The sequence below is a fragment of the Nothobranchius furzeri genome, chromosome 16, assembly GCF_043380555.1.
Source record: "Nothobranchius furzeri strain GRZ-AD chromosome 16, NfurGRZ-RIMD1, whole genome shotgun sequence".
Classification (NCBI taxonomy): domain Eukaryota; kingdom Metazoa; phylum Chordata; class Actinopteri; order Cyprinodontiformes; family Nothobranchiidae; genus Nothobranchius; species Nothobranchius furzeri.
Window position 1 is genome coordinate 35,147,895 of NC_091756.1, and position 144,179 is coordinate 35,292,073.

Consider the following 144,179-nt stretch of genomic DNA (forward strand, 5'->3'; position numbering starts at 1 on the left):
GAACAGTCGCCTTCAGGGGCTGTGGAGCTCCAGGTCTTGGGTGTCCAGCTCCACTTCGACCGGACATCTTCCCAGTCCCTGACCTGTAAGCACTTGGCTCCAATAAACCTCCTGACGCGGACACTTTTCTGCCCTGCTTGGTTGGTGGAGATGTGGGGGCGCTGGTGGTAGCTGGCTAAACACCAGCTGCAACTCTTCCTCCTGTGGTGATGAGAACTACCCGAAACCGTTACAAATGTGACTTTTTCATCGACATTTCCGACCAATTCGACAAAGTTTACTCGGAGCCGCGGCCCTTGGCTCTTTATTTCGGCTGCTAACGTCTCCGGTGAGGATACTTTCTTTAAATCTGGCTTTAGAGCGAGTTAGCAGCCTAGCAAACCAAAGTTTCTTTGTGAAGATGTTGAGATATTTCACACCCTTGACGAACGAGGAAGCAGCTCCAGTTTCAAAAAGTCACTCTAACGCCAACTCCTACGTCCTCCGAGCGGAATTAGAGGAGTTTTTCATTTTGGTTTATCGGGCTGGAGGTTGTTTTGGTGGCCCTGCAAGTTGCGAGGTGGACGTGCATCTCTCCTCTCTGTGTTGTGGCTTTAATGGCAAACTCCAAACACTTCCACCAGCACGTTGGAGAGGATTTTATTATGTTAAGAGGTGGACGCAGCTCTCACTTCTGATTGGTCACTGCTGCCCAGTTCTTTGATCCTATTGGTCAGCTTGCTATCTGTCAAACCTCAATGAAAAAGCTTGCTGGCTCCGCCCACATTTCGTATTTAATTTTAGACGTTTTTTTCGTGTGGATATATCTTTCATGTTGTTGAATATATAATCAATACTCCTTTACCGAAATATATCAGCTTTTTCCTGAAATTCACACACGCTGCACCAGTGTTTCTGCTCAGCCTGGAAGTGTTTAAAGAGCTATACCAATATTTGGGCTTTAAAACAGGTAAGCAATGGTAAAAGATCCCAAAATGATATACACTATATGGTATCATAATACTAAAGTTGATGTATTAGAGGACTGCAGTGCAGAGGGTATCTCAGTTCATAAAAGTAAACAACCTCATTTAGCCTTTAATTTGAAAACCATCTCATTTTTTTCCATTACTTTTTCTGTGCTGGTTTTAGAAGTCTCTATTTTGTCTTTATATTTTAGTGTTTTCTAGAGCTGACAAAGGATTTCATATCTGTCTATATAGTTAACAGGAATTTGTAACAACGTTTTTTTTTATTAATTAGAACAGTATTTAAAGTGATGTGGCGATAGGGTGCAAAACATACCCAAATCCTTGTAAGTAAGACCTTACCAATGAATGATCATTAAAGTAAAAAATAACAATTTTGGGAACACATTTTTCAAATGAGCTGCACAGAGGCATAGTGGTTAGCATTGTTGCCTTGCAGCATGTGTGCAAGGTCATGGGTTCTAATCCCAGCCTTGGGTCTTTCTGCATGGAGTCTGCATGTTCTCCCTGTGCATGCGTGGGTTCTCTCTAAGTAATCCAGCTTCCTCCCACTGTCCAAAAACATGACTGTCATGTTGATTGGTTTCTCGAAAAGTGTCCTTAGGTGTGATTGTGTGTGGTTTGTCCTGTGTGTAGCTGTGTTGCCCTGCGTTGGAGTACCCCACCTGCAGAGACTATTGGAGATAGACACCAGCCCCCCGCGAACCTGTGTGGAAAAACGCACATAGAAAATGGATGGATGGATACTTCATCAGATCATTCAACCTCTAGCAAAATGACAAGTACATTAGACTCCCTTTCGTCACTGGCAACAAGCGAAAAGGTAAATGTGTAAAAGAGCAACATTCACGAAAGGTTTAAAGTTACAATGTGTATTTTCCCTGGCAATAGGGGGCAGTAGATATCCAAATCATTGCAAGCAAGCAGTATTTTTGTGTTTGAGTAAGACCTTACTAACGGATGCCCATTAGGGTCAAAAATCTCTTGGAGCACAACCTACAGCAAAATGACAAACACATCAGACTCCCTTTCATCACTGGCAACGTGTGAAGAGGTAAATATGTAAAACAACAACATTTATGAATGGCAACATTTTTGTAACAAATCAGTAAATCAATTTTGTCCTCATGAGCTCAGGTAGAAGGAAACATGGCGTCTAATATGGCGTTGCCCAGAAACTTAGACCCACTCCCATGTACTTTAGATCTGATTTTTTATGGTTATACGTTCTGAATCTGTCAATATTTTTTAACAACTGGGAATCATTTACTTCATTTTCAACTATTTTTCGATGGATTTTTTCAGAGATTAACAGTTAAAAACTACACATTGTCACTTTAGGTTTGGTAACAGCTTGCTACAAATCAGTAAATGCATTTTGTCCTCATGGGCTCCCGTAGATGGAAACATCCAATATGGCATCGCCCACAGACTTAGACCCGCTCCGTGTATTTTAGACCCAATTTTTATGGTTATATATTACAAAGCCACCAATATTTTTCAAAAACTGGACATCATTTAATTCATTTTCAACAACATTTTGATGGATTAGAAAATAAACAGTAAAAACTACACAATATCTCTTTAATAAAATAAATTAGAAATGCTTAAAACTTATATGGTGCCTCATAAAGCACTTGATCATTTATTTGTTCCATCACTGTACGTGGTGAGGAAAATAATCAATTCATACATTTATACTTCATCCATGGATGGATAGATTTAGCATCTGTGCTTTAATTGTTCCTATAACATTTGAAACCTGCACAATCAGTCTAACAGACACTTGTCAAGTTCGTGTTTCTTTTTTATCCTCTTCTCCTTCTTAAAGGACCTCATACCAATTATGTGTTTTGACAACAAAATCCACACAAACGTAATAGTTTTAAAGACGTTCCTATCAGATCAGTTACATACTTTAGGACCGAATAATCGGACCTGTTCCCGGTGAGGGTTGGACTCCACCAGGGCTGCCCTTTGTCACCGGTTCTGTTCATTACCTTTATGGACAGAATTTCTAGGCACAGCCGTGGTGTGGAGTGTGTCGAGTTTGGTGGCAGGAGAATCTCGTCTCTGCTTTTTGCGGATGATGTGGTCCTCCTAGCTGGATCCAGCTCTGACATTCAATTCTTGCTGGGTAGGTTCGCGGCCGAGTGTGAAGCGGCTGGGATGAGGATCAGCACCTCCAAATCTGAGACCATGGTTCTCGACCGGAAAAGGGTGGCTTGCCAACTCCGGGTTGGGGGAGAGGTCCTACCTCAAGTGGAGGAGTTTAAGTATCTTGTTCACGAGTGAGGGTAGGAGGGATCGGGAGATCGACAGGCGGATTGGTTCAGCATCTGCAGTGATGCGGACGCTGAGCCGATCTGTTGTGGTGAAGAGGGAGCTGAACCAGAAAGCCAGGCTCTCGATTTACCGGTCGATCTACGTCCCAATCCTCACCTATGGTCATGAGCTTTGGGTAATGACCGAAAGAACGAGATCGCGGATACAAGCGGCCGAAATGAGTTTCCTCCGTAGGGTGGCCAGGCTCAGCCTTAGAGATAGGGTGAGGAGCTCGGACATTCGGGAGGGACTCAGAGTAGAACCGCTGCTCCTCCGGATAGAAAGGAGCCAGTTGAGGTGGTTTGGGCATCTGGTCAGGACGCCTCCTGGACGCCTCCCCGGGGAGGTGTTTCGGGCATGTCCTGCTGGCAGGAGGCCCCCGGGTCGACCCAGGACACGTTGGAGAGGTTACATCTCCAATCTGGTCCGGGAACGTCTTGGGGTCCTGCCGGAGGAGCTGGTGGAGAAGGCCGGGGAGAGGACGGTCTGGAGCTCCCTAGTTGGGATGCTGCCCCCGCAACCCGGAGCCGGATAAGTGGAGGAAGACGACGACGAGAGGACAGAATAACGATTTAATGTTTGTGGCACAGCACTCAGCTACAGCAAATAAAAGAAAACAGCAGCCATAACGTGTAATAATAAAAATCGCATTTATTCACATCAGCTAGTCTAAGCCTAACTTTGCCTAGTTTAGTCTTGTTTGTTTAGGTATAAACTGGTTTTATTAGCACTTTACGAATGGACTATCACAGTAAAAGCACGATTAAATGCGTGGAAGATGTTGTCCCATCCAGAACAGTTAAATCCTTCCCAAATCATAAACCCTGGATTAATGGAGGTGTGCGAACGGCGCTGGCGGCGCGGAGCACCGCCTTTGCCTCCGCAAACACATCAGACTACAAACACGCACATTACCATCTCCGGAAGACGATCAAAGCAGCCAAACGTGAGTACAGAGACAGGGTGGAGCAACAGTTTGACAACCCCCGGAGTATGTGGCAGGGACTAAACACAATCACAGACTTTAGAGGGAAAACCAGAACACCGCAGACCACGGCTTCTCTGTGTGAGGATCTAAATGCATTCTATGCCAGATTCGACACAGCGAACACCATGAGACCGGACAGTGAACGCACCGCGGATGACGTCAGTGCGCACACTGTGTCTGAAGAGGATGTGCGGAGGTGCTTCAGGAGGGTGAACGCACGCAAAGCTACTGGTCCGGACGGGATTCCCGGCCGCGTCCTCAGGTCATGCGCGGGTCAGCTGGCTGGAGTGTTTACACACATCTTCAAACTTTCCCTCTCTCTGTCTGTAGTCCCAGCCTGCTTCAAAATGGCCACCATTGTCCCTGTACCCAAATCCTCCACCATCTCCTCATTGAATGACTGGCGACCTGTAGCCCTGACCCCCATCGTGAGCAAATGCTTCGAGAAGTTGGTCAGGGACTTCATCTGCTCTGCACTGCCCGATTCACTGGACCCTCTACAGTTTGCATACCGCCACAACAGGTCCACTGATGATGCCATAGCCCTGGCACTCCATGCTGCCCTGTCACACCTGGAGAAGAGAGACACGTATGTGAGAATGCTGTTTGTAGATTACAGCTCAGCATTCAACACCATCGTTCCATCGAAGCTGGACAGGAAACTGCAGGATCTAGGACTGAGCAGCTCCCTCTGCAGCTGGATCCTTAACTTTCTGTCTGACAGACGCCAGGTGGTCAGACTGGGCAGCACCACCTCATCCCCCGTCACACTGAACACTGGTGCTCCACAGGGGTGTGCGCTGAGCCCTCTCCTGTACTCACTCTACACCCACGACTGCACGGCCACGAGAAACTCCAACATCATTGTGAAGTTTGCGGACGACACTATAGTGGTAGGTCTCATCACTAACGACGATGAGACGGCCTACAGGGAGGAGATCAGCGCCCTGACCCACTGGTGTCAGGACAACCGTCTCACCCTCAACGTCACAAAGACAAAGGAGTTGATAATGGACTTCCGGAGGTGCAGAGGAATACACACCCCCCATCACCATCAACGGCGACGCTGTGGAGAGGGTAAGCAGCTTCCGTTTCCTTGGAGTTCATCTGACTGAGGATCTTACGTGGTCAGTGCACACCAACAATACAGTGAAGAAGGCACAGCAGCGCCTCTTCTTTCTCAGGAGACTGAAAAGATTTGGCATGAGCCGCCGCATCCTCAGGACCTTCTATCGCTGTGCCATTGAGAGCATCCTCATTGGATGCATCTCCACCTGGTATGGCAACAGCACCGCTTACAACCGCAAAGCTCTCCAGAGAGTAGTGCGGTGTGCAGAAAGGATAATTGGAGGTGAGCTTCCCTCCCTCCAAGACATCTACAGGAAGCAGTGCCTGAGGAAAGCGGGGAGGATCATCAAGGACTCAAGTCACCCCAGCCATAAACTGTTCAGACTACTTCCATCAGGAAGGAGGTTCTGCAGCATCCGGTCCAGAACCAGCAGACTGAGAGACAGCTTTTTCCATCAGGCCATCAGACTGCTGAACACTTCGCAGACACCTCACCCTCACTACTGAAACTCCAACATTACACACTCCTTACTGTACACTAATGCCACTGTTTTGCACATATCAACCTCTGTATATTTTATATCTCTTATTTTATTGTTTACTTTATTCATTTGTAAAATATGTATATACGCATTATACACACACTCACATGCACACACGTAGAAAAAAAATACTTAGCACACACATTTAGGAATGTATATACCTTACATACTATATATATTATTACTTAGATTAGCCATTTTTATATTTTGCTTGTTTTTACGTTATTGTATTTTGCACAGCTGTTGCTGTGAAGCTCGCACACAAGAATTTCACTCGCATGTACTGTACCAGTGTACCTGCACATGTGACGTGACAATAAAAGTGATTTGATTTTATTTGGATGTTTTTAATATTCCTATGAAAACAAGTAGCAGTAAAACAAGCTATTTGTTTTATATTTAAGTGAAATTCTAATTTCCTCATGTCTTGTTCTGCACTGAACTTGTGACGAGTCTAGTCTGATGCCCAGAATCGGTTCTTTGGGTTGGATGTGTTTAGACTCTAAATGGTTTGACGCTCAAACACACGACTACAAGCCGTGTGTTGAGGTTCTCAGAAGGTCCAGCTTTATTGGCTGTTCACAAACGTAAAGAGAGGTGAGCGTTGCCCTGTGGTGTGTGAGTAGCAATCTGAAACTGCCCTTTCAGTTTACCAACCATGATTATTAGGTGCACTGTTAAGTGCAAGAGAAATCTGCAAAGACAACTTGAACATGTTTTACAGTCCTCAAGGACAGCTATTGTAGGCGATAACACCTTAGTACACAAGTTACCACATATAAAACACTATCATGACTGCTCATGTCTGTCTTCATTCACTTGTTCATTTTCTTGCATTATTACTTCCAGCTGTGTGTGTGTGTGTACTGTCTGGGTGGACTGTGATGTGGCTTTGGGTGGTGTGTGTGTGTTTGTGAGACAGCGTGCTTTGTGGGAGATAAATGTCTTGACTCTATGTGAAAGGGAGTGCCAGTGGTGGGACAGGAGAAGAGGGCAAAGATAACATGACAGCACTTTTGCAAGCTGATCCCAGACCAGCACAAAGGCTCAGAGAGTCCCCTCATCAAAACCGCACAGATCCAAAACCTGCCCTCCGTACACGGGTTCATACGCTCATGCTAAGATAACACACACTTGTAGAACTACGTCTAGCAGACCAGAAAGAGAATGAGTGTTTTATCGCAGAAGGACGAAGCACTTTAACCGCATGTTTGTCTGTCTGCTGCTACTACTCCACAATCAATGTCACTTTCACAAGAAAAAGGCACCGTAAGACAAAGTCTGATAACTAAATACAAACTGGCATCCATTTGTTTACAACCAGGGAGTTAATTGGACAGTATGTCAATCTGGAATGTATCTCCTACATAATGCGTTTCTAACATTTACCAAAGAAGCTTCAGCTGCTGTTTGCTTAGCTCTGTGTATTTGTCAGTCGTAATGAATAAATGAGCCCAGCCTTTGACCTCACGTGAGCTATTTCGAACCCATCTGAGGAGAAATGTCATGCGTCACAAAGCTTAGTCACAAAGGGAAGACACGAAAGCAAAGGGTGACCGAGGTTCAGGGGGGAAAGGGTGAGTCTAAATGTTGGTGCAGCAGTAGACTCGATTGCCAAGATTTGTATCTGTGAGATTTTATACCATATCTACCAGAAAACACCAAATAACTGTTCTAGAGATGTAGCAGTCTTAACGTCTTCGCTTTTCTGGTTTTTGTGAAGGCGTTTTAGTAAAATGTGTCTGTAAATGCATTCCTCAGCCCTTTGAGGAATAAATTTCACCTGTCGCCTTTCATGGCAGAGTTTAAATATGTTAAGTATGTTGCACAAAGAGTGATGCTCAGAGGACGAGGTGGTGGTGGGGTCTGTAAGCTATCACAATTAGCTTCATATCTGTAATAGTGACGTGTCAAAGCCGTCATTATGTTAGCTAAATCTGATTAGCTGTGGCAGCCATATTGAATGCTTTTGCCTCCAAAGGTGAAACGGTTGGAGATGCTCATCCAGCTTGTTGGGAGGTTCATTTGAGATACAGCACAACTTACACCAATATTGTTTGCAAATACAGACAAGCAAATCAATGGAAGTCAGCTCCAGATGAAGAAATGTGGAGATAAGGATATTTGCAGACTAAAACAGGTTCACCAGTCTTTTCTCTTATTGTTGGTGGGAGAAAAATAAAAACTTGTTAAAGTTCTGTTGTGCATCTAAGATGCAACAAGAGGGGGACTCCCACCCACCCACCCATCCATCAATTTCTTCATTATACATACATATATATTTTTTTCATTGTATATATATATATATATATATACTTTTTTTCATTATATATATATATGACACGTGTCTTAGCATCAGAAGAAAAGTCAGAAATTAAATAATGTCAACATGAAAAATAGTTGAATTACTTTTTTTAACCAATTAATCCATCAAACTCCAAAATGCTCTCAGTTAAAACTTTGACCTGATGGTGGCACCAGACATCAAATATTGAGAATTTTTCCATGGTTACTAATTAATTTTTTTAAGTTATGACGCTATCCCAATAACTGACTGACTCGACTCTGCCTTTCGTGCAGTCTCGACTGAAACACACAACTTCCATGCACATTACCAGAATCCAAAGTTTCAAAAAATGCAGTTTTATTGCAAGGGTCTCCAGCTCTGCATAACTGTGCATTAGATTTACACGTTGTTGCAAGTATGTCACGGAATTAGTTTAGACAAAAAATAAAGACCAACAGGGAATGAAATGAGAACACACACAAGAAGATGCACATAAAGTCACAACTTCTCTATAATCAAACTATTTTACCAAGAGAGGTTTGAAGAAAAGAATGAAAACATTCACCCTGCATAGTCACAATGCACTTTTGCCTTTGAATGGAATAAATATTATGTCTGTGTGCATGAATACGATGCAGAGACTCTGCAGACCTTGGCAGAGTCCTTGAAGTCACATCCTAAAATCTGCATTTATTCTAACGAGTGACTGCATAAGGGTTTAACTAGCAATTATTCTAATATTTTAACAATGTTTTTGTTAATATTCAAATACTTTTCTTTATGGACCCATTTGTTCACTTTAAACAAACCTTGTTTCACATAATTCGCTACTATTTGAATTTTTTTGTTTCTGTTCACTAAAACCTTATTTTAGCTAAATAATCCTGCCAGTAGGGGGCGACAGATAACATAAGATACACTGAGGCTGAGAGGACAGAGACACTGGACAGGGACAAGAGGCATAAAGACATCTGTGGAGGACTTTGAAAGTCATGAATGAGGCAGCGCAGCAGTGTCGAGGCTGGACAGGCTAAAAGACAGAAGGGATGATCTTTCACACAGGTGTAGGTTGGTGCCTGGCTCAAAGGAATCGGGAAGAGAGGAGTTATTTTGTTTTGCAATTGTCTCTGTAGGCAGTGTTTCTTTGGCGCCCCCTAGCAGGGAGAGAGAGCAGGACTGTTCTCTGTGCTGATGTGGACCAGGCACTCGCTGGATTTGAGACTAGCCAGAGATTTGCAGCTTGGGAGAGACACCAAGGACCCACACAGTCCCACCAAGGAGGGGGTGTAGTCCTTTTCTAAGGAGGACAGGAAGAAATATTTGGATCCCCTTTTTGTTTTTAAAATGAACTGTGATGTGTCTGAACAGTTACCTGTACACCAGGCTCCTCCGTTCTGTTTTCCCCTGATCCTCTGGGAGTCTGAATCATCCACTGACAGCACCTCTGTGCTCGGGAAACTCCTCCTGCAGGTCAACAAAAGGACAAGTAAGGAAACCTATCCACAGTCATTTTTAAAAAGCTCTATCATCCGTTTCTTTTTCCATAATTAAAACCCCATCTGAAACCATTCTTGAAAGATTTCTAAATTAAATTTAACAGGTTTATTCATGTTTTACATCCTGTTTTAATTGCAAAACAATCCCCAGGAGTTTCACACAGAATCCACATAAAACTATATTCTAGCGATTAGAATCAGCCAATATTTAGCATGACTGGCCTAACCATTGATGAGCCAATCTAAAACTTGTTTTTGGTTTGTAAAAGCACTATTGCAATCCAGCAATTTAAAAAAATCCATTTTTACTTCTGGTTTATTAATGGGATGGAGGTTGAAGGTTAGGGTTATTTATGTGCTTATCTCCAGCAGGCTGGACTATTGCAATGGTCTTTTGTCTGGTCTTCCCAAAAAAGCTGTGAAGCTACTGCAGCTTATTCAGAATGCTGCGGCTAGCCTTAATTCAATTAAATTCAATTCAATAATACTTTATTAATCCCAGAGGGAAATTAGAGTTTCAGTACACACAATTCTGAGATCAGACATACATACATACATGACAAGAATTGTTGACTGTGGTCATGGGCAATCTGAGTCGCGCTACCGTAATAGATCAAGATCAAGAGGGTTTATATGAGGATAGAGTTGGGGGGAGGGAAAAAAAGGTACTTCAAAGTTACCCTCACCAGAGAGGGTAGCTTTGCTATGCAAAAAAACACCTCAGACAGATATGCACACACTTCAGACATTACACAACATAAGTGTCCACTAGGTGGGGAAGTAGGGTTGGGACTCTCCTCACTTCAGTGCATGCAGCCGCATGGGGCAGCGCTCATCACCTCCGTTTGGACAGGGGAGGGAGATAATGGGTTAGAGAGCACAGCGACTCCTAGATACGGTTCCACGGCCTTCACCGGTCACAGTCCCGCCCAGGCTGGGAGAGGGAGAAAGAGTTGCCTAGTGACAGCAGCATTCCACATTTCTTCTGATGGGGGAATTTTTACTTCAGCCTCACAGGCTCATAATTTATTCTCTGCCTTAGAGTTCTGTTGGTCTACAACCCCTCTAGATCCAATAATGGTGTAATTAATCTATCCCAATCCGTGCTGATCCGTCCACAACTCTGTCCTTGATGGAATCCACCTTTTGTGCCAGAGCCTGAATCTCAGCCAAAGTTCCAAGCTTACAACTCATCTCGACAATTATATGAGTTTGTGCGTTCACAGCGCGATGCATTCCATCCCTGAGCTCCGGGATTGAGCCAATATTCCTTGAAAGCTCGTTAATTTTCTGGTAAGCCAGGTAACCGCTCAGGCCAAACAGCAGTGTAGCATGAAGAAGGCTCTCTGATGTGTGGTAAAGGTCACATTTGCCCAGCTGGGTCAAACAGTACTTTTTGAATCCACAGATTAACCCAAGGAGCCACGATGTCTGCTCAAGATCATAACATCATATCTGCTGTTCCGTCCCAGAGAAGGACACTTCAAGTCACTTGATAATAATTAGATAATAATTAATAAATTCATTGATTTTATTACTGTTTAATATAGTCATCATAACATGATCACTTGGTTAATATAAAGGTATTTTAATTACATGAAATGGATTATTATGCTTTGGGTATAATAATAATAATTATTATAATGATTAAAGATGTGTTTAGCAACAAGGTCAAGTTCATCTATTCAGCTAACACAGAGTTCAGATAAACAATAACTGCATCACACGTTTTTGACGCATGAGCAAGCTTTCTTACGGAGAGAGTGGGAGTGGTCTGAGAGCTTTTGGTAAAACTGTAACCATCACAGATTCACGTTCAGTTTCGGAAACCAACATCAGCCTGAGGAGACGGGACGGCCACCCAGACCCTCTGCCAAGCTGTTCTGTCACGCCGACAAGAATAGCCAAACAATAAACGGAACCGTAAACCAGCTAACGAAAGACTCTACCAGAGTCGATTTCTGAAGTTAAGTTAAAGACGAGAACGTTCATCTGCCAAACGCTTGACCACCGTGTACCCGGCTACCACTCTGGACCAGACGATCGGACACTCGCGTCTTCCCTGCCAGCCCTGAGTGTCATCTTGGATGAACCCATCCTCCCGATCTCCGGATCCACAAGAGGGTCAGCTGTTTGGGTGAGGTAGAACACGAGGCTGCGTTTGATGCTGTTTCTCTCAAAATAACTCAGTTATCCGCAAACCATCATTTCCACCCAGAACGCTTTCATTCTCTCTGAAAGAAACCTTCTGAGAACTTCATTCAAGCATCCAAAACTCATCATCATCATCAAAACCGGTTCCGGTTGAGTGAACGCTGGCGCGTCTCGCTGCCGCTGCTCGCTGGCAAACAAACTTTTTGTATTTTTTTTCTTCTTTTTCACCCTAGTCACATCCCTGTGTCGGTGAAAACTCATTTTCACCTACCTGCTCAGCTTGCGTTCTGGTTGCACATCACCACCTCCCTGCTCCACTCCATAATGTGGTCCAGCAGGATTTCTGTGTGCCTCGCACTGGCCTGGATCATCCTGTTGCTCATTCTTCTGTCCGTGGATGGCCTTCTCCAGTACTCGGCGGCGGAGCTCTTCAACCTCCGCTTTCACTACTCCGGATCTCCACCACCAGCTCTGTGCCTCTTCCCCGACATCACCTTCCAGCCTCGCCGTCGGTATATCCATCGGGGGTCCCGGCGGAACCTCCATCTCGACGGCTCCAAAGGAATACCCTCCTTCTGGTCCACGACTAGCCGGCGGCTACCCAGGAATACCTGCCGAGCTGCCGACTCCAGCGTGTTAGCCCGGCTGGCTAGTCGGGCTAATGCTCCTGTCGCCAGGGACTTCCGCACTGCTAATTTTGGTCTTCTCAACATTCGCTCCCTCTCTGGTAAAGGACATCTCCTCCAAGATACCATCAGTGACCATAAGCTAGACTTTCTTTGTCTGAACGAAACATGGCAACAACCCAGCGATTTCTCACAACTCAATGACTGTACTCCTCCCGGATTTGTTTACCTCTCCAAACCCCGTGGGTCGGGCCGCGGCGGTGGTCTCGCGATACTCTATCGCGAGACTTGGAAGGTCCTTCCCGTAAGCCTTCCTCCTCTCACCACTCTGGAATGCCTCGCCTGTCAACTCTCCGGCCCGACCCCCACAATAATTGTCACTGTTTATCGTCCCCCCAAGTTCAGCCCTGAGTTTTTAAATGAACTCTCTGCTCTTTTATCCCATCTGTCCTCCCTTTCCCCAAATGTAATTTTACTTGGTGATTTTAATATTCATATGGACAATATGGCCCTCCCCCTCAGCAAAGACTTCTCCTCATCTTTGGACAGCCTCAGTTTTCATCAATATGCCAATTTTCCCACTCACATTAAAGGTCACACCCTGGATTTAATCTGCTGCTCCGGCCTGACCCCCTCCAACTGTACAGCTGACCCGCTCCCTTTCACGGACCACTTCCTCATCTCCTTTTCTGTTCCCCTCCGTCTCTCCATCATCAAGTCACCACGTATCATTTCTTTTCGTAATATTAAGGACATTGATCTAGCCTCCCTGTCCTCCAGTTTTGCCACCTTGACCCCTAATTTGTCCTCTACTCCCGATGATCTTGTCATTCAGTACAATAACGGTCTGGTTTCTATCCTTAATTCATTTGCTCCCATCAAATCCCGCTCTGTACATTTTACTCGGTCTGCTCCATGGTTCACCCCTGCCCTTCGCTCCTTGAAAGCTACCAACCGGAGGCTTGAAAGACTCTACAAGAAAACAGGTCTCACCATCCATAAAGACTTATATTCTGCTCAGATTTCTCTCTACAAGGACTCCATCTCCCATGCCAAATCTCAGTATTACTCCGGTCTCATCTCGTCCAACTCCAGCAACACTAAAACATTATTTTCCATCATGAACAGCATTTTTCAGCCTCCCGACTCCCTACCCATCCATCTTTACTCTTCAGAAACCTGTAACTCTCTCCTTCAGTTTTTAATGAGAAGGTCAATAGAATCCATCTCTCTTTACCTCATTCCTCCCCTCCCTCTCCTGATTTATTTGAACCCACCATTCCGTTCTCCTCCTTTGAACTTCCCCATCCCTCAGAAATATTAGATTACATCACCAAATCCAAACCTTCCACCTGTCAACTGGACCCTATTCCAACTGTTTTAGTTAAATCGTGCCATTCTTCTCTGCTCCCTTTTATAACAGCCATTAGTCATTCCTCACTATCCTCTGGTACGGTCCCATCCCTATTCAAATCCGCTTCAGTCAGCCCTATTCTAAAAAAACCTGGTTTAGATCCCAATGATTTCAATAACCTCCGTCCCATTTCCCATCTTCCCTTCATTTCCAAAGTCCTTGAGAAAACTGTTGCATCTCAGCTCCATTCCCATCTCACCCGCAATAACCTTTATGAACAGTTTCAGTCTGGCTTCCGTCCCCACCACAGCACAGAAACAGCTCTCATCAAGATCACTAACGACCTACTCATTGCTGCTGATTCTGGTTTAATCTCTATTCTTATTCTCCTCGATCTGAGTGCGGCCTTTGACACCATTTCTCATCCCATCCTCCTCAATAGACTCTCTTCCTTAGGCATCACTCACACCCCCCTCATCTGGTTTCAATCTTACCTTACTGGCCGCACTCAGTTCATCCAGTTAAAATCCTTTACCTCAGAACCCTCCCCAGTCAAGTCAGGTGTGCCCCAGGGCTCTGTCCTGGGGCCCCTCCTCTTCATAGTATATCTCCTCCCTATCGGCAAAATCTTCCGCAAATTCAATATCCAGTTTCACTGCTTTGCAGATGACACCCAGCTCTACATTTCCAGTAAGCCCAACTCAACTCTCCCACCATCCTCCCTTACACTCTGCCTCTCTGAAATCAAATCATGGTTCACCTCTAATTTCCTCAAACTCAACGGCAATAAAACTGAACTTCTTCTTGTTGGCACTAACTCCACCCTCTCAACATCTGACAGCTTTTCTTTAAATATTGACAGCGCCACAGTCTCCCCCTCACCTCATGTCAAGAGTCTGGGTGTCATTCTCGACAGCTCACTTTCTTTTCAAGCTCACATTAATAACTTAATTCGGTCAGCATACTTTCATCTACGTTCCATAAACCGTCTTCGTCCCTCACTGACCCCTCACACTGCCGCCATTCTCGTCCACAGCCTCGTCACCTCCCGTATCGACTATTGCAATTCACTTCTTTATGGTCTTCCCAACAAACTCCTTCATAAACTGCAACTGGTCCAGAATTCGGCAGCCCGTATTATCACCAGAACCCCTTCCTTTCACCACATCACGCCGGTTCTCCAGCAGCTTCACTGGCTCCCAGTTAAATTCAGGTCCATCTTCAAAATTCTCCTCCATACCTTCAAAGCAATCCACAACCTCTCTCCTCCATATATCTCAGACCTTATAAGTATTCACACCCCGTCCCGTTCACTCAGATCTTCTTCTTCCATCCATCTTGCGGTTCCTTCTGCCCGCCGTCTCGCTACCATGGGGAGCAGAGCTTTCAGCCACTCTGCTCCTCGACTCTGGAACTCACTTCCCCCAGACATCAGGAACGTCGACAGTTTTACCCTTTTCAAAACAAAACTCAAAACACACATGTTTAAATCTGCCTACAACCTCTGATTTTATTGAAATGTTTCTCTCTGTTTTATCTTCTTTGGGTTTTATTATTGTTTTATTGTATTTTATTACGTGTTTTGTGTAAAGTGACCTTGGGTGTCCTGAAAGGCGCTTTGAAATAAAATGTATTATTATTATTATTATTATTTATCATTCTCATTTTAGCTCCATTCAGTCACAGGTTTTGCTTTTAAACAAGTAATATCAAAACTGTTAAAGATTGTCATTAAAATTGCCATCCATGAGTTGTCATTTTATAATTGTTGTTTCAAATCTTTCGTTTAAAAATTGTTAGTAATAAAATTTCTTCATTTTTAAACTTGCCTCATTATTGAAATGAAACACAGAAACGGGTGATGGAGGGGTCATGGGAGTTTGCCCAACCAATCCACATGTGTTTTGTGGATTTGGAGAAGGCTTATGACCGGGTCCCCAGGGGCACCCTGTGGGGGACGCTCAAGGAGTATGGGGTGGGTAGCTTTCTGTTAAGGGCCATTCAGTCCCTTTACCAGAGGAGCGTGAGTTTGGTCCGCATAGCCGGAAGGAAGTCGGACCTGTTCCCGGTGAGGGTTGGACTTTGCCAGGGCTGCCCTTTGTCACCGGTTCTGTTCATTACCTTTATGGACAGAATTTCTACGTGCAGCCATGGTGTGGAGTGTGTCGAGTTTGGTGGCAGGAGAATCTCGTCTCTGCTTTTTGCGGATGATGTGGTCCTCCTAGCTTCATCCAGCTCTGACCTTCAGCTCTTGCTGGGTAGGTTCGCGGCTGGGATGAGGATCATTTTCGTGAAGTGCATTTGTAGTCCTGGACTTATTTTCACACAACACCTAAAATATCCTGAGGGACCTGAGGGTGTGTTCCAACTATAGGGGGATCACACTCCTCAGCCTCCCTGGAAAGGTCTACTCCAAGGTACTGGAGAGGAGGGTCCGATCGATAGTTGAATCTCAGATTGAGGAGGAGCAATGTGGTTTTCATCCTGGCCGTGGAACTGTGGACCAGCTCTATACCCTTGCAAGGGTGATGGAGGGGTCATGGGAGTTTGCCCAACCAATGCACATGTGTTTTGTAGATTTGGAGAAGGCTTATGACCGAGTCCCCAGGGGCACCCTGTGGGGGACGCTCAAGGAGTAAGGGGTGGGTGGCTTTCTGTTAAGGGCCATTCAGTCCCTTTACCAGAGGAGCGTGAGTTTGGTCCGCATAGCCGGTAGTAAGTCAGACCTGTTCCCGGTGAGGGTTGGACTTCGCCAAGGCTGCCCTTTGTCACCGGCTCTGTTCATTACCTTTATGGACAGAATTTCTAGGCGCAGCCATGGTGTGGAGTGTGTCGAGTTTGGTGGCAGGAGAATCTCGTCTCTGCTTTTTGCGGATGATGTGGTCCTCCTAGTTTCATCCAGCTCTGAACTTCAACTCTTGCTGGGTAGGTTCGTGGCTGAATGTGAAGCGGCTGGGATGAGGATCAGCACCTCCAAATCTGAGACCATGGTTCTCGACCGGAAAAGGGTGGCTTGCCAACTCCGGGTCGGGGGAGAAGTCCTACCTCAAGTGTAGGAGTTTAAGTATCTCAACGCTGAGCACAGCAACCCACCACCCCAGACCCCAACCAGACGGCCAGATCTCCCTCCTAGCCTCCAGCCCCAGGAAGCCAAGCAACAACAGAGGTGTGCTAAGACCCCTAGTCTCCCTCCGCCTGCTCCAATATAGTGTTGTGTGTTGATGAGGTGTATTCCATGGCTGTGGTGAGCGGGCAGTGCGGGCATTGTCTGTCCTATGCCAGCTGATGCCACCACACCACCCCACTTGCACCCACAGCCCCCGGTGTCTAAGTGCAGTTTAAAATTGGAAGTGGGCACCAGCACTCAGAAGGAGGTTGAGAAATCCCCCTGCCAAGTGCCGTTGAATGTGCTCACTCCCAAGGCCCTAAGTGTGTGTTTGCGTGCAATGTCGTCGGTGGAAGTGTATGAGGTGCAAATAAAATTGGGGGGCAGGTTGCCACAGGAATGCGTAAATCGGGTCCATACCCGCACTCCCTGACTTGTCCACCCCCCAAGGTCCTATGTGCATGTTTGTGTGATGATGTGAGGGAGCAGGAGGAGAAAAATATGCGGGGATGGGGAGGAATGGCTGGTTGGGCTTAGCCCTCCAGGGAGCCAGCTCCCCCACTGGCCCCAATAGGCACCTCTGTTGTCAAAATGCCACCCAGGGCATGGAGACCCCAGCCCATTCTGCCAGGGCCTAAAGCAGCAGCATTGCAGAGCCTCACGGAGTCCGAGGGCACCAACCCAGCCACACCCCAACAGAATATCTATGTCCATCCCTGCATTTGCACAACTTCCAGAATATATAAGACAGAGGACATCCAGTTAATGTTGGGTCCTCCCCCTCCTGGAGATCCCCCTCCCCTGTGATGGAACAGCAGAGGAGCCAAGGTCTACCCGAGGCCCCTGAACCCGGGCCAGGCACTGCTGCATGTTCCTGCCTTCTTCCCGGCAGCATACATGTCAGGACCTGACCCCCACACCCGAGCCCCCAGGCCCCCACCTAGACCCGCCCAGGGGCAATGCAGCTGCCAGGCAGTGACCCATGGCCGCCGCCAAGACCTCCAAGGGGCCCCACTCACAACCGCCAGTAGTCCACCCCCCAAGGCAACCCAAGCACCTCCAGAGGGGGGCAACGGCCCCCCAGTCCCAGACACCCCCAGTGAACCCACCTCCAGGGAACATCCGGATACTCCAAACTCAGACCCTCCACCCCCCCACCCACATCATCCCGCAGGACAATATCAATGGTCCCCCATCATCGCTATGTGATGGAACCAATCAAAGGAGCCCAGAGAGACTGGTTTGAAGTGGAAGCAGAGGCTAAATCAAGTGTAATATGATCTAACAAAAGATTTACAATTAATTCAGTACAAAATTCTACACAGAGTACACTATACAGGTCATCGGATGTTCAAGATGGGGTTTGTGTCATCTGACACATGTGCACACTGCACAAACAACATTCCTGACAATTACATTCACGCACTGTGGTCCTGTCCACCTGTCCAGGAATTTTGGGGTAGAGTATGTGAAGACCTGTCAAAGTCTCTGAAATGTCATATCCCAACCACCCCCTCTCTTTGTTTACTGGGAAACCTGGACGATGTCCCGATTGAAACATCTTTGGTTCACGTAGTTCTGACTGCCATATGCATCGCTAAGAAAACTCTCCTCTTGAATTGGAAAAATAGAGAAACTCTCTGCATTAACCCGTATAGAAATCTTTATTAGTGCTAATTCAAACCTGCGGAGCAGCTTCATGTTGTCTTGGCTGCTGTACGGCTCGAGCGTCGGCCACTGATTGATGAGGGGAATGGAGAGGTTCTTGGCCAGGTGGTTGGAATCACATGGAATCAAACTTGTCCTAAAGCAGATGTGGGTGAATTAGGAAGACATGCAACTGTAACAAAAAAAGACGACTATTCTAATTGCAGTAACGCTGTCACATCATCTGGATGAGGTCAATAAAGGAGAAACTTTGTGAAACACTCACATTTGCTCCTGAAGCTCCAGGACAACAGCCTCCAGATCCTTCTTTTCCTGCTGGCTCTGACTCTGTGCCTCTTCCAGCTGGGCTTTCAGCTTTTTGTTCTCCATCTCCATATTCTTCAGCTGGGACTCACGCAGGCGCACAAGCTCCTCCAGGTAACCCTGGCAACGCATATCCACATTACTTTTACTCCTGGACTTGTTATTTTCATACACATTCCCATCCTGAGTTAGGGACCACAGAAACACGTCTGAAGACCTTCTGAGCATTGACGATCTTGAACCTCTGCTCCATCTTGCGACACTTTGTGTTCCAGCTCTCCTCGTCAGTGACCAGGGGGATGTAAGGGTGTTCAGGGATGCTGTCGTCGCTGGTACTGCTGTCAATGCTCCGTCGATCGTCCTCATCATCGCTCAAGTAATCATAGCTGGAAAAACACACGGCCAATTTCAGAAAAAGCCTCGCTCACAATTCTAATTCTACTGACAGCATCACGTACCTTTGAGTAAACTTCAGGTATGGAGTGTAGTCGATCACTGCTGAAGACTTCCCGTCCAGAGCCTCCCCTTTCAGGCAGAAACTGTGAAATCAATAAAATAAAATAAAATAAACCAAACCATAACATCTAAAATAAACACCACTGTCTCTAAGTGAAGGCGCTCCACCTGAAGTCTATGGCTCCCAGACCAATCAGCATCCCCGTTAACACCGTGGCATCTTCTCTTAACATGATGGCTCCTTCTGCGAAGAACCTCCTGAAGCACAAACAACAGGATGGTTAGGATGGTCGAGCGATACTGTTGCCGTGACAGGTGTGATGGGATGTTTCCCACCTAGTCGTCCTGATGTCCCTCAGAGCAGTGGCGACATACTCAGACAGCCTCTTCTCCATCAGGGCTACTCTCATCCAGGCTCGTCCCTGAAGAGATGCAAATGTCAACACTAAAGATAATGACTTCTTAGCAAATACACAGATCACATTATAAATAACACGGTTTTATGAATTTTTGAGTTCAGTTTGAGGAGACTGCTTATGTAAAAAAAAAAAAGGTCAATGCTTTTGTCAATCGTCTCAGAAAATGAAACTCGTATTTTATTTAGATTCCTTACACATAGTGAAATATTTCTAGCCTTTATTTCTTGTATTTTTGATGATTTTGGCTTTGGATAATAAAACCCCAAAAGGGGAAATCACACAAGGTCATTGCTGAGGAAGCTGCTTGTTCAGAGTGTTGCATCCAAGCATGTTCTGGTGTGGTAGGAGACACTGCAGTAGCAACAGAGAGAACAGGAGCTTTGAAATGATTGTTGGAACTAAATCCATCTAAGGGAGGTTCAGCAGGAGTGGACTGATGCCGGAGTCTGAGCGTCAGGAGCCTCTACACACAGATGAATCCTGTCAAACTACTCCTGAAGCAGAGAACATTAGAAACGCCTCCCACGGGCTAAGGAGAACAAGAACTGGACTGATCAAAGGATCAGTGTCTTAACAGATTAAAGTAAAGTCTGCAGGTCAATTGGAAATTAATTAAGTTCCCAGAGTCTGGAGGAAGAGAGGAGAGGTTCAGAATCCACGATGCTGGAAGTCCAAGAGGAGTTTCTACAATCAGAGGCGATTTGGCTCTGATGTCTGTTATGTTTTCTGAAGTCCTCACTGTACTTTGTGGAGATGGTGATTTCATTTATCTGCAGGACCTGTCCACGCTGCCAAAGGTACCAGAAGCTGCTTCAGTGACCTTGGTGGTACTGGGCTGGAATAATAAACTGTCTGACCTGACCCTCGCAAAGAGAATCTATGGTTTATGATCAAGAGAGGATGGGAGACATCAGACCGACCAATGCAGGCTTCCATCACAGAGCTACAGGCTGATAGGCTAACCCAGGCTGATGGTCTCCATGCCAGTCATGTCGTAATTCATGCAAAAGAAGGTCAAACCAAGTATTGATCGTAGAAATGAACATACTTTTATGAATCTTGACATTTGTGTTTAAAATACTTTTTTAATGGTCTTAAGTATATTCTATTATTTTGAGACAGGAAATAAAGGCTTTCATTTTATAAATAATGAATCTATATAATATATGAGGTTTTACATTCTGAAATGAGTTGTGTTAGATGTACCTGTACCCCTCAGAATGTTCATACTATCATCAGATCCTGTTGTCTTTGGGCTCCAATGTGCTCCAGCTTGGTTTACGGGATTTGCTTCATTTATCATCAACCTTTGAGTTGATTTCTGCTCGTTTTGTGCCTTTTATGACATCATGCATGTAACAGCATCACTTTTGGTTAATTTATAAGACTGAATCACCAGCACATCCTTAATGCATTTATCATTTTTACAGTCTGCATGACTCACCTTTGCCTGTGATGTGCTGATGTTCTCCATACTCTCAATGCTGCTGATGCAGTTGTTAGGGACTTTAGCACAGGCCAGGCGGATGTAGTCCCAAAAACTCTTCTGTCCATCAAACCAGCTACCAGACCCTAAAAAATAAAAAATAAAAATAGGGGGGGGGGGGGGGAGGAGCACTTCAAATATTCCAGTTTACAGAGGGGGATTTCTCACTCCATTTATTTGCAATTTTTCATCGGTTTATGAATTTTTCAAATGTTATGACTTTATTTTTTTTGACAACCTATTTCTGTTTTGAGATCATTATGATTTAATGACTTTGTTTTATTTTGTTTTGATCTATGTGAAGCACTTTGTGATTCTATGTCTGTGATGAGTGCTATATAAATAAAATACAAGTTGTACTGAGTAAGAATGACATCCTGTGGTCAGATTTGGGTACTGCAGTAAATGAGTCAGTTTTCAGCAACTGGTACCATTTATGGATCAGCGCCAGAAGATTCTAAATGATTGTTGATAATTGAGTAGATTGATATATTTTTCCAGAGTCCACGCTTTGTGTCCATCTCACTGTTAACATTGTTAACTCAATGTTAGCCTCTAGGCTTCTTTACCCAATATTAGAGTAAAACAAAAACGGATGCTGTGGCTTTTTAGGGGTACAAGAAATAACTTCTAGGTTACTCCTGTTACTAACTAACATTCTGTCCGCAACACTGCTGCTCTTTGCTGGCCAGTGTTGCAGGCTGAAATGTGATTGGCTGTGGAACCAGGAAGTATGGAGGCGGGACATTTGAACTACGGAGTTTGACGCATTCTGGAAGCGTAGCGCGTAAAAAAAAAACTCAACGAATGCAGTGTGTCCTTATGCTTCAGGGATACGTCCAAAACGTAACATTTTACAGCCGCAGAAATGGAACCCATCCACGACGATGGCTATGTTTCGCAGTCGTTCTGCAGCTGTTTTGCTTCTGGTGGAAAGTAGGAGTAAACATCCAAGAAGTGAACAAATGCTGTCCCCCTGCATGTAGCTCACACACAGTGTACACAGTCCCAACAACTCAAGTCACTGTAAAATGATTAGACATTGTTCCTTTAAATCATCACTATTGAAGCAAATGTTTTAGTCTAAGGTGCTGTTTTTAAATTAGACAGCCGTTTGTGGCAAATAACTTAAAGTTGTAATAATGTTTCTAAACACTTTTCAAACCTTGGGTACAGTGAAATTCAAGCATGCTAATGATTTTCTTTGCAAACCCTGCACTCTGTGACTTTCTTTACTTGGCACGTGGTGATTTCTCAAAGATCTCTTACCTTTAAAACGGTGACTGAGGATGTGTTCAAGGATTGCTGCAAAGTTGATGAACTCTTCAGCTGTGTCATCAATGGGCTCAGCTGTGTATTTCTCCAAAAGGGTTTTAACTGAAAACCTGCAGAGGAATCAAAGAAAATGTGGGAGTAAATTAAAAAGCAGGAAAAAGATGGATTTTTTTTTCCTTTTTTATGCTTGCTCCCAGTCCTCCCAGTGTGAATGCTTATGGGAGCCATGTTTTCCATTTCCTGCTGACTCATATCTATTCTCCCAGCCTGATGATGTTTGTGAAACCTTCAGGAAGCTCCAACAACTCTGACTATTAAAAAGCTCGTATGACTCATGATGTGATATATTCTCAGCAGAACTTACGGGTTTCTCTTTAATCATGACCTGAGATGATCACTGGCTGTAAAACACACTCAATGATTTCATTTGTTTTTAGAAACAACCCCACCGTTTTTATGTTCGTTAAATAGTTCAGCAGGTCTGTTTGTGACCAGAACACCTGACTAAGTGGGTTTTATAGGCCATTAGCATCCAGCCGATTTTAATAAATTCTTAGTTTTTAAAAGACTCCTCAGTTTTCTTCAGCACAGACTCTGCTGGTCTAAATGTTGCATGCACATGTCCAGGACGAATTAAACAGTGGAGTGATTTTAGTCTTTGTTGTCCCAGAACAACGATGTCTGATTCACTGTCTGACTCAAAATAGGGATGTCACATGACCCACATCCACCTGTCGGCAGCTTGGGAGAGACATGTTGATAACAACGGTATTTGGGCAGCTTTATAAGTAAAAATAGCTTTTTTGAATGCAACTTTAGATTAATAAACCCTCCATGTTTTACCGTTTTGCTAGGGAAACAACAAAACTAGTTCATAAGGGCTAAGAGGATATGTTATCACTGAATGTTTGCTACAGTAAAAATAACTGATAGCTAACTTCTAGCACCTATTTACTCTGGTTTATCCTATTGGGTCACTCTAAATCAGGGGTGTCAAACTCAAATTCACACGGGGCCGAAATGAAAATCTGGGACGAAGTCGCGGGCCAAACTTCATATTTTTTGAAAAAGTGACGGCAAATTTGCACATTTTCTTTATCAACATATATGTAATTTTGAACCTTTTAATTTGGAAACAAACTTACATTTGCATTAACACTGAATGTGGAATACCAAATTACACACGAGCAAGTCGATTTTAAATAAAACACATCAGTGGTATTCATTACTTGTGGTATATTCAGCATTTTAAAATCTATTCAGGATTTATGTTTTCTTGTTGTTTATTCATTTTTCTTATTTTTTATTCTCCTTTTTTTCTCCTGTAACGTGTCATCACTGCTGTGACATCTAGCTCCCCCCCCCCCCTGAGGAACAATAAAGGGATTTTCTATTCTATTCATCTATCTGCAGCCTTTCCAGTTCCTGTTTACTGTAGGTTAAATCTTTGCTCACTGGCCAACAACAAAATAAAAATATAATTTTATCTTAAATGAAAATGCAATATCTCACATGTTAACTTTCATGTTTTGGAGCAGAAAAAGAGCATAAAACCTAAATATTTAAAGCTCAGTTTGCTCCACTGGTTTACTGTGATGCTCACCTGTTCCAGCCAGATACCTGCATCATGGGGTTGATCTGAGCTGAGGAGACTCCTGTTGTTTTGTTCATCTTCATCATAATAATGACAACATGACAACAGGTGCTCACATAGGTTTGTGCTGATGAACATGTCTGAGCAGCTTGACCACATTGTTGTGTGTCGAGGAGGAAAAATAAAAACTACAGCAGGCACAGAGTCATGCTGGTTTGAGCGTGTCGCTGCTCGCTGGAGTTATATCAGCTCTGTCTGGAAGTTAGTTGGAAAACTTTCTCTTTCAGTCGTGAACACATAACTGAGCGGTTAAAATATCCGTTTCTGGGCTTCAACGTCAGAAAATAGCTGAGTAAACTCGGCGCTGAGTGAGAGGAACGTCCTACTTTGGCAAAACGTCCTACCCGTAGGATAATTTTACCGTGTTTTACATGACACAAACCCTAACCCTAACCATAACTCTACCCCTAACCAAAAAAAAAATCAAGTATCAACGTCAATAAAAAGTACTAATACTTACTACTTATCTATTTTCCTGCAAATATGACAGCGGAGTAGCATTCCCCTTTTGTGTTGTGCGCACATGCTCAGTAACAATGGGTAGGACGGTTTACGGGGTAGGAGAAATTCCCAGAACACCGGCACCAGACGCTGTAAAAAAACACGGGGGGTGGGGGGGGGGGGGGGGGGGGGTTCGGCTCTGCAGCAAAGCATCATGGGAGCTGTATTCTTTGCGGTAAAATCGGCCAGTGGGTCAGTTTTAACATATTTTTTGATGTTTATCTCGCGGGCCACACAAAAATGCTCCACCTTGTCTCTGACACATGTGCTCTAAAGCATTTTTATGATGGTAAATTAGGTCAATCTCAGAGTGAGCTGGTAGCAAATCTTGCTGTTTGGTGCAGTTATATGCATTTTTCCCAGTGTTGTTAACGTGGAGGTTTCTTTACACAGTCTACTATAACTTTAAAACAGTTATTGGGAAAATATAAAATTATGACTGTAAGAGTTATTTAGTTCTACAGCTCTGATCTGCTGATACAGGTTAACATCCACTTATAAAATGATGATTTAGTGTGTAACAAAAAACATCCACACGGATAATTTGCTATTGCCAGCCTGAATTAGCCCTTTGTGATGGTGCATTCACAGACCAGGAAGAAAGGGGCTTTTATTTTGCTTGGCAATGGTGCATTGAACAGTTATTGATTTTCAGATTGGCTCAAAGATTAAGAAGTTTATTTATATTGTACTTTTCAGATGCAAAGTGCTTCACTGACAAAAAACATACAACAAACAACAGAATCACAGTAAAACATTAAATGAAACTGCATTACAATAAACTGTCAATTATCAATAAAAGTGGTATAGGTGACTAGTAGAGGGGTAGGATAATGGAAAAGACAGCCAAAACTAGAGCTAGGAAACTAAAGGTGAGTTTTAACAAGTTTAAGGAGGGTGTAGGAGGCAAAAAGAAATCATGTAAACTAGGCATGTAAAAAATACTGATATGGAAATATATCGTGTTCATTTTTCCAGTGATATTATAATCAGTATTGGGAAAGTTTGTTTAAAAAATGAACTAGTTAAAAGTTCAGTTCATACATTTTAAAATGAACTAGTTTGTTTCTTAGTTCATAATTTAACAAATTTTGAACTAAGTTCACTGTTCCAAAAACGAACTAGTTCATAGTTATTTTTCCTCATATTTATATATATTTATATATCCAACAGTTGGCACCCGTTCAGACCACACTCATACCCAGCTGCAGTTTTTACCCTACAGTATATTCTCAATAACATGAGGAAAACATTATTTGAGCAGTTTTTAATGGGAAATTATTAAACAATCTTAAGAAGCAGGCTGAGGTAGCAAACTCAAAGTGCAATATTAAAAGTGCAAAACATTAAAAAATGTATAATCTTTCAGTTAAGCCCCTTTTTTATTTTTCTGAATGAACTTTGACTCCTGCACACAGCAAAGATGTAGAAGAGTAGACGCCGCACCAACCGCTACTGCCTATGTTTGGCCCAAGCCCCCACAATGCGGCTCTAAAATTTGTCTCAACCCGGAAGTACCAAAAATTGCAGTTCCACCCTCATCTGCTGGGGGCTGGTATCAGAAGCGAGTAAATCCTCATTGACTCCCATGTTAAAAATACCAATTTCACAGCAGAAATAAACTTGTTTACAGCCTGGTACCAAAACATGTTTTTGGTTTAAATGATCTAGTTTACACTCATGACAACTCTGAGGGGGATGAATTTTTTTCTCACTCTTCTGTTTAAGTGTATTAAAAGCCTAAAATTCTGTATAATTAATGAGCCTCAGACCCACGTGACCACAGAGCTAGCTCCGTGGAAAGGCCTCAGTACAGCCTCGGTCTGGCTTGGAAACTGCTCCGGCATTTTGAGTCTCTGTGTTTGTGTATTCTTTTTTGGATATTTTTTGTGCAATTGTTGGACAAAATGACTTGCTCTGGCATTAGTTGCACTAACAGAGCGTCCAAGGAGTCTCCACTTCATTTTTTTCGGTAAGTAAAATTATATTTATGTATTTTAGGTCACTGCCGAGCTGAGCTTAGATTTTAACATGTACTGTTTTACCATGAAATTTAAATGTAATAGGGTAAAACCCAGTGCATTTCACATATTGCTGCACTTTAAAAAATGGGTTGAAATATAACATGTTGGTGGAGCTGGGTTCAGACTATCGGCTTGTGGAGCTCTCGGGAGACCGATGTTTTCCACCCGTTTCTCCCCTCCCCGCAGCTCGGTGCATCTCTGTCTGATCGCGGCTTCTGTTTGCTGACGGCTGGTTCTCCCCGCAGCTCGGCGCATCTCTGTCTGATCGCGGCTTCTGTGTGCTGCAAGGGCTGACAGCTGGGTCTCCCCGCAGCTCGGCGCATCTCTGTCTGATTGCGGCTTCTGTGTGCTGCGCGGGCTGATGGCTGGGTCTCCTCGCAGCTCGGTGCATCTCTGTCTGATCGCGGCTTCTGTGTGCTGCAAGGGCTGATGGCTTGTGGAGCTCTGGGATGGAAACCTTTCCACCCGGTTCTCCCCAGCTGCAGCTCTGCGCATCTCAGATCGCAGCGGCACTTGTCTGCTGTGCGGCTGCCGGCTTGTGGAGGTCTCCAAGACCTCTGTGTTCCACCCGGTTTTACCCAGCGGTCAGCCCGGCGTATCTCTGACTCAGAAGCTCTGGTGTTGTGCACAGTTAACTCCGGCTGTAGCTATGTTGCTACCTCCATTAGCTTAGCTCCCACCTCTGCATTAGCTTTGGGTTAGCTTCAGGTTAGCTTGTAGCTAGTTCAACCGGGTGTCGTCAGTTGATCCCAGCCTTACAGCCCCACCCTCAGTTCCACCTCTCTTCCCTTTTATGGAATTGTCTGGGCTTGACGGAACCTGTGACACGGTCAAAATGGCGGTGGTGGCCACCTTCCATTTTAGCACAAAAACTTGTTATTGGAGCCTATGGAAACCCATTGTCCATATATGTATGTCGATGGTTTGGCCGCATTTGCGGGTTCTACTTTTTACAAACTCTATAGTTAACAGGATGTTTTAGCTAGGCTTTAGCTCTGGAAAAGCTCCGTGGATATATGGAGCTAGAACGGCGAAAGAATGCATTCATAAACCCGTTTACGCACGCCAGGACGAACACACTCACTTTCACGCTTGTCAGGCAAAATACAAAAGAGTTCGGTTCACGAAAAAAAAAAAATTCATGAACGATTGTTCAATGAATGCGTTTGGGCATATGACTGATTATATGGATATTGAAAAGCTGTGTATCAAATTTTTGGAAGAATTTACATTCAAATATTTGTGTTTTTTCTTTATTTTGGTGCAATTAAAACACTGACCCCTAGTTGGCAGCAGTGTGCAGTGGGCTTTGTTTCCACCACTGAAATGTAAATCCCTCTATTATGGTTTAGATACCTCATGTTAAACATGTTACATATCAGTTTGAACTGTTCATTGAATTTTCCCATAAAAAATTCTGTCTAAAAAATTGCTAATATCTTCTGACTGAATGTATCACAATATATTGTGATACGTTGTATTGTATCACCATAATTTCACCATTACACATCCTTAATATAAACCTAGCAGCAAAACGTGGAAAGTGACCAAACAGAGGCAGTAAAATCTGGTATATTGATGACTCAGTAGGTGAAAACATTGACAAAACAAACATTTAAACGAAATTAACAACATAATTTCAATAAAACCTTAAATATTCACTAATTCACTTTGTGAGTTTATAGGCCTAACCATAACAAATGTTACTATAGTTAATCTCTATGATATAATAGGTTTATAAGTGGCGGTAACATATTTCGAAAGTGACCCTGGTGTGACAAGCTGTTAGCTTGTCAATCTGGGCAGACCTTATCGTTATTTCTCCAAGCTGAGTCCATTCAAATAGCTCTCTACAACGTAATTCATGTTAATTGTTCATAATCTTTCACACCCCACAGTCATGAATTATAACTAACATTTAAGCACTAGTTGTAAGCTAAGAGCTAAAAAAAATCATAAATGGCTGCAGAAGTTATTTGTTTTGTTTAATTGGCTTTCGGATCGATGATGATCTGGGTCATCATCAGTGCCTGACTCAGCAGTTTTGTGGGGTTTGATGCTTGGCGTGTTTTAACTGAACTAGTCTGTAGCAGTCTCACCCAGTCCAATCAGGACTCAGAATTCAGGCCTCACATGTCATCCTCAGACAGTCTCCACGGGTACCAGTTAGTCCTTGCTCCGGGAAGGTGGTCGCCATAGCAACCACGCCATCAGCGCTCAGAAAACAAACAGCGCTGACAAATATGACATCTCACTCAGTTATGTTATACTAAACAGGAACACTTGCTTTTTTAACGGACGAAAACGGATTAGATGGACCAGGAGTTGCATTTAAAGACATGTGGAAATTATAAATGTCTCCTTGTATGACCACCTTAAGGTTTAAGCAGCATTTCTGAGAACTCCACTCACATAAAGGCTTCAGAAACATCATCACCGACCTGCAGACGGAGATCAGGTTCTTCCTCTCCACCGCTACGTTCCGAGCAGACACTTTTCTCGATGCTTCTCCCGTGGCCATCCCTGCCTGCACATACCCGGGCTCCATCCGGGAGGAGACAGCCCTGTAATAAAATGACCCCTCCCTGTCCCTCTCCCTCCACTTTCACTCGTGGAAGAAGCAGAGGATGCTGCGCGTCCACGTCAGAGCCGCAAACATTACTGCGCCAAGAAAAAAGCTATTATAGTGAAGAAAGAATCAGAAACATAAAAAACAATGTGGATCTGTTGTGTGTTATTTGTTTTTATCCCACATTCAGAGGAATAAAACGCATCTCTCTGCTTTCGCGATGTCGACTGCCGATGACGTCAGAGTAGTTGATTGGCTGAACATAAACCTTACGGAATTACGGAATCACGTTACGTTGTTATCACGTTTTTTATTATTTTATTTTTTTATTATCTTTAAATGCTTATTACAATTTCTCGTGAGACAACAACACAGAATGGAAACATACAAGGCATCTTTAGTAACAATAAAAGAAAAACAAATAAGAAACTTAAAAAAGAGGCACTTATATCACAAAGTAAAAAACATTGTTACAAGATTAAACATTTTTCTGCAGCATGACAAATGGCTTTTGCAGTTGCATTTGAATTTCTTATATGAGTCAAAGTGGATAAGAACATATGGAATTCATTTGTGAAACAGTTCATGTTTGGCAGTTGTTTTTTTTCCCATTTGCTTTTGTGGATGTGGTATTTACCCATAATAATAATAATGTTAATTAACAATGAATTATTCCCATTTAATTTAGAATTGTAAATAAGAATATCTTCATTTGTAAAACGATCAAGTTCTCTTATTTTATTTCTTAACCAACAATGGACTTCTTCCCCAAACCTCTTACTTATATGACAGCTGAAAAATAAGTGTTCTATTTCTTCAGGGCTTCCCTGACAGAATTCACAAGGGTCAACTTCAAAATCAAATCTCTTCCTCAGTGTCTCTGCTGATGGATAGTAGTTGTTAAGAATTTTAAATTGCATTTCTTTTACTTTGGGCATTATAGGCCATTTTATAAATTTTTATTGTTTTTCTTCAATTATTGGATTTCCTAGTATTTTTATTTTAATCTTCCTATCATAATCATGATAGATACATTTTTTAAAGGCTCCATTTAAAAATTTCTTTTCACATTTTCTTTCTGTGATGTTCAATTCTCCTATTAATAAATTAGGAAGTTTTATTTGAACATTAGAGAAGAGAATTGTGTTTTTTATCATTTGTATCAAAGTCACTGGTAGAGCCTTACATACTTTCTCATATTCCTGAAGAGAACATTGAATGTTATTAAATTTGTATTTAAAATTCTGTAGCTGTAGTATTTCACCATCTTTATCCATAATATCGTGTACAAAGATAATTCCTTGATCAAACTACTGTTGGTTAAACAAAGACTTTCTGTTTGAAACAATTACTCGATTATTCCACAAGGTGGCACAATGAGGAGTAAAATTATGGGTAAATACCATCTTCCAATAATGCAATACTTGTTTGTGAAATTCAGATAATTTAAAAGGCAATTTAGTGATTTCAAAGTCACATTTCAAAAGAAAGTTTAGCCCCCCAAACTTCTTGAAGACATTTTTTGGAATATGAAACCAAATTGTATTTGTCTTTATTAGAAATTCTTTCAGCCACTTTGTTTTAAATGTTCCCAGCATTGCTTCAAAATCCACAGCTTTCATACCTCCATTTTTATGTTCTTTGACTAACTGGGATCTTTTTATATAATGGGTTTTATTTCTCCATATAAATTTGTATATAACCGTGTTAATATTTTTCACTGTTTTTAAAGCTATATAAAGGGATTGACATGGATAGATCAATTGGGAAATACCCTCAGACTTGGACAATAAATTTTGCCCAAAAATGGAAAGATCTCTGCTAAGCCATTGGTTCAGAGTTTTTTTGTATTTGATCAGTTTTTTTCTTTCATATTGATTTCTTCTCTTTGTTTTTCGTCTGCAACTATCTTAACTCCTAGATATTTTATTTCTTTTTTAACAGGAATTGACATTATCTCATTATCTGTGCATTCATACAGATACAGTAACTCACATTTTTTTGTGTTCAGATGAAGACCTGATGCTTTGGAAAAAATTGAAATAATTTGTAATGCTTTGCTAACCATATATTTGTCCTTTAAAAAAACTGTGTCATCTGCAAACTGACTTAAACGAAATTCATAATCAAAAAAATTTATACCCAGAAAATTTGGATGATCAGTCATGAAATAATCTATTGAACACTTGATCTGTGATACCACCCCGCGCCGGCAGGGGCCACTGTTTTTAGGACAAAGCTATCGAAAGCATCCTGCTAACAACAACATAATATCCTGGACAGTTTGCGTTCAATTTAAGCCCCACATAAAGGTGAGTGTTAATAAATGAAGTTAAAAACGCAATATCAATTTGTTCGAGTAAGGCAGATGTACTGTATTATTAAACTTTAATAAGCGGTAATAGCTCGACCTTTATGTTGGTCTTGGATTAGCCGCTAGTGAAACGAGGCTAAACGTCCACCTAGCTCAATGGGGCTAGCAACCGTGTTACCATTAGATTATGTGGATTATCAACAGGATTTATGTATTCGTAATGCTTTCATCCACTCACGTGTTTGAGTAGGTTTTCTCTTCCATCAGATCATTGGTCTTCATGTGAATTCAAAATAATTAAAAAATCAATGGACGAGTTTCGACTCTAATGTTAGCAGGTTAACTACCTGCTACCTACAAGTCAACCTGTTTCAGTTTCTAGCATCTCAAAATTAAAATACAACTACTAGTGAAACTTGATAATAAGACGTCAGAACTAAAGATAAACGTACTTTTTGTAAATGCTTGTCAAAGACGAAAAGCTTTTTTCATGAGCCTTTAGTGAACAGACGTTTTTATTGACGTACCCAATAAAATTTGCTTGAATTTTTAGTAGGGTTGCACTTATACGTGTTCTAAGAGTTTGTATTAGAAAATTTTCAAGCAGTGTTGAGCAAAGCTGCTCAGAAACCTCCTGGCTGAGCAGCTGTCATAGATGGTGAATTCAAATGTAACTATTAGAGTGTAGAGATTTGCATGAGTAACAACATTATTGGCAATAAAACTGAGCAGAAATGACCTTTAATACTCTTCACAAAAAGATCAGTGTTAATCTCCTGTAGGAAGATGAACTCATCTTGGCACTATTTTAAAATCGTTAATTGAGAGAAAAAGAAACAAATTTTTATTTTATATTAAAGACTTATGAGACCATACTGTACTAGATTGAAACAATGAAAATACATTTAAATTTTGGGCTTTCTATCAGTATAGGGACATGAAAATTCTTCTATGTGCTAGAGTTGGAACATATCCTTCTATACTTTTTGCATCATTTGGTGCAGGTTTGCTGACCACCATAATTAACAAATCCATTTACTTTTAAATGTACTATGAACATTTTCAAACTTATAAAAAGTTTCTTTTAGTTGAATAATCAACCAGTATTTTCAGCCACAAAAGAACCCCAAGGTACTTTTGTAATATCTAGGTACTAATGTAATGCTACATGTCTCATGTCTTGTTCATCTCTCTTTCTCTCTCTCTCTCTCTCTCTCTCTCTCTCTCTCTCTCTCTCTCTCTCTCTCTCTCTCTCTCTATATATATATATATATATATATATATATATATATATATATATATATGAGAGAGAGAGAGAGAGAGAGAGAGAGAGAGAGAGAGAGAGAGAGAGAGAGAATAACCTTTGTTTGTCAAACATTTTTTGGCAAGTTAGTAACCCATAGGGAGCCTTAGGGCCATGGTATACTTGCTGTTTGATGACGTAAATGCGTGTTTAAAATGGCTGTAACATGTTACTTGCATTGATTTGAAGCTTTGTTTGTGCGCGTCCCCCGAAATTGACTCGCCGCATCTGAACGTTGCAATATATGAGTATTCAGTAGGTTGAGTCAACAACACGAGCAAGACACACTCACATAGTGACTCCGTCTCTGGTTTTGAGGTATTTCATTAGAGACCATCTTTGATACAGCGTCTGTCAGTATGTCAAAATTAAGCAGTTACTGATCTCTTCTACTGACAGTGTTGGGAAAGTTTGTTTAAAAAACGAACTATTTCAAAGTTCAATTCATACATTTTAAAACGAACTATTTTGTTTCTTAGTTAATAATTTTAAAAATTTTGAACTAAGTTCACTGTTCCAAAAACGAATTAGTTCATAGTTCTTTTTTCTCACATATATATATATATATATATATATATATATATATATATATATATATATATATATATATATATATATATATATATATATATATATATACACAGTGTGGCAAAAAAGTAGTCAGCCACCGATTGTGCAAGTTCTCCCACTTAAAATGATGACAGAGGTCAGTAATTTACATCATAGGTACACTTCAACTGTGAGAGACAGAATGTGAAAAAAAATCCATGCATTCACATGGCAGGATTTTTAAAGAATTTATTTGTAAATCAGGGTGGAAAGTAAGTATTTGGTCAACAAAAATTCAACTCAATACTTTGTAACATAACCTTTGTTGACAATAACAACGGTCAAACGATTACTATAGGTCTTTACCAGGTTTGCACACACAGTAGCTGGTATTTTGGCCCATTCGTCCATGCAGACCTTCTCGAGAGCAGTGATGTTTTGGGGCTGTCGCCGAGCAACACGGACTTTCAACTCCCTCCACAGATTTTCTATGGGGTTGAGGTCTGGAGACTGGCTAGGCCACTCCAGGACTTTCAAATGCTTCTTACGGAGCCACTCTTTTGTTGCCCAGGCGGTGTGTTTGGGATCATTGTCGTGTTGGAAGACCCAGCCACGTTTCATCTTCAAAGCTCTCACTGATGGAAGGAGGTTTTGGCTCAGAATCTCACGATACATGGCCCCATTCATTCTGTCCTTAACATGGATCAGTCGTCCTGTCCCCTTAGCAGAAAAACAGCCCCGAAGCATGATGGTCCCACCCCCATGCTTCACAGTAGGTATGGTGTTCTTGGGATGCAACTCAGTATTCTTCTTCCTCCAAACACGACGAGTTGAGTTTATACCAAAAAGTTCTACTTTGGTTTCATCTGACCACATGACATTCTCCCAATCCTCTGCTGTATCATCCATGTGCTCTCTGGCAAACTTCAGATGGGCCTGGACATGCACTGGCTTCAGCAGCGGAACACGTCTGGCACCGCAGGATTAGATTCCCTGCCGTTGTAGTGTGTTACTGATGGTGACCTTTGTTACTGTGGTCCCAGCTCTCTGCAGGTCATTCACCAGGTCCCCCCGTGTGGTTCTGGGATTCTTGCTCACCGTTCTCATGATCATTTTGACCCCATGGGATGAGATCTTGCGTGGAGCCCCAGATCGAGGGAGATTATCAGTGGTCTTGTATGGCTTCCATTTTCTGATAATTGCTCCCACAGTTGATTTTTTCACACCAAGCTGCTTGCCTTTTGTAGATTCACTCTTCCCAGTCTGGTGCAGGTCTACAATTCTTTTCCTGTGTCCTTTGAAAGCTCTTTGGTCTTGGCCATAGTGGAGTTTGGAGTCTGACTGTTTGAGGCTGTGGACAGGTGTCTTTTATACAGATAATGAGTTCAAACAGGTGCCATTAATACAGGTAGCGAGTGGAGGACAGAAAAGCTTCTTAAAGAAGACATTACAGGTCTGTGAGAGCCAGAGATTTTCCTTGTTTGAAGTGACCAAATACTTATTTTCCACCCTGATTTACAAATAAATTCTTTAAAAATCCTGCCATGTGAATTCATGGATTTTTTTCACATTCTGTCTCTCACAGTTGAAGTGTACCTATGATGTAAATTACTGACCTCTGTCATCATTTTAAGTGGGAGAACTTGCACAATCGGTGGCTGACTAAATACTTTTTTGCCCCACTGTATATATATATATATATATCTTATGAAATAATTTTCCAATAGTTGGCACCCGTTCAGACCACACTCATACCCAGCTGCAGTTTTACTACAGTATATTCTTATTAACATGAGGAAAACATTATTTGAAAAGTTTTTTTAAATGGGAAATTATTAAACAATATTAGGAAGCAGGCTGAGGTAGCAAACTCAAAGTGCAATATTACAAGTGCAAAACATTAAAAAAAGTGTAATCTCTCAGTTAAGCCCCTTTTCTATTTTTCTGAATGAACTTTGACTCCTGCACACAGCATAGACGTAGAAGAGTAGACAGCGCACCAACCGCTACTGCCTATGTTTGGCAGCATTTGCGTGTTCTTCTTTTTATAAACTATGGTTAAGTGGATGTTTTAGCTAGGCTTTAGCTTTGGAAAAGCTCCATGGAGATCTAGAGCTAGAACGGCAAAAGAACGGGTTCATAAACCCGTTCACGCATGCCAGGATGAACGCACTCACTTTTATGTTCGTCAGGCAAAATACGAACGAGTTCAGTTCAGTTCACGTTCACGAAAAAAACTAACAAATTCACGAACGATCGTTCATTCAACATGTTCGGGCACAACATTGTCTATTGATACCATGTTTCTCTTTTCTATTGACACCATGTTTGTTTTGGTTGTACCCCCAAATTCAATTCTTCGTCCTCTCTGAGTAGTCTAGTGCATCCCCTAGTGCGACACCCCAGTACTACGTGCAGTGCAGTGCTATGCAGCAGCATGTATGTGAACAACGACGCTGCCTGCACCAACGCGAGGTCAGACAGTAACAGGGGTTTTCCTGCGTTCAAATTTGCTTGGCGGCCGCCTCCAGCTAATTTTGTGCCGTCCCAGCCTGATTTCAATCTGCCCCCAGCTATATGGATGTTATTTTAACTGCAGTTGCAGCTTTGCACCACTACAGGGGCGCTGTATCAGCAGCGCTAAAACCGCTGCAGAAAAAGAAGATTAAAAATTGCTTTTCTCGCTAGTTGGTATATATCTATGGTTAGTTGGTTCTATTGACGTGCTGATTTCCCCCCATGCTCTTCCATATCAGAGCAGGGCTGTACAGTGCGATGAGAAAAAACTGTCTGTGCTTGTCTGTCTATTTTTAAACGTAGCACTGGTGCAACATCTTTGAATTGCTATTTTCCCCAGAACTTTATTGAACAAAAGTAAGTTACGTGTAAGAACAATGCTTTTTACTGTCATACAGTGTGGTAATCTGGATGCAGTGGAGGAAAATAAAGGAACCAGCAAAGGCATAAAGGCAGAACCGGCCCAAAGTTTGGGATCAAAAGTGCAGCTACACGCAGATTGGCTAACGCTAAAGCTAACGGGTATCAGTCTCACGATCAATTGGCGCACAGAAAAATATACGATGATCATAAAACTAAGAAAGACTAAACTCGACAAGAAGATGAAATGTCCCCACCACCCTGTTTATTCTGCTTCCTGTAGCGCTACGGATCAGAACCGCTGCAGATATGAGTCACATTACTGCTACACCTCTGCTCCACACACAGGAGCAGGAAGTACGGCAAGCCGTTGTAGTATATAATTCACAAACGCTTCTATCTTTGAACATAATTTAAACAGAATTATTGCCAACCCGTACATAATAGCCATGCCACCATTACATTGTTAGCAGCAGAATTTAAATGCAAATGCATGTTAATGAAAGGCATTATATTTTACTGGATATCTGTATGTGTTATTTTGACTAAGATGAGTGTTATTAATACAAACCTAAAATGTTACTGAAATGTAGGTCAAATAATTAAAAATATTTTAACTATAAATATCAGATGGGAAAAAGGGAACTAAACACCAATCTAATGCATATTATTGAGCCTTTTATAATAAGAGTCTGTTATTTCAGCCTGATAATTTTGTTGATTTATTTCATATTTTTAGCAGCAAACCAGTTTTGTTTAACTTGAAACGTTGTCAAATGGAATATTCAATTAATCAACAGAATTTTAGATTAGAACACTTAACGAAAAAATATTGTGCCTTTAAAAAAGTGAGGTAGTTGAATGCACAGAGTATGCATGTGCTGGCGCATGGTCAGGATGGTACCACCTCCTGCCTCAATATGAGCCAGGAAAAACCCTGAGTAGGTATTAGGGATGCACCGATCAGGTTTTTTGCTGCCGATCACCGATACCGATATCAAAGAATGCTGATCACAGATACCGATCACTTGGATTGGCCAGAAATTTTCTACAACATTATAATGAGTGCTACAAACTACATAATCTGGGAATAAAGGAAATGTAACCTAATCTAAAATGGTCTGTATTAAGGTTGTCACGGTGTGAAAATTTAACCTCACGGTTATTGTGACCAAAATAACCACTGTTTTCGGTATTATCACAGTATTTTTTTTAAACGTGATACATTTTCACACAATTAAATAAACCCTGCATGTCAGGAAATATTGTCCTCAGTTTGTGTCTAAATTTTGCCTAAAATGTGTTATTTTGTAATTATGTTGTTTATTTGTTTACATTTTTTCCCTTTAGTCTTTAAAATACCTATATTTGCCCATAACGTCTTACGTTATGTCTGCTTGATGTCATCATTTTAAAAATATTAGTTCAGATGATACTCAGTACTCAAGTAGCCTTCTAATCAGATACTTTTTTTTACCCTTACTTGAGTAATAAACCGTATATCAGGAAAATATTGTCCTCGGTTTGCGTCCTTCCAGTGAGCTTTGCAGATGTGGGGAAAATGTCATCAGGCAGTAATCATTGTTAATTTCATAATTATTCTCAGAGAGAGACCAACTCTTATCTGCCCCTGGGAGCCCCGTAATTCATAGCGTCATTTCAGCATGGGGGTGTCCGCGACACGGTTTATATGCAGGTAGCGGCGCTGCGGCTGCTTTATAGCGACTCGTTGCATTCTCCCTCAACCCAAATCCTCGGATCACGCATTTTAGCTAAAACGCTAACGTTAACTTGCCTTGCGTTGACTGTAGAGTTGTGGGTGATGGTCACGCAGATGTGTCATGAGATTTGAAGCGTTGCTACCTTTCACAGACACTTTTCCTGCATGTGCTGCAAACAGGATAGCCGTCTTCTATAAACTCCTTCGGCATTCTTCAAATATCTAAAAGATGCCCGTACTTCCGACTTTGTCTTTTTTGAGGGATAAAAAATGTCCTCCTGAGCGCTGCCGTCTCCTCCTTTGGCCATTATTTCAGCTTTAGCTTCAAGAAAGTTTTGGTTGTAAACAACAAAGCGCGCATAGGCCGCCGGCAACTTCAACAGATGATACGGTGGCTGGTAAGGGTCACCGCGCCTACACCGCAGCCACGGTAAACCCACCAAGATAATATAGTTTTTTTAAAAAACAAGACGGTTATTATTATTGTCAACTTTTTTTTTACCGGGGTTTACCGCTACACTTACCGTGACAACCCTACCTGATCGGTCTGCTTTGATCTATTTTGAAAACTTCGATCAAAACCAATAGGGGCGCTATCGGCCGATTACGATCAAATGCCGATCCATCGGTGCATCCCTAGTAAGTATATCACGGCCCTAAATCTCTTCCCTTTCTTGTCAGCTAAAGGGTCCCTGGAAGGACGAAAAAATGAATTCATGTCAACGGGGCTGAAAGAGTTATTTTTCTAATCTACTACCTTACACCCTGGATCGCACATATGTTGTACTGCAATTTTAATGAAAAGTAATGATGGGTGTTTCAACCAAAACTGTTGCATACTTTGAGATTTATCAGCTTGTACAAGTTCATAATTAGCATGACTACGAATCGGGTACATCACATATGTGGCAGCATCACTACAGAATCTCCTCTCCCCTAGCATAGCTGCTACTTACCACATGGCCAGATTTATGGTGGTTCTTTCCTCCTGAAGGAAGGATTCAAAGCTTGCTGAACTTACCTATGCTTTTCTCCGTGTCTGGTTCAATGTCGTAAATTTGGTGATGCACATTTCTAGTCCTACACATATTTTCACACAAAACCTAAAATATTGTTTGCCCCCCATTCGATAATAAGCACTTTCTTAGCACACAGCCCACAGCTTGTTGGCCATTTCAAATGGATTTCGAAGCTTTGCGCTAAACACTGTTAGCTTTACGATGTAACTTTTTGATCATCTGCACAAAAATGTGTTGGATGATCCAAAATAGTAATATCTAAATCCATATGTTTATTTATTTATTTATTTATTTATTTTTGTTTAAATCGTAGGGATACAGGTCTGCATAGTGGCGGCAGATGGTCATTTTGCCCCCAACGTGCGTATGTGGGCAATTACTCAAATGTAAACTGTAACATTCAATGGCTCTATAGCATATGTCAATATTTACTTGAGTCCCTGTAAACTATTCTCGTAAAACTTAAAATACCTTCAGTTTCTTATTTTTGTCATTGTAGAGTATTTCCACTTAAAGGTCAACACAACAAGTAAAATTGTTGATAACAGCATGAACAAGGTGACTGAACATATTAAATATACGTTTGGGTCCTCCATCCATTTAACCCCCCTATGCCTGGTGAGGTGCACAGGCTTTTTGTTGAGAAGTACAGAGCGAAGGTGAAGCCTTGGTGCTAATGCTGTTTTTGCGCTGTCAAACCCTCTTCACTGTAATTGTGGAAAGTCGGTGTGATGAGCGAGGCAGGCTGATCGCTGTAGCTAAATCAATAGTTCACACCTTACTGAGATTGAGTTTTTAGGAAAGGAGGAGCACCATGACCAAGGGCAGAATATGAAATCACTTCCACAGAGACCGAACATGCGCTTTTCAATCGATCCTCAGCCCCTATACCAATTATAGTTTTAAGGTTTGTCTGTGGCTTACTGCAGTCCTCGAAGACCAGAGCTTTGGAAACAGACGTAGTGTTCACTGGCACTTTGACAAGGGTTGCAATTTTTTCATCTCTCTTGGAAATTGCAGTTTGAAATGCCTCCATACTTCCAGTCTTTAATTTAGAGTAGAGATTGATTTCTTCTTTTTTTTTAAATGGGTGTGAAATGTCAAGAAAAGTAAAACCTTGCAACAGCAACTTTTTATTTCATGTCTTTGTAGAGATGTGTTTGTTTCATTGATCTGTATATTTTCTTGGTTTGTCGATAAACAGGTTGTACTGATGAATATAATTACATTGACAAATTTTTACTATTTTCTCAACACTCTCCATACTTGACTACCAGAGTTCAATAAGATCTGAATAATCTGATGAGGGATGTTCTGATCACATTTTTCTTTGCTCAATATCCGAGTCTGAGTCATCTGATTTTGAGTATCTGCCGATACAAAAGTTTTCCTTTACATCTTTTTTAAATTATTATTTATGTATGTATGTATGTTTGTATGTATGTATGTATGTATGTATATATGTAATTTCCTTAGTTTATCTGCCAAAAAACATCACATGTTTAGGAAGTACATTAAAAAAACGTGTTAATATCATGAATATATTTAAAAGTAGTGGAGTTGTTCACATTTGAAAATGTTTATGCCTTCATTATGCGGCTCTATTGAGTGATGTGCATTCCCGTGATGGGGAGGCCTGTGGCGTCACCTTTGCTGGTGATCTAGGGTTATGTTATGAAATAGGTGGGCTTTACACAGGACGAGGCAGAATTTAATCAAATCCAAGCATCTAGAACAGGGCTCTTCAATTCCAGGCCTTGAGGGCTGTGGCAATGTTTTGATAAGTTTCTGCAATGTCACCAGATTTATTTTCATCCAGTGTTGCATTTATGTTTCAACAAGATCTTGCATTTATGATGGTAGGCTCTGACCGCTGCACAAAGCCTTCTCCAGCTCATTCCAAAGATTCTCAATGGGGTTAAGGTCTGGACTCTGTGGTGGCCAATCTATGTGTGAAAATGATGTCTCATGCTCCCAGAACCACTTTTTCACAATCTGAGCCTGATGAATCCTGGCATTGTTACCTTGGAATATGCCCGTGCCATCAGGGATGATGGAATAACCTGGTCATTCAGTATATTCAGGTAGTCAGCTGACCTCATTCTTGGGTAGGGATGGGTACCTTTCACATTTGAATCGATTTGGTACCAATTCCCGTTACCTAGTAGGGATGCACCGATGGATCGGCATTTGATCGTAATCGGCCGATAGCGCCCCTATCGGTTTTGATCGGAATTTTCAAAATAGATCAAAGCAGACCGATCAGCCGTAGGGTTGTCATGGTAACCAGTGTAGCGGTGGTAACCAGTGTAGCGGTAAACCCCGGTAAAAAAAAAAGTTGACAATAATAACCGTCTTGTTTTTTAAAAAACTATATTATCTTGGTGGGTTTACCGTGGCTGCGGTGTAGGCGCGGTGACCCTTACCAGCCACCGTATCATCGGCTGAAGTTGCCGGCGGCACATGCACGCTTTATTGTTTACAACCAAAACTTTCTTGAAGCTAAAGCTGAAATAATGGTCAAAGGAGGAGACGGCAGCGCTCAGGAGGACATTTTTTATCCCTCAAAGAAGACAAAGTCGGAAGTACGGGCATATTTTAGATATTTGAAGAATGCCGAGGGAGTTTATAGAAGACGGCCACCCTGTTTGCAGCACGTGCAGAAAAAGTGTCTGTGAAAGGCAGCAACGCTTCAAATCTCATGACACATCTGCGTGACCATCACCCACAACTCTACAGTCAACGCAAGGCAAGCTAACGTTAGCGTTTTAGCTAAAATGCGTGATCCGAGGATTTGGGTTGAGGGAGAATGCAACGAGTCGCTATAAAGCAGCCGCAGCGCCGCTACCTGCTTATAAACCGTGTCGCGGACACCCCCATGCTGAAATGACGCTATGCATTACGGGGCTCCCAGCGGTAGATAAGAGTTGGTCTCTCTCTGAGAATAATTATGAATTTAACAATGATTACTGCCTGATGACATTTTCCCCACATCTGCAAAGCTCACTGGAAGGACACAAACCGAGGACAATATTTTCCTGATATACGGTTTATTACTCAAGTAAGGGTAAAAAAAAGTATCTGATTAGAAGGCTACTTGAGTACTGAGTATCATCTGATCTAATATTTTTAAATGATGACATCAAACAGACATAAAATAAGAAGTTATGGGCAAATATTGGTATTTTAAAGACTAAAGGGAAAAAATGTAAACAAATAAACAACATAATTACAAAATAACACATTTTAGGCAAAATTTAGACACAAACTGAGGACAATATTTCCTGACATACAGGGTTTATTTAACTGTGTGAAAATGTAGCACGTTTAAAAAAAATACCGTGATAATACCGAAAACCATGGTAATTTTGGTCACAATAACCGTGAGGTTAAATTTTCACACCGTGACAACCCTAATACAGACCATTTTAGATTAGGTTACATTTCCTTTATTCCCAGATTATGTAGTTTGTAGCACTCATTATAATGTTGTAGAAAATTTCTGGTCCAATCCACGTGATCGGTATCAGTGATCAGCATTCTTTGATATCGGTATCGGTGATCGGCAGCAAACAACCTGATCGGTGCATCCCTAGTGCCTAGTAGGGCCGCACGATATTAGGAAAACCTGCGATATTCGATAACAGTGCTTAATATTGCGATATCAATTTACGCACGATAAATGAACAAATACTAAAGTATGCAGTGTTGATGTCGTCTGGCGTGTGACGTCTGCTCTGGGTTCAAAGCAAACAAAAATGAATGCATGAATTCCATTACAACATAACATTTTTATTGCAAAAATATGCAGCTGCACCTGCTACTGTATTAGCAGCAAAACAACAAACTGCATGCATGCAGTTTCTCAGTGACTTTAAAACATCACCTCCACCATAAAACTTTTTCTGATGCTCCAAATACTAAGGGTTTTTTGAATAAATAAAAAAAAATCAGAAAATAGGTTTAAATGTTAAATAATAGTTAACATCACTTAAATGCAGCAGCAAATTATCTCATTGCTACTGAGCATTTTCTCCACTTATGTGGTTATGATATAAGGCTGTTGCTGTAATTGAGAAGTGAACTGTACTGGGCCAAACTAGGTGAACATTAAGATTTTCTGAGGGAAAGAGAAAAACAATTGTCTACCTTTCAGAAGAGCAACTGGCAAAAAAAAACCTACATGGAAAATATATGAAAACGTTTGTTTTTATCCCCAAATTGAACAAGTTTACCTAGATCTTAAAAAGCAGCTCAGTTGATGAAACTGTAACTATGATTCTGATAACAAGCTAACAAATTGAACTAGCTCCTCTTAAAATAACCGGCTAGCAGAGCTTCTGACTGACAGTTTATGTGCAGCAGCAAATTTACTATCCTGATTAACAAGGTTATAAAAGCTCATGAATGAAAAATCACTTTGATGTGTGGGGGAACTTTTCCAGGCCCTCTTTAGCAGGTGGGGACTTGGAGGAGAGTGCTGTAGCCTTTTAGCTGGAAGCTAACCGGAGCCTGGGGCTAACGGTGGGTTGGTTCACCGGCACGTGTCGGAGTCAGCCCGGTTATTATCAACTGCTTAACGACACCGAGCTGACTCACGTTCACGTTTGAAAGCAGCGCTGATTCCAGAAACTTCAGCACAAAGTGCGTTCGTTAATCTGAGCCAGTATGACAAACAAGGGAAGCGAGCGGCAGCGGAAAGCGGGGGCAGAGCGGAAAGGAGATAGTGGAATTTTGGGTTAAGGGTCTACATAGGGGGCGGGCGTATTACGTGAACGGACCCATCTGATTGGCCGCATATCAGAAGGGCTACATTTGATTGGTCAAATAATGCTTCCGCATAAAAAACAGAGCTGGTTTACAAAAAGTTGATGTATGACACGGATGGAAATGTTTAAACCAAACATTTATCGCCGTTTTTGACGTGCTTTGCGATGGGCCTATTGCACGTCCTGTTATCGCAATGACGATAATTTTTCGATATATTGTGCAGCCCTAGTACCTAGGAATTGATACTTAACAGTAACAATTTTCGAAACTTTTGAGTTTTTAATAATTAATTAATTCTCTTTATTCAGAAAACATTACATCTCAATAGTGCCAGCAGTAACATTTTATCATATATTGTGCCTATTGTTGCTCTGAAATGTGTAAAATAGCATGATATAGGTCCTTAAAGATTACAGAGAACTTGAATCAACTAATAATGTATTTTTTCTGCTATCTTCACAACAAAAGCTTGTTTAGATTATTTAGTAGGGGTGTAACAATATCCAAATGTCATGATACGATATTGTCGCGATATGAACCTCACGATACGATATCTATTGCAATATTGTGGGGAGGCTCACGGTATTGTGACCATGCTCACAATAATAAGACTCACAGTAAAAAATACTGTGGTCATTGGTACAATTGTCATTAACTTTATTATCATTATGACATTTTGAACAGCCTGAAAAGCCATAAAGTGCAAAACTCAAGTAACAGCTCAATATATACTTATAAAAGAAATCGCAACACAGGTACGGAATTAACAGCCAAAATAAAGGCCTTATTAAACAGCCCATTCAATAAATAAAAAGACCCAGGCACTAAAAATACCAGGCTGTGTGGGCTGTACGCATTCCCATTGGTGAACTGGCCAATGACGCGGAAGCAAAGGATCATGGTCTATGTAGTTTACTTTGCTACGCTCATGTGGAGTAAAGTGAAAAGTGTTATTTTTTACCTCAAGACATACTGTACAATATTATGACAAGACCACAACTGTATTGCGGGCATTTTACAATGGCGATATCGCGATATTGCCAATATTGTTACTGCCCTATTATTTAATCTTTTTCATTTTGAGGTGAAAAATCCATCTTCACAAATCAGTGTTCCATTTATGAAAACAACTTCATAGAGCTCTGTTGTGGTATTTAGTGTATAAGGATGATCTGTCAAAGTTTATGTTTTTCACATTACATCATCGAATTGGGTGGCAAGGAACAGCATATTTTGCCTATAATTCAATTGTTTTGCACATTTGGAAGAGAATTTAGCAAAGCAGATTGATCATTCTTGCTGTGTGGTTGATTGTTCGACCTGTGGGAGTCTCGATTAAAAGTTTTACTGGAATTTCCACCATAAAGGGCCGCGATATGCAAAAATTATTGCGGGTGCCCGGGACTTGCCGAAGAAGGCCAAGATTCCTGCAGCATAGTTTGTGAGGCTCATTTTGTTCATGGCAAGTCCTTGTATTTTTTAATAAGAGAAGATGTTTGTAGAAGAAGAAACTATTTTTTATCTAGCACCTGTCAAGATAAAACTTTAGGTTACTATCGTAACCCCGGTTCTCTGAGTAACATGAGTGAGATGTCTCACTATGGGATACGCCCCTCCGCGGATTCCTCAGAAGCACTTATCTCAATACGCCAATCCTGATTGGCCAGTGACCGTGACGTACGCGTCCCCCTGCTACTATAAGTAGCAACCGTCCCCACGCACGCACTATTCAAGATAAACACCTCTTCTCGCTTCGCCCAGCATGAAGGGTTGTCTGGTGAGACATCTCACTCATGTTACTCAGAGAACCGGGGTTACGATAGTAACCTAAAGTTCTCTTTCTTAACATTCGTTTCGATGTCTCACTATGGGATATGGAGACTCCCGTATTGCCAGACAGCTTATCCAGCGATCACCAACCTACAGGGATACGTCTTGGCCCGCCAAAGACCCCACACTCAGAATCGTGTGAGTCATTGCAGGGACCGAAACATCAAGCTTATAGAAGCGTGCAAATGCAAGTGGAGAAGCCCAACTTGCTGCAGCACAAATCTCCTGGATTGACAGCCCCCGAAAAAGGGCCCAAGAAGCAGACAGGCCCCTAGTAGAATGGGCCCTGAGCCCAACAGGTGCCTGAATGCCCTGACAGGAGTAAGCCATAGAAATAGCCTCCACAATCCAGTGGGAAAGCCGCTGCTTTGTGACGGGTTTCCCCTTACGAGGCCCACCCCATGACACAAAAAGCTGGTCCCCCCTGCGAAGGTTCTCCGTCCGATTCGCATACTCCTTGAGCGCGCGAATTGGACACAGCTTGTGCCACCGCTCCTCCTCAGGAGAGGAGAAGGGTGGCGGGTAGAAAGCTGTGAGGATAATAGGAGAAAAGGAGCCCACCACCTTAGGCACAAAGGCAGGGTTGGGCATCAAGGACACCTTCATGTCACCTGGTGCAAACTGGGTGCAGGATGGGTGCACAGAGAGAGCCTGTAAGTCACTAACTCGCTTTGCAGATACCAAAGCCAGGAGTAGCACCACCTTAAGAGACAGGATCTTAAGGTCCAGGCCGTCCATAGGTTCAAATGGAGGCCCGGAGAGGGCCGACAGCACCAAGGACAGATCCCATGAGGGCACCAGGGGTCGGGACACAGGGAGAAGCCTGCACGCGCCCCTCATGAAGCTACACACCAGGGGGTGTTGACCTGCCAATTTCCTCCCAAAACCCAAGTGTCGGGCGGAAATGGCTGCTAGGTACACTTTAATGGTGGAGAAAGCCTTCTTCCCATCCAACAAGTCTTGCAGGAAAGACAGAATGACGTTCACCGGGCATTGGAAGGGTGAGACCTCCCTGCCCTGACACCAGGCTTCAAACACCCTCCATTTACAGTCATATAGGGACCTAGTGGAGGGGGCCCTAGCATTCTGAATGGTTCGAATGACTGCCTGGGGCAGCTCTGCTGACACTAGCCCACACCCCTCAGGGGCCAGGCCCACAGGGCCAGCCGTTCTGGATGAGGGTGGAAGATCGCGCCTCCCGCTTGGGACACCAGGTCCCTGCGAAGCGGCAGTTTCCAAGGTTGGCCCTCCAGGAGCTGGAAAATGTCCGCCACCCAATGCATGGCTGGCCAGTATGGGGCCACCAGAATGAGAGTGTGGCGCTGGGTTCGTACCCTCAGCAAGGTGGGTGGTATCAGGGCCACTGGGGGAAAAGCGTAAAGCAGTCCGGGTGGCCAGTCGTGCGCCAGCGCGTCCACGCCGAGTGGAGCGTCTCGGTCGCGCAGGGAGAAGAACAGAGGACACTGAGCATTCTCCTTGGAGGCAAAAAGATCCACTACGGCTCTGCCGAACCGGATCCAAATCTGTTCCAACACTGCTGGATGCAGGCTCCAATCCCGTACAGGGGTGTCCCTCTGGACAACAGATCCGCCCCCCGATTCAGAACACCCGGGACGTGGGTGGCTCTGATTGAGAGGAGATGCCTGCTGCACCATAGGATCAGTCTGCGTGCCAGCGTGTGTAACCGCACGGAGCGCAGCCCCCCCTGGCGGTTTATATAAGCCACAGTCGTGGTGTTGTCTGTTCTCACTAGGACATGATGGCCAGAGAGAAAAGGCAGGAAGCGCTTCAGGGCCAGAAAGACCGCGAGGAGTTCCAGATAATTTATGTGTGTCCCCCAGAGCTCTCTGCTCCACACACCCCTGACAGAGCGACCCTCCAGGAGCCCCCCCCCCCCCCCCCCCCCAACCTGACAGGCTCGCATCTGTCGTGACCACTTTCCTCACGAGAACCAACCCCAAAGGCACCCCCTGTGCCAAGAGGGAGGGGTGACGCCAACAGCGGAGCGCCGCGACGCACGCTGCAGAGACAGTCACCCTGCACGCTCTGTGGCGCACTGGAGAGAGACCCAGAGAAGCCACCCAGCGTTGAAAATCTCTCATGTGTAGACGGCCGAGTGGTACCACTGAAATAGCCGACGCCATGAGACCCAAAAGCCTGAGGCATATCGCAAACCGCACCGAACTGTGTAGGCGGAAGCGCGCCAGGCAGAGCGAGAGCGCGTTCACGCGCGGTGTCGAGAGACGGGCCGTGAACGCCCCTGAGTCCAGATTCAGACCTAGAAAGGTTATTTTCTGGGAGAGGAGTAAAGCGCTTTTCTGCCAGTTTATTCTGAAACCCAGACCACACAAGTGATGGATCACAACCAGCGTGTTTGACGCTGCCTCCTCTCTGGACCGTGCCAGCAGGAGCCAGTCGTCTAAATACGTGGCCAGCCGAATGCCCCTCCCTCTCAGAGGGGCGATCGCTGCCTCCGTACACCTGACAAACACCCTCGGGCTCAGCGAGAGGCCGAATGGGAGCACGGTGTATTCATAACACACTCCCTGAAAGGCAAACCTCAGAAATTTCCTGTGTGGAGGGTACACGGGAATATGAAAGTATGCGTCCCTCAGGTCGATTGAGGTGAACCAGTCGTTCTGGTGAATCAGACGCAAAAAGGATGAGAGCGTGAGCATTTTGAATCTGTACTTTCTGAGGCATCGGTTCAGGGCCCTCAGATCCAGGATCGGGCGAATCCCGGTCCCTCCCCGTTTCGGGACCAGGAAGTACCTGGAGTAGAAACCGCTCTGAGACCGATCGGGAGGCACAATGCATATCGCTCCCTTCTCCAGCAGGAGGAGATTTCTCCCTGAAGGATGTGAGCTGACGTCCCCTGGGCGTGGGAGAACACTACGCCGGAGAATCGAGGAGGAACAGAAGCGAATTGGAGCCTGTAACCTCTCGAAATAGTTCTCAGCACCCAATGTGAAGCAGAAACCGCTGTCCATTCCTCCATGTGAGTGGAGAGCGGTGACACAGCCGTGACACACGGAGCAGCAGCTCCCTCCAGAGGTTGTGGGGCAGCGGTGCTCGTGGCAACCACTGCGCATGCGCGGGGGCTTTGTGCTTTGACAGCCCAGGCGTACGGGGACGACCCGTGGCTGGCGGATAAGTCCGCCAGGGGCCGCCCACGCCTGGAAATGCTCATGGGCAACATTTTTATTGATTTTTGCTGCGCCCTTGACATTTTGTCTGGATGCGGCAGCGAACTTTTTAATGCTCCTTGAGCGTGACATGTTTGTGAAAAACAATGTGAGTGCTTGTGACGTGTGTTTTGAGCCGGCACAGCCGGCTGCACGTCCTGGCCCCACCCTGAACCGCTCGGGGACTCTGCCGGAGGGGTTCCGTGAGGGGGGGGGAAGGCACCATGGCAACATCGAACAGGAGGAGCTGGCGAACGGGGAACTGCCAGCTGCAGCGTCGGGAGGGAAAGAACTCCGTCAGGCTGCCCTCTTCTTCTTCCTCACCTGCTGACCGCCGGGTCGGGTGGGTTGTCCCGGTGGCGGAGCGGCTTGGTTGCCGGATCTCTGAGGCCAAACTGGTCGAGGCGCTGAGCCCGAAGGAGCTGGTTGGACCGCTTGAGGCTTCGGGCGCTTTGGGATCCAGAACTGAGGCTGGGCTCGGACAGCCGCCTGAGGAAGGTTCGGCCGAGCCGGCAGCGCCGGTGAGGGCTTACGGGGAAGGCAGAGATGAAGGGCTTCATCCTCTTTCTTTTTGGCCTCACACCGTTGCTGCATTGATGCCAGGGCAGAGCCAAAAATGCCTTCAGGCACGATTGGCATGTCCAAAATGTCCTCCTTCTCTCTATCAGAGAGGTTGGAGAGGTTCAGCCATCGTGCACGTTCTTGAAGCACCATCATGCCCATAGCTTTTCCCGTGGCCTGGACCGCGCAGCGCTGCACACGCAGGCAGATGTCGGTCAGTACGGTGATTTCCTCCCACACCTCCGGGTCCGGCTTCGTATTCATGTCCTCACAGAGCTCGGCTTGGTACGCCGAGAGCATGGAGGAGACATTCAAAGCTCGGGCGGAGATGGTGGCAGCCTTGTACGCCCTCTCGTTCAGCGCCGACTGGAAGCGGTCCGCCTTCGCGGGGAGAGCGGGAGGCCTGGAGGAAGTTGCCGAGAGCCGTGGGTGCAGGTGGGCTGCAACCAGCGGTTCCATCGGCGGCATGCGAAGCATGCCAGCCTTCTCCATCCCCTCGAAGTCCAGCGAGGAGGCTCCTTGGACAGGAGACCTGGAGCTGAAAGGGTGTTTGTCCCAGGAGGACCTCACTTCTTGGAGAAGCTCCGGGAAGGCGGGAAGGAGGGGCTTTGCCGCTCTTGTGGCCTGAGGCAGCTTCTTTCCCTCGTAGCGGGATCTGACAGCCTCAGTGACCATGGTGGGCCAAGGGATGTTGAGCCTGGTCGCAGCGCGTCGGCAGACTGACTGCATGTCCAGGTGGGCGGCCGGAGAAGCCGCTCCATCCCTGGGAGAGGACGGAAAGCTAGGTTTTACGTCCCTCGGCTTCGCTAGGAGCACGATGTGTTTAGGGAGTAAAGAAGATTTTGTACTGGAAATGAAACAAACACTTTTACAGTTCTCTATAAGATATTTATTAAACAAAAACGCAGCTCTAGGCTGAAAAGGGAACAAAAGGGTCATCCAAAACTGGGTATTAATAAACGAAGGAATTTCCCAATAAAGAAAAACGATATCTAATAATAAACTAAAAGCGCAGCACATAGGCTGGAATAAGGCTAAACAGTAAACGCAAAACTGCACCAAAAGGGTGAGCAAAGTCTCTCTATAACGAGGACACACAAACTACTATTAATATTATCAAACACAAAATTACCACTAAGGTTTCAGAACAAACGAAAATACCACTCAGGTAGCGAACGAAGAAATACCACGAACGAACGAAGACTTTAACGTCTGTAAGCGAGGAGAGCTAGAGAGGAGAGCAAACACCTCCGTGCCAACACCCATCTGCACATCTCTCCCAGAATACCTTCAAGAGCTCCCTTTTAACAGGGAAGCTCAATTTACCTAACAGCCTGCAGCCGTGCAGGCAGCAGACCGAGGGCCTCTTGTGGCCAAAAGTAGACGGTGCACGTCACACTCCCCCCCTCAAAACAACAACTAAAAAGGAAATAAAAATGACCACAGTTGTTGTAACCGAACGAACTAAAGAGAACTCCCGCTATCTACACACAAAAAAAACTAACTAACTAACCCCTAGATCTCAAAGGTGGGCAGATTAAACACAAAATATCTCACGGCGCTGATCCCCAGCGCCGCGGAGTGTTCCCGAGATGTCTGAATGAACAGACAACACTAGCCTTATCAGAGATCGAACAATCTAAAACCTACAAGGGAGTCTCAATCGAAAAACTGCGGGAAAGGGCGTCAGCCATGAGGTTTTCCGTCCCTTTCTTGTGGCGGATGTCCAAGCTGAATTCCTGGAGGAGGAGGGCCCATCTCATCAAGCGCTGATTGTGGTTGTACATTCGGTGGAGGAAAATCAGCGGATTATGATCTTGAGAAGTAGCAGATGGGGTGATCAAGTCCACCAGCATCTTCCTGGAGAAGCACAGCCCCGGCTCCGGCATCAGAGGCATCGACCTCAAGCTTGAAAGGTCGAGAAAGGTCAGGAGCTGTAAGAACTGGAGCACAACACAGTAGGTCACGCAGAGCAAGGAAACCAGGTTACATTCAGGGGTCCAAGAAAATGGGATGTTGGAGCTTAACAAAAGTAGAACCCAAGTAAAGTAAAGTAAAGCAGAGGGACTACTTGCGGACTCAGCATCACCACGAGCTAGGGCGAAGAAGGGCTTCAGAGTTTCATCCGAATTTTGAGCTTCCACTAGCGCATCACAGGTTATGGGGAAGTTCTCAGGATTAACCTGAGGCAACACACGAACTGCAGAATCGGGGTGTTTACCAGAATCTGAGAAAAGCTTGCTCAGAACGGAATCTTGGAGGGTTATATCTGGATCCCTCTTTGCTTGAGCTCGAGTTAACACACACGCTGGTAAACTGTCGGTACTCTCTTGCACCTCTGGTTCTGTGATGAGCTCAGGAACAGGCACAACCAAACCACCTGCGGCATCATTTCCCAGGATAAGATCCACCCCTTTCGTTGGCAGATCGTCCACTACAGCCACAGCTAAAATACCAGAAACTAAAGGACAAGACAGATTAATCTGATGCACTTCAGCAGTAACTGTTCTCATTTCAATGCCTTGTAAAATCACAGAGTAGCCAGCTCGGCTCATTTCGGAAAAAGGCAAAACGTTCTTTTTAATTAGCGTTTGTGAAGCTCCGGTGTCTCTTAATATCACCACTTTTTCATCTGTTGCAGAACCCGGAAGTGATACATGCCCCTCTGACAAAAATGGTTTGTAGCATGAGTTGGGCTTGGTTACGTTCATCCCAGCACAGGGTTTCAATGAACAAAGAGCCACTTCCGGTCGGGTTTTTCTGGGCGAGTCGCCGTTTCGTCTGTTTTTCTGCTTTAGAGCATAACAGTCTCTGATGACATGGCCACGCTTGTGGCAGTAAAAACACTCAGAACTCTCAGTAGCAGGGCGAAGTTTAGGAGGAGATTTGACTCCTCGTACGGGCTCTGAACGAGTTTCTTTGACTCGATGTGTGAGAGAAAACTGGTCAGCGAGTAAGGCGGCTTCGGAGAAGGAAGTAACCTGTTCATTTAAGTAGTGCACAATTCTTTCGGGGACATGTCTCTTAAATTCCTCTAATAGGATTAGCTCTTTGAGCTCAGCTAGCGAAGTGACATGAGAAGCAACACACCATTTTTCAAACAAAACCGATTTGTTATGAGCGTACTCGACAAAAGACTGATTGTCTCGCGGCGTTTCAGAGCGGAACCGTTGCCTGTAGGCTTCCGGTACGAGTTCGTAAGCGTGCAAAACAGTAGACTTAACCGTATCATAATTAGCACTGTCTGTTAGAGACAAAGCAGACACCACCTGAAGAGCCTTACCTGTCAACTTACAGGTCAAAAGCAAAGGCCAGACATCGCGAGGCCACCGGAGTATCGCAGCCATCCTCTCGAAAGCAAGGAAGTACCCATCCACTTCAGTCTCTCGGAAGGGAGGCAGGAGCGTGAGGCATTTGCTGATGTCGAATGGTGTCGTAGAAGACGTAGGAGTAAGCGGAGTCTCAGATGGCGGTCGGACATCCCCAAGGGGAGGCGAAATGGCGGCGTCTGAGTCCTCGGCTGGTTGAACAGTCCGAACAGTGGCAGGATCACGCTTCCTGCTCTGTAATGTGAGCTCAAGTTCTCTCAGCCTAATATCCGCGTCCAGTCTTTTAAGTTCAATCTCATGTCGAAGCTTTCTTTCCAGAGCGCGTTCCTCGGCCTCAATGTGCAAACGAGCCAGTCGGAGTTTCAGGCGAGCTCCGGTTAACGGAGACGACGAAGGGCTCTGCTGAGGTGAAGCGGACTCCGAGGAGCAGGCTAGTTCAGGCTTCTCCATCCTCTCCTCTTCGTTAGTCACCGGTGGTGACGGAGGGCGTGACACAGGCGGAAGAATCTCTTGTGTAACCAGGAAATCCAAGACGAACTGACGTAGGGCGTCTTTCGTTAGCTGCTTGGGGACGAGCAGACTGAAGTGGGCGGCAACCTGCTGCAGATCGGATTTTCTGCAATTCTCCAGCAGCCAGCGCGATGGAGCCTCCACAAATGCCTGTACGTCAAAGGTAGACATGATTCCTGCTTCGCCTCTAAGAGAAAAAATAAAAGGTTAGTTTCAAGCACAGTACAAATTAAAATTTCGGGTAAAAATGTTATAAATAACAAAAAATCCCGGACGAGCCCCCACTCTTTTACGTCCCTCGGCTTCGCTAGGAGCACGATGTGTTTAGGGAGTAAAGAAGATTTTGTACTGGAAATGAAACAAACACTTTTACAGTTCTCTATAAGATATTTATTAAACAAAAACGCAGCTCTAGGCTGAAAAGGGAACAAAAGGGTCATCCAAAACTGGGTATTAATAAACGAAGGAATTTCCCAATAAAGAAAAACGATATCTAATAATAAACTAAAAGCGCAGCACATAGGCTGGAATAAGGCTAAACAGTAAACACAAAACTGCACCAAAAGGGTGAGCAAAGTCTCTCTATAACGAGGACACACAAACTACTATTAATATTATCAAACACAAAATTACCACTAAGGTTTCAGAACAAACGAAAATACCACTCAGGTAGCGAACGAAGAAATACCACGAACGAACGAAGACTTTAACGTCTGTAAGCGAGGAGAGCTAGAGAGGAGAGCAAACACCTCCGTGCCAACACCCATCTGCACATCTCTCCCAGAATACCTTCAAGAGCTCCCTTTTAACAGGGAAGCTCAATTTACCTAACAGCCTGCAGCCGTGCAGGCAGCAGACCGAGGGCCTCTTGTGGCCAAAAGTAGACGGTGCACGTCACACTAGGCATGGAGGCCTGAGCGATGGGGAGAAAAACGTCGTCATCCTCGTCTTCCTCTGAAATGAGGAGTTCCGAGGTGCCCCCGTCGTCTCCGTAGTCCAACTCCAACACGTCCTCGACGGGGTGGCTCGGACCGGCCGGTTCGAGCTGTGAGCCCCAGCTGAGTTCGGCACACGGTTCCGGCTCCGGGAGGACATGTTCGCTGGCGTCCCCAGGCGGTGGCCCAGGGGCCGGCAGGCAAGGGTCCTTCCCCGACAGGCTAGCTTGGCGCGCTAGCCGCCGGCGAAGGCTCTTCAGGGTGAAGCAAGCACAGCTCTCACATGACCCGGGGACATCCAATGCCAGCTGGGCGTGTTCCAGCCCGAGGCAGCTCGAGCAGACCTTTTGCGGGTCTGTGCTTGAGATTTTGTTCCCACAGGTACAGAGGCGAGCTCCTGCGCCGTCGACTCCTCTGGTGGGAGGAGCGGCTTCCATGTAGGCTAACTGGTGTGTTAGCAGAGAACGAACAGATGCACTGGAGTGTGAAGCTGCTCGTTATGCCCCGAGCCTATGGTGAAGGCCAGGACAGAAGGACAGTAAGTTAACGTTCGGCGACGGAGAGACTATTAGAAGGCTCCGTCTGTGAACAGTTGAGCTAACTTACCTCAGAGATAAGCGACCACCGAAGCGAGAAGAGGTGATTGAATAGTGCGTGCGTGGGGACGCTTGCTACTTATAGTAGCAGGGGGACGCGTACGTCACGGTCACTGGCCAATCAGGATTGGCGTATTGAGATAAGTGCTTCTGAGGAATCCGCGGAGGGGCGTATCCCATAGTGAGACATCGAAACGAATGTTAAGAAAGAGAACAATATCTATAAATAGAAAAAAAGGATTTTAAAATACAAAAAATGAGAAAAATAGAAATTGTGATTCAAATATATGAGGCAAGGTAAAAAAAATATGAATAATGAAAAGGTAATCGGTGGATTGTTGTGAAATTATGAACTGCCTTTAGATGACTCATGATTTGGGGCTTGTAGCGGAGGCAAATTGATGATTTTATCTGTTATGACCATGAAGATGTAATATTCTATATAAATATAAAATATTAACCTGCAAGGCCTTTATTGTAATTAATCAGAAGATTCTAGGATTTAATTCAGAAGATCTAGGTTCTTTGCTTTTTCAGTGATCAACCACACTTCGTGTTACTTCAAGAAAGGGTCAAGTTTATAAAAGTAAGAATTTATTTTACAAACAATTTAAAACATGACTAATTGGTTAACTATTATTTACTGTGAATGGGTGGAGCTAAAGGTGATGTAGGACCCTATGTGTAAATGCGGTGTTGGTCAGAACTTCCGAGTCTCGGAAAGCGGCGTCTCCTGATGAAAAAGAATTTGGTTTGCCCTAAACTATGATGTTATCTTCAGAAGCACATTCAGACGCAATCTCTCTGTGTTCTACCTCACCCTTTTGATGACCCTCATCACGAATCCGGAGGTCAGAGAGGTCGGATGACCTCTGGGCACCCAGGTCCGGTAGATTGACCGCAAGCACGGACTTCTCTAGTCCAAAAGATGCCACCAGGCAGGCACAGCTTGCGTCTCAGGAATAACTCTTAAGGAGTTGAACAATATCAGCTTTGTTCTGCAGGAGCTTCTTGCTGTCTCAGCTTTGTAGGTGCAAAAGGGTTTTGACAACGTGTCAAAATCTTTGATTGTTAAAGAGATATGCTAAAGCTGGCCGGTCTGAAGATTTCTCTTGAACTAGCAATTCACTCAAGTGATTTAGTTTTAAAGAATTTATGTTATGATTTTCCAGTGGTTCCCCTAGGAATTTTTCCAGCTTGGGGGGGGGGAATTATGACAAGTCTCTAAATAAAGTAAAATTTTCCAGTGCAGATTGGAGACAACCCACAGAAGCACTGATTTGATCTCATTTCAGAGAAAAATAGAACAGGTTAGATGCACCTAATAAATAAAATTACTAACAAACTCGGGAATCTTTCTTTGCTTCACTGTTCTGGTGCTGAGAATATCACTAATGCGGATCAAAGGAGATACACAGATGAATGCACCTCTTATTTATTATTTGGAGACTACATTTCCTGCAGGTGTTAGAGGCAGATATTTTTTCTATTGATACATGGAATTTACAGAATCATTTTAAATTTTAATAGGGGAAGACTGCAGGAGGGAGCGGTAAAATACAGGGGGTCCCCAGCAAAAACAAGAAACTATGAGTCTGATGAAACCCGCTGGTTTTCCATCAGGCAGTCATGGGGCAGCTCCAACGACCCAGAGGCTGTGCTGGGTCAATGTTATCGAGATCAGTCCGGCTCGGCCGTGAACGAGCCGAGGCGACGTCGTGCTCTGCTTAAGAAAAGGTGTTATTTTCCCGCTTCAGAAGTAGCGTCCAATGTGTTTTTACGCTTTCTCTGAGACATGTCACGTCGCAAAGTTGTTAGCGCCACGCGCTAACACGTCAATAGTGCAGCGTAGCCTGCTGGAGGTTTTAAGGGTTCAGATGAAAACACCCGACCTCTCAGGCTGCTCACATATCGATCTTAAATTGTCGCTGTTGCGCTCACGCCGTTATACAGTACTAGATGCGGTTAATGTCAGACATGAAAAAATAAATAAATTTTACATAAATAAGTGATGCTTAGCCTGGTGGGGGGAGGAAAACCTGGCCTAATAAGCACTGGAGGAAACCCTGTCAAGATCGTCAACACTCGTTTATCTTAAAGCTATTGAAACATGTAAACCAAAAAGCATTATATCCACTGCTACCTTTCTAATTTTAAACTCCGTAACTTATGCTGTAACTTCACCTTGCCCTGCTTGCTCCTCCTTGCTGCCCGCCGGCTGTGATCACAAGCGACAACATAGTAGTTCCCGCTGCTTCTTCGGGAAACAGGGCAAAAAAAAAAACTTGGGATCTTGTAGGCGTGGCGGTGGGATTTCAGCCGTGGCGGCCCGCCACGGCTACGCCTATGTAAGGGAAACCCTGTTTTCACAGCCAATCAGAGGCTGACAGGAAAGAAGATGTTACCAAGACAACTCAGAAACACACCCTCTTTGATATGGAGGCTCTGATCTGGGTAAAAGGTTAGCTATGTGTAATGGATTTAACTTAGCCATACTTGTTATTGTGTGGAGCAGGTGTGAGACCTTGTAGTCAAAACATGGTGAACACATTGTAGGTTCTATTAGACACACATAATGTAAATCCATTCAGTGTGCACAGATTACTGAAGCATTTCATTATACTATAATTATCATAAGTAGTAATAAACAAGTGTTTATTTAATGATTATCTAGATTATAAGTCATAGTAGGAGTTTATAATCATTCTTGAATTTAGCAACTGATTCGAGCTGGATCTTCTTTCTTCTGGAGGCAGACAGATGAGACCTTAGGAAAGAAAGTTATTGTTTATGATTCAGACTTGCAGAGTCTAAATCCCAGCTGGTGTGAAGGCTCATTTAAAGGGAACACATGCAATATTGTGTCTCCTTTCTGACCAGATGTTGAATAGATGGTAGAAGGTCAAACAGTGCCTAAACTGACCATTGCTGGACGCTACAGGGCTATATAAATAAACTGAATTGGATCCCAGGAAAAACAGATTTAGTAGAAAGTGCAGAATAAAGAGACCTGCACCAGCCTGAACAGGTGAGTTTTCATCAGTTTTTTAAAGGAGACCACTGAGTCCACTGATCTCAGGCTCAGGGGGAGAGTTGCAGAGTCTAGGGGCCACAGCAGCAAATGATCTGTCACCTTTGGTCTTTAGCCTGGTGCGCTGCACAACCAGTAGGCTTTGATCACTGGACCTCAGGGACCTGCTGGGGGTTTAGGGACTGAGAAGATCACCAATGTATGATGGTGCTTGTCCATGTAAGGCCCTAAAGACCAGGCGCCTCACTTATAATCAATCAATCAAAGCTTTATTTATAAAGCGCCTTCCGCAACCCTGTCAGGAAGCCCAAGGCGCTGAACACTGTACAGTACAAAGTCAAATAAAGTGAATAAATCAGAAAATAAAAGCAATTCAAATTACAGATTACAAATTACAAAAAAGGTGAAACATTCTAGTAGAATACAAATGTGTAAAACAAGGGAAAAATTGAACCAATGAAGACTCTGAGATAAAATCAACATAAATGACGGCCTAACTCAAATACATTCAGGGAACGCCAAGCGGAGGAGGTGTGTTTTTAGGCGGCTGTTGAAGACTGGCAGAGATGGGGACAACCTAACTGAGGGTGGCAACTGGTTCCAAAGTGACGGTGCTAGTACTGAGAAAGCCTGGTCCCCGTGAGTACGACACCTAGAATGAGGAACAACGAGTAGGCCTTGGTCAGAGGAGCGCAGAGCGTGTGATGGGGAATGTCTGTCCAGGAGCGTGGCCAGATAGGGGGGAGCACCACCCTGGAAGAAATTAAAAACAAAGACGAGGAGTCTGAATAGTGAACGATAGCGAACCGGAAGCCAGTGCAAGGAGGCCAGAACCGGACTGATGTGGTCCCGTTTCCTGGTCCCAGTCAGGAACCTGGCTGCTTGCTTACACACAAAACGGGATCTGAAAACTGCGTAAGCAACTTTCCACTCAAATGTTGGGATTTATAAAAGAAAACATAGCAGAAAAATGTGCACAACTTTAAGTCGACTAAGGATCTGGCTTATGCACATTTTGGACATGGAGAGCACCTGCAGTGCTGCTGCTGAGAAGGATAAAATTATGAATTCCAGCAGCATTATCACTTGTACCACTTCGTGCACACACAGAACTGACCATTTTAGTAAGGATTCTACACAATGTTTTATAAATGAGACCCCAGAATCAGGATATTGAAATGAACACTGAAGTTAACTGGCAACCAGTGAAGCTGGAGGAGAAGTGGGGTGATGTGGGTGTGTTTGGAGGACTTGGTCAGAAGCCAAGCACAGGCATTCTGAACAACCTGCAGACGATTCAGGGAGGTTCTGCTCAGACAAGTGAAAAGAGAGTTACAGTAGTCTAAGTGTAAGGAGATGAAGGTGTGGATAACAGTCTCAAGTTCAGAGGCAGACAGAATGGGCCTCAGCTTAGCAATGTTCCTAAGATGGAAGAAGGAAGAGCGAACAAGAGAACTGACATGAGAATCCAGTGTGAGAGCAGGGTCAAAGGTCACACCAAGATTCCTGACAGAGGGTTTTTTGTGAGAAGCAAGCTGACCAAGAGAGTCTCTGACTTTAGGAACCAGCTTGTCTGGTGCACAGATGAGGATCTCAGTCTTCATTCAGCTGTAGAAAGTTCCCAGCCATCCAGGTTTTAATAGAGTCTAAGCAGGTGTGTAGCATCTGCAGCTAAGACATCTCATGGGGCTTAAATGAGACGTACAGTTGGATGTCATCTGCAGAAAGATGGTAGGAAAGCATTCAGGATGTGCTGAAGAGGAAGCAGATAGAGAAGGAAGAGTAGCTGCCCCAGCACAAAACCTTGTGGGAAACCATGGGTGAGGGAGGTGGTGGAGGATTGAAATTTGGAGATGGCCACAGAGATGAAACGTTCAGACAGATAAGAGGAGAACCACTCCAGAACAGTTCCTGATAGGCCTACCAGTTGTTCAGCCTATCCAGTAGCAGGTGATGGTCAACAGCGTCAAGGTTGCAGTCAGGTCCAGCAGGACCAGAACAGAACAGCCCCCTTCATCAGTTTGAGTCAGAAGGTCATTAGAGACCCTAAGAAGAGCTGTTTTAGTAGAATGAGCTCTATGAAAACCTGACTGGAAACTATCGTAGATGTTATGTTGATCAAGAGCAGCTGTGAGTTGTTTAGCCACATCTTCGTGTATTTTTAAATCCACGAGTCATATTGTTTTCACCTACTGAGCCAGGTGTCTCAACCTGCACTCAATGTAATAGTGAATAAATAAATAAACAAGGACACTGATTAATGAAGACTTACTCAACTTTGCAGAACACAGAGCTTGTGTTATTTGTGGAGATAAAACTTCAATGTTGCAGAGCAAACTGAGTCAGTGGAGTCGTGCACCACTGTTATGTTTCCCCAGAGAGGGACTTAAAAGGCATTAATTCCTGCAAATGTATTGATTAAATGGGTGAACCACACCTTTAAAATTACAGTCTTTCACTCGTCCTGGAAACTGTAGTAATGTGTATTCACAATGAATTTGTGTTTTAAATGGTTGGTCAGAACAAAACAGACATTAAAGGAAGAGTAGTCTGTACATTCCTTTTTTTGGGCTCTTCAGACATAATAGGAAGTGCTTTTACTTTAATATAAAAACATTCTCAGCCCTGCTCATGGTCATTCAGATGCAGTCTGGTGGTGGATATAGATTTTTCACACATATAGCAATCAAGAAAGGTACCAAACTTCAAAATCCTAATTTATAGAAACTGGCCAGATATTGTGGCTTTAGAAAAATGGCACATATGAAACAGGACAACGATGGCTAACCTTTTCTGACCTGATTTGTCAAAGTAAACAAACCTCAAGAGTTGTTTTCTACACTAGTTGTGTGAGATCATAAAGCAAAACTTAACCCTGACAAGCTGGAAACAAATGTTAATATTCCAAGAAACAAATAAAAACAGAACATTTGTAGGTAACAGATTTTCTTTGGGTAGTTAAATTGGATGATTACGGTGGTTTTTGTGTCATGCTTTTCTCAGCTAAAATTCTGCATCAGGCTTTGTAAGAGGAACGTTTGATGTAGGGCTTAAAAGTTTCGATGCAGAGTGCATCTTCCACTCTTTCAAATGTCTACGGATCTGGATTTAATTTCTCTTTCATACCTCTGCTTGATTTTCTTTTGTCTCTATCTAACCTCCTTTGTGATCCATTTATCTTGGTGAATGGTTCCACAGATGGTGCTCCATCTTTCAGTCTTCATTTCATTTTTCCATTTGGCTTCTCTATCACTTTACCTTTAATTTTCTTTCCCTGTACTTTCTTCTCTTATCATCTTCGCTCTCCATCTTGGCAACAGAAGCTGGTGAAGAATCAAGAAAAAAAGTTGGGTGGTTCTTTATTCTAGTGATTTTTATTAATGATTGTGCTTCTGGTGGTGTTTTGTTATATATGATTTAGACCGTTAGATAATCTTTGTGTTAATCATGTGACTTAATTTAGATGTTCATCTGAAATTGCTATAAAGGACCTCATCAGTACACACAGTGGGAAATATCACCAAAGTCCTCCGAGAGTCACGGATTTCATCACTCAGTCAAGAGTTTTTTCTTCATCCCCAGTTTTAATCTTTTATTTACTACAGCGTGTCTGCTGACTGAGTTCAATACAGTTTTTAATATTTTCCTATAGCAGTGGCTTTCATTTAGTTTTTTTTTAATATACATTCTTACTAATTTAAAAAATTACATTTGTTTTTGCCTTAATTAAATTTTATTCAATACTGTTTATTTAAGTGGTGCCTGTTCACAACAACAGTCACCTAAAAGCAAATAGCAACAAGTCCAATTTATATCAGAACAGGTCCAGTTGCATGTGGTCGATTCATTCCAGTTGGGAAATAATCGGACTCATTAACACATGAAAAGCTAATTGGGGAAAAGCTTGCCTTATATATGGAACCTGGCATAATTAAACTATTTCAACATAATTCCCCAACTTGAACAAGCACAGTGAGATGGGTGATAGTGGAAAAGAAAACGAACACAAGAAGAAACAACCAGCAGAACCAGAACCAGGCTCATCATGTGTGGCTCGATGCTTAGTATACCAGGGTCTGAGATGACTAGAGGCTTGTCATCATTATTTCTATGCACAGATAAAAATAGAAAACAAAGTTACAGTTGGAGGCAAAAGTTTGGGTAGCCCTGTTAATTTTCTTGTATAAATCGTTGGTTGTTAGTATTAAAAAATTCAGTTGAATATATCATATAGGAGACACACACAGTGATGTTTGAGAAGTGAAACAAAGTTTATAGGATTTACAGAAAGCGTGCATTAATTGTTTAAACTAAATTAGGTAGGTGCATACATTTGGGCACTGCTGTTATTTTATTGATTCCAAAACCTTTAGAACTAATTATTGGAACTTTAAATTGGTTTGGTAAGCTCAGGATCTTTCATGGAGGTACAGTCAAAGAGTCGGAGTACCCGGTCCGGAGGGTTACCAGGGTCCCACCATGGAGCCAGGCATGGGGTTGGGGCCCATGAGCGAGCGCCTGGTGGCCGGGCTTTCGCCCATGGGGCCCGGCCGGGCCCAGCCCGAACCGGATACATGGGCTCATCCAACTGTGGACCCACCACCCGCAGGAGGAACATGAAGGGTCTGATGCAATGTGAATCGGGTGGCAGACCAAGGCGGGAGCCTTGGCGGTCCGATACCCAGACAAGAAAACTAGTTTTTGGGACATGGAACGTCACCTCGCTGGCGGGGAAGGTGCAGGAGCTTGTGGCAGAGGTTGAGCGGTACCGGCTAGATATAGATATATTAATAAAGGAAAATCATGAAGATTAACAAGGCTGCCCAAACTTTCGCATCCTACTGTAATTACAGACACAAAGAGTGAAAAGAGTAAAGACTAGAGTGAGGGGATATGGTCCTCTAGCAATCCATGTCTATAGAAGCATGACTAAAGGGATGAGCCAGGATAACCTTTACACGAGTCATCAAAAAGGTCTAGTTTTAGTCTCTTTTAAACTTGACCTTGTTTATAAAAGTAATTAAATTCTGAAAGGATCCTTAACAGTCAGAAACCTTTACAGTTTTAGCCGGATTCTAAAAATGATTCATTCATTCAAAGTAACTTACCATTTTAATCTAACCTACATGTTTAAGTATTTTATGAGTGTTTTTTTTTATATATAACAAGTGAAGTTTTTGTTAATGTAAAGAATGATCATCATTGAACTTGACGGACACGGAGTTTATCAAAGAGATGTTTATATATATATATATATATATATATATATATATATATATATATATATATATATATACAGGTGCTGGCCAGTAAATTAGAATATCATCAAAAGGTTGAAAATATTTCAGTAATTCCATTCAAAACGTGAAACTTGTACATTATATTCATGCAATGCACACAGACCAATGTATTTCCGATGTTTATTACGTTTAATTTTGATATTTATAGGTGACAACCAATGAAAACATCAAATCTGGTATCTCAGAAAATTAGAATATTCTAAAGGCCAATGAAAAAATGTTTGTTTCTCTAATGTTGGCCAACTGAAAAGAATGAACATGAAAAGAATGTGCATGTATAGCACTCAATACTTAGTCGGGGCTCCTTTTGCCTCAATAACTGCAGTAATGCGGCGTGGCATGGACTCGATCAGTCTGTGGCACTGCTCAGGTGTTATGAGAGCCCAGGTTGCTCTGATAGTCGTCTTCAGCTCCTCTGCATTGTTGGGTCTAGCGTATTGCATCCTCCGCTTCACAATACCCCATAGATTTTCTATGGGGTTAAGGTCAGGCGAGTTTGCTGGCCAATCAAGGACAGGGATACCATGGTCCTTGAACCAGGTGCTGGTGGTTTTGGCACTGTGTGCAGGTGCCAAGTCCTGTTGAAAGGTGAAGTCTGCATCCCCATAAAGTTGGTCAGCAGCAGGAAGCATGAAGTGCTCTAAAACTTCCTGGTAGACGGCTGCATTAACCCTGGACCTCAGGAAACAGAGTGGGCCAACACCGGCAGATGACATGGCACCCCACACCATCACTGACGGTGGAAACTTTACACTGGACCTCATGCAACGTGGATTCTGTGCTTCTCCGCTCTTCCTCCAGACTCTGGGTCCTTGATTCCCAAAGGAAATGCAGAACTTGCTTTCATCAGAAAACATAACTTTGGACCACTCAGCATCAGTCCAGTCCTTTTTGTCCTTGGCCCAGGCGAGACGCTTCTTGCGCTGTTTCTTGTTCAGGAGTGGCTTGACACACGGAATGCGACACCTGAATCCCATGTCTTTCATGAGTCTCCTCGTGGTGGTTCTTGAAGCGCTGACTCCAGCTGCAGTCCACTCTTTGTGGATCTCCCCCACATTTTTGAATGGGTTTGTCGTCACAATTCTCTGCAGGGTGCGGTTATCCCTAGAGCTTGTACACTTTTTTCTACCACATTTTTTCCATCCCTTCGCCTGTCTGTTAATGTGCTTGGACACAGAGCTCTGCGAACAGCCAGCTTCTTTAGCAATCACCTTTTGTGTCTTGCCCTCCTTGTGCAAGGTGTCAATGATTGTCTTTTGGACAGCTGTTAAGTCAGAAGTCTTCCCCATGATTGTGGTGCCTTCAAAACAAGACTGAGGGACCTTTTAAAGGCCTTTGCAGGTGTTTTGAGTAAATCAGCTGATTAGAGTGGCAGCAGGTGTCTTCTATATTCAGCCTTTTCAGAATATTCTAATTTTTTGAGATACCAAATTTGGAGTTTTCATTAGTTGTCACTTATGAATATCAAATTTAAATGTAATGAACATTGGAAATACATTGGTCTGTGTGCATTGCATGAATATAATGTACAAGTTTCACGTTTTGAATGGAATTACTGAAATATTTTCAACCTTTTGATGATATTCTAATTTACTGGCCAGCACCTGTATATATATATATATATATATATATATATATATGTATATATATATATGTATGTATGTATATCCCTCCACCAGTCTTATAGAGTGATATGAGGATAATTAGAGAACCAAGTTTTGGACACTTTCACTTCTAACAACAGCCCTCAAGGGCACCTTGTTTATTTATTGTTCCTTTTTAAACTTAATTGCAATCCATTATTGATCCTAAAAACAGACACAGGCCCATCGATCATATGCTGTCCACCTGTGACTGGGGGGCAGTTTGTCTCATCAATTAAATTATATTGGGCCTCATGTGGATGAATGAAACTGTCAACACCAGTGTTTGGCCTCACAATAGGTTAAACTTTATTTATTAAAAGGTTTTGATGAGTGACTGCCTACCTGACTCTTTGAAGAATGGGCCTGAATGTGGTTTGTGATCAAAGTTTCAGATTTTTCTTGACTTTCATTTGTTATCTATAGGGGGCAGGCTGCTTTCGTCTGACGTTTACTGATGCCGATGGGCGTGAGAACCCAGCACTGACGAGTGGAAGCAGCACATTCCTTCTCTCTTCTTCACCCTCTCGCCCCACGACACCTCCTGTCACGCTGGCAATGTCAAGAGTCCCGAGTCCCCCTCCCCCGGCGGAAATGTCCAGCGGGCCGGTGGCTGAAAGCTGGTGCTACACACAGGTATCACAACCACACAGCTGTCAGATGTGACCCTGATTTTACATAAATCTCATATGTGTTTTCTTTACCAGATCAAAGTGGTGAAGTTTTCTTACATGTGGACCATCAACAACTTCAGCTTCTGTCGTGAGGAGATGGGCGAGGTCATCAAAAGTTCCACCTTCTCTTCAGGGGCCAATGACAAACTCAAATGGTGAGGTGCTGGAATAAAACTCCACCCACCTCAGTTTTCTCTGTCTGATAATTAAACGATATCATGGTTTTATACAAAAAGTATAAAATCAATCCGAATAAAAGAAAATACCATCATTTTCCAGTCAAGAACGACTATGATTTTTTTCACCTGCTCTTTAGAGCATTTAACTACATTTTCCGTTGACATCAGGTGTTTGCGAGTGAATCCCAAAGGGCTGGATGAAGAGAGCAAAGATTATCTGTCCCTGTACTTGCTGCTGGTCAGCTGTCCCAAGGCAGAGGTCCGTGCAAAGTTCAAGTTCTCCATTCTCAACGCCAAGGGAGAGGAGACCAAAGCCATGGGTGAGCAAACCCTTACTTTCTTCTGCAAAACATGAATGGTTGTGTGCAGTGATGTGTCCTTTGTTTTGACGCTTTGAAGCGTGTGTCAGGTAATCCAGGGAGATTTTTTGTGAAGCATGTATTGAGGCTTGTTTTTAGTTGAGATGTCTGAGGCCTCGCTGGCAGTCCGTACCACGTAAATGATTCAGGAACTGGGCTGCTGATTCGCACAGTATTTGAAATAGAAGATGCTGCAAAACACTGCTGATTTCCCCCATCACATTTTGTTGTGGAATTGTATTGTGTAGTGGTGTAAAGAGTCAACATGATTTTGTTAATGAATTCCTGTTAAAATGAGACTGCAACTGTAAGTTCTGTTTTATTTTTATTCTCTTATTATGAAAATCCACAGCAGAAGTTTGTGTTTAGTGCCGTGTGCTTTGCCATAATCGGTCAGTAGCGCTGGACTTGTAGCTGTGTCTGGTCGAGGTTTGCTGGAAACGTGCAGTCGTGCATGTTCCACGTTGTTCCAGAATAAATTACACCTGAAATCTGCTCGTCTTGAGTCCAGAGGTCGTTATTTCTGTAGCAGCAGAGATGAGAACAGGAAAAGTTACTGTTACGTACCACACGTAGTTTTTAATGGACAGATTAAGACAATGTTTACATATAGCCATCACTAATAATTTATTTATTCAGTTTGTAAGGTTCACACGTCATTATAATGATTGTGCCTGTTTTATGTAAATCGTCCACTTGGTGGCGCAGTAGAGCAAATCAATCATCACAGTGCCTAGAATCATGAGTCTACCAGTTGGATGGAAAGCTTCAGTTCATCATGAGGCTCCATCTCACCGTCACTAGTTGTGAGTGTTTTGATGTGATGACGGTGTGTTTGTGTGTGTGTGTGTGTGTGTTGTCTCTCTGCAGAAAGCCAGAGGGCGTATCGCTTCGTCCAGGGTAAAGACTGGGGCTTTAAAAAGTTCATCCGGAGAGACTTCCTCCTGGATGAAGCTAACGGCCTTCTACCTGATGACAAGCTCACGCTCTTCTGTGAGGTACTTATTTACAGTACCCCCCCCCCCCCCCCCACACACACACACACACACACACCACCACCCATCCAGAGGAGTTGTTTTGGATTTCAGTGGCTTTCCCTCTGTTAGGTGAGTGTGGTGCAGGACTCGGTCAACATATCTGGTCAGAACACTATGAACATGGTGAAGGTGCCTGACTGTCGGCTAGCGGACGAGCTGGGGGGGCTGTGGGAGAACTCACGCTTCACAGACTGCTCCTTGTGTGTGGCCGGTCAGGAGTTCCAGGCCCACAAAGCCATCCTAGCAGGTACAGGCACGGCTCGGACCTGGTCCTTTCTCCATCACAACCAATCGCCCATTAAATACTCTTCCTCTTCCTCCGCAGCTCGCTCGCCTGTGTTCAGCGCCATGTTTGAACATGAAATGGAGGAGAGCAAAAAGGTACGTTTTATTCATTCTCAGACACAACGCTTGTGTCTTCACTGCTGCTATTAGGGGTTAAAGTGAGTGAAGAATCGTACGCTGTCAGATGGCTGCACCGCCGCGTTGTTTTGTTGGAACAGAATGATAGTGCAACTGAAATGCAATTGTCCTGCTGCACTTGGAGGTCAAGATTCATTCCTCACTGTCAGAGTGGCAGAAACAGAATTACGTTTTTTCCCTTTATTGTTCCACATGTGACTGTAAGAAATGAGATTACAGGAGTAGCCTCCCAGGTGTGTTTTCTTCTTACGTTTTAACGTTTTAGTCCAAATTCTCATTTTATTTTGTTGCCAAATTAAAATAAAGGTTTTAGTAGTTAAAAAAAAACATTGGTAGGATTTTTAATCATTTGAATCTCTGTGTTTGTAAAATCCATTCATCCAACGTTTTGTGTCCATCAGAACCGTGTGGAGATCAACGATGTGGAGCCGGAAGTCTTCAAGGAGATGATGTGTTTTATTTACACAGACAAAGCTCCTAACCTGGACAAGATGGCAGACGACCTGCTTGCTGCAGCTGATAAGGTATTTTATGATCACGGTGAGACCAGTGAATGGGTGGGTGCAACCACTTTTTTGAACATTTGTAGTGTTTTTGTTATTTTTTAACTGAATAACTCTGGTTATCTGAGGAGAAACAGTTCATGATCAGTTTTGTGAGGCAGATTTGACACGCCATGCAGGTTTTATCAGAAACATTTGTATTTAAAGTAGGGCCGGGACTTTAACGCGTTAAATATGATTAATTAATTAGAAAAAAATGACGCGTTAAAAAAAATTCACGCATTTAATCGCAGCTTGCATTTCGAGCACGGCGGAACTTTTGTCATTGCACGACTTCCTCATAAACTGAAAATCACTGACGCACACAACAATGCACAGTGCTAATGGCTACTAAAACGGAATAAAAACAGAAAGAAGTTGCCTTGCTTGGACTGATGCAGGATTTAGGAAACACGTCCGCCTCTTTTCTTAACTTGAAAAAAAAAACTTCCAGACAACAACGGAGTCCGTGTCGCGGATATTTTTCAGAGATCGATACTGCTGCAGCTGCCCGGTGTCAATGGGAAACTTTATAAAAGTTGCGGTCAGCTATATTTTTAACATTTACGTAACATCTGTGCAGCGCTGAAAGCACCAGACAGAATAATTCTTTCCCCTAACAGTAGTTTATGAAAGTAGTCAGACAAACTAGAGGCACCTGGCTGCCGCTGGGAGAACGCTCCGTGTTCTCACTACTCTGTAAACAATCACAAACAACGTGTCTTAAAGTTGAAAACAGAAGTTTAAGTTAAAACAGAAGCACTCTAAAACTTTTCTGATGATTTTCTAAACAATTCTGCCAGTGAATTATATGTTTCTGAGACGAGTCACTGTCTAAACATCAGATGCATTACTATCATTAAGCAGCGAGGTGTGTTGAAGCTGTCATCAGCTAAGGGGCGGATGCTTAAGTACATCAGGGGCAGCGAGGAAGTTGTGATCAGGCTGGAGATCACACCAGATTCGCTGCTGCAGGCATGAATCTGCGGGTCTGCAGAATCCCCTTCTTAACGTGACATCAGGACTTGCCATGTAAGGAAGGCCCGCTCACCTGTTCGTCAGATCATTATTTCCTCGCCATGATCTTTTATCATCCCATCATCCTCCAGTCATCCAACTGGAACCAGTTAGCGTTCCTGATCATTCTCAGAATATGTCACGCCTGCTCTGGTTTTAAAAGTTAGTACATTTAAGTCCTAGATCATATTTGTGCCTGTTCTACTATCATTTTGAAGGATTATTATTTATGTGTTTTTACTACATTATGAGTAGAAATGCTAATAAAAACTCCCAATTATACAAACAAGTGAAACTGGAAAACTTAGAATCTGGTGCAAAGTCAAATTTATTTCAGTCATTCAACTAGACAGAGACTATTTAAAGGCTCAGGAACACTTTGCAGGTGTTTTCTATTTGTAATTATAAATTTTAGTTGATTTGGGTTTTGTTTCATATCACACAGTGACACTTGAATAATTAAAATGCATTTTTTTATTAAAAGCTTTAGTTCACAGTAATAACCATGTCTAATGTTTGATTCTCTGTCTCATAATTTTATTTAAAAGTTTTGCTTTGAGAGCACATTTTCCTGAATGATTAAAATGTGATTAATTTAGATTAATTAATTACAAAGCCTCTAATTAATTAGATTGCAATTTTTAATCAAGTCCCAGCCCTAATTTAAACGTATTAATCCAAAGGTGTTTGAACTTCTTTGGTTTCTTGAAGACTTCTCAACCTGGGAGCTTTGCCATTTCTGACTGGAATATGGGAGGGTCAAGGAGGACCATTCATTCCTTCATTCAGACCCCTTTGGATTAGCATGACCTGGATGACAGAACCTTCAACAGCATATTGATGCTAGTTTTGCCGCTCTTCTTTAGTCCAGCTGCAGACATCCAGACACACTTTTTTAATCTTGATCGTCCAAAATAATCACTTAAATTATCTTCACCTACCAGCCGTTGCTGCTCACTTCTTCAGCTTTAGACCCAGATTTTCTGTTGAATCTCTTTGCTGCTTAGCTAGCAGAATAAACTGTTGACAGAGCCATTGTGTCCTGAGTGGAATTTATTCCCATTTCTCAGCCGCTCAGGGAGTTATCAGCTCCACACTCTGTGCTTTAGTTTTTCTACTTTCAAAGACTTTCCTACAAGAGCAGAGCCACAGTATTCTCCGATGACTAGTACAGTATGACCATTGCCGTTTCCCCCGCTAACTACACTGCAGCCAAAGCAGGTGGGGCAGCTGATGCATGTATGCTGCATAGTTCTGGAACCCAAGTTTTTTCTTTTTTATTCGTGGTTTTTAGTGGTCGAAAGTTACAATTCTAGACTACTGCCTATGTGTATATATGTGTACCTTTGTCATTATTTTTCTTTAAATTAATCTCTTAACTGTTCGTGCTGCTGTTACAAGTGAGTTTCCCCACTGTGGGAGCAATACATTCTATTCTATTCCATTCCATTCTATTCTATTCTAATAATAGCACCTCCAACCAAACTAGCCTGTTTAATGGAGGAGGATAAGGGAGCTCCACCAACCTCCATCACAAAAGGCTTTTGTCTCTGTCAGAAACATCCAGACTTCTTTAGTAAATGTATTTGCATCCAGACAATTCCTCTTTTTTATATTGACAGAATTATTATTAACAGTACAGTACAGGAACAACACATTGTTGTTTACTGTTTAAAGCTTAAGCTGGATGAAAAGATGGGAACTCAAACTCCAGTCTCGAACTCAAGTTGGGAACTCCAGTCTTGTGAAAATGGTGTAATCAGAAGTGACAACGAGCTAGTTACCGAGCTGCAGACGGGGGCGTAGTCAGAGCTATGCAGCATGATTGGTGGAGCTGCTGTCTGCAAAGAGGCATGTTGACCATGTTTTTGCTGCTTGGATCAATTCCAGCTCATTTACTTGTCAGCTAAAGTGTTTTCTCAGATATTCACTTAAAAACAGGGTAGACCGTTTTTGTGCTCAACTCTTGCTGTGCTGCCATTCTTGCTGTTTAGTGTAGATCTGTGTTAGAGATGTGACTCTATGCCAGTCAAACTAATTTTATGTGGTTGTTTTTGTGTGCCGGCCCTTCTCCAGTACGCTTTAGAGAGACTGAAGGTCATGTGTGAAGACGCTCTGTGCACCAGCCTGTCTGTGGAGAACGCTGCAGAGATCCTCATCCTGGCTGATCTGCACAGCGCCGACCAGCTCAAAACACAGGCGGTCGACTTCATCAACTAGTGAGTTCACACAGGGAAGAGCTCTTCCTCACTTATAATTGGCTTTCCAGCACCTCATGGGCGACTCACAGGTCCACCGCGTACACCGTACATCTCACGTCTGTTTTTGTGTCACTTTGTTTCATCTTCATCCCGACATCATTACTGACGGTAGCAGGACTCGGTGTCCCCCTTCTGCCTCGTCTTTAGGTGTCTTTGTCACAGTTAATGGTGTAATTTCATGTGCGCTCTTTTGAAGCGAGGCTTGGGTTTGATTACACTTTGTGAAATCTTTTATGGCGGATCGGGGCATCCTGACTCGTCGCTGGGCCTGTTGACACCTCCTCTGTTGCCTCAGATGGGTGCGTGATAATCACTCTGAGCACGTCTGTGCAGCTCTTACACTAACACATATTTTCTGTAAGGCGGGTGATATTTAAAGAAAGAGTGGAGTTTTTGGTGTTGTCAGCTTTTAGGTTTCTATACAAAACAACATGACAGGGCTTGATGCTAGTGCAGTCTGAATCTTAGCAATTACAGCTTCACGGGTTCATGTGCTCTCATTGTTTAAAGAATAGTTCTGAAATGTTAAAGCTCTCATTTGCTCATTTTTTCAATGACCCTGCTGTGGCCTCTGAATGTCTTATAAGTCTATCTTTGTGGAAAGAAAGCTCTGGCGCTCCTGTTTCAGGAAGTAAAAGTTAGTCAGAGGAGTGGGGGCGAGACGGCTTGCCAACAAATTAAAAATCGTCCCTCGTTAATTATAATTGCTAGCTGGCTGCTTCCAGATGAGCGACTATCAAGTGCGATGTGTTGGAGACCTCTGCTCTATTGGCTGGTAGACGTAAACATAAACGCAGTGTCGTGCCCATAAATATTTGATTATTTTTTAGTTAAAAAGAGCTTTTATAGGAAATACTCTACCTTCAATCAGTACACCTGTAAACGCCCTGTGGAGGTTTTATGTAAAAAACAAACATAGATTTTTATTAAACTGTTCCATAATATACTTTTTACGTTTAGAGAATAGTTCTTTAAAAAAGAAAAAGGGCAAACGTTTTCATTTATTGTACGTTTTCTGCCGTCAGCACAGGACCAACACCATGTAAGCTGGCTGTAGGATGGAGACACTGCATGTTGTATTTATTTGGTTGTTTTAAACATTTTCCTCCTAAATTTCCTGCTAAAACTCTTTTGGGTTATTTTACCTCCTCAATTGTCACAACTGGTAGAGTTCACTTCCTCGCTGTCAGCTAATTGGAAAAAAACAAAACAAAACCAGGTAGAATTTTCTTTGAACCTGAAGGTTTATTTAGAACCAGCCTTGGTTCTGAGCTTAATGTAAACAGGATTTATTATTTGTGCCCTAAAGCTTATTGAAGTACATTTTTACAGTTTCAATGATAGATAATAAACATTGACAGGTTTATCTATAATCTCAGAAATCCGTCTGTTTTAGCAACACCAAAACTCACTCATGGATTTGAAACCTTCTCCAGTCCAGCAAAAACACGTTGCTCTAATTCAAACTCAAGGGAGGGGTAATTTCCTGTACTAAAACATGTCTTCTCATGTCCCCAGCCACGCTGCAGAGGTGATGGAGACAGCAGGTTGGAAGTCCATGGTTGCATCTCATCCTCACCTGGTAGCTGAAGCTTACCGCTCCCTGGCTTCTGCCCAGTGCCCTTTCCTCGGACCCCCACGCAAGCGCCTCAAACAGTCCTAACAGCATCACGCCCTGGCATCTGCACACATTCTTGCCCTCGCACGCATGCACACACACACACACACAAATACACCCAGGTCTACCCGTTTCCTAACACACAGGGATGTAACCGTTCCCCTTTGCTGTTACTGCTACACTACCTAGAGCCACCCTCAAATCTCTCCTTCCTGCCTGATTCAGAACCTGCTGTATCTAGTCTCTTCTAAAGATGGAGGTAGGAAGAGGAGGAGAGGGAGGAAAGGGAGAGCTGGGCTTGTGAAGTGGATGTTTGTGATTTACAGTAAATGAAATACACCCACAGCACCCTCCTGTGTTTCCTCGGCTCTGGCTTATTGAATTCTGACGTTGTCATCTTCTTCGTGTATCCTCGGAAATCGTGCTAGTTCCTAATTTGGTGGAGGAAGATCTGGACCCAGTCAAACTGTCTGGAGATGTGTAGCTTTGAAGGACTGTAGCTAATAAAGTGATCTGAGAAGCACCCACACGTAAGGACTCAAAGGATCATGATTGAATCATGAAGATGTAACGAAGGTTTAGTTCTAAACTAGAAGACCCCAAGAACGACAACCAAGGGCTAGCAAAAAAAAATGCAAAAATGGGGAGGATAAAAAGAAAATAATTTCTGTATAGACCTGGAGAAAATTGCACTAAAGTCACAGATCAGCTCTTGCCAGCAGTGATGTAGAGATACTGCAGGCAAGCACACGACAAAGCAAACTTCCTGGACTAAAGACCCAGCTGGACCACCACCAACTAATACCCTTTAAAGTTATTTATCTGCCAGTGACAAAGCAACACATGAACTTTTGTGCAGAACCGTGCGAGCCACACCTGCATCCATTTTTCTTTTTAAGACAGCGGGCAAAAGCAGCGCACAACTGGATGTCATTCTTGGGGAGACGATATTTGGTGTCGGACCTTCAGAGAACATAAATGTTCATGGTGTCTTTAAACAAACCCACCCAGAGGGGAGAGGAAACGTCATGAAGTGGTCTCAAACAAACCTTACGTTTAAATCGGGCATGTTGATGTTCTGTTGTGACAGATTTGGTCTTTGTTTTATTTGTTCTCTCTCTCAGAACGGCTCTATTTTCCCCATAGGAGTTTGTACAGATACTTGTGTTTTTGAAGCAAAAGCATTTTCACTGAAAGAAGTAGTATGTTTTTCTTTGCAGGCTTAAAGATGAAAGGGAAATGAGAATACAATGAACACGTTTTAATGTTCAGAATTATTAAGGATAAAAAAACAGACCGCACAAAATGCTTTTGAAGTCATCATTTCAAACTGGTGGAAAGTGGTGATTCTAGAAGGAACCATTATTTCTATCCTGTAGATATTTCTGATTTTGAGAAGTGACACTTAGTTGTTGCCATTTTTTTGTTCCAGAAAAATAAACCACAACTATTTTGTATTGAAAGAAGTTGTAAATGTGTGTTTTATTATGAATTAAAGTTGAAACTTTGTTTCAGCTGGTGCATCAAACCACCTCTGTGGTGCTTTAAAATGTCATTTTTAGTTGTAAGTATTAAAACTCAATGGCAGTAGTGAGGTCTTCTGATTTGGTTTTATCTTGTCTATAGGATGGCTTTGGAGTAGGGATGTGCAGTTAGCTTCGGCTCTTCTTTACTTAAACGTCTTCTAAAAAAGTCAAGATTCATCCCACATTTAAATTCTCTTGTTTTCATTTATTTACTTTTTAAAAACATTAGATTGTTTTTCTTTTTTTTTTACAAATAGCAAAATCTAAAAACAAAAGGTTGTATAATATGTCTTTAGCTTATTTCATTTTAGAGCATGAATACACTTTTTAATTTGTCAGGTGTTAGGATTTAGGATAATTATTAGTAAATTATTATTTGCTAGCAGAAATCATGAAAAATGATCATTTGCACTCCTACAGCTTTTCACTCATTGTCATTCACAAATCTAACGTGTCACACAGGTTTCTCTGTTGTCAACGTGGAGAGCTTTTGTTCTGCAGGAACTCCTGATGAGGGATTTTGTTTAAAAACATCCCATAATAAAAAGTACCAGTGAAGCTCGAAAAATTACAGTATGATGCAAAAGTTCTTTTGTGTCAGTAATTCAACTAAAAAGGAGAAATGAATGCATGAGACACAATCATTACATAAAATGGCAGATGTTTCAAACTTTTATTTGTTATGATTGTGATGTTTCTCAGACAATTAGAATATTGTGGAAAGGTTCAATATTCTAGACAAAGCGTTACACTGTAATCAGCTAATGAATCCAGAATACCTGCAACGGGTTCCTGGGCCTTTAGATGGTCTCTCAGTCTGAGCTGGATTACTGTCATGAAAGGACTATTGCTCCTTTTTCTGGTTCTTCCAGTTTCACCTGTACTGGTTGGAATCCGCTCCAGCATCAGTAGTTGACGGGCTCTGATCCAGCGCATGCAGCATTTGTTTTTCATTTTTGTTCTTCTACACTGACTTAAGCTAATTTTCTAAATACAAGTGTGTGTACTCCTGCAGAGCAAGATGAAGCTGCTGAACTCTCACGCTCTGCTGCATCTCGTATAATTGTACAACATGTAAGCCTTCGGGCTAAATAATCAACTTGCACATCTGGATCTTTAAACATCTGTTTGTTCGGCAGACAAACAACAGCTTCACTAAATAGATCGGTACAATGCCCGTGTCACTGCAGATGCAGCATCAATCTGCCTATCAATCTCACGCTCCATCTTTCCCTCACTTGTGAACAAGATCCTGAGGTACTTAAACTCCTCCACTTGAGGCAGGACCTCATCCCTGACCCAGAGAAGGCATTCTACTCTTTTCTGACTCAAGACCATGGTCTTAGATTTAGTTAATCTGAATCATTCAGAGAATGAAACGCCAACAATTCTCTCAGAGAGACCGCATGGTGCTGGGTAAGGGATTAAGGCTATTTCAAACCTATTGGAAGTCTGCAGCGAGGAAGCCTGGAAAACATTTGAGACAGCTGTCAATCATCCCAGAAGAGCTCATCTCAGTAAGTACAACCCGAGATCAGAGACGATGATAAAAGCTCCAAACTGAAGCAGGATTGCCAGATTAATCCAGCTCAGTGTTAAAGGAACATTTCAGCAAAACTTAAGCTTTTAGAAGAATTAATTCTGGAAAAAGACCAAATTTGTGACACTTAAGTGCACAGCAGCCAAACCTAATTACTTCAATTAATTTCTGTTTTTTAGGCTGCAGATTCTGTTTTAAACGATTTTTAAATCAACCAACCAAGAATCTAAGTCAATGGGAAATCCATCTAAAAGGTAAATGGTCTAATTATACAGCACCTTTGTGGGTTCTATTGTCCCCCAAGTCGCTTTACAACTAACGCTGGTGATGATGAACTACGGTGTAGCCGCAGCTGCCCTGGAGCACAGTGATGGACACGAGCACAGGTGCCACTAGTCCCTCGGACCACTGCCAGCAGGTAAGGAGGGTGAAGTGCCCTGCCCAAGGACACAAGCTTGTATCCTGCACCCCTCCAGTTACAGGAAGGGCACTCAACTCCTCTGCCACCATCTACAATTTATAGAACTTCAGTGTTTACACACAATTTCAAGATTTTTGCAGTGATAAAGCAAACCCATGGAGTGTTTATCTGAAGCTGTAAGGAACTCATCTCAGATTTTAAAGCTCAGATTTAGGAGGACCTGCTTTCATGTCACATCCATGTCAAGTTTCTTTCCTTTTGAAACATCACTGAAAAGATTCAGGCTTCAGTCAACATACACCGCAGATAAAGTTTAAAATAACATTTGGTAGACCAGGATATGGCGATGCAGAGGTTTAAATGACCTTTCATCCAAGTGGCTTCTGGAGCCAGAATTTAATTTCTATACAGTGGTTTATTTTTGTTTACCTGTACATTTCTCTCCAAAGCAGATTCACGACAAACCTGTTGTTTGATTGTTGTTCTGATGTAATACTGCAGCTGGAGAACTTTGGAGAAATTGTAGAAGACTGCAAAAACCTTGAAACAACTTGAGCTCCATTTATACTTATTACAGAAGAAAAGTATTGCAGCAAGCTGTTCTTAGCATGACATGTGAAAGCTTAGCTACAGTGATGAATAATTTAATTCTTTTTGTCACATTGACTTTGTAACTCTGAAAGGTGCAGAACCGTGTGGAGGTGAACATGAGTTTGTGCATGGGAGCAAATGGCCTCTGACTCCTCAGTGTTCAGACGCCATGTGCCTGATGTCTACAGAGATGAAGATGGAGGTGATTAGTTACTTCGGGAGGGTACGCTCTTCTGTTTTCATTACGCTTACTTGTTTTCACTCAGTTATTATTATATTTTGCACCATCAAGTCAAACTAACTTGCTCAACAAGGTTCTGTTCAGTTCTAAAAAATAACGCAGCATTGTGATGGTGACATAACTGCAGGGCTGAATACACTTGTACCATGAAAGTTTTGGTTAGTAGATGTTTGTACATGTTCATAAAATGTTATTAAACCAGTTTGTCAGTTCCACCTCTATTGTTCTAATTACTCATTTAAAAAATACATTTTCAGGATTTGAAAAAAACAGGAAATCAACTTTGGAATTTTCCTCAACATTCCTCTTTCAGACTGGATTTCTGCTATGCTGTTTGAGGTCTTCTCCAGAATCACCATGGTTACCCTGTAGAGAGGAAGTCTGGACTCTGGGAGCTGTAGTCTGGACAGACCTTCTGAACCAGCCGGTAGTCTGTGCTGTAGAAGGACATGTAGACACAGATCACCTGAAAGGGTTTGGAGCATATCCAGGTGATGTGGCTCTGAGTTTGTTCTTGATCACACTTCTTCGACGGGTCGTAGTTGCACAGCATCACCTTTTTGCTGCGTTCTGTTTTCTCATAGTCCACCCTGCAGTTAAAGGTCTTTGAGTCCTTAGGATGGACCACGCTTTGGCGTTCCAAATCAAAATCCACCTCTTTCATGGGTGGGACCAGGCTGACGGAGACATTTCCCACCCCCGTGGAGTTGTGACGGAAGTAGACGCCAAGAGAACCGTTGCCATGATCCACGACTTTCCCCACGATTAGCAAATTCAGCTTGACCGTTTTGATGTTAGAATAAAAGTCTCCCAAGCTGAATGTCCTGGAAAGTTTAGATACTCCATGAACTTTCATGATGGGCTGAAGCTTCCTTTGCACAGATGGGTTGGACATTTTCTCTGAGTTGTCCCCAAGGATGTCCCAAAGTCCTTGTTTAGGCAGAGAGATAGAGGGGTGAATGGGTGTTTTGGAGTTTTGAGCCTCTCTCCTGGTCTGAAGTCCCCAGATCTTCTGTAGGCTTGCATCCTGGTCTCTGTGGAGCTGAGTTGGTCTTGATTTATTGAAGGTGTGGGTTTCATTCAAACAGAGAGCCAACTAAACACGAAAGGATGAAGAGAATCAGACAATCAGCTTTTTAGGAAGTTAAGGCAAAACCTTTTACTGATCCCAGATTAACACCATTAACTACAGAAATTGGTCCCTTTATTAATAGTACTTAGTGCATTAGTAAGCATTTGAAGGTGCAGTATGTAAGAATATAGAGATAATTTTACAGAGAAAATCCCAGAAGAGTCTAATGTTTCAGTCATTTTGGAACTGAAACATATTTCATACCCAGCTGGCTGTGGGGATTGTCAGTTTTTCTCCTTTCAAAATAAAAGAAGGCACTTAAAAGGGTAACTAAACCCCAAAATACCATTTTTTTTACTAATTAACTGTATAATTGGGTCTTTACAAATACAATCTTTCTGTTTATGTGCATTTTTTGACATGCTTGTGTAAACTTGATTAAATCTAGACTCTAGGTATAAAAACGTCTTAGTGCTGCGCCCTGTGGCAGAACAGCAGCTACTGCATTTTAAACTTGTGATTGGTACAATTTCACGTCATCTGTACAGTCTCCTCCCACTCCCCCTCCCTCCCAGAATGGAAATTCCCCACACCTGGCCATGCTACTCTGCCTCCTGGCAACGCCCACTTTCATGGCATTTTAAAAATCTTGACTAGGGGTGGAGTTTCATTTTCTGATGGTGTGCAGTCCCTCTTTAACTACTGTTTACTATCAGTGAGTGTGGGGTTGCCGTGTTTCCTACAAGCTAATACTGCAAAGCCCATATTTCAAATAATTTTTTTTTTAACTTTCTACATTGTCAGATATTGAAGCTTATTTGTAGTTTGCCACATAATGCGCCCCTTGAGGGGTTTTGGCCCTTTGTCCACCATATTTCTTAACATTTACTTGTATATATTGTGTATTGTTTTTCACTGAGAAAACAAACAAAAGATAGAAGAAAATACCGGTAAGCACCACTTTGAGATCAGTCTTAAATATCAGCTTTAAAATCTATTTTTCAGTCCTGAAACTGATCAGAATGCTTTAAAAATGTTAGAATTTTGAAACCTTGTTGCAAATAAAACTAAAATAAAATGTTTTAGTGGAAAATGCAGAAGTCCTTTAAGAAACCGCCACAATGACTTGAATTTGTTTGACTCACCAGTAAGAAGATTCCTCTCAGAAAAACCCAAACAGAATGACAGGAAAGCCTCTCCATAGTGCCTACATTCCCAGAACCATCCAGCTTCTAATCACTCAAAGGAAGTCTGACTCCGCTCATGCTCCATGTTTAAAATGTGGATCTATGATAAACCCTGCGCAAACACTCCACATGTGTTGGTTCCACTCACAGCTCTCCCACTGAGAGGTTTTCTCAGGTCTGCAGGTTTTTAGCAGACTTCTCCTCTTCTCATCTCATCTCCTCTCCCTCTCTTTCTCACTCCCACTCCCCACATTACATGTTTCGCTCAATATCTTTTCTATAAACATAAACAGCATCACTCTGTCTTCTCAAAAAAATTTTTTTTACTAGATTCTTACTGGATTAGCACACACAATCACATTTTATTAGAATAAATATGGTTTATATTAGAGATGTAGAGTCAAGATAGAAGCACAAACTCAGACTCAGGTGATCCCTGAAGAACATTTAGAGCTTGCTTGGTCAGTATTTGGTTTACAGAAGACAGTTGTGAATATAAAAAAGATTCATGATAAACATAACACAATTCCTTTTCTCTTTTTTCAACCTCATGTTTTCCTCTGCGATCAGACAGACAACAAATTTAAGTTTCAGCTTAGTTGATTGATTTATTATTAGTATCTATTTTTTTGGCGCATCAATCTTTGTCTGGCTGAGTCAAAAATATTCAGATTTAAAATGTTTTAGATGTTTAATTTATACTTTTATAAATTGTAGTTTTGTAATCAAGATGCTGCTTTAATTTTCAATCATTTTGTTTTAATTGACAGGCTTTAGGAGCTTGTTGGACATGTGATCTAAGGAAGTATTTTTTGAAGAACAATTCATCAAATTCGCTTGGAGTAACAATGAGCTTTGAAGCATTTGAGAGCATTTTTCTGGACACATTCAGCTGCTTTTCTCTCATTTTAGTAAAACAGAAAACCTGCCCAGCCCAAGAAAACATACCAACGTGACCTTGAACATGGGGCGGCATGGTGGTGGTGGCTCAGGGATTGGTCCTGTAATTGGTGGGTTGCTGGTTAAAACCCAGGCTCCATCCATGTCAGTTGATATATCTTTGGGACCAGTGGTGCCTGTGAACAGCAGCCTCGCTTCTGTCAGTGAGCCCAAAGCAGCTGTGGCTACAATGTAGCTCATCACCATCAGTGTGTGAACAGAAGGACTAGCATAAAGCACTTTGGAGTACCCTGACTAGAAAAGCACCATGTGAGTGAAGGTCATTTGTCATTTAATAGTCCCATTTAGAAAGAACTGGTTTTAACTCCCATGAATTTTACAGCTGTACCAGATAACCAGCTTGTTGTGCATTCATGAATATTTGGGCTCAGATTAGAGCTCTCTCCAGTACACTAACATTTTAAATATAAGAAAAGGACTAACCTTTAACCTTAGTAATAAATAAAAGTACAGCCAGTATAGTACCAAAAGGTGTGTGTGTGCATGTAAATATGTTTTTGCTTTTGAGTGTGTCAGGATACCTTTTAATATGACTCAAAATGCAATCATCATATTATCCATTCAACATGGCCACCCGAAAAAACAAATCTTTTCCTATGATCCTTGTTACTTTACCGTCTGCCTGTTGACATGCTACCTTCTACCTTCACCCAGTTTAACAGAAGTCCTAAACCAGTACAAGGAACCATGGAGCTGATTCAGAACGTTCCCACTGTGGCCCATTCGTCCAGGACGATTTTCTCCTTTAAAAACTCTAACAAAGTTTACTTTTATATTTATTTTTTATTCACATATTTTTGGAGGATAAACACGCACCAGAGATGATTCTGGTCCACCACAACTGTACGAGTATTTTCTTAACTATTTACAAATTTTTTAAAAATTCAGTGCTGTCTGATATTTTGCTGCAGCACTGTTAATCGGGTCAAAACATCATGTGCAGTTGTGAGCGACAGTCTAAGCATAGCAGGTAATTGCAGTACCTGGAAAACACTTGAGATCTTGTTCTTATCATGTTCTTTGTGGTTGTGTTCAGAACCTTGGTCTGCTGATCAGGTTGTGGAAGGTGCTTGGTCACCCATGGCAAACAGGTCCTAGGTTAGGGATCAGACAAAGCACAGCCCAAAAACAGTGTTCCCTTGCCTGCACTGCGGGATCGCCTCTGCCCCTGTCTGGAGCCAGGCCTAGAGGTGGGTCACATTGGCGCGAGCGTCTGGTGTTTTTCACGCAAGGACCCCACCTGGGCACAGCCCAAAGAAGAGCTGTAATTACACTTGTTGCCCCAATCTTGGTGTCTGTTGTGACACCCCCACCATTACTTTGGTTTTATTTGTGTTTCATTCTGTGTTTTTTATTTTCTGTCGCAGATCTTGTTAAAAACAAATGGGTGCACCTGGACTTGGTGTGTAGCTGCTCTATACAGCTTGGATCGGCTCTCTGCTGTGCAGTGGAGACTCCTCCCTGGTTGTTGTTTTATGTTTAATTACTTTATCTACTCCTTAATTAGTAAAATTTATCTTTTTGGTTAAATCCTCACTCCTCTTGTTTAATCTCCCTCCTTCTTATAACCATATACTGTACATATATTATGTGTCAACAAACAAAATTTCAATTTTGGGTGGAATATCCCTTGGGGGGGGGGGGGGGGGGTGCACCTGTGGACTTTTGTTCACTTGGGACTTTGGCGGGCATGCTCCGGTTGAGACCATTTGATAGAGAGTTAATATACATAAATTAAACAATGAGCAGTGTTTTGTGATATTTTTTAAAATAATTTGTTAGTCCTTCAAGCGTAAAACTGGTTAAATGCAAATACTGTATGAAAAAAAGTCTAAGTAAGGGAAAAACAAACATCTCAGTCGCCAGACTGTGTGGGACTGTGGAACAGTCCGGTCCAGAATTTCAGTTACCGGGCGCCATTTTGACTTCTTCGACTTGGTTTAACCAGCCACGGTTCTCGTCATCACTGTAGTAAGTTTTAACTGACTTCCCAGATAGCAAACATTTTGGTTTTATTTTGGCATAAATTGGGCATTTTGGCATCCTTCTGGCATAAAAATGTTCGAAAAAGTGTTTTGGTTTAAATGTGGCATAATTTTGTGTTCCCATTATAGACAATTACGTCAGCGAGTGTTTCTGTTTTAACGATGGCATAAATATGGTTTGCCATAATAGAAAATTACGCGGCTGGCGATTATGGCATATTCTGACCGGGAATCAGGACTAATTTGTTCATTTCTCCAGCATCACGACAGAGGTGAGTACCATTTCTTCTTAAATCCTACCTTTTTGTTAGCAATAGTTTTGTTTTAAGTCTGTTTTGTTTGTTTTAGCAAAATGTGTATAATAGGGATGCACCGAATATTCGGCCACGTTCCGGGTTCCAGAACTAATGGCTTGGTTTCTCCTAGTTGATAGTGGCTGTGCCACTGTTTAGATGATGGTACAGATGCTAACTGTGGCTAACCTACAGCTAACGGAACCAGCGTCTTTATACGACCGAGTGGCTTCGCCAAAGGGTCACGCGGTTCGCTGCGGCTGCAGCAGACTGTAACGGTACCGGGCGGTAGAGTGCTGCATCGGGATTTGATCCCGCGGGACCCAACACAAATCTTGAGGGGGAGGGCGGTGTGAATTTTGCTGCGGGCGGGAACAGTCGGCTGGATCGGGATTAGTATGATGGAGTCGGCAACTGATGTTGAAAAGAAGCTGAAACAAGGTCTTTATGACACAAAAACCAAAGCAAGGCAATTCAGACATTTGGAGGAGTTTCTCCGATTGTATTGATATTTCTCATTCAGGTCTCTCTTAGAAAAGCGACCTCGATCACTGCCTCCTACAGAGGAGAATAGAATATGAAACGCAGGGTAATTTGGTGCCCAAGGCACCATATCTAAGCATATCAGGCATATCTGAGGATTTCTACAGTAAATCTGTCTGAAATCTGGCACACAGGTACAGTAGGTGTCCCAGAGGAAGAATGTGTTGAAAGCTGGACATCAACTATTAAGGATGATTTTTAATGAATTTTTGAAAATGACAATTGTATTGACTGTATTGCATTAATTACAAGTTTGCTTTAATATCTGAGGATTTCTACAGTAAATCTGTCTGAAATGTGGCACACAGGTACAATATGTGACCCAGAGTAGGGATTTGGTGAAAGTTGGACATCAACTATTAAGGATGATTTTTTATGAATTTTTGAAAATGACATAATTGTATTGACTGTATTGCATTTATTACAAGTTTGTTTTAATATCTGAGGATTTCTACAGTAAATCTGTCTGAAATGTGGCACATAGGTACAGTGAAAGTTGTACATCAACTACTCTGGATGATTTTTAATGAATTTTTGAAAATGACATAATTGTATTGACTATTGCATTGAATACAAGTTTGCTTTTATATCTGAGGATTTCTACAGTAAATCTGTCTGAAATCTTGCACACAGGTACAGTAGGTGTCCCAGAGGGATTTCTACAGTAAATCTGTCTGAAATCTTGCACACAGGTACAGTAGGTGTCCCAGAGTAGGGATGTGGTGAAAGTTGGACATCAACTACTCTGGATGATTTTTAATGAATTTTTGAAAACTACAGTACCGTAAAGACTGGTGTAAAAGCGCAAGGAAATTTACGCAGCGGATAAGATGCGGCTGGCTTGACCGCGGCTCACAAATGACGGCTCACTTGACCGCGGTCTTTAAGCACCACACAGTAAATGATAAATGACCCACACTTGTATAGCGCCTCTCAGAGTAAGGACTCCAAAGCGCTTTACACTACAGTGTATCATTCATCCATTCACACACTGATGGTGATGAACTACGATGTAGCCACAGCTGCTCTGGGGTGCACTGACAGTAGCTCCTTTATGTTTTTTTTAAAAAAGAATTTTATAGTTTAAGTAGCGAGGAGTTATTTGAAATCGCATGCGCCGAGGCTTCAGCGGTGATCCTGGTGACGCATCGGCGTTAAAGGGTTAAAAACTAAATGAAAACAAAGTGCATCAGTCCTGACCAATGTGCTTTTCCCTCATTTACAGTCACGGAGATAACGGCGCAGTGCGCGGCTCTGGTGGTAATCAAGTTACATTTTATCTCATTGATTCCAACAATTTTCACAAGAAAACAAAACAGTTAAAAGCAGGGCTTGTGTTGTGTTGACCGGATAGTTCCCGAATTTGACCGTTTATTTTGACGGAGAAAGAATAGAAAGAATTACCCCGACGCATGCAGACGAACTGACATTTTATTCGTTACGCACATCGCAGATGTAGCTAAATCACCCAAGAAAAGATTCCCATCTGAACATCTGAGCTGGGCACTGCTCAGCGCAGCTCGCTGTCAGCGCATATGTGCACAGCGAGCTGAAGATGTGGAGAGGGGCTTGGAGCGTGTCGCAGAACCAGAACCATGAAGGAAGGTTTCTCCCACTGAAGCGAGTGTTTTCCAAACCCTTTCTCTCAGAGAGACTTGTCAGTGAGAAAATGTTCCCTGATTATGAAACTTTGGCTGAATTGTGCTTGATTCTGTATCCAATGTGGCGACACATCCATGAGCCGTCTGAGGAGAAGCCCAGAATCTCATATCCTCTTCAGCTCAGAAAGCGCCAATTACGCACAAGCGTGACCCGTCAACACGGTCTCACAGTAAGACCAGGTTCTGTTCAGGTTTACGCAGACAATCTTTACATGTAGAATTGACATACAGATATAAAATTAATTCAGTAAAATTTAAAGCCATTTTATTGAAATATCCATTCATTATTTTACAAGCACAGAGAGCCGCATCAGATGGATGGAAGCACTGCGGGTTGCCGACCCCTGATATAGCCTATAAAATGACAGGTTTTCTCCAGGACCAAAGAGGACACAAGCTCAATACATCTCTTTTATTGTGAGGTAATAATTTCTCAAGAGTTTTGCGGTTGCGGGCGGGAGTAGACATGCACACTGCGGGTGTGGGCAGGAGTGTAACACACACATTGCGGTTGTGGGCGGTAATGGTCAGAAATTCAGCGGGAGTGAGCAGGAGCGGGATATTTAATAAAGATAATTAATAAAGTGACACAACATGAAAATTTACTCTGTTATGAACACAGATGACTTTAATGAGGTGAGGAGGAAGCTCCCTCTTGCTGAGGAGCAGACAGACCTCCAGTCTGAGGCGGAAGCCATTGAAAGGCCTCAAAGAAGAAGAATTAAGTAAGAATTTTGTGAACTTTCCATTCCTCCACCTCTTGGGCCTGTGTTGAATTTGCACTCATTAACTTAAAATAAATGTTTAATTCCAAAAAAATGTTGTATTGTGTGTTCATTTCCAAAGGCCAAGTAAATGTCCAGGACCAGGCCTCATCAGAGGATGAAGCCCAGACCCCTGGAAGAGGGCTTCCCCCACCCCCAGCCATCCCCCCGGTGAGGAGAAGGTTCATCCTCCCCAATAACCTGTACCTCTGCCTGACCTGACCAATTACCAGGTAATGGAAATCTCAACAAATACCACAGTAACACATGTATAGCAAATGGGTTTGAGTGTAGCTGATCATGTAAGTGTGGTGTTTCAAATGTGATACGTTAAGAAATTTACAAAGGTTAATGAGGCAGTTACATGGAGAAAAACACTTCTGGAGCCATTACATCACTGTTGAGGTCAATAATTGCATTTTGTAAACTGTTGTTCTTCTTCCTCTCTTCTACACACTCTTCCAGCATTTCATGACGCTGTGGACATCATTGCGGCAGGCCATTGACCTGCAGGGTCACCAGGGAACCCAGGGGGTTCCAGTTCCAACTCCCTCTTCATCTGGTGGGATGATGAGGGAGGAATCGGCTCTCCAGGTGCCTACTGTTTGCCCTAACTCCTCTCCAGGGCAGTGGCAGCAGAGGGACAACACGACATGTAAGGTTTTTATGGTTTACACTCACCCAGTCCTCACATGCCAGTTACAGTATACGAACACACATGATCCACGCATACATACTAATATAAGATGGTTTATAAAGTTAAACACACACATAGGCAAGGCAGGGCAAGGTGAAGTTCATAGGCGGCGATCCCAGGGGGGACACAAAGTTGTCCCCCCCACAAAAGTTATTGTAAACACATAAATGCTATCAGTAAACCTGTATTGTCTTCTAAAACCACAACGTAAAAGTTAGTCTGCAAATACAAAACAATGTGTTTTTAATTGTTGAGAAATTATAGTTCCCCCACCCTCCCCAATTCCTCAAGTTGGTACGGTCGGTCCACACATGCTGTTTCCAACGGGCGGGGCTGCCGGCTCTGCCCAGCTCACAGCTTCACAGCAGCCCGCCGGCTCACAGGAGGCAGGAATCAAAAAGCCAGCAGTTTCCAGCAGTAGGTCATTTATCACACGCTTGTTCTACAAACTTAAATATGTATGTCAGATGTGGTCATAAATGTCAAACATAGACACCGATTATCTTTAGATTTTGATCACCGGTCAGAGATCCCTTTATGACAGACCACCGCCACCACAGTAAAAAAAAAAAGTTGTCACTTCATGTTCTCTGGTCATTCCAGGATTATTCCACTATTATTATTTCATTCACTAAGGCACATATTTCAGAGTCAAGGCCCACGGGCCAGATGCGGCCCGCGGAGCATTTTTATGTGGCCCGCGAGATAAATATCAAAAATATATTAAAACTGGCCCGCTGGCCCATTTTACCGCAAAGACTACAACTCCCACGATGCTTTGCGGCGCCAGCGCAGAGCAGACGCGCCCCCTCCTTTGTGTTTTTTCAGCGCCGAGGCAGTCAGAGGTAGTTGGGTGTCTGCAGCTCCGCTGTCTCGGACAAACTACACTCCTCTCACTCAGCGCCGAGTTCACTCAGCTCGTTTTCTGACGTTGAAGCCCAGAAACAGAGATTCTAGCCGCTCAGTAATGTGTTCACGACTTAAAGAGAAAGTTTTCAAACTAACTTCCAGACAGAGCTGATATAACTCCAGCGAGCAGCGACACGCTCAAACCAGCACGACTCTGTGGCTGCTGTCGTCTTTCCTCCCCGACACACAACAACGCGGTCAAGCTGCTCAGACATGTTCATCAGCACAGACCTATGAGAGCACCTGTTGACATCTAATGTTGTCATTATTATGATGAAGATAAACAAAACAACAGGAGTCTCCTCCTCAGCTCAGGTCAGCCCCATGATGCAGGTATCTGGCTGGAACAGGTGAGCATCACAGTAAACCAGTGGAACAAACTGAGCTTTAAATATGCTGGTTTTCTGCTCTTTTTCAGCTCCAAAACATGAAAGTTAACAGGTGAGATGTTGCATTTTCATTTAAGATAAAATGATATTTTTATTTTGTTGTTGGCACGTGAGCAAAGATTTAACCTACAGTAAACAGGAAGTGGAAAGGCTGCAGATAGATGAATAGAATAGAAAATCCCTTTATTGTTCCTCAGTGGGGAAAGCTAGACGTCACAGCAGCGATGACACGTATTACAGGAGAAAAAAAGAGAATAAAAAATAAGAAAAATGAATAAACAAGAAAACATAAATCCTGAATAGATTTTAAAAATGCTGATTATACCACAAGTAATGAATACCACTGATGCCTTTTATTTAAAACTGACTTGCTCGTGTGTAATTTGGTTATTCCACATTCAGTGTTAATGCAGAAATATGTTTGTTTCCAAATTTAAAGGTTCAAAATTGCATATATGTTGATAAAGAAAATGTGCAAATTTGCCGTCACTTTTTCAAAAAATATTAAGTTTGGCCCTCGACTCCGTCCCAGAGTTTCATTTCAGCCCCTTGTGAGTTTGAATTTGACACCCCTGCACTAAGGTGATCAAAAGTTCCTTTCTCCGGACACGTACGCTTTCACGGTCTTCCCCTGGAATCTGCGGAGCATTTATAGATCGATGAAAATGTCCGCGTTTCATCCTATTTAGCAGATGAATATGGTAGAATCAAAATTAACTGGTCTGATGTATGGAATACCACAGCGTTTAACCGCTCTTATCACGTCTTCCCCAGGCTCTGCAGTTGTTTACAATATGTCAAAGTGCAGGTGCACCGTGCAGCTTAGAGATGAACTGGTTGCAGCAAATGTGTGGCGGAGGCCAGGGCGGGACTGGGACAAAAATTCAGCCTGGGCATTTTGACTGGAGACCGGCCCATCACCTGGTTTTTGTGGAAAACACATTAAGCCTTACGCTGTTTTTGACACACACCAACGTACACTTTCTTGTTGGTAATATTTATGTGTCAATCTAATAAACGTAAACCTACACCATCCGTCCTATCCTGGTATTCTAAAAAGTACTTAGTAAAAAGGAAAAAAGACCACTTGATTAAGGCAACACCCCAAACAATCTCTTAACACTTGGTAGAAACCTGACATTTAAACAGAGAACTATTAATCAATAATGAATATTAATATAAAAAAAGACATTTGTGGAAATTTTCATAAACTGTTTTATCACCACACCAACTAGGAAATACTTTTACAATACATTTAAAAAAGAAAGGAGACAGAGAAAGGTGAGATAAAATAACTTAACTGACCATTTGAGGTCTTTTTAGAGATCGTACTGGTGCAGTATCTAGAAAATGTGGGGAAAATGCTGCCATCGTATACAGTATTCACTTCTGTAACTATTTGTTAATATGTTGTTAATACGAGTTGCAGTATTTATAGCTATCCTGTTAGGGTGTGTAATTGTTGGACGGAATCTTTAACAAAACACATAATTAATAAATTATTTGTGTATGATTGTGTGCATTTAGAATATCTATATTAAAGTCTCCACAAACACTAACTTATGATTATTTGTATTTAATTCTACTGTACATTTCTTTAAATTTGTTCTGAAAAATAATTCATTATTAATAATTAATTATTTGAGGTGGGAAAAATGATCGATTCTAAGATGCATCGCGATTCAGCCGTGCACGATTCCGCATCGATGCAGCAACGTGACATAATGAGATTCTCTCCCTATGTCTATGTTGGGGGTCGGCAACCGCGGCTCTGGAGCCGCATGCGGCTCTTCCATCCATCTGATGCGGCTCTCTGTACTTATAAAATAATGAATGGATATTTAAATAAAAAGTTTTATATTTTACTGCATTAATTTTACATCTGTATGCCAATTCTAAATGTAAAGATCGTCTGCGTAAACCTGAACAGCTCCAACCCGGTCTTACTGTGAGACCGGGTTGACGCGTCACGCTTGTGCGTAATCATAAAGGCGCATTCTGAGCTGACGAGGACGTGAGATTCTGGGATTCTCCTCAGCTCCTGGATGTGTCGCCACATTGGAGACAGGAACAAGCGCTATTCAGCCAAAGTTTCATAATCAGGGAACATTTTCTAAGTGACAAGTCTCGCTTCAGTTGGAGGAATCTTCCTGCCCTTTGGTTCTGCGACGTGCTCCAAGCCCCTCTCCACAACTTCAGCTCGCTGTGCGCCGTACGTACGCACTGACAGCGAGCTGCGCTGAGCTCAGTGTCAAGCTCAGATGGGAATAATTTCTTAAGTTATTTAGCGACATCTGCGCGAAACGAATAAAGTGTCAGTTCGTCTGCATGCGTCGGGGTAGTTCTTTCTATTCTTTCTCCGTCAAAATAAACGGTTAAATACGGGAACTATCCGGTCAACACAACACAAGCCCTGCTTTTAACTGTTCTGTTTTCTTGTGAAAATTGTTGCAAAGAGATATAATTAAACTTGATTAACACCAGAGCCAGGCGCACTGCACCGTTATCTCCGTCACTGTAAATGAGGGAAAAACAAATTGATCGGATCCTTTTCTGACCTTCCCCACCTACAAAGTTTAATAACAACAATCAAACATGACAGAGCCTGGATTTGTATTCTGAACAGTCTAAACATGTTTTAAAAAGAAACGTATGACAAAAGTGGCACCTGCTCAGTAAAACCACCAACAGGGTGAAAAATATCAAAATATTGTAGACAGAGACGGGCTACAGCTTCTGGATCAACTTTATATAAATCATTTTATTGATTATCGTCTTATGAAAGATAACTTTGACGTACACGAGCGACCGGTACTGGCTGCTGTCACCTGTTGTGAGCCAACACAATAGCGCTCTGCTGTCTGAGGGTAGGCCCCGCCCACAACGCCGCGGCTGCTGCAGTGTTTTCTTTACTGTGGGAAACGGGTAATAATGGATCTTTGATGGGAACAGGTTGCCGACCCCTGGTCTATGTCTATGCGAGGACAATAAAGTTTTGAGGTTTTACAATTACTTCTGGGGGCAGAGTTGCAATGACATGCGCACTGCGTTGTCCTAGAAGCAATTGGACAGGGATACAGGGCCAACATTACCAGTAATCAAAGATGTACCCGTTACATTTAAATCGGATGTCTGGGCTAATTTCGGTTTTGGGATCCTGGATGTGAAAGAATCACTTAACACAGTATTTGTTTACTATTTTTAAGTTCAGTAATATTCAATCTTAAAGCTGCTCTACCGAAAACATTATTTCTTATATTATTTAAGTAATTATAGGCAGCACACTTTAAAAATTATTGCTCACTATAGTGAATAGATGAATGTTCTGTTTTTCAGGGATTTCTAAATCAAAAAGAAATTGAAAACTATTCTACTGCTTTTATTAAGTAATGAAAATTTTTGTGTGAAGAATCGTGATGCATTTCAGACTCAAATCGAATCGTTAGGCAGATAATCGGAATCGGATCGAATCGTGAAGCAGGTAGAGATGCACACCACTATTACTAATTATGAAATATTTTGTTTAAAAATGAAATTCTTACCTTCTTAACTAAATATTTAACTTTAAGTAAATATTTATCATCCAAACTAAATATTAAACTTTTTAACTAAATACTTTGATTGCAAACTAAATATTTGCCTTCTTAAATATATATATTTAGCATCCAAACGAAATATTTAACTATTAAACTAAATATTTTGTTTACAGACCAAATATGTATCTTCTTCAGGGCCGTGCAGAGACCTTTGACGGGGCGGGTGCTCAAAGTAAAAAAAAGGGGCACTTATAGAGCAATTCAACAAGTTAGAAAATTCAAATAATTAAACCCTTGGGTTCAAACAACACAATAAAAATATATCAATTAGTGTCATTAGTGTTAATATTAATGTTAGTTCATAACAGTTTTATTTTATAAAGCTGACTTATATCTAGAGGTGTTACAACTAGGGATGCACCGATCAGGTCTTTTGCTGCCGATCACCGATACCGATATCAAAGAATGCTGATCACCGATACCGATCACGTGGATTGGCCAGAAATTTTCTACAACATTATAATGAGTGCTACAAACTACATAATCTGGGAATAAAGGAAATGTAACCTAATCTAAAATGGTCTGTATTAAGGTTGTCACGGTGTGAAAATTTAACCTCACGGTTATTGTGACCAAAATTACCACGGTTTTCGGTATTATCGCGGTATTTGTTTTTAAACATGCTACATTTTCATACAATTAAATAAACCCTGTATGTCAGGAAATATTGTCCTCAGTTTGTGTCTAAATTTTGCCTAAAATGTGTTATTTTGTAATTATGTTGTTTATTTGTTTACATTTTTCCCCTTTAGTCTTTAGAATACCAATATTTGCCCATAACGTCTTACGTTATGTCTGCTTGATGTCATCATTTTATAAATATTAGTTCAGATGATACTTGGTACTCAAGTAGACTTCTAATCAGATACTTTTTACCCTTACTTGAGTAATAAACCGTATATCAGGAAAATATTGTCCTCGGTTTGTGTTCCAGTGAGCTTTGCAGATGTGGGGAAAATGTCATCAGGCAGTAATCATTGTTAAATTCATAATTATTCTCGGAGAGAGACCAACTCTTATCTGCCCCTGGGAGCCCCGTAATGCATAGCGTCATTTCAACATGGGAGTGTCCGCGACACGGTTTATATGCAGGCAGCGGCGCTGCGGCTGCTTTATATAGCGACTCGTTGCATTCTGCCTCAACCCAAATCCTCGGATCACGCATTTGAGCTAAAACGCTAACGTTAACTTGCCTTGCGTTGACTGTAGAGATGTGGGTGATGGTCATGCAGATGTGTCATGAGATTTGAAGCATTGCTGCCTTTCACAGACCCTTTTTCTGCATGTGCTGCAAACAGGATCGCCGTCTTCTATAAACTCCCTCGGCATTCTTCAAAACTCCCTCGGCATTCTTCAAATATCCAAATATCCAAATTGTCATGTTCTGAGGTAATGATTTAACCCAAGACATGCAGAATCAATACACTGGAGCAGGATGTGAAAAAATAAAGATTTATTGGGTAACTAGAACTCAGGGTGAACTGGAAATCCAGTGAATGGGTTAACGGGAGCAGCGTCTGAGGGGAGGGAAACAGAGGTGAGTCCTTGATTGATGCTGTAGTATGGTAGAGGATGAGCTTGGTAGGAGGACTTACAGACGTAGCGTGGTGGAGGATCTCTAGGGAGGGATGAGCTGGGAGAGTGAATGAGTGTTCCGGGATGATGAAGAGCGGCGAGGTTTTACAACCGGAGGGGAGGAGAGAGAGAGCCAGTAGTGCTGGGAGCAGTTAGTGCCGTGAGGAGGATGGGAACCGGGAGTGAAGTCCAGAAGTCGTATGGTCGGGTTGTAAATCCAAAAACTCACAGCGAGGATGTGATGTATGAAGAGATGACTGAGCCTGAGACAAAACGAGAACAAAAATCTGAGCCAAAGGTCGCTAGCGAAAAACACGTTTCTAAAGTACAAAGTCTAAGTTCAAAGATCGAGGTAACACTGTGGCTGGAACTCTACCAGTAAGGCGTAATCATCCGGCGGCTTAGCAGTGTCCTCCGTCCTCCTTATGAAGGCCAACCGCTGATCAGCTGATTGATCACAGCTGCTGCTCTCTCTCCTGAAATCAGAGAAACTCACAAGACAGGTGATGTCATGGTGTGTGTGGAGTGCTCACCTCCCAGCTCACAACAGTACCCCCCCCTCAACGGACACCTCCAGGCGTCCCAGCCGCAGCAGCCTCATAATCCTGAATGAGGGAAGGATCCAGGATGGCAGAGCGTGGCACCCAGGAGCGTTCCTCGGGACCGTAGCCCTCCCAGTCCACAAGGTACTGCGTACCTCGACCGCGGAGACGGGAGTCCAAGATTCTGCGAACAGTGTAGATCAAGCTCCCCTGGTGCAGGCGAGCCGGAGGAAGAGGTGCAGTTAAGGGACAGAGAGGACTGGTGACCACAGGCTTGACCAGGGAGACGTGGAACACCGGATGCACCCGTAGGGTCCGAGGGAGGTCCAGGCAGACTGTAGTGGGGGACGGAACAGCCAAAACTTTAAAGGGACCAATGAACCGGGGAGATAACTTACGGGTAGTAGCCTTCAGCGGAATGTCCCTGGACGACAACCACACAGACTGCCCTGGGACGTAGACTGGGGCCGGACGCCGCTGGCGATCAGCTATCCGCTTGTTCCTCTGTGCAGTTCGATCCAGCGCCGCCCTGGTGGTGGTCCAGGCACGACGGGCACAACGGAGGAATTGGGGAACGGAGGAGCCGGGTGCAGAATGCGTGGGAAAAAGTGAGGGTTGGAAACCAAGGGATGCTTCAAACGGGGACTGACCTGTAGCTGGCGAGATGTGGCTGTTATGAGCATACTCCACCCAGGGAAGATGGGTGCTCCAGGACGACGGGTGAATGGAGCAGATACAGCGCAGCATGGCCCCCAGCTCCTGATTCATCCGTTCACATTGGCCGTTGGTTTGAGGGTGGTGTCCAGAGGTAAGCGCCACTCTTGCCCCCAAGGCCTCTGCAAACTCCCTCCATACTTGGGACACAAACTGTGGACCCCGATCCGACAGGATCTCCTCCGGGATTCCATGGAGACGGAACACGTGCTTAATCAGGAGCTGCGCTGTGCCTGCGGATGAAGGGAGAGATTTAAGGGGCACCAGGTGGCAAGACTTAGAAAACCGGTCGACTATGGTGAGTATGGAGGTAAAACCGTGTGAGATGGGGAGACCACAGACGAAGTCCAGGGCGATGTGTGACCAGGGCCGAGAGGGAGTAGGCAGGGGCTGAAGAAGACCGGCTGGGAGGCGGTGGTCCCCCTTTTGTTGGGAGCAGGTGTGACAACCAGAAATATAGTCCTTGGTGTCTTTAAAAACGGATGGCCACCAAAAGGTGCGTTTTATAAGCGCCACGGTGCGAGCCACCCCTGGATGTAACGAGAACCTACCCGTATGCGCCCAATGTATGACCTTGCCCCTGATAGTTCAGGGAACAAACAGTTTGCCCGGGGGGCCGTTGTCTGGACCCGGGTCAGTCTTAGGGGCCTCCAGTACCTGCTCCCGGATCTCCCAGGTGACGCTCCCTACCACACAGGCGGAGGGAAGGATGGTCGATGGAGGGTTATCCCGGTCCAGAGCATATTGTCTGGAGAGTGCGTCTGGTTTGGTATTCTTTGTACCGGGTCTGTAGGAAATCTTAAAATTAAACCGGGAAAAGAAGAGAGACCATCTGTACTGGCATGGGTTCAAACGTTTGTCTTCCTTGAGGTAGATGAGGTTTTTATGGTCTGTCCAGATGATGAACGGTTGTTCTGCCCCCTCCAGCCAATGTCTCCATTCCTCAATGGCCAGTTTCACAGCCAACAGCTCTCGGTCCCCCACATCGTAATGGCTCTCGGTCGGGGTGAGGTGTCATGAGAAGAATGCACAGGGATGCAGGCGTTTATCCTCTTCAGCCACCTGGGAGAGCACAGCCCCCACTCCCGTATCCGAGGCATCCACCTCCAGAGTAAACTGACGTTGAGGGTCAGGCCGGTGTAGGATGGGCGCGTCGGCAAATCTCTTCAGAACCTGAAAAGCGGATTCAGCTTCTGGGGACCAAACAAAAACTCTGTTAATCGAGGTCAGCTGGGTCAGTGGTGCAGCGATCTGACTGAAGTTACGAATGAACCTCCGATAAAAATTAGCAAACCCCAGAAACCTCTGAAGCTGCTTTCTCGTCGTCGGAGTTGGCCACTCGGTCACCGCCTGCACCTTGTCAGGATCCGCCCTCAACCTACCACCCTCAATGACAACCCCCAAAAACTTGACGGTTGGGACGTGGAATTCGCACTTCTCTGCTTTTACGTATAGTCTGTTTTCGAGATCGAGAAGGCGCTGGAGAACTGCTCTCACATGAAGGACGTGTTGCTCCGGGGTCTTAAAAAAATCAGAATGTCATCTAAGTAAACTGTGACAAAGCAGTTAAGGAAATCACCCAGCACGGAGTTAACCAATGACTGGAAGACAGCAGGGGCGTTAGTAAGTCCAAAGGGCATCACCAAATACTCGAAGTGACCCACTGGTGTTTTGAACGCCGTCTTCCATTCATCCCCCTCCTTAACCCGAACCAGGTGGTAAGCGTTCCGGAGGTCCAGTCGGGTGAAGATGATGGAGTCCTGTACTGGTTCGAACGTGGAGGAAAGTAGAGGCAGAGGATATTTGTTTTTAACCGTGATCTGGTTCAAACCTCTATAGTCAATGCAGGGCCTGAGGGAGCCGTCTTTCTTAGGCACGAAAAAGAAGCCGGCTCCCAGAGGGGAGGATGACGGTCGAATGGTGCCGGCTGCAAGACAGTCCTGGATGTACTCCTCCATGCTCTCTCTCTCCGGTTTGGACAGTTGGTACAAACGAATGGTAGGCAGAGGGGCTCCGGGTAATAGATCTATGGCACAGTCAAACGGTCTGTGTGGGGGTAATGAAGATGCACGATCTTTACTAAAAACGTGTTTCAGATCATGGTAAACTTGTGGTACCGTAGCCAGATCGATGTTCTCTGCAGGGGGATTGACAGGTCCACGGCTAGGCAGAACTTCGGAGTGCAGACACAACTGTGAACACTCTGGGCCCCATCCAATGATCTTGTTCTCCCTCCAGTCGAGAATGGGGTTGTGGCGGACAAGCCATGAATGTCCTAGCACCAGTGGAGACTGAGGGGAAGGGAACACATAGAAAGTGAGAGTTTCCACATGGTTACCTGAAACCTGAAGGCGGAGAGGAACCGTCTGGAGAGTTATGGATGAGAGATTGTGGTTATCCAGGGAAGAGACAGAGCGAGGCGTAGCGAGCTTAGTTGTGGGAATTCCCCATTCAGTCACCAGTCGAGGGTCCAATAACGATTGCTCACACCCAGAATCCACTAAGGCTTCAAGAGGAATCTGCTTAGATTGATAAAACAAAGAGCATGGCAAAGAACACCGGGTCACAGTAGAAATCAGGTTACCGCCCACCACTAGACCCGGTTTTACCGGTGGCATGCCCCTTTTACCAGAGAGGGACAGTTGTTCACGAAATGTCCCGCTATTCCACAATATAAACAAAGTCCCATCTTGCGTCGGTGCTCTTTTTCTTCCTGAGAGAGTTTGGCTCTGCCCATTTGCATGGGTTCGTCCTTGGGTAGGGGTTTGGGTGTGGAACGCCCCCTGGCCCCGGAGAAATGATCTGGAACAGGGGGAGGGGTCGCCAACTCCATTCTTCTCATCTCGCGGTGACGCTTGTCTACTATTGACATGGCCAGCCTGATTAATTCATCCAACGATTTGGGTTCGGGGCAAAGAGCCAGCTGATTCCTGATCCTGTCATTCAGGGCCTCAGTGAACACCCCGATAAGGGCATCCTCATCCCAAGTCGTGCGTGCTGCTAAGATTCGAAAATCCACAGCCAGGTCTGCCACAGATCGTCTGCCTTGGGAGAGATTCATCAGTTTCCTCCTGATGTCAGAAACAGATTCCACACTGCCAAACGTCTGGGTGAATTCTGCCACAAAGTCATAAAATGGTCCATGTAAAAACGAATCATTGTGGCTCTTGGCCTCAGCCCATCTTAAGGCTCTGCCCCGTAAAAGTCCACAACATAGGAGATCTTGGCTGAATCAGATCCAAAAGCAGAGGGGCTACGTTCAAATGCCAATCTGCATTGAAGCAGGAAACTGTGACACTCCTCAAACTCACCTCCGAAGGTGGTTGTCGCCGGTGACGGGGCAACGCAGAAATGAGTCTCCTCTGAGGAGTTTGTAGCTTCAGCTCCATGAATGCTTGTAGCAGTGGTTGGATTTAACTGAATCCGAGGAGGACGTGGAGGGACAAGTCGTAGAAATGGATTCATGCAGTTGCCGAACCATGGTCTCCAACTGCTGACAACGTTGATTGGATAAGGTTAACTGCTCCATGAGTCTCGGGAGGATTTGTTCCTGCTGGGCTAATCTGTGAGAAAGAGAGGTGAGTACTGATTCTGCTGGGTTAGCGTCTTGGCTGGATGATTCTGTCATGTTCTAGGGCTGTAGCGAAGCTTCGATGACGTCGACGGCTCGATTCTAAAAATTCGTCGACGTCAGATCCGGTAGTCGACGCAACCCACTTGTTGCATCCCCAGGAGTTTGTAAATAGAGGTGGAATCTGCCTGTTTTTCCTCTAGTTCGCCCTCTTCTCCGCCTTCACTAACATCTCAGCCAAATACCGAAGACCCGGAACAAAGTCCATCCGCTACTAGGTTCCTTTCCTGTTTTGCCCGCCTTCGTTTCCCGGCAACGGACAACAACTTCCGGGGTCAAATGCGCTGCTCCGTCTCTATAGCAGATGTAGAAAATCACCGGGAGCGTTTCTCCCTTCATAAAGGAGCTTCTTTCAGACATTAGGAGAGCTGTTTTGGTGGTAGCAGTCTCTCCTCCGAGCTGGTCTGTTTGCTGCTGGGTGTTTTTGGTTTATTTAAACTTGGCAACTTAACGTTGGTAAAGCTACTGTTAGCATTTTCGCTAACAGCTTCTTGCGTTTGAATAAGCTGTTACGTTTTGGTTTAGAGTTCATCTTTTTTCAATCCAATCCAATCCAATTTTATTTATAAAGCGCATTCACATGGCATTACAACCAAACAAGGCGCTGTACACTAGAAATGTTGGTTAATTAAACAAGCGATATTTAAACATGTTGAACACATATAAAAAATAATAATTTGTGGTACAAATTAATAAATGTCTAAATGTAATAAAATCTCCCTTTTGTTACATTTAGAGTGTTTTGGGTTTTCGGTTTAGTTTAAAATATCACCTTGAGGTTGGTTTAACCGCCCAGTTTAGAGTTTGGAACTTTGGAGATTCTTATTTTGGTCCAGAACCCTGTAATCTTTGCACAGTGGGACATCCCTAGTTATTTGTACTTTTGTTTTAATTCCCCACAGGCAGAATTAGTTTTATTACTCCCAACCTGTGGATGGAAAGATTTGGTTTTTTGTAGTTGTAAATAAACCCGATCATCATTTTAACTTTTAAATCCCACATTATTGTCCCTTCCTTTTTGCACATGAGCCAAACTCCCCAGGAAGAGTCGTAACACCACTCGCCTCACGCACATAAGTGACCAAGACGAAGCAGCATGGAGACACTCCGTCTCCAACCACCTCTCAGGCAGCAGCCTGCACTCCCAAGTTCTACACGTCACCAGAACATAACCAACCAACACAATAAAAGCAGTGTTATACAAAATGGGAGGCCTGTAGTGTTTATTCTCTTACAGTAACAATTAATCAACTTTTTGGAGGAATTTATTAGAGATTTTTTGGTTTTTATTAACTGTGCAATAGAAAAATAATCATTAGATTAATTGTATAAATAGTCATTAGAATAGTCGACTATTCGATAAAATAATCGTCAGAATAATCGTTTTAAAAATAATCGTTTACCCCCAGCCCTATCATGTTCTGAGGTAATGATTTAACCCAAGACATGCAGAATCAATACACTGGAGCAGGATGTGAAAAAATAAAGATTTATTGGGTAACTAGAACTCAGGGTGAACTGGAAATCCAGTGAATGGGTTAACGGGAGCAGCGTCTGAGGGGAGGGAAACAGAGGTGAGTCCTTGATTGATACTGTAGTACGGTAGGGGATGAGCTTGGTTGGAGGACTTACAGACGTAGCGTGGTGGAGGATCTCCAGGGAGGGGTGAGCTGGGAGAGTGAATGAGTGTTCCGGGATGATGAAGAGCGGCGAGGTTTTACAACCGGAGGGGAGGAGAGAGAGAGAGAGCCAGTAGTGCTGGGAGCAGTTAGTGCCGTGAGGAGGACGGGAACCGGGAGTGAAGTCCAGAAGTCGTATGGTCGGGTTGTAAATCCAAAAACTCACAGCGAGGATGTGATGTATGAAGAGATGACTGAGCCTGAGACAAAACGAGAACAAACATCTGAGCCAAAGGTCGCTAGCGAAAAGTTCAAAGATCGAGGTAACACTGTGGTTGGAACTCTACTAGTAAGGCGTAATCATCCGGTGGCTTAGCAGTGTCCTCCGTCCTCCTTATGAAGGCCAACCGCTGATCAGCTGATTGATCACAGCTGCTGCTCTCTGTCATGAAATCAGAAAACTCACAAGACAGGTGATGTCATGGTGTGTGTGGAGTGCTCACCTCCCAGCTCACAACACAAATATGCCCGTACTTCCGACTTTGTCTTCTTTGAGGGATAAAAATGTCCTCCTGAGCGCTGCCGTCTCCTCCTTTGGCCATTATTTCAGCTTTAGCTTCAAGAAAGTTTTGCTTGTAAACAACGAAGCGCGCAACTTCAGCAGATGATACAGTGGCTGGTAAGGGTCACCGCGCCTACACCGCAGCCACGGTAAACCCACCAAGATAATATAGTTTTTTAAAAAAACAAGACGGTTATTATTATTGTCAACTTTTTTTTTTTTACCGGGGTTTACCGCTACACTGGTTACAGTGACAACCCTACGCGGCTGATCGGTCTGCTTTGATCTATTTTGAAAACTCCGATCAATACCGATAGGGGCGCTATCGGCCGATTACGATCAAATGCCGATCCATCGGTGCATCCCTAGTTACAACCACATTTCTGCCCCTGATCTGAGTCCAAGTTGTTTGATTTTTGAATATCTTCCAATACTGAGTCCTGTTCTGATACCAGGTGGTGATGCAACGCATTGTAAAAGAAGAAAGAAGTCGTCCTTCTGTCTGTATTTGTCATTTTGTTATTTTAGCCTGAAAAGGTCACTCATTCAGGAAGTACATTTAACAGGAATCAAGATAATTTATTGCTATTGCACAGGTGTACAACCAAATATATTTTGCACCTACTATAGACAGCTCTAGTAAGAGGTAGTAAAATAAATGTAAAATAAATGCAACTACAGAGATTTATCCAGTGTGATCTACAGCTATGTTAGCTGAGATCTTTTTCCTGTCAGTAGAAAATTCTTGATCCCATTCCATGTTCTCACTGAACTTAACACTAAACATGAGAGCTCTGCTACCAACCTAACAACAACACCCTTTACACAAAGGCACCATCATCACATACGTGGCAGGAGTCTCAGAGAAACTTAGAAGAATCTTCTCCAAACACAACATTCTGGTAAACTTTAAACCCAACAGCACCCTCAGACAGAAACTGGTTCATCCAGAAGACAAAACACCCAAACAGAAGCTCAGTGGGGTCATTTATGCAGTCCAGTGTAGTGAGGACTGTCCAGATGTTTACATTAGAGAAACTAAACAACAATTACACAAGAACATAACACAACACAGGAGAGCCGCCTCTTCAGGTCAAAACTGCAGTCCACCTTCACCTGAAGGACAAGGGACACGCCTTTGAAGATGACAAAGTCCACATTCTGGACAGAGAAGATAGATGGGGAGAGGAGTAAAATGTGGAAACCCCACTTTAAATAGGGGAGGGGCTTAGATTTCACCTTTCCAGTACCAATAATGCAGCTTTGAATTTCATTCAGTTTCAGTCTAGGTCACTCCTTCCTGCATCTAATCAACACGATGACTCACCATCAATAGAGGCTAACGACTCATCAGGAGATGGAGAGGTGGGGTTCTCAGAGTAGTTTCTGCTCTTTAAATAACAACAGACAGCTACAGCTTATGAGCTTGACTCTCCCATATTCCAGTTAGAACTGACAAAGCTCCTGAGAGGAGAAGTGAAATGTTTTAAAGAAACCAAAGAAGTCCAGTTACCTTCATTTGAACCCTTTGGAGTAATAGTCAATAATAAAAAAAAACATAATAAAGTAATAAAACGTATATAATTATGCTCACATTCACTTTTACCATCTCTTTGTGGGAGGTGGAAAATTTATCACGGTTAACCCTCTTATGACCATAAATATAACTGGTATTTTTTTTTGTTTCATGGCTTTAAAATTGAAATAAAATTGTAAAATGTTTGTAACTCTGCTCCTTTTTCCAGAACAACCTCTGCTTTCAGTGTCTGGTTTGTATTTAGTGTTTATTAAAGTCTGTAAAACTGTAGCTTAAATGAAAAAAATAAACTGATTTGAATTTTCTTTACATTTATTACTAAACAGGAACTTCAAAATGACTTGAGCAAACTATGTCAAAAGAACTACCGGTGTTTAAACTCAGAACTGTGTTGCAAACACTCTGAAAACAGTATGACCCCTGACCTCATGTTAACCAGTTTAATGACTGCAGCCTGTCTGTGACCACAGGTCTATGCTCTGGTCCAGATAACGGGATACAGTAAAATAAATACTAGGTATCATAAAATAACACTCATAGGCTACTTCACAGCTGTAGCTACATTTCTACCAGCATTATGGAGATCAATAAGACAAATAAATGGTTAAATGTAAACATTTCATTACAAAAAGTCAACTAATAAAATTCTGAACTGATAAAAATATATTTTCAGCTAAATAAATATTTATTGTAAGTATAAATAATGCTGGAATGAAGCTGAATCATTTAGTAAACAGTTGAGTGTTCAAATAAAAACCAGTGTGACTTTAATCTGTCCCTCCTCATGTCACCATCTACAGAAACAGCCTTCTGGGACACCTGACCAACCAGGTGGATTTATTTGTGACGTTTCCATAACTTTATAAAAGCTGCTGATGAAGATGATCAGACTGTCTCCTCCCTTTGGTTCTCTGCTCTCCTGTCGCGTTCGCTCCGTTTCTTTCTGTGATTCTGCAAAGCTGGTTTCCTTCTAATAGCGATTTTTGGAGTAATATGAATTACATCATGTAATACCTCGTTGGAAAGCTCGTTTTATGTACTTTTAGAAACCGTTTGAATTATTTTTACTCAGAGAATCTAGAGTGAGAAACGTCCGTGATTCTTTGTTGTGAGTTTCTTCAACACTTAAGGAGAAGTCTCTCTCCTATCAGCTACATAAAAAAGAATCCTGGTGACATTTGTTCATAACTTTTCTTTGTCATTCATGTAATCTAAAATGTAAACAGTTTCTCCATTAACTGTTCAGCTGCTCGGATGATTGAGTCTGGACATCTCCTATTTCTTTTCGAGGTTTCTTTCTCATCAGATGCAAACTGACACCATGACCAGCAGCTTTTACAGCAAACATTGGCACATAAACGGATCCGCTGATGATCAAATGCACCTGAGTTTAGATGTCACCCGCCTTTATTGCCAATAAAACAAAAAGAAGAAAAAAATGGTGGGGAATGAGGAGGCGGCCGGCCGAGCAGCATAAAGACACCACAGCGTTGTCTCTTTTTTTTTGTTTTAGTCTAGCTAAACTACAGGACAAATCACGTTCTGTTTCAACTCATAGGACGATTCGGTTTTTTTATAGGAAGGTTGGCAACCCTAAAAATTAACTGTCAGTAACATCATAGCACCCGGCCAACAGTAGAAACTCCGTATAATAAGCAGTAAGATGAGTTATTGTAACTGACTTTAAAAAGTGAGCAAGCAGGACGATGACAATAAACTACACCTGAACTTGGTTTATATTTGACCCAGATAACTTCTTACCTGAAATTCAGTTCTGCCACTTGGACAGCTCGGGTTTCTCCTCCTCCTCCTCCCTCTTTTCTTCTCCAACTGTCGCTGGGCTGAGGCTCCATCACTTCCTAAATTGATATTACTTGAACCTTCACTACCAAACAACTGTGAGATTTTAACACATTTGCCAGCATCAGCCTGAAGGGCCAGTTTCTTTTTTAGTCAAATTTTCTCCGCTCCTCTCCGTTTTTTGTTCTCCAATTTGTTAAGCTCGTCTGTCTGTTTACTGAGACTCAAACAACTGGCAGGTGCATCAGACCTCTGGCTATTGGTCCAGCCCAGAGTGTATTATGACCAATTGGCCAATCCACCAACTTTTACGAGGCGTCGCGTGGGGCGGCGCGGACAAGTTGTCCGCAACAACTAGAGGCCAGGAAAAAAATAAATAAAATACAGACACCGGCCCATAAAAGATGAAAGGGTCGGCCCAGCGGGCAGTTGCCCGCTATGCCCTATGGCCAGTCCAGCGCTGGTGGAGGCACGTTGCTCAAAGCTCTCAGTGTAAAACATTGAGCCAATGATCCCATTGGCCACACAGACCCAATAACACTATGAAAACTGAGAAAAGTGACAGATCGATTAAACTGAAAGTTATACTAGAGTATGTATATGTTTAGTGTATTTGTAAAGTAAATGTATTTAATTTTTATTATTAAAATGAAACAAATATTTCAAGAATATATTTTTAGATTTTGTGTATCTTTTCATTCAGTAGGACTTAGATGAAGTTATTAAATATTACAGTTATTCTCTAGTAGCCTACAAACATTTCTATGATTCAATAAAGAGATTTCAGTCATACTTGACTTGTGAAAGCTGATTTGAAGTTTGTTATTTTTTTTAGCCATATTTAGAAGGAAAATTTCAAATATATTAAAATCAATATGGAACTATTTGGATTTTAGTAGTTTTCATTAGGGCCCGACCGATATGCTTTTTTTCGGACCGATACCGATATAAAACTTTTAACAAAGGTCGATAGCCGATATAATGGCAGATAAATCTCCCTCACAAAAAAATAAATACAAATGTTCTTAAGATTAAACCCTTCATTCTCTGCCTTTTTGATGCTAACTTATTTCTATATTACACACCAAAGAACTGTCTCAATAACTCACTAGGGTTTCCAAGTAATGCAAATAAGATTTATTTTGCAATCTCAAAAGCAACAGAACACACAAACTACTACTGAAGATGAGCAGATGCTGCAGATGACATCACCGGATGGATCTTTAGTGAAGTAGGCCCACACCTTACTACGACCCTCTTTTTCCATCTGTAATAAAATAATCAGCATAAAAGTACAGTTATATATCTGTTGATACCAAGACAAAGTAAAATACATTAAATGTGGCATTTTTATACTTAAAAGATTGAAAAATTATCATGTAAATAAATGATATCAGACATTGTGGCTCAAAACCAATGGCTCTGTTTTTGTTTGGTTCCCCGGCTTTCTCATTTAGTATTTAAGTCTTTATTCCTTCCACTGAATTTTCTACTCTGTTTGTTGTCAGGTTTTTTTCTAGTTATTCTTCTTTCCCTTTTAGGATTCTTTCTTCTTTAAAAATATTTTCATTTATAGTTCCTCCTATGTTCCCCTGTTGTACTCTGCTCCCCCTCACAGCTCCTCCTCATAACTAGTCCTCTGTCATCTCTCACTCCTCAGTGCATACGGTTCAGTTTCAGTCATACTCTGCTGGTTTCAGCGTCCTAGCTACCTGATTTTATTTCTGTCACCTGATTTTTGGCATTAAAATACTTTTGAGTTTTACACTTTTGTGTTTTGATCCTTTCCAAAGCAGACAGTATTAGGGAAATAAAAATAAGATATGTTAAATGACTAGTATGTGGCAATGTATAAGCCTTATGTAAAATATAAGGCTGAAAAATGCAATAGATTTATTCTGTTGTAGAGAGGGATGTTTATTTTCTCGTATTATCGCCCCTACTCCTCTCCCAGCTATTTTTTCGCAAGCCGCGGGTGAACCGCGTGAGTTTGAAAAGACTGCTGAAGAAGAGTGGAGCAAATTGTCTGAGAATATTCCAGAATGTCTACCAGAAAAAGGCCAATGTTACTTACTTATTGGCTGTGTCTCAATTCAGGGTCTGCATCCTTCGAAGGACCCAGCCCACCCGGCCGACGTGGGCTGGGTCCTCCGTCGGCCGGGTAGACCGGATGTTAACGGCTGTGAATTGGGACAGGCCTAGCCTTCATGAACTCCCTCGGCGAACGTTCCGTCGCCTAGCCACCGTGGAACCGCTGGGCAGAAGGGAGAAGGAACTTTAAACAATGGAGTTCGACGTTTTATTTAGCTTTTTAACCCCCAGAAACCCAAATTTAGAAAACTGCAAAATCTTTTTTTAACCTTTCACATGTTGTTCTAGGAGGCCAGATAAACGGGCCTATTTACACATTTTAACAGCCAATAGTGTTGCAGAACTGAACAATAGGACCTATTAGCAATGTAAATGTGGTTTTAAAAAGAAAAGAAATGGGGAAGGTTTATTTTTGTGGACTTAAATCTGATGTTGTAATATTACAACCGTGGGTCTCTGGGGGTTAATCATTTCCTTGACTGTTGGAGAGCTAATTCAGAGAAAATACTTTAGACAAGCTGAGCCTGAGCAAAGATGTGATAATAGTTTTTAATACTTTCTAAGGGTCTTAATTTGACCAAAACTGATTTATCACCTTTTAAGACTTTTCAAGACCCATTGGGATACCCTGTAGTAAACAATTCTCATTTGTAAACAAAAATAAAATTCAAGAGTTCAATGCAGAACTGATTTTATTTAGATATTTCTTTTATACGTACATGTTTAATCTTCCTTAACCATTTTTTTCTAGCAAAGTAAAAAGCTGTCAAATTTCGTCCTTCTCTCCTGGGCCCTCTGCAGCCTCATGTCCTCCCAGATCAGCTCAAGAAGCTGGTCATCGCTGGCACCTTCCCCTGGATGCCCATTTTCTCCAGAATAGTCCTAACAAACATGTAAGAAAAACAACAGGAAGAGAGAATATAGAGAAAAGAGGACAACGGGTTATTCCTTTCATGTTTTTGCAGAAAAAATAAACTCAAACGAGTTTTTAAAATATGAGAAGTTATTGTACCTCCATGCCACAGCCGCCGAATACTTTGCTCCGGTGATCATGTGGTCCATCTCCGCCCTAAGCTTAATAAATTCCCTGGTTTTCTCTTTTGTTCCTAAAATACAAACTTCTATTAAAATCAGGGGGAAACGTAGCGGGAGAAGTACGACACCGAGCGGCCGAACATACGAGCCGAGACCGCAATACAAGCACTTTTACTGCAACATTTCTAACTAAAATAACGTTCACGTATCACAAAAAGTCCTTAACCTAACAGTTTTCAAGTTTCTACTTACATTTATATGCACAATCCTCTCCGACAGCTCCCGCTTCACTGTCCGCCATTGTTTTTAAGTTTTTCTGCCGGCCGGCCCGCAAGGCATCTTGGGAAATGCTACCTATTGAAGGATACACCCGACCCATCCTTCATTCAGGCGAAAAGAAGGCCGCATTCGTCGACCGCATTTGAAGGAGTCTTCGAATTGGGACAGGCCTAGTCGCGGCGCTGTGACGTAACCGGCCGACGAATCCGGCCGACGTAGGATGCAGACCCTGAATTGAGACATAGCCATTGTCCTGCATGACTAAAGGGGAAGCAGCGTGAGCTCTGCCTAGAGCGTAATGCTGCGGCAGTTTTTATTTTATTTTTTCAGGTTAACTTTTCAATACGAGGCCACGAGCCACACAATAAACTTCGGAAGCATGTTGAGGGGAAACATACTTTTATCATTGCTTATTTTACCATTCAACTTACCACTGACACAACAAATACAGTATGCTTAAAACTGAAGACTTAACTCCTACTTCCTCATCACCGTCTCGTCTCTGCTTGACTCTGCTGCTCCGCTGCATGTGTGCTGTGACGGTGGCTCCACCCCACGAGGAGTGGAGCCCACAACATGAGTTCATAAAGCTGGCGCCTTCTGCTGGATAGGTAGCGCTATATCGGCCGTCTTTTTGGCCAATAGCCGATAGAGTTAATGACCCCTATATCGGCCGATAATATCGGCTGGCCGATATATCGGTCGGGCCCAAGTTTTCATGTTATGTGATTCAATAAAATTTTAATTTGACATTTTATGTTCTCTCTCTTTGTTGTAAAAAAGTTAGATATGTTTTAGTGCTTAAAATTAATGCTTTGCATCCGTTCACACCTGTAGCTGTTGGTCAGCTAATAGCCATGTAATTTCAGGACATGTTGCTTCAGCTATTAACGATCTACTTTTACATCTTTATTCTGAATTGCTTATTCCGTTTTAGGCCAGTCTTATTATTGAAATGAAAACAAAAAGAAAGGATGCTTATGGAGAAATACAAAATTGGCAAGATATTATTGATGATCAATATCCTCCAGCTCCGTTCTAATGACAATATCCCATCTATGTGTGTGTTGCTGTCCAACTGTCAGCAGACCAGGTCAGTTGAAATGGCAGAGAAATGAAAAACAGCAGACATCAGGTCGTTTTTTTAATGCTCCAGAACGTCAAGTAGAAACTTGCATTTTGATAAAGACATCTATAAGAAAGAAATTAAATGCCTATGAAACTGTTTCTAAATGGTTTCATTTAGGGATGCTCCTATCAGGTTTTAATCTGCCGATCACCGATACCGATCAGCCAAGAGGCCGATCATGGCTGATCAGCCGATTACCGATACCAATTACATAGATTGGCTGTAAATTGTTCATTTAGCTATGGTGAGTTCTAATGCATGTGTTACATATTAATTCAGAAAAAACATGGTTTTACTTCACGTCAAATTATGTAATATCAGTAACAATTTATAAGAAATTGAAAACATTAAGGCTCTCTTTAGGCTACAAATAGTGCAAAAAAAGTCAATATCTCACATCACCGCCTAAATCAAATTAAGTAACCAAGGATTCATTCAGATTCAAATGGAGCATGTATTCTATTAACTATAACTTAAAAAATCAAAAATACCTGAGGCCATGAATTATCAAACTCTGTTTATTGTTATACCAAAAATGAAAGTGCTTACCATTCTTATAATGTATAAAATAAGCATGACTCTTTTTCTCAAGGTAAATAAAATGGCACATTTGTCACTTATAACGTATAAAATAAATATGACTCTGTTTCTCAAGGTACCGGTAAAAAAAAAATAGCACATTTGTCACTTTCTTATAAAGTATAAAATAAATATGACTGTTTCACAAGGTAAATAATGTAGCCCATTTGTCACTCGAACAACATACATATGGTCTTAAAGACCCTGAAACAGAAAACTGGCACAACTTAAAGTGCAACTGCTTTAAACAGGGAAACGTGTTAAACAGCATTTGTGTATGCTAAATATTTATGACGTGTTTGACTTGTTGAGAAGCATCATGGGAAGATTCTTTTTAATAAAGAGGAGCATCTCTGCTTTTTCAGTCATGAGTCTATTCCTGTGTTCATCTACAATGTTGGATGCAGCACTGAATAATCGCTCACTCTCTACTTTTGTGCAGGGTGCAGACAGGTAGGCTCGAGCTACTTTAGCAAGGTCTGGAAATCTCTCCTTATTAGTTTTCCAGAATGCCAAAGGTGATGCACTCCGAGGGATTGGTGGCTCTGAGAGATAGACAATCATCTCTGATGGTGCTGGTCCTGCTGGAGTGTCAGTGTGAGCCTGCCGTGGGGTTTCTTCTGCCAGGATTTCACCGAACATGGAAGAAAAGGATCCTGGTCGTGACACTTTCTCTGCTCTGCTGGTGGTCCTGTGTTGCTGGCTTCAGCTTCTTGATTTGGGTCCCTCTGAGAGGCCTTTGTGATCAGACGAAGAAGCTGTCTGTGTGTCTCGATCTTGACTGCGTCTTCAGAGTAGAATTTGTCTTTGTATCTAGAATAGGGGTGGGGGGACATCACATTCATTTCTTATTAAACTTGTAGTTTCTGGCAACTTGAAAACAAAATAATTAACTATGGATAAGTAAATGCTTACATTTCAGCATTATTTATTTTATAAATTTCTCACCTTGGGTCCATGATGGTGGCCAAACTGTAGAGAGGTTCCTTTTCGATATCAGCAAATCTTTTGGAGACAGCTTCCAGCAATGTGGCCTTAGTTGTCTTCACACCATGATCTGCTGCAGCATCTTTGGCAAGTAGGCGCTTTAAAACCAGCACAGAGGGTATGACATCAGCAGCAGATGCAGTTGATGAGCATATTTCTTTAGTCAGCTCTTCAAAGGGTTCCAGGAGTAGTGTTGTGCTTTCAATCAGGTCCCACTGGGAAGATGTAAAGGTAGCAGGTAGCTCAAAGTCAGCAGCATAAACGCCCAAAGCTCGTTTTTGCTCCAAGAGGCTGCGGAGCATATAATAGGTGCTGTTCCACCTCGTGCTGACATCTTGCTGCAGTCTTTTGGTGGGCTGTCCCAGTTGTTTTTGTACACTCTGAAGTCTTGCATATGCTAATGGAGAGTGCCTGAAGTGTCCCACAATGTGTCTCCCTTTGGCAATACTGTCACTTATGCTGTGCTGTGACAGCACAGCATCATGGATGGCCAGCTGCAGGGTGTGTGCCATACACCCCAAACTTGGTAACCCAGCATCTGCCATAGCTTTTGTCATGTTTCTGGCATTGTCTCTTAGTATCACATGTACCCTATCTTTTGGAATATGCCATGTTTGAAACATTTGTTCAAATGCAGCTGCTAAAGCTAGTGCAGTATGGGAACCGGAAAACTCCTGGGCATGCAGAACAGCTCTTTGAAGTTGAAAGTCTGCATCTATCCAGTGAGCTGTTAAGCTCAGCATTGACACAGGACTGACATCTGAGCTCCAAATGTCACTTGTGAAACTCACAGAGGATGAGACGCTTTCTTTAAGGAGTCCCTCGATGAAAGAATACACTGTCTGGTGGAGCTCTGGAAGGGCTACGTCGGCAAAATATTTACGTCCCGGTAGAATGTAGCGAGGTTCCAAGTGGGTTAGTAGTCGGCGGAATCCGGCGTCTTCCACAACTGAAAAAGGCTGGTCGTCTAGTCCAATAAACTCGATGATTTTTCGGGTAATTTGCTTAGCCTTTTGACTGTCACGCTCATATGGGCGAGTGTTTCCAAGCGTCGGCTGCGTTAGCTGCCGTCTGACTGTGGCTGCATTAGCATTAGCTGGCTTCTTTTCAATGTCTGCGGTGAGCCTCAAAAACTCACCATGCTCCGCCAAGTGTTTCGTCTTTAAATGTCGGATCAAATTCGTTGTGTTGAATTTTTTTGAAGTGCTTCCTCCGCGGGGTATGTTTTCGTTGCAAGTGTTGCAAGACGCAAACTTAATATCACTCTCGCACACCGAAAAGAAGTTCCACACGGCAGACATGTTTGTCTTTGCCGGTTTGCCGCCACGCGCATGCACACTAAGTAGGGAGAAGCGGAAGGGTGAACTACCGGCCGGGAAGAGTAAATGCCAGATCGGAAATGAAAGGCAGTGATCGGCGATCACAGATCACACACTTTTGCAGGAAAATCGGCCGATAATTATCTGTGGCCGATCAATCGGAGCACCCCTAGTTTCATTAGGCAAAGTCCAGTCACTTGAGCACAGGCAGCCAGAGCCTGTCAGACACAGGCACAGAGTCACAGGTCAGTCTCTTATAAGAACATACAGTGTTGTATGTAGAGAGCATTTTTTTCATGTCCCCCCCAAAAATTACTCTCTGAAGTTTTACTGTTTATTGTCCCCCCCAAAATTGAAATGGGATTTCCGCCCTTGGTTACAGCATAAGTTACTGAGTTTAAAATTAGAAAGGTAGCAGTGGATATAATGCTTTTTGGTTTACATGTTTCAATAGCATTAAGATAAACGAGTGTTTACGATCTTGACAGGGTTTCCTCCAGTGCTTATTAGGCCAGGTTTTCCTCCCCCCACCAGGCTAAGCATCACTTATTCATGTAAAATTTATTTATTTTATCATGTCTGACTTTAACCGCATCTAATACTGTATTACGGCGTGAGCACAACAGCGACAACTTAAGATAGATGTGTGAGCAGCCTGAGAGGTCGGGTGTTTCATCTGAACCCTTAAAACCTCCAGCAGGCTACGCTGCACTATTGACGTGTCAGCGCGCGGCGCTAAATGTAGTCTCCAAATAATAAATAAGAGGTGCATTCATCTGTGTATCTCCTTTGATCCGCATTAGTGATATTCTTAGCACCAGAACAGTGAAGCAAAGAAACAGATTTCTGAGTTTGTTAGTAATTTTATGTTAGTAATTTTATTTATTAGGTGCATCTAACCTGTTCTATTTTTCTCTGAAATAAGATCAAATTAGTGCTTCTATGGGTTGTCTCCACTCTGCACTAGAAATTTTTACTTTAGTTAGAGACGTGTCATAATTTCTCCCCAAGCCCCCCCCCGGCCGGCCCCACCGCCACAGCTGGAAAAATTCCTAGGGGAAACACTGCAGCCTTAAGCGTGGAATTGTTATGATAATGCTTCTTGTTTAATGTTGATTGCATTCCAGGTGAAACAATGATAGGAGTAATTCGCTTACTTTCCCATTCAAACGTCTTCACCCCACAGCGGTCAATAACCTGTTTGCCCTTACGTAATAGTGCCTGACACCAACAATGACATCACTACCTTTATTCCGACCAGTAATAATGACACGCCCACATATCAATTAAAACATCAAGACCAAAGAAAAGGAAACAACATATTTGGCTCCTACACACTGGCCCCTAATTGTTATTGTCAATAACAATTTAAACTAAATAGAGTAGGACCAACCATAATGATCAAGGTCAATTTATACTCCATTAACAAGGCAAAGTTTTGTCACTGGTCTATCCAAAACATTGGTTTTTGTTTGCAACCTGTCTGAACGTACCAATCCATTCTTATCTGGAAAGGTTTTCAGAACTCTCCCAAGTGGCCAAGAGCCATGTGGAGCGGAAGGATCCATAATCACAACCACCTCTCCAGGGACCAAACTCCTTCTTCTTGCGTTCCATTTTTGTCTCTCTTGGAGTAAAGGTAAGTATTCATAGATCCATCTTTTTCAAAAAAAATGTCAGCAAGATACTGTACTTGCTTCCAACATCTTCCCATGTATTGATCTTTAGGTTCAAACACGCCTGGTGGAAAAGCAGGTTTACGCTTTAAAAGAAGAAGATGATTAGGTGTTAGAGGTTCAAGATCGTTGGGATTGTCTGAGAGTTTTGTGATTGGTCGATCATTCAAAATGGCTTCTACTTCACAAAATGTATGAAGTCCATCATCATCCAACCGTTGTTGATGTAGTACTGAGTTGAGAACCTTTCTCACTGAACGGATCATGCTTTCCCACACACCACCATGATGTGAGCCTGTTGGTGGGTTAAAACTCCAATGTACCTCAATCTGTGACAAAGCTCCTTGAATCTTGTCCTGATCCAATGCTGCCAAGGCTTCCTTCAGTTCTCTTTGTGCACCAACAAAGTTGGTGCCATTTTCGGATGTCAAATGTGTCACCTGTCTTCTTCTGCTGATAAAACGCCTTATAGCATTTATACATGCATTAGTGTCTAATGAGGCAGCAACTTCCAGATGAACGGCTCTACTGGACATACAGGTGAAGATAACACCATACCTCTTGCATGTAGATCTTCCTCTTTACTTCAAAAGGTCCAAAGTAATCCACTCCTGTGTTGGTGAATAGTGGCAAATCAGGAAGAATCCTAATTTTTGGCAAATCAGCCATTTTTTGTTCCATTGTTCTTCCATTATAACGGCTGCAGAAACTACATGCACCAGTGATCTTTCTTACTGCTGAATTTCCATTGGTAATCCAAAATCTTTTTCTCACCTTTGACAGTGTATGAGTCCGTCTACTGTAGGGCTGGGCAATATGATGATTTTAGACCGTTTTACGATCTACACATCTGACGGTCTGTCATTTTTGAGAGACCTTTTTATCACGATTCACAGCTCTGCTGTTGAATTTCTGCCTCTGAATGAAAAGGGAACTTACCTCAGGCGAATGACACGCCTTTGTTTGACCCTTACCCGATCAGAGTGAGTCATAGTAATATATTATTAGTGCCCCACTTGTTTTCACCTGTGTGTGAACAAACATGGCTTCGGCCGCGGCTGAGAGTGACAACAAGGTTTTCGTTCCGAAGAGGAACGCCTCGTCCATTATATGGAACTGGTTTGGTTTTTTACCAGATGACAAAGAGCAGCGAAGCATCATTTGCAAGGAGAGCATAAAGGCAAGTGATGGCAACACCACAAACTTGTTTAATCACTTGAAAAGAAAGCATCCCAAACAATACAATGAGAGCCAGCTGGCAGCTAAAGCTAAAAAGCCTGCGGCTGCAGCGGCAGCGGCTAGTGCTTCTTCCAGGCATCATATGCTAACAGAAACACTCACAAAACTCACTCCTTACAACAGAGACAGCAGACGATGGAACAGAGTGACAGATGCAGTGACGTACCACTTGGTTAAAGATTTGTGTCCCGCGCGAACAGTAGGAGTGGGATTTAAGAAAATGATAAAAACATTGGATCCGCGCTACGAGTTTTCCAGCCGCAAGTATTTTTCGAACACCGCCATTCCACGCATGTACGCTGAATGCAAAGTGGGAGTTGCAGAAAATATTCAGAATGCGCAGTTTTTTGCTACCACAAGCGATCTCTGGTCCTGCCGCACATCAGAGCCATATTTGAGCTTAACTATCCACTACATGAGCAACTGGGAGCTACTTAGTATTTTGAACAAGTTAATGTTTGCACAATACGTTTGCAATTGACACTTTTGCACTTTAAATATGTTTACGATTTTATTTTATGTTAAGTTACTTGAAAAACGAGAAAAACTGATTTTTGTAATTGTTTCTCAGGGCTTTTATTATCTCTGGTGTGAGTTTAAAATATAAGTGCGATGGCACTGTGTTGATTATCCCTAATATGAATAAATATTTATTCAATGTGTCTCTTCTTTAATACGCAATTGAAGTTATGCTATTCATGGATAAAAAACCGTGATAAAATCGAAATCGTGATAAAATATTGGAAAAATCGTGATATTCTATTTTTGCCATATCGCCCAGCCCTAGTCTACTGTGACCTAGATTCTGATGTACATGTCGGATGATGAGAGCAGAGATGTGCTGGTCTTTCGAGAGGATATATGGATATTTAACTTCTTCAGGCATTGATCCTCTGCTCAATCTTCCACCCACTCTCAGAAAACCATGCTCCAAAACTGGGTCCAGTTTATAAATTGAACTTTATCGACTCACTATCCTTGTTCCTGAAGACAAAGAAAGAATCTCCTTGCTAAATCTTTGGTGCTGACGATTACGAATTATTGCAAGTTCTGATTCCATCAAATCATCCAATGTCAAAGCACCTCTTTTTGTAACCATTTGACTGGTGGTCTGCTTTGACTGATCCTGCAATTGCTTTTTTGAACGACTTCGGGCCAACAACATGACTTTCAACCTCAAAAACCAAGCAACTGTTATTTTGAGCTTCTTCCAGTCAGAGAAGTACAAGATGAGCTGGTCTGTAGGACTATTGTCATGACCTATATTAATGGTGTTCACTGTTGCCTCCTTCTTCACTTCTTGATCATTACAATCCAGTGATGTATCCAAAACTGGTTCGGGCCACTCTTCTGGGCATCTCCAAAGAAACTGACGTCCTTTCAACCAGTTGTTCTTTTCCAAGAAATCTGAGACTTTCATTCCTCTTGACGCACCATCAGCCAGATTGTCTTTGGAGCTGACATGTCTCCATTGTGAAGGTTATGACACTTCTCTGATGGTTGAAATTCTGTTGGCCACGAATGTGTGAAAGCGTTTGTCCTCATTGTTCAGATATTTTAGTACTGAAGTGCTATCTGTCCAAAAAACTGAAGCTTCCAGTTGGAAATTGAGCTCCATCTTCAGCAAAGTGTCCATTGTGGCAGCTAAAACAGCTGCTGTCAGTTCCAACCTTGGAATAGTAACAACTTTTAATGGTGTTACTCTGGCTTTGCCAAGCAGAAAGTTAACCTGAATGTCGTCCTCTGGATTCAACATCTGAATGTAGGTTACAGTTCTGTATCCTCATTCACTTGCATCAGCAAAGTGGTGTAACTGTGCAAGTTTGATTTTCCCAAACTTCACTGGCTTGATGCATCTATTTACATTAAATGTAGTCAGTTGATCCAGATCCTCAACCATTTTTTCCATTGGTGTGAGATGTCTTGGGGTAGATCACCATCCCATCCACAGAGTCTCATACAGAGTTCTTGCTGCATTATTTTGGGGAGCAGAACAGTCGGTGCCAAAAATCCCAGTGGATCATACACCGAACAGATAGTTGACAGCATACCACGCCTGGTAAAGGATTGCTGTTTCATCTCCACCTTGAACTTAAAGGTGTCAATTTCCATGCACCACTGAAGGCCAAGGGTCCTTTCAACAGGAAGTTCTGTTTGCTCCAGGTCCAGATCCTTTAAGCTCTTGGCTCTTAAATTTTCTGCAATGGATTTTAGCACCGTTCTGCTATTGCAGCTCCACTTGTCCAACACAAAACCACCCTTTTCACATAAGCGGCTTAAATCCTTTATCATTTGGATTGCCTCTTCTTCGGTGGGAGAACTTTTGAGACAGTCGTCCACATAAAAGTTCTGTTTTATAGATTGAGTAACCTCCTCAGGATACTCAGACTGATTGTCATCTGCTGTTTTTCTTAGTGCATAACTTGCACAACTTGGAGATGATGTAGCGCCAAACAGATGCACAGTCATTCGATATTGCAAGAGCTCCTGAGTGAGGTCTCCTTCTGGCCACCAGAGAAAGCAAAGAAAATCTCTGTCTTCTTCTGTAACCTTCATTTGATAAAACATGGCTTGAATGTCACCCATGTAGACAACTGTCTCCTTTCTACATCGGAGTAAAACTCCGAGTAGAGAGCTTGTGAGATTTGTCCCAGGCAACAGCTTACTGTTCAAGGATACACCTTGAAATGTAGCTCCACAATCAAACACCACACGAAGAGATTTCTTTTTCGGATGGAAAACACAGTGATGCGGAATGTACCAAACCTTTCCTTTTTCACAGTGCAGATCTTGGTGAGGTACTTGCTCTGCATATTGTTTTTTGCAGATTGTATCCATGTACTCTATGTACCCTTCGTGCAGCTGTTTGGTTTTCAAGAGTTTTTTCTTAAACTTGCATCCTTTGTTTGACTACTGCAAGATTGTTTGGTAAAAGTACTTCTTTGTCTTTAAAGGGCAACTTTAAACAATATTGCTTCCCTTGCAATACTGCTGAACGATCCATGCTTTCCATAAACTGAAGATCTTCTTGGGACATTTCACTCCCCTCCATGACTTTCTATTTGAACTCATGATTATATTGGTTTGCCAACATTTCTTCCAATTTGCACACAGAAATTCTGTTCACTGTGGCTGTGAGAGGTTCATCTTTTAAGATATCACTGTTACCATTCAGTGTACCACTAACCACCCATCCTAATACTGTCTTAATAGCATACGGATCATTTCCACAACTATTAATGACTTCCCAGGGTTCCAGCAGTTTAGACGCATTGGTTCCAATCAGCAAGTCCACATCAGCTGTTATGGTTGCGAAATTGACCTTTGATAAATATGGCCATTTTGTCAGTTCTTCCTTTGTCATCATGTTATCAACAGTGACAGGCATTTTCACTTGTGTGAGGACTTCAGGAAGACTGTAGAAGTCATCACTGTGTAGGCCAGATACCTCCAAACCATTCAATAGGTGTGTTGGCATAACTGTTTTTTGCCCCATCGTGCTCAACAGGAAGCTGGTTTTCCGACCAGCAACATTCAACCTTTGCATCAGCTGCTCAGTACAAAATGTGGCTGAGCTTCCAGGATCCAAAAATGCATAGGTGTGTATTATTTGATTTCCCTTGGTGCTTTTAACCTTTACTGGTAAGATAGACAGCACACACTTTTCATTACTGGCCCCTGTATGTCCACATGTTTTGGGTGAGAATAACTTTTTGGAAGAATCCACTGTTTCAACCGGTGTTTCTCCCTTTATATGAAGCACAGTAGGATGGAGGTGTCCACAAATTTTGCATTTTAGACGGGCCTTACAATCCCAGCTCAGGTGCCCCGTACACAAAACATGCAAAACAAATCCCCCTTTCCTTCAGAAATGAGAGCTTTTCTTTGTGCCTTTTTTCTTTAAATTTCTTGCATCCCTCCAATGGATGTATGTGAGCACAATAAAGACACTCATTTTCCAATTTGTTTGAATCAGATGCTGGTTCTTTATTTCCTTTTGATACCTCCATTGATGTTACTGTGGTGGCAACAACATTTCCTTTTACTCTGTTGCTGGATGGTAATCTGAAACTGGTAACGGCCTTTGTCCCAATGACACCAGAGATTGGATCATGCATTTCACCAAACAATGGATCTGACAAAATCTTGACACGATGTTCAATGAACAGGACCAAATCGTTAAAACATGCTGGACGCCCGGTTGTTTCCATTATTTCATAAGCACTGGTCCTCCATTGCTCCTTTAATTTAAAGGGTAGCTTTGCAATAATGGCTCTCATATATACAGGCATGTCCAACTCCTGTATGTGTTGCAGATCTTCCATGGCATTACTGCATCCTCTTAAAAATAAGGAATAGGCTTGTAGTGCTTTCATATATTCTGATTTCATCGTTAGCCAGGAAAAAGCCTTTTCCATGTAAGCGCTTCAAATCGTATATTGATTTCCAAAATGTCTCTGTAACAAATCCTTTGCCATTGTATAGCCACGCCCCGGAGCCATGTGCTGACAACTACGTACCAACTTGCGTGTTTGTCCTCTTGTAAATTGCTCAAGATAATACAAGCAATCAGCTTTTCCTGTCTTTTTCTCCACTCCTTGTTCAAAGGCTTTTATGAAGGCTCTGTATTGAAGAGGGTCACCTTCAAATATAGCAATATTCCTTGGTGGTAATGAGGTCAACTTTTGGCTGCTGTAACAATGCTGCTGATTTTGTCTGCATGACATTCAGTATATTTTTAGAAACGTCTTTATTGCTTTGTGGCTGATGTATTGGTTGAACAGTTTAAAAGGATGAGTCAAAAGGTGAGATGTTTCTGGAATATTATCCTCTTCCTGGTGATGATGCAGATATTTTTAGGAATCCTCAATCCATTGCCTTGTTTTTGTAGGTTGCACATCTTTTAGTAGCTGCCTTGCACTTGTTTGAGTTGTTTTCAATGCTCCTGGTTGATATTCCTTTGCCAGTGGATTTAAAACATCATGAACCTTTTTCCCTTTTTCAAAATAAGAGTTCATACCATTGCTCGATTCTTGCGAAGAACCTTGTCTTCCTGAAGTTTGCAACACAGCCAGTTTTGCATCAAATGCGGCAATTTCTGTTTCCAGTTCCAGCTGTTCCTTTTTCCTCTTCAACATCAATTCTTCCTCCTCCAATGCATGTTTTTTCTTTAATTTTGCAGCACGAGCCAGAAGTGCTGCTTTGTCTGCCTGAGCCATGACAGCTGCCACTGATGTGCTGCTGTATTTATTACTTCGACCACTTTTGTGACTTGAATGTTTACTGATATTTGAAAAACTGTCATTAGGGTTTATATCATCAACAACCTTGTCATTTTTATCACATCTTCATTTGAAACCCACACCTTAGTGTTCTCAACACACTCATCAATAGGAAGCATTTTTGCTTTAAACCATATTTCATGATTTACTTTTTCATCAACCGGCAATAAACCCATCAAATCGTTATGCAAACTTTTTACCTTAACACACAGTGCAAGCATGTCTTCCAAAAATATTTTTACCATTAATTTTTCTTTTTTCTGCATCAAACTTTGTATTGATTTTATTAATACTGCTGCTTTATTTAATATTGCTTTTCTACCTGATTGCAACCTGTCTAACTCATTAACAAGTGCCTTTTCAGTGAGCTTTACCACTCTTTTTACTGCTACCGTTTTAGCACTGTCCGACAGGCTACTTGATTTATTAATAGATTGTACGTTAGTCCCGGGATTCATTATATCCGACTTTGTTCCCTCGGTTTCCATGACAACCATCCCAGGTTCGCAGCGAAGATGAAAACTTGTACAAAGTTTTAGCTCCCTTAGTTCGGTTACCAATGCATTGGATTTTTGTTTTTATTTTGTGTGCACACATTTAAATGGCCATGCTCAGTGTAGCGCTACACATACCTCTTTGATGGGCGCCGTGACGACTTGAAGGCCGCGGTGTTTCTCAGCTTGATCCGACGATTTGATTTCCTCCTCCAAACAAACAGGAAACGCCCTTTAGACCCGCAGGGATCCAACGCACATCCAGTTGCTCCACTTATCACGCAGCTCTCCTTCGACCAGCGACAACAGCATCCAACGACATCCACTCATCCCCACGGCAGGTTATTGACAATATGTAGAAGTCAAGTCCATTACTCAAACTTCTGAGGCTGCTAGACCGGGACCTGGTTGACGCTCTGTGTTGATTCGATGTTGACGGGAGTCCAAGATTCTGCGAACAGTGTAGATCAAGCTCCCCTGGTGCAGGCGAGCCGGAGGAAGAGGTGCAGTTAAGGGACAGAGAGGACTGGTGACCACAGGCTTGACCAGGGAGACGTGGAACACCGGATGCACCCGTAGGGTCCGAGGGAGGTCCAGGCAGACTGTAGTGGGGGACCGAACAGCCAAAACTTTAAAGGGACCAATGAACCGGGGAGATAACTTACGGGTAGTAGCCTTCAGCGGAATGTCCCTGGACGACAACCACACAGACTGCCCTGGGACATAGACTGGGGCCGGACGCCGCTGGCGATCAGCTATCCGCTTGTTCCTCTGTGCAGTTCGATCCAGCGCCGCCCTGGTGGTGGTCCAGGCACGACGGGCACAACGGAGGAATTGGGGAACGGAGGAGCCGGGTGCAGAATGCGTGGGAAAAAGTGAGGGTTGGAAACCAAGGGATGCTTCAAACGGGGACTGACCTGTAGCTGGCGAGATGTGGCTGTTATGAGCATACTCCACCCAGGGAAGATGGGTGCTCCAGGACGACGGGTGAATGGAGCAGACACAGCGCAGCATGGCCCCCAGCTCCTGATTCATCCGTTCACATTGGCCGTTGGTTTGAGGGTGGTGTCCAGAGGTAAGCGCCACTCTTGCCCCCAAGGCCTCTGCAAATTCCCTCCATACTTGGGACACAAACTGTGGACCCCGATCCGACAGGATCTCCTCCGGGATTCCATGGAGACGGAACACGTGCTTAATCAGGAGCTGCGCTGTGCCTGCGGATGAAGGGAGAGATTTAAGGGGCACCAGGTGGCAAGACTTAGAAAACCGGTCGACTATGGTGAGTATGGAGGTAAAACCGTGTGAGATGGGGAGACCACAGACGAAGTCCAGGGCGATGTGTGACCAGGGCCGAGAGGGAGTAGGCAGGGGCTGAAGAAGACCGGCTGGGAGGCGGTGGTCCCCCTTTTGTTGGGAGCAGGTGTGACAACCAGAAATATAGTCCTTGGTGTCTTTAAAAACGGATGGCCACCAAAAGGTGCGTTTTATAAGCGCCACGGTGCGAGCCACCCCTGGATGTAACGAGAACCTACCCGTATGCGCCCAATGTATGACCTTGCCCCTGATAGTTCAGGGAACAAACAGTTTGCCCGGGGGGCCTTTGTCTGGACCCGGGTCAGTCTTAGGGGCCTCCAGTACCTGCTCCCGGATCTCCCAGGTGACGCTCCCTACCACACAGGCGGAGGGAAGGATGGTCGATGGAGGGTTATCCCGGTCCAGAGCATATTGTCTGGAGAGTGCGTCTGGTTTGGTATTCTTTGTACCGGGTCTGTAGGAAATCTTAAAATTAAACCGGGAAAAGAAGAGAGACCATCTGAGTGTATTATGACCAATTGGCCAATCCACCAACTTTTACGAGGCGTCGCGTGGGGCGGCGCGGACAAGTTGTCCGCAACAACTAGAGGCCAGGAAAAAAATAAATAAAATACAGACACCGGCCCATAAAAGATGAAAGGGTCGGCCCAGCGGGCAGTTGCCCGCTATGCCCTATGGCCAGTCCAGCGCTGGTGGAGGCACGTTGCTCAAAGCTCTCAGTGTAAAACATTGAGCCAATGATCCCATTGGCCACACAGACCCAATAACACTATGAAAACTGAGAAAAGTGACAGATCGATTAAACTGAAAGATATACTAGAGTATGTATATGTTTAGTGTATTTGTAAAGTAAATGTATTTAATTTTTATTATTAAAATGAAACAAATATTTCAAGAATATATTTTTAGATTTTGTGTATCTTTTCATTCAGTAGGACTTAGATGAAGTTATTAAATATTACAGTTATTCTCTAGTAGCCTACAAACATTTCTATGATTCAATAAAGAGATTTCAGTCATACTTGACTTGTGAAAGCTGATTTGAAGTTTGTTATTTTTTTTTAGCCATATTTAGAAGGAAAATTTCAAATATATTAAAATCAATATGGAACTATTTGGATTTTAGTAGTTTTCATTAGGGCCCGACCGATATGCTTTTTTCGGACCGATACCGATATAAAACTTTTAACAAAGGTCGATAGCCGATATAATGGCAGATAAATCTCCCTCACAAAAAAATAAATACAAATGTTCTTAAGATTAAACCCTTCATTCTCTGCCTTTTTGATGCTAACTTATTTCTATATTACACACCAAAGAACTGTCTCAATAACTCACTAGGGTTTCCAAGTAATGCAAATAAGATTTATTTTGCAATCTCAAAAGCAACAGAACACACAAACTACTACTGAAGATGAGCAGATGCTGCAGATGACATCACCGGATGGATCTTTAGTGAAGTAGGCCCACACCTTACTACGACCCTCTTTTTCCATCTGTAATAAAATAATCAGCATAAAAGTACAGTTATATATCTGTTGATACCAAGACAAAGTAAAATACATTAAATGTGGCATTTTTATACTTAAAAGATTGAAAAATTATCATGTAAATAAATGATATCAGACATTGTGGCTCAAAACCAATGGCTCTGTTTTTGTTTGGTTCCCCGGCTTTCTCATTTAGTATTTAAGTCTTTATTCCTTCCACTGAATTTTCTACTCTGTTTGTTGTCAGGTTTTTTTCTAGTTATTCTTCTTTCCCTTTTAGGATTCTTTCTTCTTTAAAAATATTTTCATTTATAGTTCCTCCTATGTTCCCCTGTTGTACTCTGCTCCCCCTCACAGCTCCTCCTCATAACTAGTCCTCTGTCATCTCTCACCCCTCAGTGCATACGGTTCAGTTTCAGTCATACTCTGCTGGTTTCAGCGTCCTAGCTACCTGATTTTATTTCTGTCACCTGATTTTTGGCATTAAAATACTTTTGAGTTTTACACTTTTGTGTTTTGATCCTTTCCAAAGCAGACAGTATTAGGGAAATAAAAATAAGATATGTTAAATGACTAGTATGTGGCAATGTATAAGCCTTATGTAAAATATAAGGCTGAAAAATGCAATAGATTTATTCTATTGTAGAGAGGGATGTTTATTTTCTCGTATTATCGCCCCTACTCCTCTCCCAGCTATTTTTTCGCAAGCTGCGGGTGAACCGCGTGAGTTTGAAAAGACTGCTGAAGAAGAGTGGAGCAAATTGTCTGAGAATATTCCAGAATGTCTACCAGAAAAAGGCCAATGTTACTTACTTATTGGCTGTGTCTCAATTCAGGGTCTGCATCCTTCGAAGGACCCAGCCCACCCGGCCGACGTGGGCTGGGTCCTCCGTCGGCCGGGTAGACCGGATGTTAACGGCTGTGAATTGGGACAGGCCTAGCCTTCATGAACTCCCTCGGCGAACGTTCCGTCGCCTAGCAACCGTGGAACCGCTGGGCAGAAGGGAGAAGGAACTTTAAACAATGGAGTTCGACGTTTTATTTAGCTTTTTAACCCCCAGAAAACCAAATTTAGAAAACTGCAAAATCTTTTTTTAACCTTTCACATGTTGTTCTAGGAGGCCAGATAAACGGGCCTATTTACACATTTTAACAGCCAATAGTGTTGCAGAACTGAACAATAGGACCTATTAGCAATGTAAATGTGGTTTTAAAAAGAAAAGAAATGGGGAAGGTTTATTTTTGTGGACTTAAATCTGATGTTGTAATATTACAACCGTGGGTCTCTGGGGGTTAATCATTTCCTTGACTGTTGGAGAGCTAATTCAGAGAAAATACTTAAGACAAGCTGAGCCTGAGCAAAGATGTGATAATAGTTTTTAATACTTTCTAAGGGTCTTAATTTGACCAAAACTGATTTATCACCTTTTAAGACTTTTCAAGACCCATTGGGATACCCTGTAGTAAACAATTCTCATTTGTAAACAAAAATAAAATTCAAGAGTTTAATGCAGAACTGATTTTATTTAGATATTTCTTTTATACGTACATGTTTAATCTTCCTTAACCATTTTTTTCTAGCAAAGTAAAAAGCTGTCAAATTTCGTCCTTCTCTCCTGGGCCCTCTGCAGCCTCATGTCCTCCCAGATCAGCTCAAGAAGCTGGTCATCGCTGGCACCTTCCCCTGGATGCCCATTTTCTCCAGAATAGTCCTAACAAACATGTAAGAAAAACAACAGGAAGAGAGAATATAGAGAAAAGAGGACAACGGGTTATTCCTTTCATGTTTTTGCAGAAAAAATAAACTCAAACGAGTTTTTAAAATATGAGAAGTTATTGTACCTCCATGCCACAGCCGCCGAATACTTTGCTCCGGTGATCATGTGGTCCATCTCCGCCCTAAGCTTAATAAATTCCCTGGTTTTCTCTTTTGTTCCTAAAATACAAACTTCTATTAAAATCAGGGGGAAACGTAGCGGGAGAAGTACGACACCGAGCGGCCGAACATACGAGCCGAGACCGCAATACAAGCACTTTTACTGTTACATTTCTAACTAAAATAACGTTCACGTATCACAAAAAGTCCTTAACCTAACAGTTTTCAAGTTTCTACTTACATTTATATGCACAATCCTCTCCGACAGCTCCCGCTTCACTGTCCGCCATTGTTTTTAAGTTTTTCTGCCGGCCGGCCCGCAAGGCATCTTGGGAAATGCTACCTATTGAAGGATACACCCGACCCATCCTTCATTCAGGCGAAAAGAAGGCCGCATTCGTCGACCGCATTTGAAGGAGTCTTCGAATTGGGACAGGCCTAGTCGCGGCGCTGTGACGTAACCGGCCGACGAATCCGGCCGACGTAGGATGCAGACCCTGAATTGAGACATAGCCATTGTCCTGCATGACTAAAGGGGAAGCAGCGTGAGCTCTGCATAGAGCGTAATGCTGCGGCAGTTTTTATTTTATTTTTTCAGGTTAACTTTTCAATACAAGGCCACGAGCCACACAATAAACTTCGGAAGCATGTTGAGGGGAAACATACTTTTATCATTGCTTATTTTACCATTCAACTTACCACTGACACAACAAATATGCTTAAAACTGAAGACTTACCTCCTACTTCCTCATCACCGTCTCGTCTCTGCTTGACTCTGCTGCTCCGCTGCATGTGTGCTGTGACGGTGGCTCCACCCCACGAGGAGTGGAGCCCACAACATGAGTTCATAAAGCTGGCGCCTTCTGCTGGATAGGTAGCGCTATATCGGCCGTCTTTTTGGCCAATAGCCGATAGAGTTAATGACCCCTATATCGGCCGATAATATCGGCTGGCCGATATATCGGTCGGGCCCAAGTTTTCATGTTATGTGATTCAATAAAATTTTAATTTGACATTTTATGTTCTCTCTCTTTGTTGTAAAAAAGTTAGATATGTTTTAGTGCTTAAAATTAATGCTTTGCATCCGTTCACACCTGTAGCTGTTGGTCAGCTAATAGCCATGTAATTTCAGGACATGTTGCTTCAGCTATTAACGATCTACTTTTACATCTTTATTCTGAATTGCTTATTCCGTTTTAGGCCAGTCTTATTATTGAAATGAAAACAAAAAGAAAGGATGCTTATGGAGAAATACAAAATTGGCAAGATATTATTGATGATCAATATCCTCCAGCTCCGTTCTAATGACAATATCCCATCTATGTGTGTGTTGCTGTCCAACTGTCAGCAGACCAGGTCAGTTGAAATGGCAGAGAAATGAAAAACAGCAGACATCAGGTCGTTTTTTTAATGCTCCAGAACGTCAAGTAGAAACTTGCATTTTGATAAAGACATCTATAAGAAAGAAATTAAATGCCTATGAAACTGTTTCTAAATGGTTTCATTTAGGGATGCTCCTATCAGGTTTTAATCTGCCGATCACCGATACCGATCAGCCAAGAGGCCGATCATGGCTGATCAGCCGATTACCGATACCAATTACATAGATTGGCTGTAAATTGTTCATTTAGCTATGGTGAGTTCTAATGCATGTGTTACATATTAATTCAGAAAAAACATGGTTTTACTTCACGTCAAATTATGTAATATCAGTAACAATTTATAAGAAATTGAAAACATTAAGGCTCTCTTTAGGCTACAAATAGTGCAAAAAAAGTCAATATCTCACATCACCGCCTAAATCAAATTAAGTAACCAAGGATTCATTCAGATTCAAATGGAGCATGTATTCTATTAACTATAACTTAAAAAATCAAAAATACCTGAGGCCATGAATTATCAAACTCTGTTTATTGTTATACCAAAAATGAAAGTGCTTACCATTCTTATAATGTATAAAATAAGCATGACTCTTTTTCTCAAGGTAAATAAAATGGCACATTTGTCACTTATAACGTATAAAATAAATATGACTCTGTTTCTCAAGGTACCGGTAAAAAAAAAATAGCACATTTGTCACTTTCTTATAAAGTATAAAATAAATATGACTGTTTCACAAGGTAAATAATGTAGCCCATTTGTCACTCGAACAACATACATATGGTCTTAAAGACCCTGAAACAGAAAACTGGCACAACTTAAAGTGCAACTGCTTTAAACAGGGAAACGTGTTAAACAGCATTTGTGTATGCTAAATATTTATGACGTGTTTGACTTGTTGAGAAGCATCATGGGAAGATTCTTTTTAATAAAGAGGAGCATCTCTGCTTTTTCAGTCATGAGTCTATTCCTGTGTTCATCTACAATGTTGGATGCAGCACTGAATAATCGCTCACTCTCTACACTTGTGCAGGGTGCAGACAGGTAGGCTCGAGCTACTTTAGCAAGGTCTGGAAATCTCTCCTTATTAGTTTTCCAGAATGCCAAAGGTGATGCACTCCGAGGGATTGGTGGCTCTGAGAGATAGACAATCATCTCTGATGGTGCTGGTCCTGCTGGAGTGTCAGTGTGAGCCTGCCGTGGGGTTTCTTCTGCCAGGATTTCACCGAACATGGAAGAAAAGGATCCTGGTCGTGACACTTTCTCTGCTCTGCTGGTGGTCCTGTGTTGCTGGCTTCAGCTTCTTGATTTGGGTCCCTCTGAGAGGCCTTTGTGATCAGACGAAGAAGCTGTCTGTGTGTCTCGATCTTGACTGCGTCTTCAGAGTAGAATTTGTCTTTGTATCTAGAATAGGGGTGGGGGGACATCACATTCATTTCTTATTAAACTTGTAGTTTCTGGCAACTTGAAAACAAAATAATTAACTATGGATAAGTAAATGCTTACATTTCAGCATTATTTATTTTATAAATTTCTCACCTTGGGTCCATGATGGTGGCCAAACTGTAGAGAGGTTCCTTTTCGATATCAGCAAATCTTTTGGAGACAGCTTCCAGCAATGTGGCCTTAGTTGTCTTCACACCATGATCTGCTGCAGCATCTTTGGCAAGTAGGCGCTTTAAAACCAGCACAGAGGGTATGACATCAGCAGCAGATGCAGTTGATGAGCATATTTCTTTAGTCAGCTCTTCAAAGGGTTCCAGGAGTAGTGTTGTGCTTTCAATCAGGTCCCACTGGGAAGATGTAAAGGTAGCAGGTAGCTCAAAGTCAGCAGCATAAACGCCCAAAGCTCGTTTTTGCTCCAAGAGGCTGCGGAGCATATAATAGGTGCTGTTCCACCTCGTGCTGACATCTTGCTGCAGTCTTTTGGTGGGCTGTCCCAGTTGTTTTTGTACACTCTGAAGTCTTGCATATGCTAATGGAGAGTGCCTGAAGTGTCCCACAATGTGTCTCCCTTTGGCAATACTGTCACTTATGCTGTGCTGTGACAGCACAGCATCATGGATGGCCAGCTGCAGGGTGTGTGCCATACACCCCAAACTTGGTAACCCAGCATCTGCCATAGCTTTTGTCATGTTTCTGGCATTGTCTCTTAGTATCACATGTACCCTATCTTTTGGAATATGCCATGTTTGAAACATTTGTTCAAATGCAGCTGCTAAAGCTAGTGCAGTATGGGAACCGGAAAACTCCTGGGCATGCAGAACAGCTCTTTGAAGTTGAAAGTCTGCATCTATCCAGTGAGCTGTTAAGCTCAGCATTGACACAGGACTGACATCTGAGCTCCAAATGTCACTTGTGAAACTCACAGAGGATGAGACGCTTTCTTTAAGGAGTCCCTCGATGAAAGAATACACTGTCTGGTGGAGCTCTGGAAGGGCTACGTCGGCAAAATATTTACGTCCCGGTAGAATGTAGCGAGGTTCCAAGTGGGTTAGTAGTCGGCGGAATCCGGCGTCTTCCACAACTGAAAAAGGCTGGTCGTCTAGTCCAATAAACTCGATGATTTTTCGGGTAATTTGCTTAGCCTTTTGACTGTCACGCTCATATGGGCGAGTGTTTCCAAGCGTCGGCTGCGTTAGCTGCCGTCTGACTGTGGCTGCATTAGCATTAGCTGGCTTCTTTTCAATGTCTGCGGTGAGCCTCAAAAACTCACCATGCTCCGCCAAGTGTTTCGTCTTTAAATGTCGGATCAAATTCGTTGTGTTGAATTTTTTTGAAGTGCTTCCTCCGCGGGGTATGTTTTCGTTGCAAGTGTTGCAAGACGCAAACTTAATATCACTCTCGCACACCGAAAAGAAGTTCCACACGGCAGACATGTTTGTCTTTGCCGGTTTGCCGCCACGCGCATGCACACTAAGTAGGGAGAAGCGGAAGGGTGAACTACCGGCCGGGAAGAGTAAATGCCAGATCGGAAATGAAAGGCAGTGATCGGCGATCACAGATCACACACTTTTGCAGGAAAATCGGCCGATAATTATCTGTGGCCGATCAATCGGAGCACCCCTAGTTTCATTAGGCAAAGTCCAGTCACTTGAGCACAGGCAGCCAGAGCCTGTCAGACACAGGCACAGAGTCACAGGTCAGTCTCTTATAAGAACATACAGTGTTGTATGTAGAGAGCATTTTTTTCATGTCCCCCCCAAAAATTACTCTCTGAAGTTTTACTGTTTATTGTCCCCCCCAAAATTGAAATGGGATTTCCGCCCTTGGTTACAGCATAAGTTACTGAGTTTAAAATTAGAAAGGTAGCAGTGGATATAATGCTTTTTGGTTTACATGTTTCAATAGCATTAAGATAAACGAGTGTTTACGATCTTGACAGGGTTTCCTCCAGTGCTTATTAGGCCAGGTTTTCCTCCCCCCACCAGGCTAAGCATCACTTATTCATGTAAAATTTATTTATTTTATCATGTCTGACTTTAACCGCATCTAATACTGTATTACGGCGTGAGCACAACAGCGACAACTTAAGATAGATGTGTGAGCAGCCTGAGAGGTCGGGTGTTTCATCTGAACCCTTAAAACCTCCAGCAGGCTACGCTGCACTATTGACGTGTCAGCGCGCGGCGCTAAATGTAGTCTCCAAATAATAAATAAGAGGTGCATTCATCTGTGTATCTCCTTTGATCCGCATTAGTGATATTCTTAGCACCAGAACAGTGAAGCAAAGAAACAGATTTCTGAGTTTGTTAGTAATTTTATGTTAGTAATTTTATTTATTAGGTGCATCTAACCTGTTCTATTTTTCTCTGAAATAAGATCAAATTAGTGCTTCTATGGGTTGTCTCCACTCTGCACTAGAAATTTTTACTTTAGTTAGAGACGTGTCATAATTTCTCCCCAAGCCCCCCCCCGGCCGGCCCCACCGCCACAGCTGGAAAAATTCCTAGGGGAAACACTGCAGCCTTAAGCGTGGAATTGTTATGATAATGCTTCTTGTTTAATGTTGATTGCATTCCAGGTGAAACAATGATAGGAGTAATTCGCTTACTTTCCCATTCAAACGTCTTCACCCCACAGCGGTCAATAACCTGTTTGCCCTTACGTAATAGTGCCTGACACCAACAATGACATCACTACCTTTATTCCGACCAGTAATAATGACACGCCCACATATCAATTAAAACATCAAGACCAAAGAAAAGGAAACAACATATTTGGCTCCTACACACTGGCCCCTAATTGTTATTGTCAATAACAATTTAAACTAAATAGAGTAGGACCAACCATAATGATCAAGGTCAATTTATACTCCATTAACAAGGCAAAGTTTTGTCACTGGTCTATCCAAACATTGGTTTTTGTTTGCAACCTGTCTGAACGTACCAATCCATTCTTATCTGGAAAGGTTTTCAGAACTCTCCCAAGTGGCCAAGAGCCATGTGGAGCGGAAGGATCCATAATCACAACCACCTCTCCAGGGACCAAACTCCTTCTTCTTGCGTTCCATTTTTGTCTCTCTTGGAGTAAAGGTAAGTATTCATAGATCCATCTTTTTCAAAAAAAATGTCAGCAAGATACTGTACTTGCTTCCAACATCTTCCCATGTATTGATCTTTAGGTTCAAACACGCCTGGTGGAAAAGCAGGTTTACGCTTTAAAAGAAGAAGATGATTAGGTGTTAGAGGTTCAAGATCGTTGGGATTGTCTGAGAGTTTTGTGATTGGTCGATCATTCAAAATGGCTTCTACTTCACAAAATGTATGAAGTCCATCATCATCCAACCGTTGTTGATGTAGTACTGAGTTGAGAACCTTTCTCACTGAACGGATCATGCTTTCCCACACACCACCATGATGTGAGCCTGTTGGTGGGTTAAAACTCCAATGTACCTCAATCTGTGACAAAGCTCCTTGAATCTTGTCCTGATCCAATGCTGCCAAGGCTTCCTTCAGTTCTCTTTGTGCACCAACAAAGTTGGTGCCATTTTCGGATGTCAAATGTGTCACCTGTCTTCTTCTGCTGATAAAACGCCTTATAGCATTTATACATGCATTAGTGTCTAATGAGGCAGCAACTTCCAGATGAACGGCTCTACTGGACATACAGGTGAAGATAACACCATACCTCTTGCATGTAGATCTTCCTCTTTACTTCAAAAGGTCCAAAGTAATCCACTCCTGTGTTGGTGAATAGTGGCAAATCAGGAAGAATCCTAATTTTTGGCAAATCAGCCATTTTTTGTTCCATTGTTCTTCCATTATAACGGCTGCAGAAACTACATGCACCAGTGATCTTTCTTACTGCTGAATTTCCATTGGTAATCCAAAATCTTTTTCTCACCTTTGACAGTGTATGAGTCCGTCTACTGTAGGGCTGGGCAATATGATGATTTTAGACCGTTTTACGATCTACACATCTGACGGTCTGTCATTTTTGAGAGACCTTTTTATCACGATTCACAGCTCTGCTGTTGAATTTCTGCCTCTGAATGAAAAGGGAACTTACCTCAGGCGAATGACACGCCTTTGTTTGACCCTTACCCGATCAGAGTGAGTCATAGTAATATATTATTAGTGCCCCACTTGTTTTCACCTGTGTGTGAACAAACATGGCTTCGGCCGCGGCTGAGAGTGACAACAAGGTTTTCGTTCCGAAGAGGAACGCCTCGTCCATTATATGGAACTGGTTTGGTTTTTTACCAGATGACAAAGAGCAGCGAAGCATCATTTGCAAGGAGAGCATAAAGGCAAGTGATGGCAACACCACAAACTTGTTTAATCACTTGAAAAGAAAGCATCCCAAACAATACAATGAGAGCCAGCTGGCAGCTAAAGCTAAAAAGCCTGCGGCTGCAGCGGCAGCGGCTAGTGCTTCTTCCAGGCATCATATGCTAACAGAAACACTCACAAAACTCACTCCTTACAACAGAGACAGCAGACGATGGAACAGAGTGACAGATGCAGTGACGTACCACTTGGTTAAAGATTTGTGTCCCGCGCGAACAGTAGGAGTGGGATTTAAGAAAATGATAAAAACATTGGATCCGCGCTACGAGTTTTCCAGCCGCAAGTATTTTTCGAACACCGCCATTCCACGCATGTACGCTGAATGCAAAGTGGGAGTTGCAGAAAATATTCAGAATGCGCAGTTTTTTGCTACCACAAGCGATCTCTGGTCCTGCCGCACATCAGAGCCATATTTGAGCTTAACTATCCACTACATGAGCAACTGGGAGCTACTTAGTATTTTGAACAAGTTAATGTTTGCACAATACGTTTGCAATTGACACTTTTGCACTTTAAATATGTTTACGATTTTATTTTATGTTAAGTTACTTGAAAAACGAGAAAAACTGATTTTTGTAATTGTTTCTCAGGGCTTTTATTATCTCTGGTGTGAGTTTAAAATATAAGTGCGATGGCACTGTGTTGATTATCCCTAATATGAATAAATATTTATTCAATGTGTCTCTTCTTTAATACGCAATTGAAGTTATGCTATTCATGGATAAAAAACCGTGATAAAATCGAAATCGTGATAAAATATTGGAAAAATCGTGATATTCTATTTTTGCCATATCGCCCAGCCCTAGTCTACTGTGACCTAGATTCTGATGTACATGTCGGATGATGAGAGCAGAGATGTGCTGGTCTTTCGAGAGGATATATGGATATTTAACTTCTTCAGGCATTGATCCTCTGCTCAATCTTCCACCCACTCTCAGAAAACCATGCTCCAAAACTGGGTCCAGTTTATAAATTGAACTTTATCGACTCACTATCCTTGTTCCTGAAGACAAAGAAAGAATCTCCTTGCTAAATCTTTGGTGCTGACGATTACGAATTATTGCAAGTTCTGATTCCATCAAATCATCCAATGTCAAAGCACCTCTTTTTGTAACCATTTGACTGGTGGTCTGCTTTGACTGATCCTGCAATTGCTTTTTTGAACGACTTCGGGCCAACAACATGACTTTCAACCTCAAAAACCAAGCAACTGTTATTTTGAGCTTCTTCCAGTCAGAGAAGTACAAGATGAGCTGGTCTGTAGGACTATTGTCATGACCTATATTAATGGTGTTCACTGTTGCCTCCTTCTTCACTTCTTGATCATTACAATCCAGTGATGTATCCAAAACTGGTTCGGGCCACTCTTCTGGGCATCTCCAAAGAAACTGACGTCCTTTCAACCAGTTGTTCTTTTCCAAGAAATCTGAGACTTTCATTCCTCTTGACGCACCATCAGCCAGATTGTCTTTGGAGCTGACATGTCTCCATTGTGAAGGTTATGACACTTCTCTGATGGTTGAAATTCTGTTGGCCACGAATGTGTGAAAGCGTTTGTCCTCATTGTTCAGATATTTTAGTACTGAAGTGCTATCTGTCCAAAAAACTGAAGCTTCCAGTTGGAAATTGAGCTCCATCTTCAGCAAAGTGTCCATTGTGGCAGCTAAAACAGCTGCTGTCAGTTCCAACCTTGGAATAGTAACAACTTTTAATGGTGTTACTCTGGCTTTGCCAAGCAGAAAGTTAACCTGAATGTCGTCCTCTGGATTCAACATCTGAATGTAGGTTACAGTTCTGTATCCTCATTCACTTGCATCAGCAAAGTGGTGTAACTGTGCAAGTTTGATTTTCCCAAACTTCACTGGCTTGATGCATCTATTTACATTAAATGTAGTCAGTTGATCCAGATCCTCAACCATTTTTTCCATTGGTGTGAGATGTCTTGGGGTAGATCACCATCCCATCCACAGAGTCTCATACAGAGTTCTTGCTGCATTATTTTGGGGAGCAGAACAGTCGGTGCCAAAAATCCCAGTGGATCATACACCGAACAGATAGTTGACAGCATACCACGCCTGGTAAAGGATTGCTGTTTCATCTCCACCTTGAACTTAAAGGTGTCAATTTCCATGCACCACTGAAGGCCAAGGGTCCTTTCAACAGGAAGTTCTGTTTGCTCCAGGTCCAGATCCTTTAAGCTCTTGGCTCTTAAATTTTCTGCAATGGATTTTAGCACCGTTCTGCTATTGCAGCTCCACTTGTCCAACACAAAACCACCCTTTTCACATAAGCGGCTTAAATCCTTTATCATTTGGATTGCCTCTTCTTCGGTGGGAGAACTTTTGAGACAGTCGTCCACATAAAAGTTCTGTTTTATAGATTGAGTAACCTCCTCAGGATACTCAGACTGATTGTCATCTGCTGTTTTTCTTAGTGCATAACTTGCACAACTTGGAGATGATGTAGCGCCAAACAGATGCACAGTCATTCGATATTGCAAGAGCTCCTGAGTGAGGTCTCCTTCTGGCCACCAGAGAAAGCAAAGAAAATCTCTGTCTTCTTCTGTAACCTTCACTTGATAAAACATGGCTTGAATGTCACCCATGTAGACAACTGTCTCCTTTCTACATCGGAGTAAAACTCCGAGTAGAGAGCTTGTGAGATTTGTCCCAGGCAACAGCTTACTGTTCAAGGATACACCTTGAAATGTAGCTCCACAATCAAACACCACACGAAGAGATTTCTTTTTCGGATGGAAAACACAGTGATGCGGAATGTACCAAACCTTTCCTTTTTCACAGTGCAGATCTTGGTGAGGTACTTGCTCTGCATATTGTTTTTTGCAGATTGTATCCATGTACTCTATGTACCCTTCGTGCAGCTGTTTGGTTTTCAAGAGTTTTTTCTTAAACTTGCATCCTTTGTTTGACTACTGCAAGATTGTTTGGTAAAAGTACTTCTTTGTCTTTAAAGGGCAACTTTAAACAATATTGCTTCCCTTGCAATACTGCTGAACGATCCATGCTTTCCATAAACTGAAGATCTTCTTGGGACATTTCACTCCCCTCCATGACTTTCTATTTGAACTCATGATTATATTGGTTTGCCAACATTTCTTCCAATTTGCACACAGAAATTCTGTTCACTGTGGCTGTGAGAGGTTCATCTTTTAAGATATCACTGTTACCATTCAGTGTACCACTAACCACCCATCCTAATACTGTCTTAATAGCATACGGATCATTTCCACAACTATTAATGACTTCCCAGGGTTCCAGCAGTTTAGACGCATTGGTTCCAATCAGCAAGTCCACATCAGCTGTTATGGTTGCGAAATTGACCTTTGATAAATATGGCCATTTTGTCAGTTCTTCCTTTGTCATCATGTTATCAACAGTGACAGGCATTTTCACTTGTGTGAGGACTTCAGGAAGACTGTAGAAGTCATCACTGTGTAGGCCAGATACCTCCAAACCATTCAATAGGTGTGTTGGCATAACTGTTTTTTGCCCCATCGTGCTCAACAGGAAGCTGGTTTTCCGACCAGCAACATTCAACCTTTGCATCAGCTGCTCAGTACAAAATGTGGCTGAGCTTCCAGGATCCAAAAATGCATAGGTGTGTATTATTTGATTTCCCTTGGTGCTTTTAACCTTTACTGGTAAGATAGACAGCACACACTTTTCATTACTGGCCCCTGTATGTCCACATGTTTTGGGTGAGAATAACTTTTTGGAAGAATCCACTGTTTCAACCGGTGTTTCTCCCTTTATATGAAGCACAGTAGGATGGAGGTGTCCACAAATTTTGCATTTTAGACGGGCCTTACAATCCCAGCTCAGGTGCCCCGTACACAAACATGCAAAACAAATCCCCCTTTCCTTCAGAAATGAGAGCTTTTCTTTGTGCCTTTTTTCTTTAAATTTCTTGCATCCCTCCAATGGATGTATGTGAGCACAATAAAGACACTCATTTTCCAATTTGTTTGAATCAGATGCTGGTTCTTTATTTCCTTTTGATACCTCCATTGATGTTACTGTGGTGGCAACAACATTTCCTTTTACTCTGTTGCTGGATGGTAATCTGAAACTGGTAACGGCCTTTGTCCCAATGACACCAGAGATTGGATCATGCATTTCACCAAACAATGGATCTGACAAAATCTTGACACGATGTTCAATGAACAGGACCAAATCGTTAAAACATGCTGGACGCCCGGTTGTTTCCATTATTTCATAAGCACTGGTCCTCCATTGCTCCTTTAATTTAAAGGGTAGCTTTGCAATAATGGCTCTCATATATACAGGCATGTCCAACTCCTGTATGTGTTGCAGATCTTCCATGGCATTACTGCATCCTCTTAAAAATAAGGAATAGGCTTGTAGTGCTTTCATATATTCTGATTTCATCGTTAGCCAGGAAAAAGCCTTTTCCATGTAAGCGCTTCAAATCGTATATTGATTTCCAAAATGTCTCTGTAACAAATCCTTTGCCATTGTATAGCCACGCCCCGGAGCCATGTGCTGACAACTACGTACCAACTTGCGTGTTTGTCCTCTTGTAAATTGCTCAAGATAATACAAGCAATCAGCTTTTCCTGTCTTTTTCTCCACTCCTTGTTCAAAGGCTTTTATGAAGGCTCTGTATTGAAGAGGGTCACCTTCAAATATAGCAATATTCCTTGGTGGTAATGAGGTCAACTTTTGGCTGCTGTAACAATGCTGCTGATTTTGTCTGCATGACATTCAGTATATTTTTAGAAACGTCTTAATTGCTTTGTGGCTGATGTATTGGTTGAACAGTTTAAAAGGATGAGTCAAAAGGTGAGATGTTTCTGGAATATTATCCTCTTCCTGGTGATGATGCAGATATTTTTAGGAATCCTCAATCCATTGCCTTGTTTTTGTAGGTTGCACATCTTTTAGTAGCTGCCTTGCACTTGTTTGAGTTGTTTTCAATGCTCCTGGTTGATATTCCTTTGCCAGTGGATTTAAAACATCATGAACCTTTTTCCCTTTTTCAAAATAAGAGTTCATACCATTGCTCGATTCTTGCGAAGAACCTTGTCTTCCTGAAGTTTGCAACACAGCCAGTTTTGCATCAAATGCGGCAATTTCTGTTTCCAGTTCCAGCTGTTCCTTTTTCCTCTTCAACATCAATTCTTCCTCCTCCAATGCATGTTTTTTCTTTAATTTTGCAGCACGAGCCAGAAGTGCTGCTTTGTCTGCCTGAGCCATGACAGCTGCCACTGATGTGCTGCTGTATTTATTACTTCGACCACTTTTGTGACTTGAATGTTTACTGATATTTGAAAAACTGTCATTAGGGTTTATATCATCAACAACCTTGTCATTTTTATCACATCTTCATTTGAAACCCACACCTTAGTGTTCTCAACACACTCATCAATAGGAAGCATTTTTGCTTTAAACCATATTTCATGATTTACTTTTTCATCAACCGGCAATAAACCCATCAAATCGTTATGCAAACTTTTTACCTTAACACACAGTGCAAGCATGTCTTCCAAAAATATTTTTACCATTAATTTTTCTTTTTTCTGCATCAAACTTTGTATTGATTTTATTAATACTGCTGCTTTATTTAATATTGCTTTTCTACCTGATTGCAACCTGTCTAACTCATTAACAAGTGCCTTTTCAGTGAGCTTTACCACTCTTTTTACTGCTACCGTTTTAGCACTGTCCGACAGGCTACTTGATTTATTAATAGATTGTACGTTAGTCCCGGGATTCATTATATCCGACTTTGTTCCCTCGGTTTCCATGACAACCATCCCAGGTTCGCAGCGAAGATGAAAACTTGTACAAAGTTTTAGCTCCCTTAGTTCGGTTACCAATGCATTGGATTTTTGTTTTTATTTTGTGTGCACACATTTAAATGGCCATGCTCAGTGTAGCGCTACACATACCTCTTTGATGGGCGCCGTGACGACTTGAAGGCCGCGGTGTTTCTCAGCTTGATCCGACGATTTGATTTCCTCCTCCAAACAAACAGGAAACGCCCTTTAGACCCGCAGGGATCCAACGCACATCCAGTTGCTCCACTTATCACGCAGCTCTCCTTCGACCAGCGACAACAGCATCCAACGACATCCACTCATCCCCACGGCAGGTTATTGACAATATGTAGAAGTCAAGTCCATTACTCAAACTTCTGAGGCTGCTAGACCGGGACCTGGTTGACGCTCTGTGTTGATTCGATGTTGACTAATTAAATTACCATTTGCTTAAAAACAGCCTTAAACATTACCTCACATTAAAGCATTTTTTTGTGAAGAAACATGTATTTTTGTGAATAACTTTGGCTATGTTAATGCAATTTATCTAATTTTTATGGAGGATATGTATTTTGGAAGGAATTACAAAAGAAATATTCAACCTACTTTATTAAAACGTGGAAATCATTTTGTACAGTTAAGCATATTTAAGCATTTGTTTGTGCCATTGACTTTCATGTAAATCATATGTTTCTAATTAGCATAATTTTTAAAAAATATTATTCTTTCTGTGTTCCCAGATCAGTCACACATTCAATGTTTAGTTTTTACCGTTTTCCAATAGATGGCATATTTTCTCCATATATAGCAGGGCAATGACTGACACTGCATTTGAATTTAATGATTCTGCTGTATTTCTTTACCTCTGGCTGTCCATTATAATACATATTTAGCCAAAAAAAATTGTTTGTGTTATTTAGAGATTCCATACAATAGCTTGCATGTGTGTGTTCTGAATTTTTGGTAATTGTGTTTTTACAGTGTGCCTTAAAAAATTAAGCCCTTACTGAAAGTAGAAAATCTGCTCATTCTCAAAATGGCATTTTGACATGCGTCACTCTGTGTGCATGTGCAGGCATGCATGCATGCAGGGATCAAAGCACTTTACAAATCTTATTTCAGGTCATTCTAATCATTATACTATAATATGTGTATTTTAATACTATGTGAGGTCATTCTAAACATTATACTATAGTATCTGTATTTCAATACTATTTCAGGTCATTCTAAACATTATACTATAGCAGGGATTCCCAAAGTGTGGGCGGGCCTAAGAAAAAGTAAGTGGGCACAATAAATGTAATTGAAAACAAGTATATTTTTGCCCGCGCGCGTGTCCTCCACATGTGCCCTAGCTTCATAATAATAATGCGGCGAGTTTCAGCACTCTGGCCTGCGCACGCCGATATGTTCCGTCGCGCGCTCGCGTGTCCTCCGCATGTGCCCTAGCTTCATAATAATAATGCGCCGAGCTTCAGCACTCTGGCCTGCGCACGCCGATATGTTCCGTCGCAAGCGTGCGTGTCCTCCACATGTGCCCTAGCTTCATAATAATAATGCGCCGAGCTTCAGCACTCTGGCCTGCGCACGCTGATATGTTCCGTATTTGATCATTTTTAACGGTGTTGGAGGAATCTGAAGGTGGTGAGTCATTCTGGCAGATTGTAATTAACACCTGTCTCATGCAGGTGTTCTGACATTGTAAACCTCACACACTGAACATTGTGGATGTAACAAAATAACAAGAAATGATTCCCATTCAGGCTATTGGCAGCGCGCGATCTGAAGTTCAGAGTGTGTCTGTCAGAGGTCAGACGTGTTCCGGCTGAACCACGGCTCACGGGTGCACAAGTGAGCACATCTGGGCTGGGCAGAAGGAATTTTACAACACTGGTTTAAATAGCGCGAGACGCGGTGACTTGAGCGGCTGTGCCGCGCGCGCGTGTGCGCGCGCACACACACACACACAGATTCAATAAGCGCACGCGCTGCTTTAACTCCGGTGCGCCGTCAGACTGAAGGCAGAAATGAACGCTGCCTCCACCACGATAAAAACTTTTAAGAGGTTATTTTTCATTCAAGGTCAAATTAAGATATTAGCTTCTGGGATGTGTCGGGTCCGCTCCAGCCAGTGACTCCGAACCTGACCACAAGTCCACTGCAGCATTTGTTATTCCAGTCCGCATGACAGCGGATCACAGATTCAGCCTCACCATAAAACAGCAATAAGTCGGTCTGAGGCAAAAGTGATCATCATGGCTATATCTTGTCCCCTATTGACATTTGATTACGCACAAGTAGGTGATCAGCTCAGGTTTACGCAGAGCAGAAGGAAGGAGAGCGCTCTGGCCGCACAGGTTAAACGTTCCTACTTTAAGAAAACCGTTAAATTGCATTCTTTATGTGCTACCTGGGTACTCTAAATATTTATTCAAAATGAAATCAAAGGAAATTGTAATGGTATCGAGTGTTTATTAATTACTATTTAAAAAATGAAAGTGATGGGGAATTTTTTTTAACCCTTTCTGTTTAGCTTGACATCTGATATATATATATATATATATATATATATACATATATATATATATATATATATATAGAGAGAGAGAGAGAGAGAGAGCCATGCCCCGATGTGGGGGCTGGGGGGGGGGGGGGGTGCGTCGACATGGTCGGGACATAGAAGGGGGTGCGAGGCTAAATAAGTTTGGGAACCGCTGTACTATAGTATGTGTATTTCAATACAGGTCATTCTAAACATTGTATTATAGTATGTGTATTTTAAAACTATTTCAGGTCATTCTAAACATAATATTCTAGTATGTGTATTTTAATACAGTGTGAGGTCATTCTAAACACAATAGTATGTGTTTTTTAATACAGTGTGAAGTCATTCTAAACATTAAACTATAGTATCTGTATTTCAATACTATTACATGTCATATAAACATTATACTATAGTATGTGTATTTTGAAACTATTTCAGGTCATTCTTATTATACTATTGTATGCGTATTTTAAAACTATTTTAGGTCATTCTAAATATTATACTATATTATGTGTATTATAATACTTTGTGAGGTCATTCTAAACACTATACTATAGTATGTGTATTTTAATACTATGCAAGGTCATTCTAAACATACTATAGTATTTGTATTTCAATACTATTTCAGGTCATTCTAAACATTATACTATAGCATGCGTATTTTAAAACTGTTAAAGGTCATTCTAAATATTATACTGTAGTATGTGTAATATAATTCTATGCTAGGTCATTCTAAACATTATACTATAGTATGTGTATTTTAATGCTTTTTCTGTTCATTCTAAATGTTATAAAAAAAGTATAAAATCGTAAGCGCGACGCTATTAGATAGGCGGGGGGGGGGGGGGGGGGGGGACGACCTCGCGCTGCTGCGAACCGGTTCGGCCGTCACATTCCCGCAGAAACTGGTTGATCACACCGGGGCCAGACTACTAACATGTGGCTTTACAACCACAATGTCCTCAGAAGCGAAAACGCTTTTAAAAGGGAGGGAGGAGTCCTAACTGTTGCTAAAGGCGTGTTGTGATGAGAGTGCAGTTATATACTGGTTAATATATTTTTGGGTTCAGTTGCTTACATGTGGCCTAATGTGAGTCTATTTGGGATCATTGGAATGATCAGCAGCATTTCTTGATGTGATTTTATGGCAGTTGCCCAGGGCATCATCACAAGGAGGATGGCATTCATTTACTTGAGTTTTATTTGGTATTTTTTCAGTAATTTTTGGAAATAGTGATTAATTTTGATTAATTCACAGCCTATGTTTAATTACATTTAAAAATTTGTTGTTTGACATCCCCAATTATAATAAATGTCTACAGATGAGATCAAACAAAACAGATGAGAATTGCCCTTAAAGAGCAAGTCACCCCCAAATAAACTTTTTTTTGCTGATAAACTAAATAAACGAGTGTCTAATCTTGCTGCAGACACGTGTCGTCAATAATTTGGCACTTCAGTGCATCTTAGTTAAAATTTAAATATTCTGCCTAAAACTGGCAGTGTTGTGCCATTGTCAGGTAAAAACTCTGCACTGTATTTTAATTTAAATCTGCCACCGCTATTGGCTAAGAAGTATGCTATGATGTAAACTGGTACATTATGATGTCACAATGCTGTTGTGAGCCTGTGTGTGTATTTGTTAGCGGCTCCGCCCTCTCGGTCTGCCAGGCAACAGCAAGTGTTGCATTTTTCAAACATGAAGTGGGAGTGGAGTTAGACTCTGGTGGGGTTGACTTGCTCTTTAAAGAGCAAGTAACGTCTAAATTAACTTTTTTTTCCCGATGAACTGTATAAATGAGTGTCTAATAGTGTTTTAAATGTGTGCATTCTTTATTTTAGCATTTTGGTGCATTTTCTTTAAAAATTAAAAATTCTGTCTGAAAACCACAGTAATGCGCCACCTTCAGCTGAAAACATAGAATTTGAGTCGTTTTGAATAAATTTTAGCCAATGGCTAAAGAGTAAAGTACTACGTAAACCAGTAGAGTACTACGTAGCAGCTCCGTGCCAAAGTTATAAAAGCAACGAGTGTCTCGGCCACGCCCTGTGGCGAGTGGGAGTTGGATTTGCAAGCGAGCATAGGAGGTCAGTGGTAGTTCAGCATTAGCATATAGCATTAGCATATCCTAGTCTTTAGCATATCTTTTAGTGTTATAAATACTTATTTAGTGTTAGCTTGGCTGTTGGATATTGTAGTTTAGTTAGTGTTTGGCTGTTAGTGTAATTGGGAAAGTATTTCGGGTTTAGTGTTCCATATCATCTTAGTATTGGTGAGTAGGTGTAGTGTAGTATGCTTGCGGTGACTCTGTGGGCATTTTACCCGCGATTCTGCACGTCTGCATTTGAAGAGGGAGGCTGCCCACCGTGGCTCTTCCGTGATTTAGATGCAGCCCACCAACTCTGCTCCCCCACCACGGCGGGCTCCAGTCTGAGGTGAGTAAGCTAAATAAACGTTTTAACATCTTCTAAAGACAATTCCCTACCTAAATGCAAAGTCTGAGAGACGTGGTTTACTTCCTTTAGCTAGTCAGTCGGCAATTCTGCAACAGTGTCTCTAACTAACAGCACTAGTTGACAGACAGCATTACAGCGTGAAATCCAGCTTGTAACACGGTTCTGTAAGGAATTATGTTCAGGAGGTCACATTTCAGGCTCTCCACATCATGTGTGACTGACTTTTACGTTATAACAACGATCACACACTAGGAATGTTATAAAGCGCCTATATAGGAGATTCTTTTGTATATTATCTGACTTTATAAACTCCCAACAACAATGTGCTTCTATTTTTTTTCAGGCTAAATCTACCCAAGACACTGGCTGTCAGACTGATTTAGCTGCAAGAATGCACTTGTCCAGGCAGACGTGAAGCCTTACCGGCATAGCAAAGGTGAATTATTTTTAATAATCTTCTATGTAAACATTTTATTACCTTCTAGTTTTAATTTGTTTTACAGATTATTGTTACAGGTGATTTCATGCTCTTTTAAACATTTGTAAATGTGCTGCTTCTTTGTTTTTACATAGCCAGCCAGAATGGAGTTCACAGCCGCAGTGTGTCTGGTGACCCACGGGGACCATGATGAAAATTCATCTTCCAGAAAGTCCCAGAGCATCCACACCCCCTGAAAAGACCAAGATGTGAGGTGTCTGCTGTTGATTCCAGCTTCCACCTCAGTGACAGTGCAAGCTCAGTGAACTGTTCAAGGTAAAAAAAAAATTAAAACATTTCAGAATTTTTAAGATATTAACAATTAAATAAGTATGTGATTACATCATGACATCATGACGGAGGCTACTGATTCTGCCCCTGTGACACTTGGTGGTGACGTGTGAGCTGATTCACCTGGAAAATAACTTTTACATTAAATATTTTGTTTTTGCTATCAGAAGTAAATTAACTAATAACCTGCATTATTGCAGGACGCTCAGCAAAATATGGACTCTACACCATGAGTCAGGCACACGTTAATATTCTATAAAAGCACATAAGGTGAGCAACACCACATATTATTGTACACTGTCCTGAATTTGTTTTCTTTCTGCATCTCATTAGCCTGGCTGATCACCTGATAACTCCTGTCATCTGGTTATGACAGCATGAGGATATCCTCACACACCTGCCATCTGGTTATGACAGCATGAGGATGTCCTCACACACCTGTAACCTATCAGCTCATCTGGCAGAATAGAGAGAGAAGAGACAACACCACATCTCCTGTTCCTGGAAAGCCTTCAGCCATCCTTCGATGACTGAGAACCTCCATCAGCTCTGCCTCCTGTCTGCCTACAATTATTATAATAAATATTGTGTTTGACAAGTTTTTTGTGCTGCCAAATATCTCATTTAGATTCCAGTTGATATTTTAATGGATATTCATAAATTACATTGATTATCACATTTTTGTTGCATGTTTATCTAGCTCTATTGTGATGAATTAAACTAGCACCTCACTGTTAAAAGCTCGTTTTAATTTCCAGCATGTTTAAGTATTTATGTACATGAACAAAAACAGGAAATATATAAATTGAGACTTATTTAATTAATATAACAAATAAGGGGGAAAGAGTCATTGAAAGGCACATTCTTCTGGAAGCTCCTGATCCTGACGACACCAGCAGAGGAGACCACCTGCAGACACCAGAGACCAGCTGCAGACACCAGAGGACCTAGAACCGAGAGAGCAGCTGTTATTAGTAAATAAATAAAGAAATCAGGGCAGTTTTAGTGGGCTGAACACATTACAGAATAATTTTCTCATGGGGTATTTTCATAACGTTACATGCAGCAGACTGTAACTTGAGCCCAGGGCTACCGGAGAGCTGCTATCCAGCACGTTTCAGTGGATTTTCCTGCTTTAACAGGTTAGATTAGCTGTTAAGCAGCTCAGCTATTTGTTGCTGATTAAAACCAGGTGTGCTGAAGCAGATAAACCTCCAAAACATGCTGAATACTAGCTTTTTAGGGTCGCGGAGCCAAACACTGCAGCTAATCCAATGCTAGGGCTAAATGCTACTTACCGTTCAGAGGTGGTTCTGTTGGGTCAGTTCTGGGAGTTTCAGGCAACTCACAAGCTCAAAACAATAAGACTCAGGTCCGCTTGTCTCCTCCAAACAGACTTGGTCCCTTTCTTCTCGAGTGTCTGGGTAAGGAGGGGGAGAA

General features: G+C 42.5%; 6 protein-coding genes and 1 long non-coding RNA gene across 8 annotated transcripts in view; 2 read left to right on the plus strand and 5 right to left on the minus strand.

Moving 5' to 3' along the window:
• Positions 1 to 597, minus strand: part of LOC107387926 (protein FAM117A) — a 6,923-nt gene extending 6,326 nt beyond the window's left edge. Inside the window, exon 1 of one of the 2 annotated variants that reach the window (XM_015963196.3) lies at positions 1 to 597. This exon is cut by the window's left edge and continues 51 nt beyond it. In XM_015963196.3, the coding sequence (XP_015818682.1) occupies positions 1 to 67 (67 nt within the window). In that variant the 5' untranslated portion in view covers positions 68 to 597. The other variant, XM_015963197.3, reaches the window with a different exon arrangement.
• Positions 598 to 8,513: 7,916 nt separating this feature from the next.
• Positions 8,514 to 29,508, minus strand: rundc3ab (RUN domain containing 3Ab). The gene is made up of 11 exons (XM_015963195.3): positions 29,142 to 29,508; positions 22,516 to 22,631; positions 21,205 to 21,332; positions 19,678 to 19,763; positions 19,510 to 19,599; positions 19,344 to 19,424; positions 19,103 to 19,271; positions 18,848 to 19,005; positions 18,599 to 18,718; positions 9,551 to 9,642; positions 8,514 to 9,475 (listed from the first exon to the last, which is right to left on the minus strand). The coding sequence occupies exons 1-11, from the start codon at positions 29,246 to 29,248 to the stop codon at positions 9,333 to 9,335; spliced, it is 1,290 nt and encodes a 429-aa protein (XP_015818681.3). The 5' UTR covers positions 29,249 to 29,508; the 3' UTR covers positions 8,514 to 9,332.
• A 1,958-nt stretch (positions 29,509 to 31,466) lies between these two features.
• spop (speckle type BTB/POZ protein) lies at positions 31,467 to 74,439 on the plus strand. Its single transcript, XM_015963194.3, has 10 exons — positions 31,467 to 31,581; positions 65,168 to 65,377; positions 65,449 to 65,570; positions 65,763 to 65,914; positions 66,824 to 66,951; positions 67,060 to 67,237; positions 67,316 to 67,371; positions 67,815 to 67,937; positions 71,049 to 71,191; positions 72,752 to 74,439. The coding sequence occupies exons 2-10, from the start codon at positions 65,300 to 65,302 to the stop codon at positions 72,894 to 72,896; spliced, it is 1,125 nt and encodes a 374-aa protein (XP_015818680.1). The 5' UTR covers positions 31,467 to 31,581; positions 65,168 to 65,299; the 3' UTR covers positions 72,897 to 74,439.
• A 597-nt stretch (positions 74,440 to 75,036) lies between these two features.
• LOC107387923 (neurexophilin-1) lies at positions 75,037 to 79,655 on the minus strand. Its single transcript, XM_054749726.2, has 2 exons — positions 79,388 to 79,655; positions 75,037 to 78,266 (listed from the first exon to the last, which is right to left on the minus strand). Exons 1-2 carry the CDS (start codon positions 79,442 to 79,444, stop codon positions 77,532 to 77,534), a joined length of 792 nt encoding a protein of 263 aa, XP_054605701.2. The 5' UTR covers positions 79,445 to 79,655; the 3' UTR covers positions 75,037 to 77,531.
• A 29,224-nt stretch (positions 79,656 to 108,879) lies between these two features.
• On the minus strand, positions 108,880 to 109,835 carry LOC129165130 (zinc finger BED domain-containing protein 4-like). The gene is made up of 2 exons (XM_054747463.2): positions 109,268 to 109,835; positions 108,880 to 109,132 (listed from the first exon to the last, which is right to left on the minus strand). Exons 1-2 carry the CDS (start codon positions 109,816 to 109,818, stop codon positions 108,880 to 108,882), a joined length of 804 nt encoding a protein of 267 aa, XP_054603438.2. The 5' UTR covers positions 109,819 to 109,835.
• A 16,692-nt stretch (positions 109,836 to 126,527) lies between these two features.
• Positions 126,528 to 127,483, minus strand: LOC139063526 (zinc finger BED domain-containing protein 4-like). The gene is made up of 2 exons (XM_070545621.1): positions 126,916 to 127,483; positions 126,528 to 126,780 (listed from the first exon to the last, which is right to left on the minus strand). Exons 1-2 carry the CDS (start codon positions 127,464 to 127,466, stop codon positions 126,528 to 126,530), a joined length of 804 nt encoding a protein of 267 aa, XP_070401722.1. The 5' UTR covers positions 127,467 to 127,483.
• A 12,882-nt stretch (positions 127,484 to 140,365) lies between these two features.
• LOC139063527 (uncharacterized) lies at positions 140,366 to 144,083 on the plus strand. Its single transcript, XR_011516896.1, has 3 exons — positions 140,366 to 142,406; positions 142,544 to 142,724; positions 143,073 to 144,083. It is a non-coding gene; the product is annotated as an uncharacterized lncRNA (long non-coding RNA).
• The last annotated feature ends 96 nt before the right edge of the window (positions 144,084 to 144,179 follow it).

Excerpts from the sequence above, each read along its gene's own strand:
- rundc3ab (XM_015963195.3), bottom strand. The coding sequence starts at position 29,248 with ATGGAGCCCGGGTATGTGCAGGCAGGGATGGCCACGGGAGAAGCATCG. Across the intron at positions 19,425-19,509 it reads CTGGGAGCCATAGACTTCAG|TTTCTGCCTGAAAGGGGAGG; the intron begins GTGGAGCGCCTT and ends TTGATTTCACAG. Across the intron at positions 9,643-18,598 it reads AACATGAAGCTGCTCCGCAG|GAGGAGTTTCCCGAGCACAG; the intron begins GTTTGAATTAGC and ends GTTGACCTGCAG.
- spop (XM_015963194.3), top strand. The coding sequence starts at position 65,300 with ATGTCAAGAGTCCCGAGTCCCCCTCCCCCGGCGGAAATGTCCAGCGGG. Across the intron at positions 65,378-65,448 it reads AAAGCTGGTGCTACACACAG|ATCAAAGTGGTGAAGTTTTC; the intron begins GTATCACAACCA and ends TTTCTTTACCAG. Across the intron at positions 67,372-67,814 it reads AAATGGAGGAGAGCAAAAAG|AACCGTGTGGAGATCAACGA; the intron begins GTACGTTTTATT and ends TGTGTCCATCAG.
- LOC107387923 (XM_054749726.2), bottom strand. The coding sequence starts at position 79,444 with ATGGAGAGGCTTTCCTGTCATTCTGTTTGGGTTTTTCTGAGAGGAATC. Across the intron at positions 78,267-79,387 it reads TGAGAGGAATCTTCTTACTG|TTGGCTCTCTGTTTGAATGA; the intron begins GTGAGTCAAACA and ends TTTCGTGTTTAG.
- LOC129165130 (XM_054747463.2), bottom strand. The coding sequence starts at position 109,818 with ATGGCACACACCCTGCAGCTGGCCATCCATGATGCTGTGCTGTCACAG. Across the intron at positions 109,133-109,267 it reads GCCACCATCATGGACCCAAG|ATACAAAGACAAATTCTACT; the intron begins GTGAGAAATTTA and ends CCCCTATTCTAG.
- LOC139063526 (XM_070545621.1), bottom strand. The coding sequence starts at position 127,466 with ATGGCACACACCCTGCAGCTGGCCATCCATGATGCTGTGCTGTCACAG. Across the intron at positions 126,781-126,915 it reads GCCACCATCATGGACCCAAG|ATACAAAGACAAATTCTACT; the intron begins GTGAGAAATTTA and ends CCCCTATTCTAG.